This window comes from Oncorhynchus keta, chromosome 10, assembly GCF_023373465.1.
Source record: "Oncorhynchus keta strain PuntledgeMale-10-30-2019 chromosome 10, Oket_V2, whole genome shotgun sequence".
In the NCBI taxonomy this organism is placed as follows: domain Eukaryota; kingdom Metazoa; phylum Chordata; class Actinopteri; order Salmoniformes; family Salmonidae; genus Oncorhynchus; species Oncorhynchus keta.
This window is the reverse complement of record NC_068430.1, coordinates 41,055,776-41,199,954: the sequence shown is the minus strand read 5'-3', so window position 1 is coordinate 41,199,954 and position 144,179 is coordinate 41,055,776. Positions and strand designations below refer to the sequence as shown.

The following is a 144,179-nucleotide window of genomic DNA, read 5'->3' as shown; positions in this document are numbered from 1 at the left end:
CAACAGATCCAAAGATGATGCAATCTCTATTGCACTCCACAATGCCCTTTCCCACCTGGACAAAAGGAACACCTATGTGAGAATGATTTTCATTGACTACAAATCAGCATTCGACACCATAGTCCCCTCAAAGCTCATCACTAAACTAAAGACCCTGGAACTGAACACCTCCCTCTGCAACCAAATCCTGGAATTCCTGACGGGCCGCCCTCAGGTGGTAAGGGTAGGTAACAACACATCTGCCACGCTGTTCCTCATCACAGGGCCGTTCAGGGGTGCGTGCTCAGTCCCCTCCTGTACTCCCTGTTCACTCATGACTGCATGACCAGGCATGACTCCAACACCATCATTAAGTTTGCTGACGACACAACAGTGGTAGGCCTGATCACCTACAACGATGAGAGCCTCTCCGGAGGAGGTCAGTGAGGTGGCCGTGTGGTGCCAGGATAACAACCTCTCCCTCAACATGATCAAGACAAAGGAGATGATTGTGGACTACAGGAAAAGGAGGACCGAGCATGCTCCCATTCTCACCGACGGGACTGTAGTGGAGCAAGTTGAGAGCTTCAAGTTCCTTGGTGTCCACATCACCAACAAACTAACATGGTTCAAACACCCCAAGATAGTTGTGAAGAGGAGGTCACGACAAAGCCTATTCCCTCTCAGGAGACTGAAAATACTTGGCATGGGTCCTCAGATCCTCAAAAGGTTCTACAGTTGCACCATTGAGAGCATCCTGACTGGTTGCATCACTGCCTGGTAGGGCTCTGCTCTTCCTCTGAGCACAAAGCACTTCAGAGTGTAGTGCCATCCAGGACCTCTATACCAGGCGGTGTCAGAGGAAGGCCCTAAAAATTGTCAAAGACTCTAGCCACCATAGTCATAGACTGTTATTTCTGCTATACAACCATGTCTGTAAGCATTTTCAACAAAGGTGGTGGTGGTGGTCCTTGAAATGCAGAATTAGGATATACACTAAGTATACAAAACATGGATCGCAGTGTAATCCCGGGCAATCTCCACCAACTCCTTCCATGACATAGACTGACCAGGTGAAAACTATGATCCCTTATTAATGTCACTTGTTAAATCCACTATAACCCGTGTAGATGAAGTAGAGGAGACAGGTTAAAGAATAATTTTTAAGCCTTGAGAAAATTGAGACATGGATTGTGTATGTGTGCCATTCAGAGGGTGAATGGGCAAGACACAAAATGTACGTGCCTTTAAACGGGGTTTGGTAGTAGGGGCCAGGTGCACCATTTGTGTCAAAACCTGCAATGCTGCTGGGTCTTTCAAGCTCCACAGTTTCCTGTGTGTACCAAGAATGATTTGCCACCCAAAGGACATCCAGGCAACTTGACACAACTGTGGGAAGCATTGGAGTCAACATGGGCTAGCTTCCATGTGGAACGCTTTCGACACCTTGAGAGTGCATTACATGATGATTTGAGGCTGTTCTGAGGGCAAAAGGGTTCAACTCAATATTAGGAAGGTGTCACACCCTGATCTGTTTCACCTGTCTTTGTGCTTGTTTCCACCCCCCTCCAGGTGTCGCCCATCTTTCTTATTATCCCCAGTGTATTTATGCCTGTGTTCTCTGTTTGTCTGTTGCCAGTTTGTCTTGTCTTACCAGCGTATTATCCTATCTCCCTGCCTTCTCAAGTTCTGTTTCTTAGTCCCCCGGTTCTGACCATTCTGCCTGTCCTGACCCCGAGCATGCCTGCTGTTCTGTACCTTATTGACTCTGCCATGGATTACGGACCACTGCCTGCCTTTGACCTGTTTTGTGCCTGCCCTCTGTTTGGGTCAATACACATCTGTGATCTAACTGTCTGCATCTGGGTCTTATCCTGAGTTCTGATAGGTGTTCCTAATGTTTGGTATACTTAGTGTACATAACTTATAAACAGTTCAGCAAGATACTGAAAGACAAAATGCTCAAAACAAATAGACATCAAAATATTAGGTCCAAAGATGTCCTTATGTCATTGAAACAAACTCACCAACACTGAAACTCAAGTTTCTGTAGCTTTACTGATTTGCATTTTGTCTTTTGACAAATTTGCAACAAAGGACACAAAATAGTAGCCTAGGTACCCGTCTGTTTCTTCTTAGCCAAGAATTTTGAAAACAGTTCAGTAGGCCTGAAACACACTTAATTACACAGTAACATTTTGTGGTTGTGTGTAGAAAGAAAAATGTTCAGCATGATTCAGGCTAAGAAAAAAAAACTATGACATTTATTGACATCATATACTGAGAATATAAAAAGGGCAACTACAAATCCATCCTCCTACAGGAAACTGATTTGGGTGTCACACAAATCTGTAAGAACAAAAAAAGAATCCCATAAAGAAAGTAGAGAAACTTTCCTAATCCATTCTTGGTGGCCATGAATCATACATTGATAGCTTTCAGTGTCTACACTCCATAGAATAACCCTTTTTTGGGTTCCATGTAGAACCCTCTGTGGAAAGAGCTCCACGTGGAACCCAAAATAGTTCTACAAAGGGTTCTTCTATGGGGACAGATGAAGAACCCTTTTAGGTTCTAGATAGAAACTTTATTTAGAGTACCTTTCTCATTGTTATTAAACTAGCTTTGCCATAGTTCACATGATCTCACTGAGAAGAACAATGTGATCCAATCAAATACTGCAAATCAGACTACATGATTCTCTCCCACCCTCTGGCATGTGTGCTTGTGTGTAACATGCATTTCACTAGAAGAATCTCATACATGAACTCCATATGAAAACGAACCAAAGCAGTGGTTTCACCTGCAATGACAGCTTCTGCAAACTATATTGCTATTACATTACATGCTCTCCTGAAAGCATTTAGTGTTAGAGCAGTTGACTCATTCAAAAAACATAAAGATGCTGACAGAGACTTTCCTTTGAATTTCAGAGTACACTTCTTTACCCAGACATGAGATTTTGTATGCGAGCCAAAAACATGCTGCTCTTGTAAGGGAATAGTGCTAGACATAAATAAACAATGACTGTCTAAACATGATGAATCACCACAGGAGGTTGGGGGCACCTTAATTGTGGAAGACTGGCTTGTGGTAATGGCTGTATACAACCTCAGTCATCGGCTTCATCAATAAGTGCATTGACGACATCGTCGCCACAGTGACCGTACGTACATATCCCAACCAGAAGCCACGGATTACAAGTAACATCCACATCAGGCTAAAGGCTAGAGCTGCCACTAATCTGGACGCAAGTAAGAAATTCCGCTACACCCTCAGACGAACTATTAAACAGACAAAGTGTCAATACGGGATTAAGATTGAATCCTACTATACTGGCTCTGATGCTCGTCGCATGTGGCAGGGCTTGAAAACTATTATGGACTCCAAAAGGAAACCCAACCATGAGCTGCCCAGTGACGTGAGCCTACCAGACAAGCTAAATGCCTTTTATGCTCGCTTCAAGGCAAGCAACACTGAAACATGCATGAGAGCACCCGCTGTTCCAGATGACTGTGTGATCACGCTCTCCACAGCCAATGTGAGCAAGACCTTTAAACAGGTTAACATTCACCAAGCCGCGGGGCAAGATGGATTACTAGGACATGTACGCAAAGCATGCACGGACCAAATGGCAAGTGTCTTCACTGACGTTTTCAAACTCTCCCGGATTGAGTCTGTTTCAAGCTGTCCAGAAATTAAACCATCTAGTGTTCAGCGAAATAACAACACAAATGTCAAATACAGGTAGCCTAGTCAAATAATTAACATCCAATCACATAACCGTTACTCTCTTGCGGGAATTCCACTAACGGTCGATATGCAGCCAAACGTAGCTGATGCTTATGTTGGTATCTGTACTGATGGCGCAAAAGCCATGACAGGGAAGCATAGTGGATAGGTAATGCGTGCGCAATCATTTGCTCCCGGCGACACTTGGGTACACTGCAGCATCCATCTAGAAGCTCTTGCTGCCAACAGAATGCCTGACAGCTTGAAAGACGTTTTGGAGACTACAGTGAAAATGGTTAACTTTGTTAAAGCAAGGCCCCTGAACTCTCGTGTATTTTCTGCACTATGCAATGATATGGGCAGAGACTATGTAACGGTTTAACAAGGGGCAAAGTATTGACACGTTTTTTAAAATAGAGGAACGAGCTTAAAGTTTTTTTTACTGACCATCATTTTCACTTGTCTGACCGCTTGCATGATGATGAGTTTCTCACACGACTGGCTTATCCGGGTGATGTTTTTTCTTGCCTGAATGATCTGAATCATAGAATTACAGGGACTTTTCGCAACTATATTCAATGGGTGTGACAAAATTGAGGCTGTGTTTAAGAAGTTGCAGCTCTTTTCTGCCTGCATTAACAAGGACAACACACAGGTCTTTCCATCATTGTTTGATTTTTTTGTGTGCAAATTAACTCAAGCTTACGGACAATGTCAAATGTGATATAGCGAAGCACCTGAGTGAGTTAGGTGCGCAATTACGTGTAACTGGTGTGAAATGGCTAGCTAGTTAACGTTGTGCACGCTAATAGCTTTTCAATCAGTGACGTCACTCTTTCTGAGACCTTGAAGTAGTTGTTTCCCTTGCGCTCCCTTGTGGAGCGATGGGTAACTATGCTTTGTGGGTGTCAGTTGTTGATGTGTGCAGAGGATCCCTGGTTTGAGCCCAGGTAGGGGACGAGGAGAGGTGGGAGCAATACTTTTTCATAGATGCTGTTGACCCGGATCACTGGTTGCTGCGGAAAAGGGGGAGGTCAAAAGGGTGAGTGTAACTGGTGTGAAATAGCTAGCTAGTTAGCGGGTGCGTGCTAATAGTGTTTCAATCGGTGATGTCACTCACTCTGAGACCTAGCGGGGAGAGGAGAGGGATGGAGGGAAGACTTACATACGAAGGTACTTTCCCGAAGCGAATGACACAAACAACTGGATTCGTTATCCCTTTCATGCCCTGCCTCCAGTCCATTTATCGATATCTTAACAAGAGAGCCTCATCTAAATTGCAACAAGAGGTTCTGTGAAATTTTTATTTAAGTCAGATGCCACAGCCACATTTCTGGATTGGGCTGCACTCAGAGTATCCGCCCTTTGCAAATCGCGCTGTTAAGACACTGATGCCCTTTGCAACCATGTACCTATGTGAGAATGGATTCTCGGCCCTCACTAGCATAAAAAATAAATACAGGCACAGACTGTGTGGGAAATTATTTAAGACTGAGACTCTCTCTAATAGAACCCAACATTGCAGAGTTATGTGCATCCTTTGAAGCATACCCTTCTCATTAACCTGTGGTGAGTTATTCACATTTTTCGATTAACAAATAAGGTTTAAAAAGTAAGATGGTTAAATAAAAAGCAAAATTATTGATTACTATTACATTATTATTTATGTCCCGGTCTTATAAGAGCTCTTTGTTTACAACCCGGCTCACGGGAAATGACAAACCAACACTCATTCTTATGTTTAATAAATGTATCGTACAGTGTGTGTGTGTGTGAAAAACATTTGAGAATGCGCTGACACTGGTGCTAGAGGGGGTACATAGCTGGAGTTTGAATGTTTGAAGGGGTACGGGACTATAAAAAGTTTGGGAACCACTGCCCTAGAACCACTCCAATTTGCATACCGCCCCAACAGATCCACAGATGACACAATCTCAATCGCACTCCACACTGCCCTTTCCCACCTGGACAAAAGGAACACCTACAGTTTAAGTCGGACATTTACATACACCTGAACCAAATACATTTAAACTTTTTCACAATTCCTGACATTTAATCATAGTTACAATTCCCTGTCTTAGGTCAGTTAGGATCACCACTTTATTTTAAGAATGTGAAATGTCAGAATAATAGGAGAGAGAATGATTTATTTACATTTACATTTTACATTTAAGTCATTTAGCAGACGCTCTTATCCAGAGCGACTTACAAATTGGTGCATACACCTTATGGCATCCAGTGGAACAGCCACTTGCATCCAGTGAGGGATTACTTACCCTTACTTACCCTATCCTAGGTATTTCAGGTTTATTTCTATCATCACATTCCCAGTGGGTCAGAAGTTTACATACACTCAATTAGTATTTGGTAGCATTGCCATTAAATTGTTTAACTTGAGTCAAATGTTTCGGGTAGCCTTCCACAAGCTTCCCACAATAAGTTGGGTGAATTTTGGCCCATTCCCCCTAACTGAGTCAGGTTTGTAGGCCTCCTTACTCCCACACGCTTTTTCAGTTCTGCCCACAAATCGTCTATAGGATTGAAGTCAGGGCTTTGTGATGGCCACTCCAATACTTTGACTTTGTTGTCCTTAAGCCATTTTGCCACAACTTTGGAAGGATGCTTCGGGTCATTGTCCATTTAGAAGACCCATTTGCGACCAAGCTTAACCTTCTTGACTGATGTCTTGAGATGTTGCTTCCACATAAATATCCACATAAATTTCCTTCCTCATGAAGCCATCTATTTTGTGAAGTGCACCAGTCAATCCTGCAGCAAAGCACCCCCACAATATGATGCTGCCACCCCCATGCTTCACGGTTGGGATGGTGTTCTTCAGCTTTCAAGCGTCCCCTTTTTTCCTCCAAACATAACGATGGTCATTATGGCCAAACAGTTCTATTTTTGTTTCATCAGACCAGAGGACATTTCTCCAAAAGGTACGATCTTTGTCCAATTGTGCAGTTGCAAACCGTAGTCTGGCTTTTTTTATGCGGTTTTGAAGCAGTGGCCTTTCAGGGTATGTCCATATAGAACTTGTTTTACTGTGGATATAGATACTTTTGTACCTGTTTCCTCCAGCATCTTTACAAGGTCCTTGGCTGTTGTTCTAGGATTGATTTGCACTTTTCGCACCAAAGTACATGAATCTCTAGGAGACAGAACGCGTCTCTTTCCTGAGCGGTATGACGGCTGCGTGTTCCCATGGTGTTTATACTTGCGTACTATTGTTAGTACAGATGAACATGGTACCTTCAGGCAGTTGGAAATTGTTCCCAAGGATGAACCAGACTTGTGGAGGTCTACAATTATTTTTCTGAAGGCCAATTTCTTTTGATTTTCCCATGATGTCAAGGAAAGAGGCACTGAGTTTGAAGGTAGGCCTTGAAATACATCCACAGGTACACCTCCAATTGACTCAAATTATGTCAATTAGCCTATCAGAAGCTTCTAAAGCCATGACATAATTTTCTGGAATTTTCAAAGCTGTTTAAAGGCACATTCAACTTAGTGTATGTAAACTTCTGACCCACTAGAATTGTGATACAGTGAATTACACTTGAAATAATCTGTCTGTAAACAATTGTTGGGAAAAATGACTTGTGTCATGCACAAAGTAGATGTCCTGACCGACTTGCCATATCTATAGTTTGTTAACAAGAAATGTGTGGAGTGTTTGAAAAACGAGTTTTAATGACTCCAACTTAAGTGTATGTAAAATTCTGACTTCAACTGTATGTGAAAAAGTTGTTCATTGACTACAGCTCAGCATTCAACAGCATAGTGCCCACGAAGCTCATCACTAAGCTAAGAACCCTGGGACTGAACACTAGATCCTGGACTTCCTGACGGGCCTCCCTCAGGTGGTAAAGGTAGGCATCACTATGTTTGCTGATGACACAACATTGACAATGATGAGACAGCCTATAGGGAGGAGGTCAGAGACCTGACAGTGTGGTGCCAGGACAACAACCTCTCCCTCAACGTGAGCAAGACAAAGGAAATTATCATGGACTACAGGAAAAGGCGAGCAGAACAGGCCCCCATTAACATTGACAGTGCTGTAGTAGAGCGGGTCGAGAGTTTCAAGTTCCTTGGTGACCACATCACCAACAAACTATCATGGTCCAAACACACCAAGACAGTCGTGAAGAGGGCAGGACAACACCTTTTCCCCCTCAGGAGACTGAAAAGATTTGGTATGGGTCCTCAGATCCTCAAAAAGTTCTACAGCTGCACCATCGAGAGAACACCGTCTGGTATGGCAACTCCTCTGCATCTGACCGCAAGGCGTGACACAGGGTACTGCGTACGGCCCAGTACATCACTGTGGCCAAGCTTCCTGCTATCCAGGACCTATATACCAGGCAGTGTCAGACGAGAGCCCAAGAAATTGTAAAAGACTCCAGTCACCCAAGTCATAGACCGCAAGGCAAGCGGTACCGGAGCACCAAGTCTAGGACCAAAAGGTTCCTTAAAAGCTTCCACCCCCAAGCAATAAGACTGCTGAACAATTCATCAAATGGCCACGGGACTTTTTTACATTGATCCCCTCCCCCATTTGTTTTTTACACTGCTGCTTCTCGCTGTTTACTATCTATGCATAGTCACTTCACCCCTACCTACATGTACAAATTACGTCGACTAACCTGTACCCCCTGTATATAGCCTCTTTATTGTTATTTTATTGTGTTGCTTTTTTATACTTTTTTACTTTAGTATTTTCTTAACCAACAGTGCAGTTCAAGGAATTGTTAAGGGCTTGTAAGTAAGCATTTCACGCTAAGGTGTATTTGGCCCATGTGACAAATAAAGTTAGATTTGAAATATCTGTCAGAAATGGTTTGTTTTTCTCTAACACGTGCTGAAAATGGTGTTGCTTATTAGGATAAAAAAAACAAATGTGGCGGTATAGTATTTCTTAAATGGAATTTGGAACAGTCTGGAAGGATCTTTTGGCATATATTGTTACACACAGTGGTATGTCACAGTCAAGTTCACTCCATCTTCATAGCATCTTAAATTACGGTTTATTTAATTATTTCCTGCTCAAACATGAATTGAATACCTATTTTTTTCAAGACCTTTCTAGGATGCCTGAAATATAAAGACATCATATTTAGTTATGGGTATGATATTACAAGAGAGACACGAAATTAAATTGATAGTTTGTTAATTGAAACTTAGTAATTAAGCTTCAAGCACTCAAAAATAACCTACTTCCATGTCAAGGGGTGCATCCCAAATGTCATCCATGATGTCATACTCCAGAGGATGTTGAGCAGGCCAATCAGATGTCTACTGTTTCCTATCAGTGGTGTGCTAACAGGTCAGTATCTCCCCCTCCTTAGATCATGAGTCTAAGTCCAGAGTGCCAGACCTGTCATTCAATATTTAAAGAAGAATGATCAATTACATACTGTATCACATTTCTTTGCATTCAAATCTCAGGCTATATTTATGTTAGAGCAGTTAACTAATGATTAGAGATTCTCTGGTACTTTGGAATACTTTTTAGCCAGTAGTTCCGGATGAGCTCATGAGCCAAAATTGCTCCCCCAAAATTGCGTACTACGTCATATGTGCACCACTTCATTGCTCCCCCTCGCACTCTGCTGTGTGTACATGATATGCCTCTTGCTAACTCTCACTAAAATGGTGAGGGGCTGAAGCTCCTTAGTTAAACTCAGTTTGCTAGGAGGCTGGCCCACATGGGGGAAAATGTAGGGGAAATTACTTGATCGGCAAATATTGTTTGCCTGATCAATAGACCCCGCCTGGTTGCGAATGATGTAGCCATCCTTGTTGAGGTCCAGAAGTTCTGTCTTGAGTAGTTCAGCCTTGCGCAGAGAACCAATGTAATAGCACCATGTGGTTACTGCAGAAATCCCCAGCACCAAGCCTAGGATGCTTACTACAACTAAGGGCCGAGCGTCCCTTTTCAGTTTCTGCTTGATGGGTTTAGCATTTGTAAATGTGCCCCCTGCACAGTATATATGTATATATATATATATATATATATATATATATATATATATATATATATATATATATATAAGATGAGTAATGTAGGGTATGTAAACATTATATAAAGTGGCATTGTTCAAAGTGACTAGTGATACATTTATTACATCCAATTTTTTATGATTAAAGACCCACTCCAATTAGCTTACCGCCCCAATAGGTCCTGACTTGCCTAGTTAAATAAAGGTAAAATTTAAAATGTAAAAATGATGACGGAAGTGAGAGCTACGGGGCGATAGTCGTTTAGCTCAGTTACCTTCGTTTTTTTGGGAACAGAAACAATGGTGGCCCTCTTGAAGCATGTGGGAACATCAGACTGGGATAGGGATTGATTGAATATGGCCGTAAACAAACCAGCCAGCTGGTCTGTGCATGCTCTAAGGACGCGGCTCGGGATACCGTCTGTGCCGGCAGCCTTGTGAGGGTTAACACATTTAAATGTTTTACTCACGTTGGCTGCGGTGAAGGAGAGCACGCAGGTTTTGGTAGCGGGCCGTCTCAGTGGCACTGTATTGTCCTTAAAGTGAGCAAATAAGTTGTTTGGTTTATCTGGGAGCAAGACATCGGTGTCCGCGATGGAGCTAGTTTTCCTTTTGTAATCCGTGATTGACTGTAGATCCTGCCACATATGTCTCCTGTCTGAGCCGTTGAATTGCAACTCTACTTTGTCTCTATACTGACGCTTAGCTTCCTTGATTGCCTTGCGGAGGGAATAGCTACACTGTTTTGTATTCGGTAATGTTTCCGGTCGCCTTGCCAAGATTAAAAGCAGTGGTTCACACTTTCAGTTTTGCGTGAATGCTGCCATCAGTCCATGGTTTCTGGTTGGGGAAGGTTTTAATAGTCACGGTGGGTACAACATCACCGATGCACTTGCTAATTAACTCGCTCTCCGCGTATACTTCAATGTTGTTGTCTGAGGCTATCCAGAACATATCCCAGTTCACGTGATTGAAGCAATCTTGAAGTGTGGAATCAGATTGATTGGACCAGCGTTGAACAGACCTGAGCATGGGCGTTTCCTGTTTTAGTTTCTGTCTATAGGCTGGGAGCAACAAAATGGAGTCGTGGACAGATTTGCCGAAAGGAGGGCGAGGGAGGTCTTTGTATGCGTCGCAGAAGTTAGAGTAGCAATGATCCAGAATTTTGCCAGCCCGAGTCGTGCATTCGATATGCTGATAATATTTAGGGAGCCTTGTTTTCAGATTAGCCTTGTTAAAATCCCCAGCTACAATAAATGTAGCCTCAGGATATGTGGTTTCCAGTTTACATAGAGTCCAATGAAATTCTTTCAGGGCCGTCGAGGTGTCTGCAAGTGGGGAATATACACGGCTGTGATTATAATCGAAGAGAATTCTCTTGGTGGATAATGCGGTCAGCATTTGATTGTAAGGAATTCTAGGTCAGGTGAAGAAAAGGACTTGAGTTCCTGTATGCTGTTATGATCACACCACGACTCATACGATACACCCCCGCCCTTCTTCTTACCAGAGAGATGTTTGTTTCTGTCGGCGCGATGCGTGAAGAAACCAGGTGGCTGTACCGACTCTGATAACGTATCCCGAGTGAGCCATGTTTCCGTGAAACAGAGAATGTTACAACCTCTGATGTCTCTAAACCTCTGTCTACCTTGTTGTCAAGAGGCTGGACATTCGCGAGTTGTATACTCAGGAGCGGTGAGCGATGTGCCTGTCTACAGAGTCTGACCAGAAGGCCGCTCCATCTGCTCCATCTGCAGTGCCGTTGTTTTGGGTTGCCTACTGGGATCCCTTCCATTGTACTGGGTGGTGGTCCAAACAGAGGATCCGCTTCGGGAAAGTCGTATTTGTGGCCATAATGTTGGTAAGTTGACGTTGCTCTTATATCCAATAGTTCTGCCTGGCTGTATGTAATAAGACTTAAGATTTCCTGGGGTAACCGTGTAAGAAATAATATCTAAAAAAACGAAATGCTGCATAGTTTCCTAAGAAAGCGAAGCGAGGCGACCATCTCTGTCGGCGCCAGGTGTACAGTGACAGTCCGCCAGTGAAATGGGTTGTCAGGAATCTCTTAACTTTGTGAAAGTATCCTTAAAGTAAAACAGGAATTCCCTGATTGGCCCTCACAATGCATTGAGATACAAGGTTATTTCTCCTGTATGTAGAGACGTGTATGAGGCATGACCTTGGAGACTGCCGAGGGAATTTGTCTTGAAATGTTCTTCTTTCAGTAGACATTGCCCCCACTCTTTTCATCTGTTTAACTGCCTGAATGAAAAGAAAGAACCAGCTTTTAGATCAAAGTCTCAAGGCAAAGTTAGCTTAGCAATCCAATCAGTTCTTCAGATCTAAAATCACTGAGAGGGGGAAGGAAAGAGAGAGAGACAAAGAGAGTTTACTTACTGCTGAGTCCCTCTATAAATAATCCAAAATCCACTCACCCATTGTTTGAAATCACTAAGAAACCTTCCAGAATAGAAGATATAATTATTATATCTCTACAATCATTTTAGGAGATTGCCCTACTGTAACGGGGTGAGTGACTGGTTGACGGGAAGTCAGGCGCAGGAAAGCAGAGATGGGTGATAACAGGAGAACTTTAAAATACACCCTGGCCCAAAGGCACAGGCGAGGCAGCACAAAGCACAGCCACGGTAACATGAAACGGATTAAACAAAACAAACAAACCAAGGTTTGAAACAAACCTAGCGCAAGCCAGCCTGTAACGTAACACCCTAGACAAAGAACAATTCCACACACAGACAGAGGGGAAACAGAGGGTAATATACATTTAGTCTGATGAGGGAATGTGAACCAAGTGTGCGGGAAAACAAGACAAAACAAATGGAAAATGAAAGGTGGAGCGGCGATGGCTAGAAGACCGGTGAGGTCGACCATCGAATGCCGCCGAACGAGGAGAGGGACCGACTTCGGCGGAAGTCGTGACACCTACAGCAATACCAACGTGTTTGTTTTGTTCATACATACCTGCTTTTTATGCAAGAAAGGAAATGGCTACATAGACTATTTGTATTGATCCCCCTTTTTTTTACACTGCTGCTACGCGCTATTTATCGTCTATGTATAGTCACTTTACCCCTACCTACATGTACTGTACATATTACACAAATTGGCTCGGTACTGGTACTCCCTGTGTATAGCCTCGTTATTGTTCTTTTATTATGTTATTTTTCATTTAGTAAATACTTTCTTAACTCTTATTTTTCTTAACTGCATTGTTTGTTAAGGGCTTGTAAGTAAGCATTTCATGGTAAGGTTGTATTCGGCACATGTGACAAATACATTTGATTTGAGGTAGATTTTGCAATAGAGCTGCAATATGAATTCAGGCCTACTCTGGGTGTTTTGTTTCAAAATTCAACAAAGCCAAAGAGTGGCACACATACAAAACTCTGTGTCCTTAAGTCCTTAAAGAGATGGGTGGGGCTAATGCTTAAGAGAGTGTGAATGATGCCGAATGTGTGTAGACAAAGAAGAGCACTCCATTAGGTTTGCCAAAACTATTCAAGGACCATTTTCTCAAAAGTGGGGCTACAAGTTGATCAACTTTCAAAGCAGATTTATTTTTCAGTTGTTCCTCAACTGCAGTGTATGCTATACCGTTTTCTAGCTCTGAGTCTCTACTTTTATCCAATGTAAAAAAAACACAACTTCAAATTTTGCTGCATAAGACCAAATTGAGGCAGTCAGTCACATATAATGGCCATCATGGAACCTTTGCCCACATTAGTGCAACTTAAGGGAAAGGTGTAACCAAAGCAACAACTCCAATCAGCAATGGGGGTATGGTGGGAGGAATGATCAAACCAGGAGACTGGGAGCTTGGCAATGTGCCAACTCATCTGTAAACACACAGAAGCTTCAAACAGACACACACCTATACACACTCGCTTACACCAGAAACCGCAAGGGTCTACTGAGCTAGGCCAATACAAAGCAGGGTGGTTCTGGGTAATTACATGGCTGATGTTAGTTATCAGGGCAAATCAGGAGAGAAATTCAATTTAAGATGCACCAGGCCCAGGGATTTCTGTTCCCTGCCTCTCTCTGAAACCTCTTGCGTGCTGACTTTTATTCCTAACTGCTCTGGGCCTTCATAGCCTGCCTTGGCTGCTGTAGGGTCGATAATGAAGGATGCTTGTAGTTAATTAGCAATCTAATGGTCTAATTCTGTGTTCAACCAGCCTTGCTATAGATTTTTCCCTCAACGGCAACGCTAACCAATCTTGAAGGGTAAGTAGTGGATTTTACATCAACAGGCTGTGGCTCCCAGACACAACATAGCACAATTATTAGCATACAATTAGGCCTACATGTGATACCAAAGGTTAGAACAAAAAAATGCATGAAGTCATGTTTTTTAGTCAATGGCCTGTGAAGGTTCTGCATATTAGTTATTTCAGCTGATTTACTATCAGCTAGGCTTGTGCAAATGTCTGCGTGAAATAAAGAAAAAAGTCCTGACACGAAACCTGAATGTTTCACTAGATATACAGTGCCTTCAGAAAGTATTCATACCCTTTGACTTTTTCAGAATTCTGTTGTGTTACAGCCTGAATTTAAAATTGATTAAATTTAGATTTTTTTTGTCACTACATACAATATCCCATAATGTCAAAGTGGAATTATGTTTTTTAAATAGTTTACTTATTGATGAAAAGTGAAAAGCTGAAATGTCTTGAGTCAATAAACTATTCAACCTATTTGTTATGGCAAGCCTAAATAAGTTCAGGAGTAAAAATGTGCTTAACCAGGCATACAGTGGGCTCCAAAATTACTGGCATCCCTGACTGGCAATGCACAAACAATACTTTAAAAATATAAACAAAATAATTCTAGAAACTCAAACTACCAACGTGAGAAATACTGTACTTTAATGTTTCAATGGAACCCACCAAAATCATACAATTATTTAATACAAAATACATTTCACCAAAATCAAGGTTTAATAATTATCGGCACTCGTCATATAGTGCAACCACCTCTGGCAAGGTTTGACAAGGTTAAGGAACACATTTGGAGGGATTTTGGACCATTCCTCTATGCAGATCCTTTCAAGATCCTTCACTTTCTTGGGTTTGCGCTTATCAGCTGCCCTTTTCAACTCAGCTAACAGGTTTTCGATTGGATTGAGGTCCGGCGACTGAGATGGCTATGGCAGAACATTTTGTTGTCACAGAACCATTTCTGTGTGGAACTTGAGGAGTGTTTTGGGTCATTGTCTTGTTGGAAAGTCCACCTAAGGCCAAATCCCAGCCTTCTGGCAGAGGTAACCAGATTGTCAGCCAAAATTGCCTGATACGTGGGGGAATTCAATACGCCACCAAGGACTGCAATAATTTCACAGTGATTCTTGGGGATTTTGTTGCTTCTCTCACAATCCTCCTCCCTATCCTGGGGGGCAAAATGCATTTGCGTCCTCTCCCCGTGAGGTTTTCAACTGTTCCATATCTTTTGAATCTTTTTATAATTGCCCTGACAGTGCTCAGTGGTATATTCAATCATTTGTGGATCTTCTTGTAGCCATTACCAGTTTTATTAAGGTCTACAAGCATCTGTCTCTTTTGAGCTACCAGTTCTTTTGTTTTCATCATGGTGGATATTGCAAGCGTGTTACCTCATTTTTATACCCTAGTGAAACAGGAAGTGATGTAATGGCTCAATATAGTTCCTTAAGATTTATATAAACTTAAATAAGTGACATTTAATTCCTGGTTTAATTTTGGAAGATGTAATTTACAATAATCTTTAAGGGTGACATTAATTGTGAAACCTTGATTTGGAGGACATTTATTTGTTAATTAAATCAATAAATGATTTTGGTGGGTCCCATTGAAACATTAAAGTATATTTGATACCAAATATTAAGTTCTGCTTTTCTGATGTATCAAATATTTATGTCATGCAATAAAATGCAAATTAATTACTGTATGATTAAAAATCATACAATGTGATTTTCTAGATTTTTGTTTTAGATTCCGTCTCTCACAGTTGAAGTGTACCTATGATAACAATTACAGACCTCTATAAGCAGGAAAACCTGCAAAATTGGCAGTGTATCAAATACTTGTTCTCCCAACTGTGTATATATATATATATATATATATATATATATATATATATATATATATATATGTGTGTGTATTTTTTTTAATTGAATCTTTATTTAACTAGACAAGTCAGTCAATAAGAACAAATTCTTATTTACAATGACGGCCTACACCGGCCAAACCTGTACTACGTTGGGCCAATTGTGCGCTGCCCTATGGAACTCCCAATCACAGCCGGTTGTGATAGAGCCTGGATTCGAACAGAAGTGCCTGTAGTGACACCTCTAGCACTGAGATGCAGTGCCTTAGACCGTGTGTTTAACAAGATTTTTTAACAACTACCTCATCTCTGTACCCCACACATACAATTCTCTATAAGGTCCCCCAGTAGAGCAATGAATTTCAAACACAGACTCAACCAGGGAGGTTTTCCAATGACTCGCAAAGAGCCCCTATTGTTAGATGGGTATAAAAAAAGGCAGACACTGAATATCCCTTTGAGCATGATGAAGTTATCAATTCAACTTTGGATGGTGTATCAATACACCTAGTTACTACAAGATAGAGGCGTCTTTCCTAACTCAGTTGCCGGAGAAGAAGGAAACAGCTCAGTAATTTCACCATGAGGTCAATGGGGACTTTAAAACAGTTTAATGGCTGTGATAGGAGCAAACTGAGGCTGGATCACCAACATTGACAAGGAGTGAAAAGAAGTCTGTGCATAATACAAATATTCTAAAACATGCATCCTGTTTGCAACAAGGCACTAAAGTAATACTACAAAGAATGTGACAAAGCAATTGTCCTTTTGTTCTGAATAGAAAGTGATATGTTTCAGGAAAATCCAATACAACACATTACTGAGTACCACTCTCCATATTTTCAAGCATAGTAATGGCTGCATCATGTTATGGATATGCTTGTAATCGTTGAGGACTGGGGAGTTTTTCAGGATTAAAAATGAATGGAATGGAGCTAAGCACAGTCAAAATCCTAGAAGAAAGCCTGCTTCAATTTGCTTTCCACTAGACTCTGGGAGATGAATTTCACATTTCAGCAGGACAATAACCAAATAACACAAGGCCAAATCTACACTGTAGTTGCTTACCAAGAAGACAATGAATGTTCCTGAGTGGCCGAGTTACCGTTTTGACATAAAACTACTTGAAAATCCTGACAATGGTTGTTTAGCAATGATCAAAACCAATTTGACAGAGCTTGAAGAATTCTGAAAAGAATAATGGGCAAATGATGCACAATCCAGGTGTGGAAAGCTTATAGAGACCAGAAAGAGTAACAGCTGTAATCGCTGCCAACGTTCCTTCTACAAAGTATTGACTCAAGGGTGAGAATACTTACACTATCGTTCAAAAGTTTGGGGTCGCTGCGAAATATCCTTGTTTTTTAAAGATAAGCTCATTGTTTTGTCCATTAAAATAACATAAAATTGATCAGAAATAAAGTGTAGACATTGTTAATGTTGTAATAGACTATTGTAGCTGGAAACTGCAGATTCTTTATGGAATATCTACATAGGCGTACAGAGGCCCATTATCAGCAACCATAGGAACACATTTTTCTGTTGTGTTATCGACTGTACTTTAGTTTATCCCATGTGTAACTCCGTGTTGACGTTCTTTGTCACACTGCTTTGCTTTATCTTGCCCAGGTAGCAGTTGTAAAGGAAAACCTGTTCTCAACTGGCCTACCTGGTTAAATAAAGGTGAAATACATGTTTGTTTTTTTTAAACATCACTCCTATGTTCCAATGGCCCATTGTGTTAGCTTATCCAAGTGAATCATTTTAAATGGCTAATTGATCATTGGAAAACCTGTTTGCAATTATGTTAGCACAACTGAAAACTGGTGTGCTAATTAAAGAAGCAATACAACTGGCCTTCTTTAGACTAGTTGAGGATCTGGAGCATCAACATGTCACGTATACTCCCTCTTCGGCCTCTAGGTCATCAGGCTGCTGATTATCCCGCACACCTGTCACCATTTTCTCGCTCACCTGCACCTGATGACACTCACCTGGACTCCATCACCTCCTTTATTATTTTACCTATATCTGTCACTCCCCTTGGTTCTTTCCTCAGCTGTTATTGACTCTGTTTTCATGTCGGTGCATTGTTTGTGGTTCGTGTTTATTGTTTATTTTATTTACTAAAACACTCACTCCCTGAACATGATTCGCGACTCAGCGCACTCATTACAAAATAACACCTCACCTAAGGGAAGCATCAGGGAGTGTTTTTTTATTGAAAAATAATTGTGTCAGAGTAATGACGTTGGGTCTGGGAACTGCTACAGGCTCTCATGCCTCAACCAGATCGCCAGGCTCCCCGATCGCCAGGCTCCCCGATCTGTCAGGTTCCCGTGTGACAGGTTCTCGTGCATCAGCAGGGGTGACCGGTCCGCTCCTGATCCCTGGGTTGGTCCCCTTTGACGGCTTCCTGTGCCTGGAGCCGCGCGCCAGGGAGCGGGTACTGTCATGTATACTCCCTCTCCGGCCTCTAGTTCATCAGGCTGCTGATTATCCCGCACACCAGTAACCATCGTCTCCCACACCAGTGCCTGATGACACTCACATGGACTCCATCACCTCCTTGATTTTCATCCCTATATCTGTCACTCCCCTTGGTTCTTTCCTCAGGTGTTATTGACTGTGTTTTCATGTCAGTGCATTGTTTGTGTTTCATGTTTATTGTTTATTTTATTTATTAAAGCAATCACTCGCTGAACTTGCTTCCCGACTCTCAGCGCACTTGTTACACAGCATTTGTCGGTTCGATTAGAGGCTCAAAATGGCCTGAAACAAATACTTTCTTCTGAAACTCGTCAGTCTATTCTTGTTCTGAGAAATGAAGGCTATTCCATGCAAGAAATTGCCAAGAAACTGAAGATCTCGTACAACGCTGTGTTCTACTCCCTTCACAGAACAGTGCGAACTGGCGCTAACCAGAAGAGAGGACAAGTACATTAGAGTGTCTAGTTTGACAAGTACATTAGAGTGGCTAGTTTGAGAAACAGATGCCTCAAGTCCTCAACTGGCAGCTTCACTAAATAGTACCCACAAAACACCAGTCTCAACGTCAACAGTGAAGAGGGATGCTGGCCTTCTAGCAGAGTTGCAAAGATAAAGCCATATCTCAGACTGGCCAATAAATGATTAAGATTGGCAAAAGAACACAGACACTGGACAAAGGAACTCTGCCTAGAAGGCCAACATCCCAGAGTCGCCTCTTCACTGTTGATGTTGACACTGGTGTTTTGCGGGTACTATTTAATGAAGCTGCCCCGCAAGTGTATACTTGAAGGGCAGTATACTCATGTATACTCATGATTGTCCACTTAATTTGAGGACTGATGGGATAGAGTGTCTATTTTAAGTGTTTGGAATGCAGCCCTGATCGTGTCTGGTGTTGGTGGACAAAATCAACATGCGCACGTGAGCGGTCTGGTCAGCGTGTTAGGTAATTCATGCGTATGAAATGGTTGGATGGAAACCTGGTTACGATTATCCAAATAACTATCCTTCCTCTGTTACTAAAATCAGACAATACTGTAATTGCCCCCCACCACAAAGTATCTTGCCCCAGAGGGAACAAACAAAGTCTCTGAACTGACCCAGTGGTCTCCTTTGCCTGCGTGGCCATGATGTTTTCAGAGTTTCCAGATGTGAAACAGGGGGCTTAGTATGTGGCAGGGGGCTGCCCCTCTGGGGCCCAGGGGATGAAGGCAGGGACATGGGGGACAAGGATGAGGGAACAGGGAATACAATCTGTAACTCCTGGGAATCATGCAGTGATACAGGGAGGGAGACTGGTGGAGTGGGCTGTCTGGAGCCTTGTCTGCAGCATCTGGGGAATGTCATTGCCAGAGAGGGGAATTGTGGGAATCCCTGGGGTTTGGGGAGAAGAAACCCCTCTGTATAGGTCTAAACTGTCCCAGTGTCTCCCCCTGGGAGAAAGCTGTACCCGGTAAAAAAACTCCCTTCCCCTCTCCAGGATTCTGCAGGGCCCCACCCAGTGGCTGTCCAACTTGGAGCATCTGCCTTTCTTTCTCAGAGGGCTGTAGACCCAGACCAGCTCCCCAGTCACAAAGTCCCTTCCCCGGGTGTACACGTCATAGTTCCTCTTCTGCCTCACACCTGCAATCACCAGCTGCTCTCTGGTGAAGGTGTGGGCTGTCTCCAGGCGGTCCTGAATCTCTGGGAATACTCCGACCCCAGGGGAACACGAGGGCTATCCAGGGGCCTACCAAACGCCATCTCTGCAGGGGTGCGGATCTCTCTCCCCAGCATGAGAAGGGCAGGCGTGTAGGAGGTGGAGTCTTGGACAGCGGAGCTGCATGCCATGAGGACCATAGGCAGGTGCTTGTCCCAGTCATGCTGGTGTTTGGTAGAGATGATGGCCAGCTACTGTCCAAGCGTTTTGTTGAAGCGCTCCACAAGGCCATCACTTTGAGGATAGAGAGAAGTAGTACAGGTGCATACCCAGCCTCTCCAACGTGGTGGCAAACACACGGGACTCAAAGTTTCTGCCTTTGTCTCTGTGGGTGGACTCCGCAGCTCCAAATCTGCTGAACGTCCCCGCTGCCAGGGCATCGTCGGTGGTCTTTGCCTCCTGTAGCATGCCATCAGCCAGCCGCAGTCTCTCAAACATTGACCACAACTCTTTGGTCGCGAGTGAGAGCGCTACCACCTCTTCCCACAGTGGCCTCAGCTGCGCCTCTAAGCACTGTAGCACTGGCTGTAGGTCTGTGTCCCGCACCTGCTTTTGCCCTCATTCATCCACGTCGACAGTCTGCTCACAGCAGACAGGCCCGCTCACCCGACACCCCCTCCTCCTCACACAGCTCTCTCTCACAGCCCTCTCTCGTCTCGCAGTGGCGGCAGCCATCTGAAGTATAGGGCCGACGGGACATGGCGTCGATGTTGGAGTGGTGTGCCGCTGCCCTTTGCACCACTGTGAAGTTGCACGACTGAAGCTCCTGCAACCAGCATGCAACCTGCCCATCTGGCTCTCTGAAAGACATGAGCCAATGAAGAGCAGAGAGGTCAGTCCTTACAGTAAAGGGCAGGCCATCTAGGTAATACTTGAAGTGTTTGTTGGAAGCCACAACAGCAAGGAGCTCCCGCCAGGTGACACAGTAGCAGCGCTCATGTTTGTTGAATGTTTTGCTGAAGTACAACACCAGTCTCTCCCCCTCTGGCCCCACCTGGGCCAGCACCCTACTCATGCCCACATTGCTAGCGTCTGTGTCCAGGATAAAGGGCAAGGTGAGGTCAAGGGTGGGGGAGAACAGTGGCCTCGATCAGTGCATGTTTGAGGGTGTTGAAGGCCTCCTCGCACGCCACTTTCCAAGTGAAGGACTTGTCCTTCGGCAGCAGGCGGTTCAGTGGAGCAACGATGCTTGAGAAGCCCCGTACAAACCTCCTGTAATACGAGGCCAGTTCCAGGAAGCTCTTCAGCTGATGCTGGTTGTGGGGGTGGGCCAGTCTCGGGACAGCCCCCACCTTGTCCTCCATGGTGCTGATACCCTCCTTTCCCATTCGGTGGCCCAAGAAGGACACCTCTCTCCCCATGAAGTGGCAATTCTCGAGGTGGAGCTTCAGGCCTGCGGCAGACACCCTCTCCAGCACACGCCGTAGCGCTCCCAGGGCTAACTGGAAGGAGCTGCTATGGGCCAGGATGACGTCGAGGTATACCAGACACTGCTGTCGGGGGATGCCATCCAGCACCCTGTCCATCAAACGCTCAAAAGTAGCTTGTGCATTGCACATGCCAAAGCACGGGACCTTGAACTGACAGTGTTCTCTGTTAGTGGAGAACACAGTTTTGGCTCTGGCCTCTGGGGAGAGGGGCACCTGCCAGTAGCCAATGCGGAGGTCTAGTGGGGAGGACCACCTAACCAGGTCCAGCGACTCATCGATACGTGGTATGGGGTATGAGTCCTTCCTGGTTACCTCATTCAGCCGCCTGTAGTCAGAACCCCATCTCGCGCTGCCCAGGGGCTGTCTGAGGTCTCGATGAAGTCTGCCCGCTGCATATCTAACACAGCCTTGTCTGCCGCCTCCTGGCGTGCCAGCGGGATACGGCGGGGACGCATCACCTGTGTCGATCTCATGCTGCACCAGATGAGTCTGACCCACCTCTTCCTCACTCAGCGCAAAGTTGTCTCTGAATTCAAACAGCAACTGCAACAACCGTTCCTGCTGCTCAGGGTGAAGACCAACACAGTTCCTCCCCCATATCTCCCTCATTGCAGACAGTGTCCTCTCCTCTCCCATCTGGGGTAGCTGGGCTGGGGGAGGGCGTGGCCCGGGCTCACGGAGGGATGTGTCATGGTGGTAGCTGGGGGAATGTAACACACAGGCTTAGGTGACAAGAGGCTGGGGAAAAGTCAGGGGCAGCCATGAGTCTCTGCTGCTTTAACTGTTGGAGTAAAGGGGTTGTTGGGTTGTGTGAATGTGACATTAGGGGTGGCCATGTTGACAGCCAGCCCTCCCTGGAAGCTCAGTGTGACCCCTTTAGGTCTAACTGGCAGCCTGTGCTCCTAAGAAAGTCCAACCCCAGGATACAAGGGTCCTGCACAGCCGCCACCCACACAGGATGACGCACAGTCCTGCCCCCTACTGTCAGAGTCATTATTCCCTTCCCTTTCATGGGTGCCAGCTCACCTGTGACTGTGCGGAGCTGCACAGTTGTGGGCTCAAACTGAGTCCAACCTGGCACAATATCTGGCCTCACCAGGGTTACTGTAGACCCAGTGTCGAGCAGGGCATCCCCTCCACAGTGACAGGGACATGACAAAAGTCCCCAACACAGGTCCGGCCCACCACAACAACAGGCTCCATCCACTTGCCCCCGTCGGTGGGCTCCTCCTAAAGATGGTGGTAGTTGGGAAATAGAGCCAGGGTTCCGCACTGCTCCGTCTATGCGGACCCAGAGCCGTTTACCTGAGCTCTGGGGGACATGGGGCAATCCCGGCGCAGATGGCCTGGCTGGCCACACCCCCAGCAGACCCTGGGACCAGGGGGTGTGTTTCCTGCAGCCTGTAACGACTCAGCACAAATGAGTTCAGTCATTTCAGCCACCCATGCAGGCATTTCCGGCCCCCCAGCCTGCGCAGTGTGTCAGTCTCCCTGAAACCCCAGCTGAAGCCTCAGCCCACACCAGCTCCCTCTCCAAAGCCATCTCCAGGGGTATCTGCAATGACTCAGGATGAGCCAGCTGGGTCTGTATGCGCATCTCCGTAGGAGAGAGCGCCTGTATGAACTGGTCACGTGCTAGCTCACTCTGCACAGATGGGGGCATGTGAGCATATGCCCGCCGAGAGAGGCTCTCAATGTTATTAGCTAGCACCCGTAGTGGCTCTCCAGGCTGTCACTCGGTTCAGAGTGCAGCAGCCCGGGGTGTACACACTGTCCAAAGCACCACCTCAATGTTCCCACTAAAGCCCCATAATGACGTCTGTCCCAGGGGCTAATCAATATCAAACACGACAAAGCATAATCTGTGAGGCACAAAGCCAACTGCAGTGCCCGTTCTTCATTCTACCACCTTCCAAAATGAGCTAACAGTTCAAACTGAGCATGAAAAGCTTCCCAATCCGCCTTACCGGAGTACTTCAGAGTCTTAGAAGATATGGACACAATCTGGAACTGTGCGCCGCCATGTTTGCTTACATCCTGAGCCCCAGATTCCTCGTCCTCAGCGTCTACGTCACCCCTTCCATTCTTACTTCTGACACCAATGTAATGACCTGGCTAGATCATAAAGGAGCAATTGTTCCGACAGAGGCTTGAGGTTACGAATTCACGGTTTATCCACGCAGCCGACTGTTTGGCCGGAGCCCACGCCAACTAAATGAAAGATATCCATATAGAACAACAGTGACCTTCTCTTGTGAACACCAGACACAAGAAAGAGAACAATAGCTAAAACCCGTCTGTATTCTCTTGGTATGAACTCACTCATGCAATACTATCTGTTTACCACTTGGTGGTGGAACAGCACAGCGGAATCAGTTGATATCAGTTGATATATATCAGTTGGAATCAGTTGATATATGCTTCCTTTATTTACATTTGAATGACTTGAATTTCAGGTAATATTACTTTACATTGTTACTTTACATTATAAATGAGTTATGAATAATGCATAAAATTAATCAGCTGTCAAGATCAAAACACTGCAGAAGATCTCTGGTAAATCCAGTACAGTTTATTGAACATGTGGTTAAACTTTCAGCGTAGACACTCAGACACAAATTCTGGATGAATGATGTAGTATCCAGCCTGGTAAGGTTTCACCACGTTGAAACAGCTGTATCCACCACTGTAACATAAAAACAAACTATACATTTGATATACTATGTGTCGACCGTAGCTGCAAATGGCATGCAGTGGTGGAAAAAGCACCCAAATGTCATACTTGAGTGAAAGTAAAGGTACCTTAATAGAAAATTACTCAAGTCACCTAGTAAAATACTACTTGAGTAAAAGTCTAAAAGTATTAGGATTTAAATATACTTAAGTATCAAAAGTAAAAGTATAAACAATGACAAATTCCTTATATTAAGCAAGCCAGATGGCACCATTTTCTTGTTCTTTTTATTTATGGATAGCCAGGGACTCAAGTTAAGCATGTGTGTTTAGTGATTTCGCTAGATCAGAGGCAGTAGGGATGACCAGGGATGTTATTTTGATAAGAGCGTGAATTTAACAATTTTCCCGTCCTGCTGAGCTTTCAAAATGTAACAAATACTTTTGGGTGTCAGGGAAAATGTATGGAGTGAAAACTATATTATTTTCTTTAGGAATGTAGTAAAGTAAAAGTAAAAGTTGTCAAAAATATAAATAGTAAAGTAAAGTACAGATACCAAAAAAAAACGACTTAAGTAGTACTTTCAAGTATTTTTTACTTTACACCACTGATGGCATGGAACTACATTCACTATATACCCCGACTGTAAATTTGGCTACAGTATTGTGTGTTGCACTTCACACTTGAAACTGTGGATAGTTCAATATCTTTATATAGTCTGTAGTGGGCTATTCAAAACAATGTGTTACTGAGAACATGTACTGGGATGTAAGAGCATGTACTGTACCATGAATCCAGTGTAGTATTGGAGCGAGACCTCCGGTAGTGGGCCTGTGGTAGGAGGTGCCTAACGCCTGGGAGGCTGCCATTTTGAAGTCCATTCCGATGTTCAATGCCTGAGTTTCTCCTGTCAGAAACAAAAACAATTTGAATTTCCCAACAAACAAATGCATATAAATTGGATATACCCTTTCAAATGAATTAAGTGTTTACAGTATGGTATTCAAATGGGTAACAGCTAAACAGATATTTTGTATCCATCAAAAATTGATTGAGACAATGGTTTTAATATGGGGCACATACGTTGAAATTCAATATTTGTCCATCTTTTTTTACATGTGTAAAAATTTAAATGAGCTTGAACTTGCCTCAGGAGGTCAGGGTTCAAAGATCACTCTCACCTCAGTCCCTGTGATGAGTGTGGATGGTCACCCCGGTAACACTGGACATCAGTCAGGTAGCAAGCTGGCCTCTGTTGTAATGACTTGGAGGAATCCATGTTGCTGTAATCAACATCAAGTCGTATTAATCGCAATAATTATAATAATCTCCATTGGAATAAATCCCAGAAAAGAACAGAGAGATCACAATTTCAATCAGAGCAACATATTTCAGGTCTGTGGCAGTATACACTGCATCATTATAATAATGCATGCACTGGATGACTGATTTGGATCACAAAAACTAAAAGACATAAGGAGAGAAGACCTCATACTTTACCTTTGTATGTTTTTTAGGAGTGGTTGGAGTTGCATGTCTCTGATGGAGGGGTCAGTCATGTGTGGTTTGTGTAGCCAGCCTGCAAGTGGCAGCATGTGCTGTGTTGTTCTGGATGGGCTGAGGGGTGGCATGCGTGGCGGCTCTGTGTCCCCAGCACTGAGAGAGCGTGCACGTTTGCCATCTTGTGGAAGAAGAGCCACATAAGGTCATGCAAAACAAATGTACCACTATGTACACACGTGCAGGCACGCACGCACACACACACACACACAACAAGGGGGCGATGAGATGATAAGTCAATGATTGGTTGAACAGTTGGAATGGAGTGTCATACCTGAGTTATGCTGAAAAGACAAGTGCCGGACAGGAGGGAAAAGTGGACGGCCGTTGTTTACAGGAGCAGTAGCAACCTGGAACACTGACCGGGAGGCCCTGTGGCTAGTCTGCAGTTTCCTGGGCAACAGGAAGTCCTGTTATGGGTAGTTGGGGAAAGAGAGGAAATAAGACACCCGTCCCTCGACTCTGAGCACTGAAGATAGATGGATGGTTGGCTCAGGTGACGAATTCTGGATAATTATGGGGATAGGAGTGTAAGAAGAGGATTTGGTAACACTTTACTTGAAGCCTGCGGGTATAATGCATAATAATGTAGTTATAGTGCATTGTAAGACTTGTCAAAAGCATGTATGCCCTCCTTTTCTCTGTCATAATGATACTGGCTAAATAACAGCCATTTTTGGGTCAGTTGAAGATGTCCTACTACATAAACAGACCTAACATAACATATTATAATAAGACATTCTAAAGGCTCTTACATGCCTATAACAAGTAATAATGCATTACAGAAAATTGTTACATTTGCTTTTTGTGTATGCTCTGAGTGTCTCTACTGTCCCGGGCCAAAAACACATCTGGTACTATATCTAGTATACACACAATCATTAAGCATTATGTCATGGGTTGGAAAGGTAACGCTTCCTCGTGATTCTGTTTACATGCCACCTCACGATGGGAGAGAGGGAAGCATTGAATAATAGATGACATGCAGCTTTCACCCTGTAGAGATGTATGTAGAGAATGGCCCTCCAATTAGCGTAAGAGGATTTAGGCCTCAGGAAGAGGGGAAGTGTATAGGGGACAAAGGAGGCAAGATGAAAAAGTAGCAAACGCACAGGGGGATTTTTTTGTCATCTGAAACATCATCCAATCAATTGTTAAACTACTGATACAATTCAGACATCGAGCATGTGCCATTCTCAGAGTGTTGACCAGGCAGATGTGTGTAGAATGTAGACAGACAGCTGCTATTAAATATGGGTATCCGAGTATTTGAAGAGAACCTGTACAAGGACTTCATAACACAACATTCATAATATAAACCGAATGCATTCATAAGTAGAAGACATTACACAAAATATTGTGAAATATACCGGTATATGAACTTTCAATGCTTATGTCAACAACTGCAAGTTGATATTTCTGTTATGTCAGAGTAATATCACTTATACTGCAATTGGCATCCAATTCAACTACACTACATTACTCTTAACCTGTCTATGTGGTTTGTCCTGGCTGTTAACAGTATATTACTATATGTCCTGGTTCTTACCGGTCTGGGGTGGGGGTTATTTCTGCGGTGGGCTGAGGACGGTCTTGGTCGAGTTGGTTTCCCTTGTCCAGGTGAGCTGAACTCCTCTGTGTATGTGCTGATTTGGAGCTGGAGAGACATCTCCCCAGGAGCCCCAGGAGCCCCAGTCGCTATACAGTACCTCTCCTACAAAGAGCTATGTGAATCTCAACCTTTCCAACCCAAGCTGAATCCTCCCTCTCTCTGTCATCTGCTCACTCCTCCCTTGCATTATTTCTTTCCGTTACCTTTATCCCTCTACCTCCCTCTCTAGTTCGCCCTCTTTTCATTTATCTTCAAGAGATACGGTTGTAGTCTGTCTGTCATTGACAATCCTTTTAACTGCACTCAATTCTGAGATCATTTGCAACAGGACAATAGTTGGAAAGGAGCAATACAAATGTAGGATCTTAATTTGAGCCAGTTTGCTGCAGCATGAAAATAATCCTGCAGCAACAGGAAATGTGAATTATTATGTGGATTATAATTCATGGACATTTTTGTAGGGGTTGAAAATCATGTATGAAATCTCAGTGGAAATTTAAAAAAATTTAAACCGCAAATACACTACAAGTTATCCTACAACATGGTGGAAAAAGTACCCAATAGAAAATTACTTTGTGTTTAGTGAGTCCGTCAAATCAGAGGCAGAAGGCATGACCAGGGATGTTCTCTTGAGAAGTGCGTGAATTGGACAATGTGCCTGTCCTGCTAAGCATTCTAAAAGTAATGACTACTTTTGGGTGTCAGGGAAAATGTATGGAGTAAAAAGTACATGATTATTTTCAGGTTTGTAAGTGAAGTAAAAGTAAAAGCTGTCCAAAATCAAATAGTAAAGTAAAGACAGATACCCCCCAAAAAACTACTTAAGTATTACTTGAAAGTAGTTTTACTTAAGTACTTTACACCACTGATGACATTAAGATCCTGCCTCTGTAGGCTAATGTGTTGGGTTAGCTATTCAGTTTTTTAAAAATCTAACACGCGGTCATGTGTTGAATCCTTTGAATCCTTTCAACTTTCTACTGCAAGCACATTGTAGAGTTGGTGCCTCAACCTCCCTTACACTGTATGTGGCAGTTGTGAGATGAGCAACACCCAAGCCAGGAGGAACCAAAGCACTTCTCTCTCTCTCTGAAATCTGAGCAGCCTTCCTTCAACGGGTTCTAAGCTCTCACAGCTCACTGGCCTTGTCTGTCACCCAATGGTCTCTCACCCAATGGCCTGTCACTCAGTGGCCCCTGCTTAGATCTCAACCAAGGTTCACCTCTCTACAGTCACCGCTCTTCACATTCATCTATTATTCAGCCAGCGGCTGCAGGGTGTCTTTGTGTCCCACTTCACCCCCCTGACATGGTCTTTCCAGGTCATTTTCCCCAGAGTGACAGGATCGGGTTAGCCAATTACAATCCAGTCAAAGCAGACAGGTGCACAATGGTGCCAGAACCCGGAAGGCAGTCATGATTATCTGTTGGACCCTTACAACCTAGTTTCAGCTCAATGTACCCTAAAAGCATGAGGATCCACTCAGGTTATATCTCAAATGTAGTGACCCAAGATTTTTCAGAGATATACGGCAACTTCTGAAATTATTCATACCCCTTTACTTATTGCACATTTTGCTGTGTTACAGCCCGAATTCAAAATTGATAAATATACAGTACCAGTCAAACGTTTGGACACACCTATTCATTCAAGGATTTTTCTTAATTTTTACTATTTTATACATTGTAGAATAATAGTGAAGACATCAAAACTATGAAATAACAAAATACTTTATTTTATATTTGAGATTCTTCAAGGTTGCCATTGCCTTGATGACAGCTCTGCACATTCTTGGCATTCTCTCAACCAGCTTCACCTGGAATGCTTCTCCAACAGTCTTGAAGGAGTTCCCACATATGCTGAGCACTTGTTGGCTGTTTTTCCTTCACTCTGCAGTCTCCCATAGTACAAAGGTTTATCTTATTATATTCTGTGAGAGAAATAATATAATATTATAATAATATTCCAAACATAGTCTGGGACAGTTGTGGGATGCGATAGACACCAAATTAATACAACCACTAGCATTAAAAAAAACTTTTTTACGCAATATGGCTGACACAACAGATCAGAACATTTAGCTTAAAATGTTGATAAACTATTAGGCTACATGAGGTGTGCGACAATGACTTGCAAAAGTTGCCCAAAAAAAAGGCATTGTTTCTTGTGCTGGGTATCATTCAAGGGTATCATGGGCGGCAGGTAACCTAGTGGTTAGAGCGTTGGACTTGCAACCGATTGCAAGATCAAATCCCCGAGCTAACCAGGTGAAAATCTGTCATTCTGCCGCTGAACAAGGCAGTTAACCCACTGTTCCTAGGCTGTCATTGAAAATAAGAATTTGCTCTTAACTGACTTGCTTAGTTAAAAAAAGGTTAAAAAAATACAAATTCATAAGTGAGAATATATACGGTTGGAGTCACTAAAACTTGTTTTTCAACCACTCCACAAATTTCTTGTTAACAATTTATAGTTTTGGCAAGTCGGTTCGGACATCTACTTTGTGCATGACACAAGTAATTTTTCCAACAATTATTTACAGACAGATTATTTCACTTATAATTCACTGCATCACAATTCCAGTTGGTCAAAAATGTACATACACTAAGTTGACTGTGCCTTTAAACAGCTTGGACAATTCCAGAAAATTATGTCATGGCTTTAGAAGCTTCTGATAGGCTAATTGGCATAATTTGAGTCAATTGGATGTGTACCTGTGGATGTATTTCAAGGCCTACCTTCAAACTCAGTGCCTCTTTGCTTGACATCATGGGAAAATCCAAATAAATCAGCCAAGACCTCAGAAAAACAATTGTATACCTCTGCAAGTCTGGTTCATCCTTGGGAGTAATTTCCAAACGCCTGAAGGTACTACTACTATTAACGTACTTTTGATGCTGTGTTTCGGGTCGTTGTCTAGCTGGAAGATCCAGCCACGACCCATCTTCAATTTCTTACTGAGGGAAGGAGGTTTTTGGCCAAGATCTCGCAATACATGGCCCCATCCATCCTCCCCTCAATACGGTGCAGTTGTCCTGTCCCCTTTGCAGAAAAGAATCCCCAAAGAATGATGTTTTAAGGGCTTCTTAAAGAAAAACTAAGGTGATCAAATATTTGTCATGCAATAAAATGCAAATCAATTACTTAAAAATCATGCAATGTGATAGATTTTTGTTATAGATTCTGTCTCTCACAGTTGAAGTGTACCTATGATATAAAAAATTACAGACCTCTACATGCTTTGTAAGTAGGAAAACCTGCAAAATCGGCAGTGTAAAAAAAATACTGTATACATTGGGGCAAAAAAGTATTGTCAGCCACCAATTGTGCATGTTCTCCCACTTAAAATATGAGAGAGGCCTGTAATTTTCATCATAGGTACACTTCAACTATGACAGACAAAATTAGAAATCAGAAAATCACATTGTAGTATTTTTAATGAATTTATTTGCAAATTATGGCGATTTTACCTTTTTCTATTGATGTACCACCAACTGAATTTTGCTCTGCCCGGACTACCCATAACATACCCAATTATGTGCATTTTACCAGTAGGCCTATGGTCTCATGAGTCCTCTCATGTACCCCCTGTGGATAGGCCAAGTCACCCCAGGGTTCTGGGAACCACTGACCTTGGCTACACTTTGAGATGTAGACTAATTATTTATGTACAGGTAACTGGCAAAAGGAAACACCATAATTAGCTATTAATATTTGTAGTAATGTAGGCAATTTATGCAAAGGAGTCTCTCACCAGTCTCACCATTACCAAAATTACATTATCGCAAGCAATTATTATATTAGCAAACAATTATTGTGAATCATCCTATATTGTCCCTAACATCTTTTACTCCTTCTATCACGCCCTGGTCTTAGTTATCTTTATTTTCTTTATTATTTTGGTTAGGCCAGAGTGTGATATGGGTGATTTATTGTGTTTCGTCTTGTCTAGGGGTTTATTAGATAATGGGGTTTTGTTCAGTTTAGTTGTCTAGGAAAGTCTATGGTTGCCAAGAGTGGTTCTCAATCAGAGGCAGGTGTTTATCGTTGTCTCTGATTGGGAACCATATTTAGGCAGCCATATTCTTTGGGTATTTTGTGGGTGATTGTTTCCTGTCCTGTGTTTTATGCACCAGTTAGGACTGTTACGGTTTTTACGTTTATTGTTTTGTAGTTTGTTCATGTTTTGAGTTTTCTTATTAAAGAACCATGGACTTCAACCACGCTGTGTTTTGGTCCGCCTCTCCTTCCCAGGAAGAAAGCCATGACAACTTCGCAAAAGTTGTGGGATACACTCATACACACTCAACCCTTTCCCCCCCACACGACCATAGGCTCACATTCTCAACAGTTGCACAATCCCAGAGCCCAACTCAAGAAAGGTCTTGATTTACAAATGCATATACAGTTGCAGCTGTATGAGAAGGCCTGCAAGACTGTGCAAAAAAAAATGGGCAGAAATGGAGAGATTTTATTAACCATTGTCAAGTCCTAGATGGAGGTCAAATGTACACCTTTTCCCTGAGACACCCACAACACAGTCCCCTGTAATGACCATATTCCCAAGCATCTCCATGCAGTCAGACTGTTGATTTTGTGCCACCAGGGCCACAATAATATACCCCCTTTCTGAATGTCTGAGTGTGACCCCCTCCCCATGGGTTACTGCAGCTAGTGTTGGGGGAGCAACTTTGAGAATTTCCTCGTATAGTATGCTCTCCCTTTAGGGGGCTTTGGCTTTGCAGGACCAACCCTGCCAAGCAGGCTCAGAATGTTGAGGGGGCAGTGCTACTCTAGGTCTCTGACTGCATTGTGGCTGCATACAAAACGCATACAGCAGGCCCATAAAACAGGGACTTCTCCTTAGTATCTGGGTCATTCAGGTGGGTGTCTAGAGTATAGGGTTGTGGACCGTTCCATCAATATAGGATCATAAATAAATCAATTCAATATATAATTTATTTTTAAAAATGTAGTTCCCCATGATAGGACAATAAATACATGAAATGTATCATTTATTTTAAAACACTGTCCACCATGATAGGGCTATAAATAAATAAAATAAATAAGATGTATAATTCATTATAAAAAGTATATCCATCATCTGAACAACATTGAAAGCTCTCTCACACCCCCGCTCACAGCAATACACTGGTTCTGGGATATGCAACCATTTCCTTTCTCACTCAACGCCACACTTTCCCAAACATAAAATAAACACACACCACACATACTGTGCCTTCTGTTTACTGAGTTATCTTCACCATGTTGAATTAGTGCTTTTGTGTTCCAATTAGATATATTTGAAGATATATAGAAAAGCTATATTTTTTTATTGTATTATTACAATCCATAACCGGGCTAGAATTCTGTTTCATTATTTTCCTGGTCTATAAGAACTTTGTAATTTTTAAAATAGCCATGTAGTAGTCTTTGTGTGTCTGAGCAACTGGTTATCAATATATAGTTTATGTCACGACTTCCGCCGAAGTCGGTGCCTCTCCTTGTTCGGGCAACGCTCGGCGTCACCCGTCTACTAGCCGTCGCCGATCCACATTTCTTTTTCCTTTGGTTATGTCTTTGTTTTCACACACCTGTTTTCCATTTCACAATTATTTGTTCCTGATTATTACATTTTCAGTTAGGTCTATTTTGATGGCTGTTTTTTTGACAGGTGCTGTGTTCACCCATGCGTTATCTTTACCGTCTTGTTTTGGTCAAGTGTAATTGTTACCTTGTGCCTTGTTGAGTAAAGTACGTTGCTCACTCATTCTGCTCTCCTGCGCCTGACTTTATGCAACCAGAATGACAGAATCCGGCACCCACAGATATGGAGTCAGCAGGAGCAGACAACCCTGGAGGAGGAGCCATTCCCTGCACCATCTGTGGCCGCAGAGGGCACACTGCTGGTCGGTGCAGAGGGGGTTCCTCAGGGAGTCGAGGCAGCAGGGAGGGCACTATTGTGTCACCCCAGGTGAATCTGCACCAGACTCACCCAGAGCCCCCTGTTGCTCACATGTATGTTTTTCTTTCATTTCCTGAGTTTTCCCCGCATTCCCAGCATAAGGCGCTAGTAGATTCAGGCGCAGCTGGGAATTTTATTGACCATGCATTTGCTCATAGTTTAGGGATTCCCCTTGTTCCTATAGATATGCCCTTTCCTGTGCATGCCCTAGATAGTCGACCATTAGAGTCAGGGCTGATTAGGGAGGCCACCACTCCACTTGACATGGTTACGAAGGAGGGTCATAAGGAGAGAATCAGTCTCTTCCTTATTGATTCTCCTGCGTTTCCCGTGGTGCTGGGTTTACCCTGGTTGGCCTGTCATGACCCAATATTTCGTGGCAACAAAGGGCTCTCAAGGGGTGGTCACGAGAGTGCTCAGGGAGGTGTGTGGGGGTTTCCATCGGTGCGACTACGGTGGAAAGTCCAGACCAGGTCTCCACCGTGCGCATCCCCTCAGAATATGCTGATTTGGCTCTCAACTTTGTAAGAAGAGGGCGACTAAATTACCACCTCATCGACAGTGAAGTGGGGGGATGGTGCAATACATTTCCTGGTAGACGCAGCACTTCCCAGGAGTCATATGTATCCTCTGTCACAGGAGGAGACAGTGGCAATGGAAACACATGTCTCCAAATCCCTGGGGTAGGGATACATTCGGCCCTCCACTTCACCTGCCTCCTCGAGTTTCTATTTCGTGAAGAAGAAGGATGGGGGTCTGCACTCGTGTATTGACTATCGAGGGATCAATCAGATCACTGTGAGGTACAGCTACCCACGGCCTCTCATCGCCAGTGTGATCGAGTTAATGCACGAGGCACACTTCTTCATAAAATTGGATCTCAGGAGCACTTACAACCTAGTGCGTATCCGGGAGGGGGACGAGTGGAAGACAGGCATTGAGTACCACCTCAGGGCACTATGAGTACCTCGTCATGCCGTACGGGTTGATGAATGCTCCATCAGTCTTCCAGGCCTTTGTTGTATAAAGACGACATTCTGATATACTCCGCTACACGCAGCGAGCATGTGTCCCTGGCGCGCAGGGTGCGCAGGGTGCTTGGTCGACTGTTGGAGCATGACCTGTACATCAAGGCTGATAAATGTCTGTTCTTCCAACAGTCTGTCTCCTTCTTAGGATATCGCATTTCCAGTCGGGTGGAGATGGAGAGTGACCGCATTTCAGCCGTGCGTAATTGGCCGACTCCCACCACAGTAAAAGAAGTACAGCGGTTTCTGGGGTTTGCCAACTACTGCTGGAGGTTTATCTGGGTTTTAGTTTTCAAATCGGTTCCTCTGTCTTACTCTCTGTCATGTTTGCTTGTTTCATAATATTTGTCGATACATTTATCTCGTCTTCAAATTTGTTTTGTGTTATTATCCAGATTGAAGGTTATCACCCACCAGATTGTGTAGTGCTAAAATTTAGTCTAACGTGCCGATATTGAATACTACGTTTTTATCTTGAGGTGCTCTACATAACTACGTTCAGTCCACCATTACCAACACACAATTTTCGAGAAATAAGGTTTTTGTGCCTATGGAACATATCAGGGATTTGTTTTTCTTCATGAAATATGGGACCGACACTTTAGATGTTGCATTTATATTTTTTCTCAGTGTACTTTGCATTCCTCATTTACTCAAGTGTTTCCTTTATTTTGTCAGTTACCTGTACATTTTTGCAAAATAGATTTTAATATTATTCCAAAATTTCTGGCTCAGTTGACAGGCCCATTTATATATTTCAGTAGTACTATTATTGGCCTTTTAAAACACTGAGAATGACCTAGGTCCTAGAGTAGACAAACGTTGGCATATCAAAACAAAAAGTGTGTGTGTGTGTGTGTGTGTGTGTGTGTGTGTGTGTGTGTGTGTGTGTGTGTGTGTGTGTGTGTGTGTGTGTGTGTGTGTGTGTGTGTGTGTGTGTGTGTGTGTGTGTGTGTGTGTGTGTGTGTCTGTTCCTATGTTTGTGTTGCTTCACAGTCCCAGCTGTTCCATAAGTTTTTTTTTATCTGTTTAAAAAAAATCTAATTTCACTGCTTGCATCAGTTACTTGATGTGGAATAGAGTTCCATGGAGTCATTGCTCTATGTAGTACTGTGCGACTCCCATAGTCTGTTCTGGATTTGAGGACTGTGAAAATACCTCTTGTGGCTTGTCTTGTGGGGTATGCGTGGGTGTTCGAGCTGTGTGCCAGTAGTTTAGAAAGAGCTCGGTGCATTCAACATGTCAAAACCTCTCATAAATACAAGTGGTGAAGTCAATCTCTGTTCCACATTGAGTCAGGAGAGATTGACATGCTCTCTATTAGCTCTCTGTGTACATCCAAGGGCCAGCCGTGCTGCCCTGTTCTGAGCCAATTGCAATTTACCTCAGTCCTTTTTGTGGCACCTGACCACACGACTGAATAGCAGTCAAGGTGCGACAAAATTAGGGTCTGTAGGACCTGCCTTGTTGATAGTGCTGTTAAGAAGGCAGAGTGGAGCTTTATTATGGACATAATTCTCCTCCTCTTAGCTACTATTGTATCAATATGTTTTGACCATGACAGTTTATAATCCAGGGTTACTCCAAGCAGTTTAGCCATCTCAACTTTCTCAATTTCCACATTATTTATTACAAGATTTAGTTAAGGTTTAGGGTTTAGTGAATGTTTTGTCCCAAATACAATGCTTTTAGTTTTAGAAATATTTAGGGCTAAATTATTCCTTGCCACCCACTCTGAAACTAACTGCAACTCTTTAAGTGTTGCAGTCATTTCAGTCGCTGTAGTAGCTGTAGCTATACAGTAGCTGTATATTGTTGAGTCATCTGCATAGATAGACACTCTGGCTTTACTCAAAGTCAGTGGCATGTCATTAGTACAAATTGAAAAAAGCAAGAGGCCTAAACAGCTACCCTGGGGAATTCCTGATTCTTCCTGGATTATGTTTGAGAGGCTTCCATTAAAGAACACGCTCTGTGTTTTGTTAGACAAGTAACTCTTTGTCCACATTATAGCAGGGGGTGTAAAGCCAAAACACATATGTTTTTCCAGCAGCAGATTATGATCGATAATGTCAAAAGCTGCACTTAAGTTTAACAAGACAGCCCCAACAATCATTTTATCTTAAATTTCTCTCTGGCCAACCATCAATAATTTGTGTAAGTGCTGTGCTTGTTGAGTGTCCTTCCCTATAAGCGTGCTGAAAGTCTGTTGTCAATTTGTTTACTGTGAAATAGCATTGTATCTGGTCAAACACCATGTGTTTCCAGAAGTTTACTAAGGGTTGGTAACAGGCTGATTGGTCAGCTATTTGAGCCAGTAAAGGGGGCTTTACTATTCTTGGGTAGCGGAATGACTTTCGCTTCCCTCCAGGCCTCAGGAAACACACTTTCTAGTAGGCTTAAATTGAAGATGTGGAAATATTGTCTGCTATTATTATCAATCACTCCAATGTTAATGCGAAATTGTAATTATTTCACCTCCATGGCCAATTTATTGCCATACCTCCCTACTCTTCTACATTTGCACACACTGTACATAGATTTTTCCACTGCGTTATTGACTGTACATTTGTTTTTTGTGTAAATCTGTGTTTTTATCACACTGCTTTGCTTTATCTTGGCCAGGTCACAGTTGAAAATGAGAACTTGTTCTCAACTGGCCTACCTGGTTAAATAAAGGTGAAATAAAAAAATAAAAAAAATAAAATTGCTACCACTGTATCATCAAAAGTATTACCTAAGTGAGTTTCAGAGATAGTCAGAATTATGAATGTCATCTGTTACAAGCAAGTTATTGGCTTCATGGACCTTGTTTCTCAGGCTGCAAATGTTAATATGGGCTATTTTCAGCACTTTTCTGGGTTGCTTGATTGTTTTTCATGGGATGCGTATCAGAAGTAGACTTACTCATGTTATTTATATTGGAGCTGATAGTGCAGGGTGAGCTGCACAAAGTGGTCTTCCTTCTAGGGCACACCACCTCAATGCTAACAGTGTAACTCTGGTTCATAGGCTCATGATTACTGCATACAATAGTGTTTGTGTAACGGCGTTCTTCGTTTGTAGAAAGAGAGTCGGACCGAAATGCAGCGTGGTGGTTACTCATGTCTTTAATAAATGAAGAGCGATACATGAAATAACTATACAAATGCAAAACAACAAATGGAACGTGATAGGCTGTAATTAGGTTATCTGGTGAAACTACACAGAGACAGGAACAATCACCCACGAAATACAAAGTGAAACCCAGGCTAACTAAATACGATTCCCAATCAGAGACAACGAGAATCACCTGACTCTGATTGAGAACCGCCTCAGGCAGCCAAGTCTATACAACACCCCTACTCAGCCGCAATCCCAATAACTACAAAAACCCCAATACGAAATACAACAAAATAAACCCATGTCACACCCTGGCCTGACCAAATAATTAACGAAAACACAAAATACTAAGACCAAGGCGTGACAGTTTGCCAGAGTTACACTGTTAGCAGTCAGGAAGTGTGCCCTAGTAGGAATATCACTTTGTGCAGCTCACCCTGCACTATCAGCAGAAGTATTCAGTGCAATTAGGGGAACATAAATTAAGTTACTTACATTATGTTTGCCAATGCCCCTAGGATCATGTACATTTGATGCAGCATCATGACGACTCATTGTCACAATGGTAGGGATTAACTTCGTTGGTCTTTGATCATTGAACAGTCATTGTTTCAACTCAGCCTTGAAATACGTGGACAGAGTCCAGGAGCCAAGATGATTTGGATTGACCCTGTCATTCCTGCAGAGTATCTTCTGTTTCCAGGAGGTGTCAACGTCATCTTTTAAAGTGTGGCAAGGCGAGAGAGAAACATTTTATTTAATCAATTTTGACTGTAACACAACAAAGTGTGGAATAAGTCAAGGGGTATGAATACTGTCTGAATGCACTGTGCTGTACATAGAGAGATAGTTACACACCCGGGTTAATTTGACCTCTTGTGTGGATCATTTGTCCTTGCATGCACAATCGTTCTCACAAACTCCCGATCTCTTGCACTCTAGCACCCATCTCATGCTGGAACCTACAAGTCTGAAGTCATAACCTATGATATCTTGATCATCATCTCACCTAGGCGTTATTACCCTTAATTAGTTGCCAGCTGCCCAATTACAATGGCACAGGGCTCAGCTCAATAGTAGGTCCTTAGCCCAAGGTTTCACATTAAACAATCACCAAAACACACCTATCTGACTTTTCCAAAGAACAATGACACATTTCCCAAAAAACTAGCCAGAGGTAGGAATGACAGTCAATAATTAAGTCAGTATCTTTCCACCTCTCCCTCACTCTCCCTCTCTCTGTATATATTTGCATCTGACAAACAAAGCACAAACCACAATGATGGTTTCTAATATCTTCGCTGCATACTTTGCTATGTTTTGACAAACAGGGCAGACTGAACAGAGAGAGGCGGGTCGGTAAGTTTGGTACTCAGCCCAGTAGTTATACTGGTTTGGTTCCATGGAAGTCAAGCAAAAACAAAGAATCACTTGAAGTGTGCATGAACAGTGCACAAACTATTATAGACCCAAACTTACACAATCGCCAACGTGTCTCGTCAGAGGAGAGGAAAGAGAATTTTAATGGTGACATCATTTCTACTAGTGGACTGCGAAGACTCCAAACGTGTGTAGTGAGAGGAAAGGAAGGGACTTCTAACATTAATCTACAAGTACTGTAAGATCTGAAAACACAGCAAAGATCAACATAACTTTTTTTTTCTGATGTCCCGCGGAGGGTGTACAGCAGAATCCAGCAGCATGCGATACTGACAGAATGACAGGTGAGTGAGTGAAACTCTTTCACACAGACCTGACCTGACAAGCCCATACCTGCTTTTGCATCAATGGAAGCTGGGTGCATTTTTATCCAATTATGGATCAGTTAGGGAATTTCGACTGATTGTGAAATGTTCAATGTGCTTCCCGGCAAGAGCTGTGTCAGTCAAATCAATGTTTATTTGTCACGTGCGCCAAATACAACAGGTGTAGAACTTACAGTGAAATGTTTACTTACAGGCTCTAACCAATAGTGCAAAAAAAGGTATTAGGTGAACAATAGGTAGGTAAAGAAATAAAACAACAGTAAAAAGACAGGCTATATACAGTAGCGAGGCTATAAAAGGAGCGAGGCTACAAACAGACAATGGTTAGTCAGGCTGATTGAGGTAGTATGTACATGTAGATATGGTTAAAGTGCATATATGATGAACAGAGAGTAGCAGTAGCGTAAAAGAGGGGTTGGCTGGTGGCGGGTGACGGGAGACAATGCAGATAGCCCGGTTAGCCAATGTGTGGGAGCATTGGATGGTCGGCCCAATTAAGGGAGTATGTACATGAATGCATAGTTAAAGTGACTATGCATGTATGATAAACAGAGAGTAGCAGCAACGTAAAAAAGAGGGGTTGGAGGAGCAAATAATAATGCAAATAGTCCGGGTAGCCATTTGATTACCTGTTCAGGAGTCGTATGGCTTGGGGGAAAAGTTCAACCCTATGCAACCTGGCCCCAGGACGATTTGTACGTTTTGGAACATAAATGTGAGTCCCTTCAATTCGTATGATGTATTATGTTACCAGACGGAGGTACACAAATTTACACTCCAAAGTTTACATCTGTTTAAAACTTTGTCAGGATCGGTGTCCCATTCACGGGACGGTTGAGATAACGTAGGCTAATGGACATAGACATATCTCATATTCGCAGAAAACTTAAATTATTGTTAATCTAACTGCACTTTCCAATTTACAGTAGCAGTGAAATGACACCATGCTATTGTTTGAGGAGAGTGGACAGTTTTGAGCTTGAAAAGTTATTAATAATTAATTCGTTAGGCACATTAGGGCAGTCTTGACACAACATTTTGAACACAAATGCAATGGTTCAGTCTAAGATTTTGCACATTCGTTGCTGCTATCTAGTTGCAACTGGCCTGGAATAATACATTATGGCCTTTCTCTTGCATTTCAAACATGTCATTTTAGGCGAAAATTGAAAAAACGGGGTTAATCCTTAATGTGGCCAGGTTGGCCTATGGCAAGGGTCCCAACCTACAGTACATCCAGCCACAGGACAATTTTTTTCTGGAGCGTATGGTCGGTGCCGGAACATAATAAATCATATTTGCACTGAAATTGATCGCAAAAAGTCCAAACAGTCAAAAACATTGAAACATAATTTCAAACCTTGATTAAATTACATCTCTTTTTAGGAGTGGGAATACTGGGATCACTTTAAGCTGATTTCCTGGAGAAGTATTTATTTTTTGCTCACATTTTTTTTGTTAACCTTTATTTAACTAGGCAAGTCAGTTAAGAACAAATTCTTATTTACAATGACAGCTTAGGAACAATGGGTTAACTGCCTTGTTCAGGGGCAAAAATACATATTTTTACCTTGTCAGCTCGGAATTCGATCTAGCAAACTTTCGGTTACTGACCAAACACTCTAACCACTAGGCTACCTACCTCCCCGACTTGGGGGACCAAATAAAATCTCCCGCGGTCCGCCTGTTGAAAACCCCTGCCCTATGAGCTGGTACTACAATGAATTCGCCCTTGTGAAATTTAGGGACAGTTTCCCTGACACAGATTAAAGGGGAGTGTCACACCCTGATCTGTTTCACATGTCTTGTGCTCGTCTCCAACCCCCACCAGGTGTCTCCCATTTGTCCCCTGTGTATTTATACCAGTGTTTTCTGTTTGTCTGTTGCCAGTTCGTCTTGTCCCATCAAGTCCTACCAGAGTGTTCCCGTGTTTCCTCTGCTCTAGTCTTTGCTTTTTCTAGTCTTCCCAGTTCTGACCTTTCTGCCTGTCCTGGCCCTGAACCTGCCTGCCGACTCTGAGACTCGTAATATTCGCCTCCTGCATCTGAGTCTTAGCCTGAGCCGTGATAGTACGAACTGGTCATGACTGAGCCAGCAGACTCGGACCAGCTCTGCAACGCTGTCTCCTCCCATGGAGCCACCATTAGAAGACACGAGGAGTTACTTCACAACCTACTTCACAACCAAAAAGATTCCAGACATTAATGGAATGCCACAAAGTGCTGTCCATACATTGCTGCAGCAAGTCCGTGGATTGTCTACTAGGCACACAGCCACTACCGTAATTCCCCTGACTCTCAGAAACCCTGCCAGCAGGCTTCTTCCCAGCCTACCCCGGTGTCCCGAGAACCTCACTTACTTCCTCCGGAGTGCTACACTGGAGATTCTGGAACCTGCCAGGCTTTTCCCTCCTAGTGCTCCCTCATCTTTGATCTGCACCCTTCTTCGTTCACCTCGGACCAATCGAAGATAGCGTAACTCATAATGCTCATGTCCGGGAGGGCTCTTGCCTGGACTACAGCGGTGTGGGAGCAACAGTCCATCGTTTGCCTCAGTCTGGAGGAGTTTGTGGCGGAGGTACAAAAAGTGTTAGATTCTCTATTGTCTGGGAGAGAGGCTGCTCGTAAACTGCTCCAAATAAATCAAGACTCCCGTAATGTGGTAGACTACGTGGTGGGTTCAACTGAGATTGCATGGAACCCGGAAGCCCTGTTAGACACATTTTTTCACAGATTATCAGAGGTGATTAGACCCACTCCAATTTGCTTACCGCCCAAATTGGTCCACAGACGATGCAATCTCAACCACACTGCACACTGCCCTAACCCATCTAGACAAGAGGAATACCTACGTCGCGCCTGAGGGGCCTGTTGGAATCGTCGGGCAGATTATGTCGGTATTCCAGTCGTGAAGGATCGATGGGGTTCCGTGCCCCGTACTAGCAGTAGAAGGGGTCCGGATATTGTAGCCGAGGAATGGGCTTCAGGAGTAGCCCAGAAGCCCTCGCAGGGAGATGGGCATAGCATGGGCTAGCTCCAGGCTAATTGGTGCTTGCTCTGGGACGGAAACGTTAGCCAGGAGTAGTCAACCCGGGTTGCGGTTAGCTAGCTGCGATGATCCAGATGAAAAGGTTCAGGGTTTGCGATAGGAATCCTGGGATATGGAGAGAAAAATAGGTCCTGTATGCTCAGGTTTGAAACACGTTGTACGAACTGGCGAGAGCTTTCCGAGCTAAAGATTAGCTGATGACCGCTAGCAGTGGTTAGCTGACTGATTCATATATCTTTATGTACATATTCTTTATCCCCTTACACTGTGTATAAGACAGTAGTTTTGGAATTGTTAGTTAGATTACTTGTTGGTTATTACTGCATTGTCGGAACTAGAAGCACAAGCATTTCGCTACACTCGCATTAACATCTGCTAACCATGTGTATGTGACAAATAAATTTGATTTGATTTTGATTTGATTAAAGACGAGCTTGCCCATGCAGGGAGCTGCCCAAGGACCTCGACTCCCTCATAGCCTTGACCAACCGGATCTATGGGTGGCTACGGGAACGTAGGAGGGAGAGGGAGTCTGTTCCTCGATTTCCACCTCATCTCTGCGGAATCCCGGAAATCCCAGAAGTCCACACTTCCGAGTGAATCCAATGACTCCCGAGTTCTCTTGGAAATCACAGAGGGTGCATACTCGCCTCCTCTGGAGCCAATGCAACTTGAGGGCTAGATTGTCTCCTGCCGAAAGTTTACACAGACCGAACACCAAGAGCTGTCTGTATTGTGGGACAAAAGGTCATTATGTTTCTATCTGTCCTGTAAAAAGACCCGGCTCATCAGGAGGTATGAGTATGCTGGTGGGAATTACGGAGAATGTCCAGTCTCCCCTTACTCGTAACACTCTCCATGCCATCCTACTGTGGGGTGAACAGTCCAAATCTCTCCGGGTGAGATTCGAAATGGTCGGTAATCTGTTTGTTAACTTGGCTTTCAAAGTCCTTAGATAGGCAGGGTAGAATAGATATAGGAGTCATGACCTATCTCCCATTGCATTACTACTTCTACTTAAGAGAGAGAACAATAAACAGATTGAGACAGATTCAAATGTAAAAGACAGGTAATTGTAAATTCTGCCAAAGCGTTACAAAACAAAAACATTCAAAAAAGTTGAATTATTATTGCCAAGTTTGGGTAAACTATACCAGTTTGGGTCTAGAGTGTCACCGCCTTTGAAGAGGGGGATGACCGCGGCAGCTTTCCAATCTTTGGGAATCTCAGATGATACGAAAGAGATGTTGAACAGGCTAGTAATAGGGGTTGCAACAATTTCGGCATATAATTTTAGAAAGAGAGGGTCCAGATTGTCTAGCCCGGCTGATTTGTATGGGTCCAGATTTTGCAGCTCTTTCAGAACATCGGCTATCTGGATTTGGGTAAAGGAGAAATGGTGGGGGCTTTGGCGGGTTGCTGTGGAGGGTGCGGGGCAGTTGACCGATCACCGGGGCCAGAGGAAGGCCGTAAAAAGAAAAAAATTCCAGCCACCCTAGTCATAGACTGTTCTCTCTGCTACCACACGGCAAGCGGTACCGGAGCGCCAAGTCTAGGTCCAAAATGGCTTCTTAACAGCTTCAAATGGCTACCCAGAACATTTGCATTGCCCTCTTACCCCCTCTTTTATGCTGCTGCTACTCTCTGTTTATTATCTATGCATAGTCACTTTGACAACTCTACCTACCTATAACTCTATGCACATATTACCTCAATTACCTGACTAACCGGTGCCTCCACACATTTACTCTGTACCGGTACTCCTGGATATAGCCTCTCTACTGTTATTTTACTGCTGCTCATTAATTATTTGCAACTTTTTGACTTATCTATTTTTAACTTAACACTTATTTTTTCTTAAAACTGCATTGTTGTTTAAGGGCTTGTAAGTAAACATTTCACTGTCAGCTCTACGACACCTGTTGTATTCGACACGTGATAAATACAATTTGATTTGAAAAGATGTTATGAGTCATGTTACACTACGTTGAATTACAGGAAATTCTCTTCAAAACAAAGAATTTCTACATATTTCTACAATAATTAAAGTAGGCCCAAATACAAGCTCCGGTCAGCATTCTTGCCTCCAACCTTGACCATGCAACAGCATTCTTGCGCCCACCCTTGACTTCACACACATCTTTATCTTATTTGGTCTTTCACGCTATCTAGTGTAAGCCAGTGGAACAATTATTATTCCCTACAATGGGCTAAATATAGAGTAATTAGTGTGTTTGTGTACTGGAAGAACACTACTGTTATTTTCCATACTTCTTTTATTCCACTTCTTCCCAGTTTTGCCAGTGCAACGAGGCCTAATTATTTGAAGTCTGATATTGTAACGGATTTCCTCCTCTTGTCTGAGGTGGAATAAGGATTGGACCAAAGCGCAGCGTGGTTAGTGTTCATCTTATTTAATAATAATCGAAACTGAACAACAACAACAACAACAACAACAACAACAACAACAACAACAACAACAACAACAACAACAACAAAAACACTTCTGTCTGGTGCAGACACACAAAGACTGAAAATAACCACCCACAAAACACAAAGGAAAACAGGCTACCTAAATATGGGTCTCAATCAGGGACAACGATAGACAGCTGCCTCTGATTGAGAAATATATCAGGCCAAACACAGAAATAGAAAATCTAGAAAAACTAACATAGACTGCCCACCCCAACTCACGCCCTGACCATACTAAAACAAAGAATAAAATAACAGAAAAAAACATTTAATGACGGCATGCATTTTTTGTAGGCATTTCATATCAGCTGTGTCCTGGACATTGTTGATTGTAAAGTCAAAAAACATTTGAAAAGAACATATTGAAATGCCCCTTGCCTCAAGTATCTTGTTTAGTCCTTTTACCACTTCAAACCAATTTGTCAAGTTTTAAATGTTCATTCAACGTTCAAAGCATCCTGAATACACCGGACTTGTGATTGTATTTTCATTCCATTCTGGTCAACATCGTATACTGTATGTTCGCTTTGCTATTTTCTAATACTGAACATAGCATACCCCTTCTTAACATTTAACAAAAAGACCCCTGGTTATGATAGTGATAATAATGTGTCTGTGTCTCTCCCCAGCTCCGTGGCTTGAAACTTCCCACTGGCTTGACTCCACCCTTCCACCAGTGACCCTTCCCCTTAGCAACCACACGGTGAAGACATTGACTAGTAACCAGTCCTGTAGCGGTGAGGATGAGGTCTTTAAATACAGAGCCTACACCGTCACCTATCTACTTGTGTTCCCTATAGCATTGCTTTTCAACAGCGGAGCACTGTTCGTGTTCCTGCGACTGAAGTCCAAACGCTCTCCCTCTTCCATTCTCATGACCAACCTTGCCCTATCAGACGCATGCTTCTCCCTTACCCTGCCGTTTCGATTGGCCTACTACTTCAGGGGCGCTCACTGGGACCTCCCTGATTGGCTGTGCCGACTCTGTGTGTTCTGCTTCTACCTCAACCTCTACACCAGGTACGCATGTGCACACACACTGCAAAACAGCTGTTCACTAAAAAACACACATACACACACACAGTTATTATAATGTAAGGTGACCCTGCTTGCCCAGAAAGGCACCTAACTAATAAGCTATATTATTATTCCCTTTCCCTATAGCATTCTCTTCCTGACTGGACTGAGTGTGCTCCGTTGGCTGGCCGTGCTGAAGCCTCTTCATCATCGAGCCTTGGCCACGCCCCACCGAGCTTCATTGGCCTGTTTGGGCATCTGGTTGTTTGTGGGTGGAACTTCGGTACCCTTCCTATTTTCGGGGACCAGGGTGAGGGCGGGACTAACACGCTGCTTCGAGCCCCGTAACTCCGCCACCTGGAAGAGGATCTTCATTCTCAACTACGTGGGCGTGACATTCGGCTTCCTGATCCCATTCGTCACCATCCTTGGTTGCTACGGCAGCATCATCCGCCGACTGACAGCTACAGCCATAAGCCAGAAGCTACAGACAGGAAGTCTGAAGAGTAGCCATGGGAGACGTCATCGCCAGTCTCTGTGTCTAGTCGCCATGGTGATCTGCACATTTCTACTGTGCTTCCTGCCCTATCACGTGGCTCGCTCGATGCACCTGCACGCGGTGGTGGGCGGGTGGGGCTGCGTTGTTACTGCAACACAGCAGCGGGTGTTGGTGGTGACGCTATGTCTGGCGGCGGCCAACAGCGTGCTGAACCCTCTGTTGTATTACTGTGCCGGGGAGTCCTTCAGAACGACCATACGCAATGCCTCGTCACGACGACGGTCCCTCTCCTCCCTCACTCAGGGCAGCTTGCTGTACTCTCACAGGAAGAGGAGTATTCCAACAAAACCCACAATGCTAGACACACCGCTCGCTCAACCCCTATCCCTTCCTGAGTCCATGCCAGACACACTCAGCCCTGTGAACAACAGTCCATAAAGGATTCAAAACCTCTCCAGAATCAGAGACACTTTTCTGCATGTGTAAAATGGAGCCCTGAGGCCTGAACCAGAAACACACACACACACACGGAGGACTGAACCCTAACATCCTCTGGGAACATAAGACACTAAACGTTACTACTGTACAAGCTCCACTCTGTTGATCTACGTGCGTGCATGCAGGTGGGTGGAGTTGGATTCTTGGAGTGACAGAAACATTTTGGTAACAAGATATCCCAATTCCATTCACAAGGGGACGATAGAAATGTTTTTTTATTTGTGTATTTTAATTTGGTAAACAACAAGGAAGAGTCACTTTCCCTTGCTAATAGTAGCCAGCCATTACCTAGCTGGCAGCCTGGCTAGCTGGCTTTAGTCTGGCTAAAAACATAGCAAGCTAGCCTTTTTAGCTTTCTCATCTTCATGTGATATAAATCAGAAAAAGTCACATGGCTAGCTAGTTGGCTACTGTCATGACTGTCCTGTGAGGATCACAAAGGGTCAGATCAGCTTGGCAATGGTTGACAATAACCAGACCTTATCTCACCCACAGAAGAGGTGAGGAGGGAACTGGGCCGGTTTGACAGTTCACACCCTGTTGTAAATTACATGAGGGGGGCTCGTTCTCCCTCTCCAGTAAAATCCACGAGAGGAATGTCTTTGTTAACAGGCTTTTCCTGACGAAACTCTAACAGGGTCATAAGTGGACGCTTGAAAAATAATTCTAACATAAGAATGTGGGGAATGGTCAGTGGGGAGCTAATGAAAACTAATGTCATAATGGTTTTGATTTTGTGATGTCGTTAAAAATCATATGGACGAAATACTGTAACTTGGAAAGTATATCCCCTTTATCTGTTAAGTTTCCATCCAATACCTTGTGCATATAATATGAAAAGATGAAAGTATTTTTGTTAAGATAGGGACATGATTTTAACAGCCATAATAGAAAATAGTTTTACATAACTTTGTGCATAGTAAGTAGCCACGCCCCAAGTGAGGTCAGAGAGCATGTCAGACTGACAGAACTGTCCCCTTTGGCCAGAGGGCATAAAAGCACTGCTAACAGAGATTAACATTAGACCAGGAAAGACAGGGAGTTGCAGCCCACATCTAAAGTGGTTTAAACGCTGAATCTCAGAGACCAGGAAATGTGAGGCGGGAGCTACATGTTTGAAATGGTTGCAACATTGAACCTGAATTCCTTTAGACCAGAGAGAAGGCGAGCTGCAGGTCATTTCCATTGTGGTGCGAATCCTGAATAACAACATGAGGGGGAAAACAAACTCCCCTCTCAGACAATAACTGAGACAGCTGATTAGCTATCTTGAGTCAAATATCTAGAAAAGCAAAGTGAGACTATCCTACTACACTCATCACCAATGGGAACTGTCGACATGTCTGGCTAGCTATCTTCCAGAGTGAACAACAGTAGAAGAGGGGGAAAGGGAAGATCCCTTTCGGACAATCAGAGCCATACAGCTTGCCAATGAAAAGCCAACAATCTTCTCAAGGAGGGATGGTTCCGACCGATAAAAGGCTCTCACATGTAAATACATTCATGATTTCTTGTTCAAAATGGGCAGCGGTTCGTGTGCAAACTATATAATTACTGTGAGAATAGTTCTGAAATGTATTGACAATATGTTACATTTACATTTACATTTAAGTCATTTAGCAGACGCTCTTATCCAGAGCGACTTACAAATTGGTGCATTCACCTTATGACATCCAGTGGAACAGCCACTTTACAATAGTGCATCTAAATCTTTTAAGGGGGGTAGTGAGAAGGATTACTTTATCCTATCCTAGGTATTCCTTAAAGAGGTGGGGTTTCAGGTGTCTCCGGAAGGTGGTGATTGACTCCGCTGTCCTGGCGTCGTGGGGGAGTTTGTTCCACCATTGGGGGGCCAGAGCAGCGAACAGTTTTGACTGGGCTGAGCGGGAACTGTACTTCCTCAGTGGTAGGGAGGCGAGCAGGCCAGAGGTGGATGAACGCAGTGCCCTTGTTTGGGTGTAGGGCCTGATCAGAGCCTGGAGGTACTGAGGTGCCGTTCCCCTCACAGCTCCGTATGTGTGTCTTTTTCTCTCCCTCTCTCTCCCTCTCCATGTCATTGTGTAAAAAGCCACCATATTGTAAAAGTCTGCTAGGGACCTTTGTCTCATGTATTAAGTGTGTATGTTAGCCTGTTATTATTTAGTTAGCTAGTAAATAAATAATTAAACCAATTTGTGTAATACTGAATCATGAGTACGGCTGGGTTTTTTGCAGATGCATGAGTTTCCGAATTAGGATATGATAAGATGCCCTGATCTGTTTCGCCTGTCTTTGTGATTGTCTCCCCCCATCCAGGTGTCGGCCATCTTCCCCATTATCCCCTGTGTTCGTCTTGTTTATTCAAGCCTACCAGCGTTTTGTGTCTCAGCTCCTGCTTTTTCCAGTTTCTCTTTTTCTCGTCCTCCTGTCCTGACCCTGTATCCGCCCGTCTGACCACTCTGCCTGTCCCTGAGCCTGCCTGCCATCCTGTACCTTGGCCTCTGCTCTGGATTATCGAACCCCTGCCTGCCTTGACCTGTCGCTTGCCTGCCCGTTACAATAAACATTGTTACCTCACACAGTCTGCACTTGGGTCTTACCTTGGTACCTGATATATACCTTAGAGTTTAATTTTTGAGATGGTAACTGTTTAAACAACCTCTTCCGTGGTGTCTCAAATCCGAATGAGTTCATTGTTACATGATTCATTTCATTGGGTAACAATTAAACATAGTTAGTTGATTAAATAAATAAATCATCAGATTAATGAACACAAAGTCACGACACTACAGCAGGTTCTACCATTTCACAATGGCCTGTAATCAATTGTTATTACATTTATTATTATTATTAAACAAAATACATTTTTGGGTGTATTCTTGTTATCTTCTCATTTGTGGTGAAAGCAAAAGAATGGTCTTTTGTCCACCATTGCTTACAAGTTTGCTAAACACTGCAAGCTAGCTAACCTTTTAGCTTCCCATATCGCCATGTGAAATAACCAGATTTATAATGAAACATACCTGGCAAATATTCTTATACACTGAGTGTACAAAATACCTACTCTTTCCATGACATAGACTGACCAGGGGAATCCAGGTGAAACTGATCCCTTATTAATGTCACTTGTTAAATCCACTTCAATCAGTTTAGATGAAGGGGAGGAGACAAGGATTTGTAGGCCTTGAAACAATTGAGACATGGATTGTGTATGTGTGCCATTCAGGGGATGAATGTGCAAGACCAAATATTTAAGTGCCTTTGAACGGGGTATGGTAGCAGGTGCCAGGTGCACCGGTTTGTGTCAAGAAATGCAATGCAGGGGCCTCTAGAGTGGCACAGTTGTCTAAGGTACTGCATCGCAGTGCTAGAGGTGTCACTACAGACCCGGGTTCAATCCCAGGCAGGGGTCACAACCGGACGTGATCGGGAGTCCCATAGGGCGACACACAATTGGCCGAGTGTCGTCCTGGTTTGGGGAGGGTTTGGCCAGAGGGGGCCTTACCTGGATCATCACGCTCTAGCGACTCCTTGTGGCGTGATTTCGGTTGTTAGTTGATTGGTGCGTCTGGCTTCTGGGTTAAGCAGGCGGTTGTTTAGAAGCGCAGTTTGGCGGGTCATGTTTCATGGGACTAATGACTGGACCTTTGCCTCCCGAGCATGTTGCAGAGATGAGACAAGATTGAAAAAAGGGGTAAAAAAAAAAATTGTATTCACGCTCAACAGTTTCCTGTGTGTATCAAGAATAGATATTCTTAAATCTGCTTAAAACAATATAAGGATTTTCCCACCTGAGACGTGTTTCCATCAAACTGACTTTTTGTGGATAAAAGGCTGTGTGTGCATGATGGTAGTGCAGATAAAAATAAGTTTTGCTGTTAAATTCCCATGTACCGAATGAAAACTACACGTTAAATGGGTTTCCATTGCATTTTCAACTATAATGATGGTAACAAAAACTGTTGCGTTATATTGCGAATGTCTTGGAATGTCTTTGGTCTTGGAACATGCGCTTTAGCCAACAGCTCGCAGATACAGTGTGGGTAGACTACCTACATGCTGAGATTATTATGGATAAGAGCGATATTATTTTCATTTGTCAAACTTCAGCCAAGCATCAATCATCATGACACCAGAATAGGAGCATCAAGCTCATCACCTTGCACATTCACTACCCTCTGAAGTTCATCACAACTTATTTAATCTGTAGCCTAATAAACTGCATAGTTTCCAGAGTCATAGAGGGAGGACAACATAACATATCATCACGTGACTCCAAGTTTACTTTGATATGAAGATAATTAGATCAATATTTGCACATAAAGGTGTTTCCACCACAATTTCTCACATAATTAATTTTACCAAAACAAATAGAGAATAGATCCTTGCGACATGGGGCCGTGCATTATCATGCTGAAACATGAGGTGATGACGGCGGATGAATGGTACAACAATGGGCCTCAGGATCTCGTCACACACACACACACACACACACACACACACACACACACACACACACACACACACACACACACACACACACACACACACACACACACACACACACACACACACACACACACACACACACGATAACATACGCACTATACACACATGGATTTAGTACTGTAGATATGTGGTAGTTGTGGAGTAGGGGCCTGAGGGCACACAGTGTGTTGTGAAATCTGTGAATGTATTGTAATGTTTTTAAAATGGTATAAAGTGCCTTAATTTCGCTGGACCCCAGGAAGAGTAGCTACTGCTTTGACAGCAGCTAATGCGGATCCATAATAAATACAAATGCACAATGCCATACATGGTCTGCGGTTGTGAGGCCGGTTGGACTTACTGACAAATTCGCTAAAACGACGTTGGAGGTGGCTTTTGGTAGAGAAATGAACATTCAATTATATGGCAACAGCCTTGGTGGACATTCCTGCATTCAGCATGCCAATTACACGCTCCCTCAAAACTTGAGACATGTGTGGCATTGTGTTGTGTGACAAAACTGTGCATTTTAGAATGGACTTTTAGCACAAGGTGTACCTGTGTAATGATCATGCTGTTTAATCAGCTTCTTGATATGCCACACCCGTCAGGTGGATGGATTATATTGGCAAAGGAGAAATGCTCACTAACAGAGATGTAAACAAATTTGTGCACAAAATTTGAGATAAATATTTTTGGGTTGCATATTGAACATTTCTGTGATCTATTGGGGCGGCAGGGTAGCCTAGTGGTTAGAGCATTGGACTAGTAACCGAAAGGTTGCAAGTTCAAATCCTCGAGCTGACAAGGTATCTGTCGTTCTGCCCTTGAACAGGCAGTTAACCTACTGTTCCTAGGCCGTCATTGAAAATAAGAATTTGTTCTTAACTGACTTGCCTAGTAAAATAAAGGTAAAATAAAAATATTATTTCAACTCAAGAAACATGGAACCAACACTTTACATGGTGCGTTTATATTTTGGTTAGTATTTTTACAATGGTGGGGAGTGCCAATTTGGAGTCATTTTTACAATTTGTATTTCAAATGTAACCTTTATTTAACGAGGCAAGTCAGAAAAACCCGGACGACGCTGGGCCAATTGTGTGCCGCCCTATGGGACTCCCAATCACAGCCGGTTGTGAGATGCAGTGCCCAAAAGCCATGGTGGTGACGCACGGCTCCTGCAGCTTTTCGACGCCAGCCTCGAGGCGCAGGTCGATCCGGATGGAGGCTGTGGAACTCACCCAGCAGAAATTAGTCCAAGATGTCCCCCACCGACACCCAGCACCTCTCCTCCGGACCCCTCCCAATCCACGAGGTACTGCAGGGTCCCCACCCGACGCCTAGAGTCCAGGATGGAACGCACCGTGTACGCCGGGGCCTCCTCGATGTCCAGGAGGGGAGGAGGGACCTCCCGCACCTCAAAGTCCTGCACTGGACCAGCTACCACCGGCCTGAGGAGAGACACATGAAACGAGGGGTTAATATGATAGTAAGAGGGAGCTGTAACCTATAACACACCTCATTTATTCCCCTCGGGACTTTAAATGGCCCCACAAACCGCAGGCCCAGCAGGGCAGGCGGAGGGGCAGGTTTCGGGTCGAGAGCCAGACCCAGTCCCCGGTGCGAACACCGGGGCCTCACTGTGGTGGCAGTCAGCTCTCTCCTTCTGCCGCCCATCAGCCTGTTTCAGGGATTCCTCCACCGCAGTAGCCTCGGTCTGACTGATGCCACGGTACCAGGACCGGCTGATAGCCCAACACTCACTGAAAAGGCGACAGGTTCATGGAGGAGTGGCGGAGTGAATTTTGGGCCATCTCGGCCCATGGGACGAACCTCGCCCACTCTCCTGGCCGGTCCTGGCAAAACGACCGCAGAAACATAAAACCCTCAAGTCCTTGGGCAAGGTGGGCCACCAATACTTCCCCCTAAGATCCCGCACCGTCCTGTGTGGGCCCACCTGATCAATCTGTCGCGAACACCAAGCGGGACGTACCTCCGACCAGCTGGACACTGTGGTGGAGTAGGTTCTAACCGTGACTCCCGCTTAATGTCCGCGTCCACCTCCCATGCCACGAAACAAGAGGCCGGAAGTATGGGGTTGGGCTCGATGGACCACTCGTCGGTATCATAGAGACAGGACAGTGCGTCGGCCTTAGCGTTACGGGAACCTGGTCTATATGAGATGGTGAAAGGAAATCTTGTGAAAAACATCACCCACCTTACCTGGCGAGGATTCAGTTTCCTCGCCGCCCGGATGTACTCCAGATTACGGTGGTCAGTCCAGATGAGAAAAGAGTGTTTCCCGAAGCTTCAGTGGCGTGCCCAAGCGCTGTGATAGCACAGCTCCAACACCAGCCTCGGACGCGTCCACCTCCACTCTGAATGCCAAAGAGGGGTCCGGATGAGCCAATACGGGAGCATCGGTAAACAAAGCCTTCAGACAACCAAAAGCTCTGCCCGCCTCCACCGACCACCGCAAACGCACCGGCTCCCCCTTCAGCAATGAGGTAATGGGAGCAGACATCTGCCCAAAACCCCGGATAAACGTCTGGTAGTAATTGGCAAACCCTAAAAACCGCTGCACCTCCTTTACCGTGCCGCAGTGCTGTCACACTCCATCACCACCCCAGATGTGGAAATGCGATACCACAGGAAAGAGACGGCTTGTTTGGAGAACACACATTTCTCGGCCTTGACGTACAGGTCTTGCTCCAACAGTTGCCCAAGTACCCTGCACACCAGAGACACATGTGCGGCGTGTGTGGCGGAATAGATCAGAATTTCATCGATATAAACTACCACACCGTGCCCGTGCAGGTCCCGGAGAATATCCAGAGGATTGGAAGACGGCTGGAGCATTTGTCAACCCATATGGCATGACTAGGTACTCATAAGGTCTGCATCCGTGCAAATTATTTATTAAAAATAACTCGAGGAGGCGGATGACATGGAGGGCCGAATGTACCCATGTCACAGAGATTCGGTGACATATGTCTCCATAGTCACCGTCTCCTCCTGTGACAGGGGATACACATGACTCCTGGGAAGTGCGGCGTTTACCTAGAGGTTTATTGCACAATCCTCTCGTCGATGAGGTGGTAATTGGGTCACCCTCTTTTTACAGAAAGCGATACCCAATGCTGGATGATTCTCTTCTCGTCAATCCGTCATCAATAACACAATGAACATTTCAAATGATTTATTAAATTGGTAAAAATGTAAGGCCATGTGGCAAACAATAATGCAGGCACTAGGGATGAGGGTGTGAGCATGTGGGTCTGGGCAGATGAGATGTAATAGTTGTTTCTGTGTGTCTGTAAATTCAATTGTTGTTCGTATATGTGTGTAATGTTTGTATCTGGTTTGGGGGCAATTTAAAAAAAAAATAAGACAAAAAATGAATGACAACACCTTGTCTTGAATGCAACCATCTAATCCAGGCCTACAAAAAGGGGAGACACAAATTGTAAAATATGAGGTCCATCTCGTCTGAAGGAGGAAATTATTGTCCCCCAAAAAAACCTTCCAGTGGATCTTGTTTTAAATGTACTTAAGTAGGCTACTGTGGGAAAAATACTACATTTTCATACTTAATTAAAAGTAAATGCTATACATCAAATTCCAGTTAAAGGAAACCAGATGGCATGATTTTCTTTACAGAAAGAGAGGAGAATACTCGTCTTTCGAACACCAGCCACTGTGTAGTCAAGTGTGTCGCGCGTCAGCCAAGTATGGAGGGCGGGACTAGACGACCTTGATCCAATGAACGAGCACTGTGAGAGCGTGATGCGATGACGTAATGAAGCGAACAGAGAACGCGCAAAATTCGAAAGTGGACCGGAAGTAAAATCAACCGCAGGTCCGCAGACAGCAGGAGGAACCTAATGTTTTTTTTTTTTTTAATATATTGTCCGTTGGCTAAAGTTTAGATAGGCTACATTACGTGTTTATTATATGTACGTACTAGGTTCGAAAGTTCATTCGTATTCTATCTCTGTTGGTTTGCTTACAATGAATGTGTTGAATTATCCAGGGCAAGATAGCTAGCTGTTATTGCTGCTCATAGCTAACGTACCAGCTGGTTTTGTGATTCTAAAACTGATCCTGCTGTGTCAATCTCTGTTGGATTAGGAAAGAGTCAAGGCGTCGGTATGTTTAAATTCAAATATCAAGGGAGCGTGAAAGATCTGGCGTCTCTCGATCCAATGACCAGTCGCTGCTCCCGCCTCAACCACCTACTGCAGGTGAATATTACTGTCTGGTGTATCTACTTGATGTACTGCCTTTATATATGGGCTAGTAAGAGAGAATAATCAAAACAACAGTAGAAATACATACTCCTAATCATTTTGTTATAAACTTGCTAGCGACTAATATAGCTAATTAGCTCAACAGTTCAATGCAGATAAAGGTTCAGCAAGGTCTGAGATGGTCGTTGGCAAGCCTCGTTTAATTGATAAGAATGATTTAAAGTATGCCTCTGCTGCTTTAACACTCCAGGGAAAGATATCCAACCATGGCCTACAGGGTGGGGTGAATGTGACGAGGGAGGAGCTGTTGGACGCTCTGCTCCTTCTCTACCAGGAGTGCTCTTCCCCAGACCTAATGAAGATGGAATATGTGGCCAACTTTGTCAACAAGTGTAAGCATATGATTTGCATCTATCATTTACTACTGAAGTGTTTTAGTAGTAAAGGATATCATCTTATTATACTCCTATGTTTAATAGGGATGGGTATTTTACATGTTTTGACTGTTGGAGTACTTGCATGTAAAACAAATGTGTGCATTTGTCTATAGGCCTATGCCAACAGTGTTTTTTAATTTTTAATTTTACCTTTATTGAACTAGGCAAGTCAGTTAAGAACAAATTCTTATTTTCAATGACGGCCTAGGAACAGTGGGTTAACTGCCTGTTCAAGGGCAGAGTGACAGATTTGTACCTTGTCAGCTCGGCTACCCTGCCGCCCCAACAATGCCTAATTTTTCAGAACCATTACAGATAACATGACCCATTTATATATTCAGTCAAGAAAAAAGCAAGTGCCATTTTAATATTCATTTATTGAAACCGTAATATCAACTGGTTATATCATATTGTGGAACACAATCTTCAGAACCTCAGCAGTGGCGCTTGCTTGTCGAAGCCTATTGCTGTGTAATAGCATAGCCTTGCTTTGTTAATTTAGCAGACAATAGACTCTTATTTCCTTTAGCCCTTATCACAGTCAATTTTATAGAAGAAGAAAAATATTGTGTAATATAACAGGATAAAATAGAACCTCATATTTTTCCCAAGTGAAACAATTAGACAGAACAGTTAGACCGTGCAAAGGGATGCGCATCTCACGTTTGGAACAGTTATTCTCAAAGAGTGATAATTTGAAACAGGGCTTAATTTGGCAAGTTGAAATACTTTTTGTCAGGGTTACAAACCAAGATCTGTTTTTTCGATATACAGGCATTCAATTTAGTTTGTCCTACCTGTTCTTTGGAATTTTCTAAATTGGATTAACAATTCCACATTGAGCTCTGCATGGTGGTGAATTATGGCCATGACATCAGTTTGGTGAGTTGGCCTATGCTTAATGATTGTGATGAAAATGTAGTTTTAATCAAACAAATGTTTTTGCATATTTTCGGTTTCGAACTTGTCTATATTTAGGGTGGTTATAGGCTGAGCTAGCCAATTCTTAATGTCACTAGCAGTTCGCAAAGGAGCCTAAGCGGATAATAGATAGGAAGCAATTAGTCCAAAACTGCAGCTCGTGGTTGGAACACATATTTTCCTACTTCATTCAACAAGTCCATTTTGAATTTGTGAACTGTCATCATTTGGCAAGGAATGTAGCTTGTGTATCCCATTAGTTAGATAATGTTTTTATAGGCATTGATTTCTGGAGGCCTAATGGGAGCTTGTATGCTCACTCAGCACATGTGCGGTCAGAACGCAGTTGAGTGAATGAGACACTGAGAGGAAAGGGAATTTAGGGAGAAGAACTTGCGATGCTTGGCTTGGTTTCTTTTTTTGTTGTGCCCCCGCAAATGTACATGTACAAATGGAACACTAGAGTCAAAGCAAGTTTATGTTGTCTTCTAGGTGAAATTACACTTGCCTGTTTGGGCAACCACAAAGCGCATTGCACAAAATAGTTTGACAGTATTTGTTGAAAAAAATTATCTGGTTAAAGATTGAGCTTTGACGTCTGTTCGAATACTCAATTACTAATGTTTAACTGTGTATGTGTGTGTGACTCTCAGACTCTGAGGTGGTGTCAGAGTTACATGAGTTGCAGCCTGGGTTGCGGGACTTTGAGAAGCGCGGGGTGGTTGGACGAGGCCGCTTTGCTGAAGTACAGGTGGTCCGAGAGAGATCCACAGGAGATGTGTGTGCCTTGAAGGTCATGGAGAAGGCAGACCTGCGCTCCAAAGAAAATGTAAGCTACACAATTTTTCATTCTGCTCCAAAAATAGTTATTTGTTTTGGGGGCGGGTCCTCACTTCCATGAAAAGCATAGAATTTTCACTTAGTCATGCGTCAATGTCGAAGAGAGACTTTGAAAGTCAACTTAAATGGAAGTAAGTATTCACCTTTGACTGAGGAGTCAATCTGTGAAAACTGTACCATGTTTGGAAAATATCCGTTGTTTGTGGTTTCCTGAAATGTAGTTGACAGGCAGGTGCATTCCCTTCCTCTGTAACTCACGTTCTGTTCCTCCCTCAGGTGTTCTATGAGGAGGAGAGGAAGATACTGGCACTGAGCTGCAGCCCCTGGATCCCACAGCTCCTGTATGCCTTCCAGGACCAAGACAATGTCTACCTGGTAACAGTATTGAACTACATAGGTTATGGCCTATGAATTATTTGTTGTGTGATTGACACCACAATGCAATATCAATATTCAACACAATTTGTCAAAATCTATAGATATTACTAGCGAGAATGCCCCTAAGACAACGCTGAAAATGATGGCCATGGCCACTCGTCTGTCTCGCTCGAAAACATTCCGTCGACCTTGCTTTCACAGAAATGCCTCGTTAAAAACAAGACAATTTGGCTGGGAACTAATCAGATTCCAAATTGGTTAGGGGTCAGTACAGCGGTGGGCAATCTATGGCACTAGGGCTGAACGTGGCCTGTTTTGTACTTCAATATGGCCTGGGACCCTATATTTACATCCGTAGTTAAATGAATTGATCATGGCATTGCGCTCTGTCAATCCAAATGGAACCCGGGTTGCTTTTCAATTTTCTTACATAGTCTTATACCTCTCCACTGCTATCCATCAGATGTCCAATAGATGGCGTCATGTACCATATTTTGTATTGGGCTGATAAACAGTACTATAGATTTTCAAAACATGTTATCGATGCATAGTGTTTGCGGGGTATGGATGCTGCCATGTCTTCCTTTTCATAACAACAACAAGAATATAAACCGAATTCATGCATAAATAGCATCTATAGGCCTTAGTAGGCCTATAGTAAATAAGAATTTGTTCTTAACTGACTTGCGTAGCTAAATAAAAATAAATAATCAAATTGGTTTCGTTCCTTTGCAACCCTCTTTGTGGCCTGTAATTCAATTTCGAAATCCCAAAATGTGTGTCCCAAATGTGTCCCTTCGGCCAAAAAGTTGGCATTTTAGATGTTTTTTCCCACTTTACCTAATCAGTACAATTGTGTGTTTCCCTCACTGTACTCCGTTTCCTGCTGGAACACTCTGTCCAATTCTTCCTGTGAATTTAGTGGGATTAGAATATCCAAAACAAATGCCAAGTGAGCAATGCATTGCTGCTCGGAAAGCGAACTGAGTGGCTTAAATTAGAAATGAGTTATTTTCCATGTCTGCTTCAGCTCAGTCAGCCCCCACTCCCAGCTCTGATCTCTGCCCACACTTCCATACTTAGCCCAGAGAAAATACAAAGAATCCATCTCTACCCAAGTGTTAGACTGCTCCAAAGTGTCTCTCAGTACCCTGTTGCTAGGTAACCTCTTTAGAATGCTGCTGTTCATTCAGACTCCCCGACCATTCATGCGCTGCGGTATGCTCCTCGTTGCTGAACTTTTAACACCCCTACTGATAGCTGCTGCCTTTATTGCTTCCTGTTTACATTTAGAATGCATGGAACAACGGCAGCACTGGTAGAATTAATTAGAAACGGTTGCTTTGTTATTTTCTACTCCCTATGTATAGCCATGTTATTTTTACTTATTATTTATAGTTGTTATTCACAGTGTATTTATTCCTCACTATTTATATTTTTTATAAAAAATGTTATCTTATCTTTAACTCTGTGTTGTTGGAAATGGACCCGTTAGTAAGCATTTCACTTTTAGTCTACAGCTGTTGTCTACAAAGCATGTGACAAGTATTTCAATTTGATTTACACACACATTCTGGAGCTCTTGGTGGTTTAATATGGGACCAATGATCATAGAAACTGTGTTGTCTGCAATGTGGCGTGGTGATACTTGTCTTTTTTCGCAGGGTTTCAAATAAACACCAAATGAATTAAACTTTTTGGTCAGGCTGTTTGCAAGACAGTTTCCTGTTTGTCTGAAAACATGATTGTCACGTTACTATGCACATGTCCGTGTGTGTGTTTAATTTCCGTGTGTGTGTGTTGATAGGCGATGGATTACCTCCCGGGTGGGGACCTGATGGCCCTGATGAACAGATATGAGGAGCAATTTGATGAGGCCATGGCCCAGTTTTACCTGGCCGAACTAGTGGAGGCCATCCACGCTGTGCATCAGATGGGTTTTGTCCACAGGTGACTTCCAAATTCCACACTTATAATACACTCAAATGGGCTGCACACCTCTGTACCGCTAATGTGAATCCCCAGAATAACAACGTGACTACTAGTGTCAATGTTCATATAGGGTTAATACACCACAGGTATAAGAGAGAAATCCTTCTCGCTCTTTGTAAAATCTCTCACCTGCGTTTAGGTCAAATTGTTTTGTCTGGTCTCGCTCCTCCTTGTCCTTCTGTTCCCATTCGCTTTCTCCTGCATTCTCTCACATACTCCTCGCATTTTTCCTGTTGCAGAGATGTCAAACCAGAGAATGTGCTCATTGACCGCACTGGGCACATCAAGCTGGCAGACTTTGGTTCAGCTGCCAAGCTCACTGCTAATAAAAAGGTAAAAGCTCACACATCAGAATGAATATACTGAAGAGGATTTCTTATGTTTCCTATTGAATGTGTGAGAAGGTTGTGTTGCAAAAACAAACCAAAAAGCTAATGTAACTACCAAGTTGCTGGCTCCATTGAAACAACATGTGAAACCTGTGCATGGGATGGATTACTACTCAAACATTGGGTTATAACATAATGCAATAGCAGTTACAACTTCCACATAATAACATTAATTTAGAGGTTATTCATGAGGTGAGAGTAACTGAGATGGCTGTTTTGCAGGTGTTTACCCCCAGGGCACCTGTCGGGACGCAGGACTACCTGTCCCCTGAGGTGTTGGGGGCTATGAACGGGGGGTCCCAGTGTAGCTACGGCCTAGAGTGTGACTGGTGGTCACTAGGGATCATCGCCTACGAGATGATCTACATGAAGTCTCCGTTCACCGATGGCACCGCCACCAAGACTGCCCACAATATCATGAACTTCCAGGTAGGGTCCCATTATTATATCTAATATGTACTGTCTGATACATCATGCACTGGTCTGGAAGTCGGTAAAAAGGTATGGAATGATACTGGTATCCTGGAAAAGTAGGTCATTTTTATTTTGAATCTGTAAAATGGATGGCTATGAAAAAGTGATGGGGGGTTTACCTGACAAATGATGTATGAGGCTGTCCGCTATCTCTTCAGGCAGTCTAAAGGTGCCGAGCTGTAGTCGATGCAATCTCAACCACACTGCACACTGCCCTAACCCACCTGGACAAGAGGAATACCTATGTGAGAATGCTGTTCATCGACTACAGCTCGGCATTCAACACCATAGTACCCTCCAAGCTCGTCATCAAGCTCGAGACCCTGGGTCTCGACCCCGCCCTGTGCAACTGGGTACTGGACTTCCTGACAGGCCGCCCCCAGGTGGTGAGGGTAGGCAACAACATCTCCTCCCCGCTGATCCTCAACACAGGGGCCCCACAAGGGTGCGTTCTGAGCCCTCTCCTGTACTCCCTGTTCACCCACGACTGCGTGGCCACGCACGCTCCAACTCAATCATCAAGTTTGCGGACGACACAACAGTGATAGGCTTGATTACCAACAACGACGAGACGGCCTACAGGGAGGAGGTGAAGGCCCTCGAAGTGTGGTGTCAGGAAAATAACCTCACACTCAACGTCAACAAAACTAAGGAGATGATTGTGGACTTCAGGAAACAGCAGAGGGAACACCCCCTATCCACATCGATGGAACAGTAGTGGAGAGGGTAGCAAGTTTTAAGTTCCTCGGCATACACATCACAGACAAACTGAATTGGTCCACTCACACTGACAGCGTCGTGAAGAAGGCGCAGCAGCGCCTCTTCAACCTCAGGAGGCTGAAGAAATTCGGCTTGTCACCAAAAGCACTCACAAACTTCTACAGATGCACAATCGAGAGCATCCTGGCGGGCTGTATCACCGCCTGGTACGGCAACTGCTCCGCCCTCAACCGTAAGGCTCTCCAGAGGGTAGTGAGGTCTGCACAACGCATCACCGGGGCAAACTACCTCCCTCCAGGACACCTACACCACCCGATGTTACAGGAAGGCCATAAAGATCATCAAGGACATCAACCACCCGAGCCACTGCCTGTTCACCCCTCTATCATCCAGAAGGCGAGGTCAGTACAGGTGCATCAAAGCTGGGACCGAGAGACTGAAAAACAGTATCTCAAGGCCAAAAATTATCTCAAGGCCATCAGACTGTTAAACAGCCACCACTAACATTGAGTGGCTGCTGCCAACACACTGACATTGACACTGACCCAACTCCAGCCACTTTAATCATGGGAATTGATGGGAAATGATGTAAATATATCACTAGCCACTTTAAACAATGCTACCTTATATAATGTTACTTACCCTACATTATTCATCTCATATGCATACGTATATACTGTACTCTATATCATCGACTGCATCCTTATGTAATACATGTATCACTAGCCACTTTAACTATGCCACTTTGTTTACTTTGTCTACATACTCATCTCAAATGTATATATACTGTACTCGATACCATCTACTGTATGCTGCCCTCTACCATCACTCATTCATATATCCTTATGTACATATTCTTTATCCCCTTACACTGTGTATAAGACAGTAGTTTTGGAATTGTTAGTTAGATTACTTGTTGGTTATCACGGCATTGTCGGAACTAGAAGCACAAGCATTTCGCTACACTCGCATTAACATCTGCTAACCATGTGTACGTGACAAATAAAATTTGATTTGATTTAAAAAAAAAAAAAAGGGAAAATAGGCGTAGCAATTTTACACCAACTACAGTAGTCATATCAAAACATTTTGTGATTCTTGACAACCTTAGCTGCCACAGAGTTATCTGAATTCTATGTTTAAGACCGTTGTGACTGCATTCTGTCCCTATCGTTTTCCTCCCAGCGTTTTTTGAGGTTCCCCCAGGATCCAAAGGCCAGTAAGCACTTTGTAGACCTGGTTCAGAGTCTACTTTGTGGAGCGCAGGAGCGGCTAGGCTTTGAGGAGCTCCGTTGTCACCCCTTCTTTTCCACTGTGGACTGGAACAAGCTGAGACAAGGTGAGCCCTGGCCCCCTCCTGACTGACCAGGGTCATATTCATTAGCCACCAAATGGAAAACAAGTGAACTTGTCCAATAAGAAACACTTATTTTCATTTTCTGTTTGCGAAACGTTTTCAAACTTATCCGTTGAGTGCCCTGATGAGTACGACCCTGGTTATAAGCTGAACATGGTCCTCTCACCTCAGTCTTGTTTTATGAATGTGTGTCTTACATCTGTTTAGTGTTGCAAGGTAGAGAAGAACCGTTTGAAGAAAAACTAGGGTTTGATTCGGTTTAAAGGGATAGTTCACTCAAACTTAAAGCTGGCACGGTTTTCCACTTATCTTGGTTGTTGATTCACTAAGACAGTTTTTGGATATACAGTATATTTAGCTTACTTCAGTAAATGGTTTGTAGAGCTCTTTCTTATTGATCGATGGAATGCACACACTTGAAATACAGCACTCAAGCGCTTTCCATGCTTCACTATACTACTAAAGGAAACAAATATTGTACACAGTACACTACGTACAGTGTAATGTGTACACACACACACACACACACACACACACACAGCTCCTGATCTCTCTTCAACATCCCCCCTCTGGACTAAGCTGGCCTCCTGCCAGACCGTAGCGAATCTCATTATCTCACAACTACTGATGCCACTACTACTGTGTGTGTGTGTGTGTGATCCCCAGGAGAGCAGGGAAAAGGCTGGACATAAAGCCTGACACTAGGATGAGGGAATATATTAATGAGATAAAGGCTTGTGTGTTACAGCTCAGAATCACTCAGCATTGACACGTGGTGAGAATGTCATGAGAAGAATGCCAGAGCCTTTGATTGACCAGATATGTGAAATTGCCTCATTGATGCTCACAATATCATATTGTTGTCGGGGTAAATAGATGAAAGTCTGGAATTAGAATTACTGTGGACTATTCTATTTCTGGAAGAGGATTTACTGGAATATCTTTCCTTTCATGGAAGAGCTGTGATTTGTGGACCCTGATTGAAAGAAATTTGTTGCTGAATTCAGTAAGAAATGGGGTCCCGTGTCCAAGTACTTGATCATAGAGCTCCTTTGTTTCATTGACATTAAAACACAGCATCAGGATGTTATGGCGCAGCGGTCTAAGGCACTGCATCTCAGTGCTAGAGGCGTCACTACAGACACCCTGGTTCGAAACCCAGTCTGTATCACAACCGGCCCGTGATTGGGAGTCCCGTAGGGCTGCGCACAATTGGCCCAGCGTTCGGGTTTGGCCGGTGTAGGTCGTTACTGTCAATAAGAATTTGTTCATATGTGTGTGAATATGTGTGCCTAGTTAAATAAAGGTACAATAAATAAATAAATAAAAGTGCTCTGGGTGGCTATTCACCCACCAAGCTTAATGGGCTATTTGTCAAATATGTTGATCAAAGGAACATTCGTGAATCCAAATACTGCCTCTGCTTTAAAATGTTCTTAAAGACTACCATAAGATGGTGTGATTGGTGTGCGTCTTAAATGCGTGTGTGTGTGTTGTGCAAATGTATGAGGCTGGGCTTGTTAATGGTTGAGTGAGTGCAGATAGAGCGCTAGACTATAGGGCTGTGCTTTGGCGGCTATGGCTCCAGCTGATTAGACCGAGCTGCTGCAGTGAGAGAGAGGGAGACGCTACAACGTATGTATGGGAGGGGGGAGCAATTTATGAGTGTGTGTGTGAGAGTGCGCGAATTGCTGCGCTACAGCCACATCGCATGTTTCTTCTCCTCACTTCCCCCGTTTTTTGTATCTGTTGACTCTTTCCCGGCGTATCTCTCTCGCTCATTCACTCTCTCTCCCTCGTTCGTTCTTTTCTCCCTCCTCCCGCAGCCCTCCCTCCCTTCGTGCCGACACTCCGCGCCGAAGATGATACCTCCAATTTTGAGGAGCCTCCGGAGAAGCCTCGGCCCCGGCGAGCGGATGCCCAGCGAGACCCCCTGCGGCCGGGCTTCCAGGGCCAGGACCTGCCCTTTCTAGGCTGGTTCTTCAGCAGGGCGTTGACAGCGCTGGCCAAGTCTGAGTAAGTACTGTACCTTGACCTGCGTCTGTCAGCCGAACCCCTCTGCTTGATAGGCGCCATTCACAGGTGGTGGCAGGTCTGATCTGCCTTGAGTAACGCCACGGCAACGCTCTCCGGGTATCATCCAACCATGTCTTTCTATAGGCTGTTTTTTTCCTGCAGTGGCAGTGCTTGGCTGGTGGCTCTATTATGGGCTTGGTGGCTATGTGCTGTGTCAGACAGAATGAGGGGAACTCCTCTCTCTCCTTTCTCGTTGGAGACAAGCCCCTCTTTCATGCGTTCATCCAGTCATAAACACAGACCGGATTCTGACTTTTCACCATCTGAAAACAGAGCTCTCTGATTGAGAAAGGTTGGGATAAAGAATGAGACTAGAGGTTTGTCGTCTACCTCTGACTGTTGTGGAGATCAGACACACCAGAGCTGAATGGTAGGAGAACGTAGCTTGCTGATGTTATTGGACTATCAGAGCTGGTTGGTATTCCGGTGAGTGTGTCGATGGCGTGCGCTGCTGTGAGGTGGAGGAGACCCTCCCCTCTCTCCCCTCCTCAGTTGTGTGCATGTTCTGGTGCTCTGCCTTTGTTATTGCCGCGCAGTGTATGATGGCTTTGCCAAATTAACAGCGGTGTGGTTTGGTTGGTAATTGACTCAACTAGTCAGTGGCTTGCTGATTCCCTAATAATGTTGCCCCTGGTTGATTTCTAGCACTGACTGTTCCCTGTGGCAGGTTAATTGCAGAATCTGTGGGTGATGATGCAGAAAAGGAACAGAAATAAGAAAAGGAGCACAAAAAACATGAAACAAAGGGAAGATTAGATTAGTCAGAGAAAGGAGGGATGCAGATTGGTGGAGAGAATGTATTTCTATGGAAACGAGGATGTTTTTTTTGACCCCTCTGTATGTCTCTCTCTTTCTCGCGCTCTCGTTCTCTCTCTCCTCCCTATTTTACATTCATATATTTTATTTTCTCTCCCACGATGCTGCATCTCCCTAAGACGCGATGATCTGTTTTTGGTTTCATTTTTTGCACTGCTTTTAATGGTACCAAACAAGCAGCGCAAACGAGACACAGAAGCTGATTGTGTTAACATATGAGGGCTTGTTGTATATTAAACTGCTCATTAAGCCCAATTAGGGAAAAATGCAGAGCAATCCAGGCAAATGGTCATTTGTTTAGCATAGTGGAAGCAGATGGGAGCTCCTGTAGCTGACAAGTGCTAACATGTAACCACACAGAGCCTGCCCAGCCATCCATCCTGGCTATCTATGAAAATGCAGCCAGCGCTGGCTGTTGATCTATGATCTCTGCACAGTGTGAAGGAGGCAGTGATGCCCATCCTGTGTGTTTTGCTGTTCGCCAGCCACCGTCTCTCCCAGGGGCATTGTGATGATGAGGGAAGTATGTTGCTCAGTATGCATTCAAGGAAAACTGGTGCTGATTTTTGTGGATGCGTGTTATGTCATGTACCTGTGTTTTTGGCATTTCGATGTATCCGTCCATTTCGATCTGTACTCATGTAATGGTGGTCCTGAGAGCTCGAGGAAATGTGCTGTTGTGTTTACATTGCAGTTTTTCTCATGGTTTGTTTGTCGGACTACATGTCGTTATGTAAACAAGATTCTGTGATTGCTAGACATTGACTTGTTGCGGATAAAAGGCTGTGCGTGATGATGTAGTGGACATGAAAATAAGTTTTGCGGCAAAATTCCTATGTACCGACTACAAGTTAAATGGGTTTCCATCGGATTTTCAATTCAGATGGTTTTGTCACGCAGAAAGTGTTCAGACCCCTTGACTTCTCACAAAACAATTACGTTATAGCCTTATTTTAAAATGGATTTCATAGTTTTTCCCCTCATCAATCTACACACAATACCCCATAATGACAAAGCAAAAAACATATTTTTGCAAATTATTTAATTTTTTAAAAAGTTATACAAAATAAAATGAAATATGACTTTTACATAAGTATTCAGACTTTTTACTCAGTACTTTGTTGAAGCACCTTTGGCAGTGATTGCATCCTTGAGAGTTCTTGGGTATGATGCTACAAGCTTGACATCTATATTTGGGGAGTTTCTCCCATTCTTCTCTGCAGATCCTCTCAAGCTCTGTCAGGTTGGATGGGCAGGGTCGCTGCACAGCTATTTTCAGGTCTCTCCAGAGACGGGTTCAAGTCCAGGCTCTGGCTGGGCCACTTAAGGACATTCAAAGACTTGTCCCAAAGCCACTCCTGCGTTGTCCTGGCTGTGTGCTTAGGGTTGTTGTCCTGTTGGAAGGTGAACCTTCGCCCCAGTCTGTGGTCCTGAGCGTTCTGGAGCAGGTTTTCATCAAGGATCTCTCTGTACTTTGCTTTGTTCATCTTTCCCTCGCTCCGGACTAGTCTTCCCGTTCCTTCCCTTGAAGAACATCCCCACAGCACAATACTGTCACCATCATGCTTCACCGTAGGGATCGTGCCAGGTTTCCTCCAGACGTGACGCTTGGCATTCAAGCCAAAGAGTTCAATCTTGGTTTCATCAGAACAGAGAATCTTATTTCTTATGGTCTTGAGAGTCCTCCAAGCGGTCTGTCATGTGCTTTTTACTGAGTGGCTTTAGTCTGGCCGGTCTACAATAAAGGTCTGATTGGTGGAGTGCTGCAGAGATGGTTGTCCTTCTGGAAGGTTCTCCCATCTCGACAGGAACTCTGGAGCCATGTTAGAGTGACCATCGGGTCAACTCCCTGACCCAAGGCTCTTTTCTCCCCCATTGCTCAGTTTTGCCGGGCGGCCAGCTCTAGGAACAGTTCTGGTGGCTCCAAACTTCTTCCATTTAAGAATGATGGAGGCCACTGTGTTCTTTGGGACCTTTTTTTTGGTACCCATATCTGTGCCTGTACACACTTCTATCTCGGGACGATACGGACAATTCCTTCTACTTGGTCTTGGCACGTGTGCTCTAGCCAACAGCTTGCAGATACAGTGCAGGTAGCCTATAGCCTACATGATGATATTTTTATGAACAAAAAGGTTTGACAAACTGCAGCCAAGGATCTGTCATTAAGAATAAGACCCTCAATTTTTATTGGAAAGGAGAATCAAGTTCATCACCTTGCACTTTCACCACTCTGAAAAGTGTAGCCTCATAAACTGCATGGACCACACAACATACAGTGGTTTCAGAAAGTATTCACACAACTTTTTCCACATTTTGTTAATATATAAATAATATATGCCATTTAGCTGACGCTTTTATCCCAAGCGACTTACAGTCATGTGTGCATACATTCTACGTATGGGTGGTCCCGGGAATCGAACCCACTACCCTGGCGTTACAAGCGCCATGCTCTACCAACTGAGCCACACTTACAAAGTGGGATTAACATTTTTATTCTGTACAGGCTTCCTTTGTTTCACTTTAGGTTTAGGTTAGTGTTGTGGAGTAACTACAATGTTGTTGATCCATCCTCAGTTTTCTTGTATCACAGCCATTAACTGTCTTAAAGTCACCATTGGCCTCATGGTAAAATCTATGAGCGATGTCCTTCCTCTCCGGCAACTAAGTTAAGGACGCCTGTATTTGTAGTGACTGGGTGATGTGATACACCATCCAAAGTGTATTTAATAACTTCACCAATAGGTGCCCTTCTTTGAGGCATTGGAAAACCTCCTTTGTCTTTGTGGTGTAATCTCTGTTTGAAATACACTGCTCAACTGAGAGACCTTACAGCTATTTGTGTGTGGGGAGGGGTACAGAGATGAGGTATTCATTCAAAAATCATGTTAAACACTGTTATTGCACAGAGTCCATGCAAATTGTTAATTTAAAAAACTCCTGAATTTATTTAGGCTTGACATAACAAAGGGGTTGAATACTTTTTGACTGAAGACATTTTAGCTTTTCCTCATTATTTTTTTAATTACAATAAATAAATAAAAACAATTCCACTTTGACATTATGGGGTATTGTGTGTAGGCCAGTGACAAAGTCTCAAGTAATGTTTAATTCAGGCTGGAACACAGCAAATTGTGGAAAAGGTCACACAGTACCAGTCAAAGTTTTTAGAACACCTCTCGGTGTTGGATGGAAACCTGTTTACTCACATCTTTTATGTAGTAATCAGGGAAATACATTCTGTAACAGGAAATACAAATGGTTCAAACATAATTCTTGTTGATGAAAGCTATGAAAACACGTTTTCCATCAGAGCTGGCCAGAAAAGTGACATGTGAACAATGGATCAATATCCCTGTGCATTTCATGAGATTTATACATAGCACTTACTTTCTCTGATATAGCCTACTGTATCTGTAGTGGTGAAGGTATGACACTGGGAGCAAGATTAGCCTTCAATTTTAAAACATAGCTTGAAGAGGTAGGCCTAAACATCATGTGTTTAGTCATTTGCCAATCAAAAACATAGGCTTCATTGTTTTGGGGGTTATGATAATAACGGCACTTGTTTTTCTGACGGGAATTGTTCCATCCTACAAATTCAAGCGGTTGATATATTGTAACTTCCCTTTAATATCTTAATTAATATCTTGATTACTATGTTAATCATCCCTCATCGTATTACCACAAACTAAGCCTCTAAGCATGAGGATTGACTTCAAAGTCATTGTCTGCCAAATCCAATTGAACTTTTCCGTTTGACTCAACGTAGTCGAGATGGACAGTCATTGTACCAAATTATATTGAGAAGAGAAATGGGCCTAGTTGCTTTGAATTAAATGGCATTAAACATGTGTTATTTATTGAGTTTGAATTGCAGTCATGTAATAGCCTAGTCAATGGCCTATAGTCTGGATTGAAGAAACTATTGAATGCCAGTTAGAATCTGACATATTTGTCAAACTTTGCATTCAAACTTTGCATTCAATTCAAAATGAGATGTGAATGTTTTGTCAAAGAATGGTGCAATGAATGTGTTCTCCCGTATGCCTTGTCCCAGGTCAGTGGCTTCAGGCCTCAACTCTCCTGCCAAAACCAACTCCATGGAGAAAAAGCTTCATATTAAAAGCAAAGAACTTCAAGAAACTCAAGACAAATGTCACAAGGTACTGTACTGCTTATTTTTTTTATTTTTTTTTCCTGGAAATGGGCCACATGTAAATGATTGCGAATGGTGGTATATATCTAAAGTCTCCAGGCACTATTTAACCTGAATGTAAACTAATCTTGACACTCCCAACAGTATTCACCTTCTCCGATGAGTTGTTTTTACACACTGATTTTTAAATGATCTTATTGAAATATCTCATTGGAATCCGAGAGAATTAGGAGGTTGTCGTGGAGTTATAATGTCCATACGTCAGTGTAGCATATGCATGGCATACTCTCTAGATGGATATTGATTTGAGTGCTATAATAACCAATATAGTAAAAAATCTGCTTTTTAACCAAATTCATTACTGTTAATTAATTATGTATTGATTAACAGATGGGGCAGGAGATCTCTCGTGGCATTTACTGTGACATGGGGCAAACGTTGAACTCCTTTTGAGTGGCTATCTCGTCTCATTTGACAAAATGTGTACAACTCTGAGAAGTAAACATTTCTATATACAGTGGGGAGAACAAGTATTTGATACACTAACGATTTTGCAGCTTTTCCTACTTACAAAGCATGTAGAGGTCTGTCATTTTTATCATAGGTACACTTCAACTGTGAGAGACGGAATCTAAAACAAAAATCCAGAAAATCACATTGTATGATATTTAAGTAATTCATTTGCATTGTATTGCATGACATAAGTATTTGATAAAGCAGAACCTAATATTTGGTACAGAAACCTTTGATTGCAATTACAGAGATCATACATTTCCTGTAGTTCTTGACCAGGTTTGCACACACTGCAGCAGGGATTTTGGCCCACTCCTCCGTTCAGACCTTCTCCAGATCCTTCAGGTTTCGGGGCTGTCACTGGGCAATACGGACTTTCAGCTCCCTCCAAAGATTTTCTAATGGGTTCATGTCTGGAGACTGGCTAAGCCACTCCAGGACCTTGAGATGCTTCTTACGGAGCCACTCCTTAGTTGCCCTGGCTGTGGGTTTCGGGGTCGTTGTCATGCTGGAAGACCCAGCCACGACCCATCTTCCATGCTCTTACTGAGGGAAGGAGGTTGTTGGCCAAGATCTCGCAATACATGGCCCCATCCATCCTCCCCTCAATACGGTGCAGTCGTCCTGTCCCCTTTTCAGAAAAGCATCCTCAAAGAATGATGTTTCCACTTCCATGCTTCACGGTTGGGATGGTGTTCTTGGGTTTGTACTCATCCTTCTTCCTCTAAACACAGCGAGTGGAGTTTAGACCAAAAAGCTCTATTTTTGTCTCATCAGACCACATGACCTTCTCCCATTCCTCCTCTGGATCATCCAGATGGTCATTGGCAAACTTCAGACGGGCCTGGACATGAGCTGGCTTGAGCAGGGGGACCTTGCATGCGCTGCAGGATTTTAATCCATGACTGCGTAGTGTGTTACTAATGGTTTTCTTTGAGACTGTGGTCCCAGCTCTCTTCAGGTCATTGACCAGGTCCTGCTGTATAGTTCTGGGCTGATCCCTCACCTTCCTCATGATCATTGATGCCCCACGAGGTGAGATCTTGCATGGAGCCCCAGACCGAGGGTGATTCACCGTCATCTTGAACTTCTTCCATTTTATTATAATTGCGCCAACAGTTGTTGCCTTCTCACCAAGCTGCTTGCCTATTGTCCTGTCGCCCATCCCAGCCTTGTGTAGGTCTACAATTTTATCCCTGATGTCCTTACACAGCTCTCTGGTCTTGGCCATCGTGGAGAGGTTGGAGTCTGTTTGATTGAGTGTGTGGACAGGTGTCTTTTATACAGGTAACGAGTTCAAACAGGTGCAGTTAATACAGGTAATGAGTGGAGAACAGGAGGGCTTTCTCAAAGAAAAACTAACAGGTCTGTGAGAGCCGGACTTCTTACTGGTTGGTAGGTGATCAAATACTTATGTCATGCAATAAAATGCAAATTAATTACTTAAAAATCATACAATGTTATTTTCTGGATTTTTGTTTTAGATTCCGTCTCTCACAGTTGAAGTGTACCTATGATAAATATTACAGACCTCTACATGCTTTGTAAGTAGGAAAACCTGCAAAATCGGCAGTGTATCAAATACTTGTTCTACCCACTGTACAACTCTGAAAAATAAACCTTTGAGTCACGGTATAATAGCTAGCTTCGGTGTCCCTTGTGGCTTCCTTCCTAGATGGAGCAGGAGATCTCTAGGTTTCAGCGCAAGATGACTGACCTGGAGTCAGTTCTGCACCAAAAGGATGTGGAGCTCAAAGCCTCTGAGAACCAGAGGACCATCCTGGAGCAGGACCTGGCCACCTACATCACTGAGTGCAGTGTGAGTACCTAATGCTATGTGTCCATCCGAAACTATCCTTACGGTTACAGCTATTTTGCTAGAAAAGTAATGTGTTAACTCTGTGTTCAAATATCTAGTTGCATATCAACACAGTTGAGTGCATATTGGACAGTGGAGTGTCTCTTACATTCTTTTTCTTCATTACAACCTTGTTAATGCGTCCCATATAGTTTAGTATATGCATGACTGATGATAATGCGGTGTCGTCATGCATTTCTCCGTTTGATTAGAGTAGACCTACCGAATTATAGGGTGATATATTTGAATGCGTTGTGATTTATTTACTGTGTGTGCGTGTGTTTTTTTGTGCGTGTGTTTCCACAGAGCTTAAAGCGCAGCCTGGAGGCAGCCCGTGTGGAGGTGTCTCAGGAGGATGACAAGGCTCTGCAGCTGCTGCATGACATCAGAGAGCAAAGCAGCAAGCTACAGGAGATCAAGGAGCAGGTAGAATCACACTTCAACTTTGTCTTCACTTCATCAACCCCTTCCTTACCAGTGAACTTCATGCTTACTGAGTTTTCACCCAGAGGGCCGTATGCATCAAGCATGCGAGAGCAGGGCTCTACAGTGCAACCATTTTCTTGCAAATGCGCCGAAATACTTTGCTGTGCGGAATGGAATTGTATTTTAGAAGCTATGTCTAATATCGCAAATATTTTTCAGTGTGCGCTTACATCTTTCCTTGTAAAAACAAGTCAGCATAGAGCCCTGCAGAGTATGAGTTGGATCAGGTCATGATGTGAAAGGCCAAAACTGATCTTTGATACATACAGCACCAAACCTATTAACTAACCCTCTGCCTTTCTGAGTTGTATGCGTCACACAACTAAAATTGTGTCCCAAACTCAAGACATGTCCTCTAGAGGTTCTAGTAAGGGAAACGCCATTTTGTAGACTTTCCCAAAATTTAGAACACAGACAATTCACTCCTATGTCTATGATCAGGACTCTTGCATTTCAGGGAAGTTAGGAACCAATATACACAGGCAGTTAGGAAAGCAAAGGCTAGCTTTTTCAAACAGAAATTTGCTTCCTGTAGCACAAACTCCAAAACGTTCTGGGACACTGTAAAGTCCATGGAGAATAAGAGCACCTCCTCCCAGCTGCCCACTGCACTGAGGCTAGGAAACACTGTCACCACCGATAAATCCACGATAATTGAGAATTTCAATAAGCATTTTTCTACGGGTGGCCATGCTTTCCGCCTGGCTACCCCTACCCCGGTCAACAGCCCTGCACCCCCCATAGCAACTTGCCCAAATTCAGATGGCTGATGTTCTGAAAGATCTGCAAAATCTGGACCCCTGCAAATCAGCTGGGCTAGACAATCTGGACCCTCTCTTTCTAAAATTATCCGCCGCAATTGTTGCAACCCCTATTACTAGCCTGTTCTACCTCTCTTTCGTATCGTCTGAGATCCCCAAAGATTGGAAAGCTGCAGCGGTCATCCCCTCTTCAAAGGGTGAGACACTCTAGACCCAAACTGTTACAGACCTATGTATGCCCGACCCTGCCTTTCCAAGGTCTTCGAAAGCCAAGTTAACAAACAGATCACCGACCATTTCGAATCTCACCGTACCTTCTCCGCTATACAATCTGGTTCCCGAGCTGGTCATGGGTGCAGCCACGCTCAAGGTCCTAAACAATATCATAACCGCCATCGATAAAAGACTACTGTGCAGCTTTATTCATTGACCTGGCCAAGGCTTTCGACTCTGTCAATCACTACATTCTTATCGGCAGACTCAATAGCCTTGTCTTCTCAAATGACTGCCTCGCCTGGTTCACCACCTACTTCTCAGACAGAGTTCAGTGTGTCAACTTGGAGGGGCTGTTGTCCAGACCTCTGGGAGTCTCTATGGGGGTGCCACAGGATTCAATTCTCGGGCTGACTCTTTTCTCTGTATACATCATTGATGTCACTCTTGCTGCTGGTGATTCTCTGATCCACCTCTACGCAGATGCCACCATTCTGTATACTTCTGGCCCTTCTTTGGACACTGTGTTAACAAACCTCCAGACGAGCTTCAATGCAATACAACTCTCCTTCCGTGGCCTCCAACTGCTCTTAAATGCAAGTAAAACTAAATGCATGCTCTTCAACCGATCGCTGCCCGCCTGTCCTGCATCACTACTCTGGACGGTTGTGACTTAGAATATGTGGACAACTACAAACTCACACTAAGCATCTCCAATCGAAAATTAAATCTAGAATCGGCTTCCTATTTCGCAAACAAAGCGTCCTTCACTCATGCTGCCAAACATACCCTCGTAAAACTGACTATCCTACCGATCCTTGACTTCGGCGATGTCATTTACAAAATAGCCTCCCAACACTCTACTCAGCAAATTGGATGCAGTCTATCACAGTGCCATCAGTTTTGTCACCAAAGCCCCATATACTACACACGACCTGTATGCTCTCATTGGCTGGCCCTCGCTTCACATTCCTCACCAAACCCACTGGCTCCTGGTCATCTATAAGTCTTTGCTTGGTAAAGCCCTGCCTTATCTCAGCTCACTGGTCACCATAGCACCCCCGTAGCACGCGCTCCAGCAGGTATATTTCACTGGTCACCCCCAAAGCCAATTCTTCCTTTGGCCGCCTTTCCCTCCAGTTCTCTGCTGCCAATGACTGGAACAAATTGCAAAAATCACTGAAGCTGGAGACTCATATCTCCCTCACTAACTTTAAGCATCAGCTGTCAGAGCAGCTCACAGATCATTGCACCTGTACATAGCCCATCTGTAAATAGCCCATCCAACTATCTCATCCCCATATTATTTATTTTTTGTCTCCTTTGCACCCCAGTATCTGTACTTGCACATTCATCTTCTGCACATCTATCACTCCAGTGTTTAATTGCTATATTGTAATTAGTTTGCCACTACGGCCTATTTATTGCCGTAGTGACCTAACCTTACCTCATTTGCACACACTGTATATAGATTTTTTATATTTTGTTATTGACTGTAAGTTTGTTTATTCCATGTGTAACTCTGTTCTTGTTTGTGTTGCACTGCTTTACTTTCTTGGCCAGGTCGCAGTTGTAAATGAGAACTTGTTCTCAACTTGCCTACCTGGTTAAATAAAGGTGAAATTTAAAAAAAGAATGTAACATCCTGCAAGCATTGAATGGTCATTGAGCACCTTTTGTAGCCTGGGCCTAGCCAGTCCAGTGTTACTTTTCCACTCTCTCATATCTACATAGTAAGATCATACAGAATCCCTTTTCATATTTGCAATGCATAATGCTATGTACATATTTTTTTATTTAAACTTTCATTTAACTAGGAAAATCATTTAAGAGCAAATTCTTACTTTACAATGACGGCCTACACCGGCCAAACCCTCCCCTAACCCGGACGACGCTGGGCCAATTGTGTGCTGCCTTATGGGACTCCCGTTCACAGCCGGATGGGATATAGCCCGGGATCAAACCAGGGTCTGTAGTCACTCCTCTAGCACTGAAATGCAGTGCCTTAGACTGCTGCGCCACTCGGGAGCTAGATGTGCTCTTTAATACAGGATATGTGCTCTTTAATACAGTATATGTGCTCTTTAATACAGTATTATTGCACTCATCACTAACTGTACAGTATCTTTGTCTTTATTACCTTATTCTGTGACCCTTTACGTAAATACTGGTCGACAAATGAGGCTCATACCCACACACTTTGTCATAGAGGGTATGGCTTTATTATGCGGTCCTTTGTAGTAGACCTGGGAATTGCCATGGACCTCGCAATATTATCATGATACTTGGTGCTGATACAGTATGCATTGTGACTCTCACGATTTTATATGTTTTGGGATTCGATACTGTGATTTTATTGCGATTCGATGTTCTGAACATTTTGCTAACCATATGTCTGCTGCAGAGGGATGAGAGAACACGTTTTGATCAGTCATGGAAATGAAATCTCTGAAAACAAATTGACTCCCGAGTTTTGGTAAAGGTACAGCCAACTAGCAAAAATAATATTGTGACCGTGTCAAAATGATACGATATATCGTAAAAAAAAGAATAACATCCAGATATGCAACTGTATTTCTGTATTCCCCCCATCACTACTTCGTAGCTCAGTTGGTAGAGCATGGCGCTTGTAATGCCAGGGTAGTGGGTCCGATTCCCGGGACACCCATATGTAAAATGTTGCACGCATGACTGTAAGTCGCTATGGATAAATGTGTCTGCTGAATGGCATGTATTATATTTAGAACTCTGTGTCCCTTTAAACAAGGATACAAGGAGCTACACACACACACACACACAAAATCCTTTGTAGAAACTAGCCTAGCGTACCTCTGCAGTCTCTAACTCTCTGGTCTGGTGTGAATCTCTGGGTGATTGTCTGTGGTCTAGGAGCCAGTGATTGTTCTAGGAGCCAGTGATTGGTCTAGGAGCCAGTGATTGATGCCCTCTGAGGCAGGCAGCAGTGTGAGAGAGTGTTCCACACCCAGAGTAGGGATCAGCAGGCTTAGCAAGCCTCTCTTTGTCTGTGATTCATCCTCTCCACATGCTCATGTACTATAGAGCGGCAGGTAAGAGGCTTTTAACCCCACCGTCTCAATGAGAGGCTCATTCTACTGCCGTTAGTATAACAAGCCAGCTCTTGTCGGTTATTATCAACAATATTATTAGAAGCGGGTATGTGTAAAACATGAAGGGAAAAGCCTAACGAGGGTTTTTATTTTGACAGTGTGATGATTATAAGGATGATGTTTTCCGTCCTGAAGAGTGGATGTCATTATAGTAATTATAAAACCTTTTAAAATCTAACACGACAACTCCGCAGAAACGATGAGCCAGTCTCTCTCACACACACACACACACACACACACACACACACACACACACACACACACACACACACACACACACACACACATTCATGAGACTTTAATTCCCTGGGGCCCAGAATATGTTCATCTTCGCCTGCATACAGTATAATGCTCTTGAACTACTCCTGACATTTTATTTTCCCTGTGCTCCAGGAGTATAATGCCGAGTTAGAGGAGACATACACACACACACACACACACACCCTGAACCCTTGTCTTTCTCTGTGCGCCCGGCCGTAGGAGTACCATGCCCAGCTGGAGGAGATGCAGGTCACCATCCGGCAGCTGGAGGAGGACTTGTCTGCCGCCAGGCGCCGTAGTGACCTGTACGAGTCAGAGCTCCGAGACTCCCGGAACACCAGCGAGGAGCTCAAGAGGAAGGCTGTGGACTACCAGCAGAGGATCCAGAAGGTGTGTGAATACTGCTTAGGACCTCCATGGAGGTGAATGCAGGTGCAGTCGGAATGCTAACATGTCGGATTTCTGTCCCCAAGGCGAAGGAGCAGGGTAAAGCTGAGGTGGAGGAGCTCCTTTCCAAACTGGAGAAGGTATGCCGTCCTGTCCATGGGTGAACTGTATTGTGGATTACTCTTCAAAAATCTTTGGGTGTCGAATCGTCGTTTTGTATAGTCCCATAGAGAATGAAATGGATAATATCAATAATTGATGTATTGCCTTGCACTGATGCGTTTTGGCCTCAGCCTTCTGCAGAGATTAGGTCCCATTAATAATAGATACATTTCACACATTTGACATTACAGTCAGCTAATCTTTCATACTGTTTTTCAGACCAATGCGGAACAGCAAGTGAAAATCCTGGAACTCCAAGACAAACTCTCCAAGGTATATTTTCTAAAGTACATAGCGCACACACACACACACAGGGGTCCTGGATGTCACCGTAGAATAGCTTTGTGAGTCCAAATTAATGGTTAGTCATCAGCTGTCACCAGTGTGGTCCAATAGGCACATACAGTTGAAGTCGGAAGTTTACATACACTTAGGTTGGAGTCATTAAAACTCGTTTTTCAACCACTCCACAAATTTCTTGTTAACAAACTATAGTTTTGGCAAGTCAGTTAGGTCATCTACTTTGTAAACTTCTGTCCCACTGGGAATGTGATGAAAGCGATAAAAGCTGAAATAAATCATTCTCTCTACTATTATTCTGACATTTCACATTCTTAAAATAAAGTGGTGATCCGAACTGACTGATTTGTGAAAATGTAATTGGCTCAGGTGTATGTAAACTTCCGACTTCAACTGTAGCTTTGATTAGCTTCTGATGTAATCAGTCATTGACATTCACAGTTCACTGAAGTTGTGGGTACAAACGTTTCTTGGCTAAATGGCAGTGCCATTTATTTATATCGTGTCATGCCCTTGCTGCCTGTGTTCTTGGGAATAAAAAGGCATGAATCCTAATGGGCTTTGTTGTCTCCACACAATGTCTAATTGGACTCTTGACCCCCAGGCGGTGAAAGCCAGTACAGAAGCCACAGAGCTGCTGCAGAACATCCGGCAGGCTAAGGAACGTCTGGAGCAGGAGCTTGAGCGGCTGCGCGGCAAGGCCGACCCCAGCGACTCCCTCCGACGACGTCTCAGAGAGACCGAGGTACGGTTGCTCATGTGTAGTTGTGTTTATGTAAAAAGAAAATGTATTTTTTTTTTAATTGTAATGATTTATTGTGTTACATCCATGTACTGTGTTTCAGTCACAGGAGGTTGGTGGCACCTTAATTGGGGAGGACGGGCTCGTGTTTATGGCTGGAACGGGATTAGTGGAATGGTATCAAACACATGGTTTCTATGCGCTTGATGCCATTCCATTCACTGCGTTCCAGGCGTTACTATGAGTCGTCCTCCCCTCAGCAGCCTCCACTGATTTCAGTGTTGTCGACAGTCATGTGGGTATTATTAAGAACTTGTTGTGTGTCCTGCAGGAGGGCAGGAAGACCCTGGAGAACCAGGTGAAGCGTCTGGAGATGGTGGAGCGACGAGAGAACAAGCTGAAGGATGACATCCAGACTAAATCCCAGCAGATCCAGCAGATGGCTGATAAGATCTTGGTGAGAGCCAAGGGATAAGTCCCCTCTTAATACCCTGACCCCCACCCTCAACTCCTCTATCCCTCTCTATACTACCTTTATCCTAGAGCATAGATTAAAGCATGCACACACACACACATAGGGAATGTCCTGCTTGCTGCCCCATGGCATGCACACACCCATTTCTCTCACTTTGGATGTCCCGCCTGCTGTCACGAGCCACGAAGAAACCACGGCTCACACAGGCGACGTCTTTCTTGACGCGCACCGGCCCGGGCTGCATGCCAACATGAACGGCCACCGCTACCACCGTGTCATGGATAAACAGCTCTTCCAAGCAAGTGTCTCTGTCATGGACTGAGTGACAGTGTGGATAGTGCTTTCATCCATATTTTGTTGTTTCATTTTGTAGGTCTTTGTTGTTACCTTGCATGATATATGGTGTGTGTGTGTGTGTGTGTGTTTGTTTGTACAGGAGCTGGAGGAGAACTTGAGGGAGACCCAGTCAACAGCCCAGCGGATGGAGGCTCACCTGGTCCAGAAGGAGAGGCTCTATGAGGACAAAATTAAGGTAGAGAGGACTTTTTAAGTCAGCCTGCAAATCATGGTCTCAAGGATATCTTTATGTATTGAAAAGTGTGGCCAAGTGAGCCTACTAGTGACTTGGCTTTCTCTGTCCCCCTGAACTAGGTGTACTTTTCGATTGGGCACACCATAGCAAAACAGTTTGCAACAGAAATAAATACATCTGTGTTCTTATTGGACAAGGTCAGGTAGTACCTTCGCATTGCACTACTCAGTTTCAAAACATTTTGAACACTGCCCAGGTTCTGGAGGCCCAGATGAAGGTGGACCTGGCAGACAAGGAGAGCCTGGAGTCCAAACGGGCCCAGCACGAGGAAGAGGCCCGGGAGAAGTGTAAACTCCTCAGTGAACAGAAAGCGGTAAGGCCAATTTTCACAAGGAGTAATAGAACTAATACAATGTGTTTGACTTCTTTCTCTCTGCCAGGCTTATCAGTTCTGCTCAAGCAGGGAAACTGTGCTGAAAGCCGAAAAAATGAAACAAGGTGCAGCTGGAGAAGTTAACTAGCATACTTGCTTTGTACTTTTTAATTGACTGCGCTCTTTGATTGTAGCCTGTTCCTTACTATATTGCTGCGCAAAGCTGTGTAGATTCTCCATAGAGAACTTGCAGGGCAGTACAGTCCAACACTGTTTGCTTTTTGTGAGGGGGGGAAATCTCTGCGAATATCAATGTGGTGACTGCAGCTAATGGAGGAGATGGGAAAATTGTATGACTCACATAGGCTACATGTTATAGAACAGCAGTGAGCCAATTAGACTCCCAATTATGGGGCCGTGTGGGCGAGAACCTCCGAGACTTCTGCCACAGCTTTTGTTTGTTTGAGGACAGATTCTCTGACATGTTTATGGGCTAAGTTTTTGTTTGTTTGTTTTGTTTGGCGCTCCACTCAATTTGTCGAAGGGAATGCTGTCAAGACTGCGATTTTAATTCGGAGTATTCCATTACATGGGGTCACTCTGCAAAGTCCAAGCTTAAGTCTATAATCTAGTTAACGTGATAGACTTGAGTTATCTACCACTAATAGGCTTTATGATCAGAGCCAGACAACATTTGACATTGACAGAAAGGGTTTTTGGTCTGAATGTAACATTAGCCTATGTATTAGTTTAGCATTTCAGTACTGGGCAAGTCCACGGTAACAGAGCAACACTGAGACTCAGATTTTTTCACTTTAAAATATACGTCAAAACAAAAACCAATGATTGCCAAGTTAAACGAACCATCTATACACAATCACACCGTTACCTCATCACACCGTTACTGTCGAATTGCTCTGCAGTAGCTACATTTAGAGCCATATATTTAATGATATGGCTTTTATATTTACTCCCTGTCTCAATATATGGCTCTGGCTACAAATTTCAACCACCAAAAAAGTTTTTTTCCCCAGATGTCTATTTTCATGGAAATTATAAACAATCAACACATCTTTTTGTGTGCGATGTACAAATGCGGTCAAATATATTGTCACCCTCGCATTTTACATTAGAGTGCAATGGAGCAGAATGTTCTGTATTTTTCTTTTCAAAACTGGTTGGATGCCTATTTTTTACCTATATGCACCTGCAACTTATCACAGGTGTGAGAGATTACACAGTAAATGAGAATCATTGCCTGTGCAAACATATACCCGTGTAAACACCCACAGTTTTCAATGTCAACTTATTTTAGAAGAAAGACTGCAAGGGTGCTGATACATTTGACCACATCTGTAAGCTGTAATCATGCTTATTCGTAAATTGATAGAATCACATTGCATCCATGTCTCAATTACACCATGGCACAATTTTCACATTATGTTCCCTTAAATTGAAATGGAGGTGGGGAAAAAGGCCTTAATTTGATTTCATGGATCTAAGTGCGTTGTTTGTGTTGCAATTCCCTTTTTCCAGACCATCAACGCCATGGACTCCAAGATGAAGAATCTGGAGCAGCGGATCACCGAGCTCTCTGAGGCCAACAAGTTAGCCGCTAACAGTAGCATCTACACTCAGAAAAACATGTGAGTACCAACGGTAGCATCTATACCCAGAACAAAAACATGTGAGTACTAACCGTAGCATCTATACCCAGAACAAAAACATGTGAGTACTAACCATAGCATCTATACCCAGAACAAAAACATGTGAGTACTAACCGTAGCATCTATACCCAGAACAAAAACATGTGAGTACTAACCGTAGCATCTATACCCAGAACAAAAACATGTGAGTACTAACCGTAGCATCTATACCCAGAACAAAAACATGTGAGTACTAACCGTAGCATCTATACCCAGAACAAAAACATGTGAGTACTAACCGTAGCATCTTTACCCAGAACAAAAACATGCGAGTACTAATCGTAGCATCTATACCCAGAACAAAAACATGCGAGTACTAACTGTAGCATTTATACCCAGAACAAAAACATGTGAGTACTAACCGTAGCATCTATACCCAGAACAAAAACATGTGAGTACGAACCGTAGAATCTATACCCAGAACAAAAACATGCGAGTACTAACCGTAGCATCTATACCCAGAACAAGAACTTTAGCATCTATACCCAGAACAAAAACATGCGAGTACTAACCGTAGCATCTATACCCAGAACAAAAACATGCGAGTACTAACTGTAGCATTTATACCCAGAACAAAAACATGTGAGTACTAACCGTAGCATCTATACCCAGAACAAAAACATGTGAGTACGAATCGTAGCATCTATACCCAGAACAAAAACATGTGAGTACTAACCGTAGCATCTATACCCAGAACAAAAACATGTGAGTACGAATCGTAGCATCTATACCCAGAACAAAAACATGCGAGTACTAACCGTAGCATCTATACCCAGAACAAAAACATGTGAGTACTAACCGTAGCATCTATCTAGTACTAACCAGCATCTATACAGAACAAAAACATGTGAGTACGAATCGTAGCATCTATACCCAGAACAAAAACATGTGAGTACTAACCGTAGCATCTATACCCAGAACAAAAACATGTGAGTAAAAATCTATACCCAGAACAAAAACATGTGAGTACTAACCGTAGCATCTATACCCAGAACAAAAACATGTGAGTACGAATCGTAGCATCTATACCCAGAACAAAAACATGTGAGTACTAACCGTAGCATCTATACCCAGAACAAAAACATGCGAGTACTAACAGTAGCATCTATACCCAGAACAAAAACATGTGAGTACTAACCGTAGCATCTATACCCAGAACAAAAACATGTGAGTACTAACCGTAGCATCTATACCCAGAACAAAAACATGTCAGTGTGGCGGTCTTTAGAATAGCTTTATTTTCCCATGAGGGAACTTCTTATTTGGAGTGGTTCAAAAGACAATAAACATAGCAGGCCACGCAGTACATCTACTAGGCACAAATCGTAGTCTCACCAGACAGACATACCCGCCTGAGGACAAAGTTACACAAATAATAAACAGCTAGGACAGGGCTGATAAGAAACCCAATATCTCATTATACAAATAAACATATTTAACATACCAATGATCCCAAACTCTGAGTGATGTTTCACATTTTTACTCAGTGAAGATGTACCATCTGAATACATAGATTCAATACAGTGCAGTGTCCATTAATACCCTTAGCTCTCACCCCCTCCCTTCCACAAAGATGTACTTCAGTACTTTTCCATCACCCAGGATTTGTCTGTGCTCCTCCGTGCATATCACAGGCTTATCATTCAGGAGAGGCCTTGAGTTATCGGGAGAACACATTCCTGCAGTCAACTACATAATTACACTTCTCATACACAGAGATTTAACCTAACTCTCATTTCTATCTCTAAGGATATATCAAAATGGTATATTCATACTAAGAGAATATAATGATCTAAAACAGATTGTAAGTTACTATCAGGACAATACATCATTTTAAACCTTCATGTGCAATAGTGTAGGACTTCCCTTGGTTAGCAATCTCAGGCTAGCAAAACCAAAGAGTTTGTGATCTTGTAGCAGTCTGATGTAGCATTGCATTATGTTCACAGCAACATTTATGGAGATGAGCAGCGGCTATGGACAATCCATGCCCCTCAATCCACTACTGTCTCCTCCCCCGCCGACTTGTTGCCCCAGCTAGCCCCTCTCGACAGAGTAGCCAGCTAGGCTCTCTCTGCTAGTGGCAATTGCATCCTGTATGGATACCTGGAGATCAGACAAAATGCTAAACGGTCCTTTGGTTGGCACCTTTTTATGTTGTTCATTAGTTGGTACTACCACTTCTATGCACTGCACATGCATTTTTACATATATTTTATGCATAAAGTCGAAGTCAACAAAGCAGACAGGAGACGGAACTGACACCAGCCATCGCCATTACAGCACCAGAAAACCAAATTAAAAAAGACTCCACACCTAACTAAACTCCATCTCCCTCAGTTCTCTTTAAATCATATCATTCCCACCCTATCCCTTCAGAGAACCTAAGTTGCATACGTAACCAGACAAGTTTACTGGTGTTACCCAAAGAATGCATTTTTTGGTTGAAACCTCAATGGTCTCCCTCTCTCTGTCTGACTGTGGTTGTGGCAGGAAAGCCCAGGAGGAGATGATCTCGGAGCTGAGGCAGCAGAAGTTTTACCTAGAGTCCCAGGCGGGGAAGCTGGAGGCCCAGAACGCCAAGCTGGAGGAGCACCTTGAGAAGATGAGTCAGCAGGAGCAAAGCAAGAGGAGCCGTCTGCTGGAGCTGGAGACCAGACTCCGAGAGGTCAGAGTTGAATAAAATGTATTGATCCCCAGAGGGGAATTTGGATAAATAGGGGAGAAGCCAGGAAAGAGAAGGGCCCCCTGTATTGTACACAGTAAGACTGGGCTGGCTTCCCAGACATTGATTAAGCTGAGACAATGAAGCATATTTGTGCTTTTGAAATTGCTTTTGTTGACCAGGGCAAAGCTTTATCAGTGTCTGGGAAACCAGCCCAAAAAGTGTTGACTTTGGCTGGCATTTACACAAAGCTACTTGCATGCAACTTCAGTTTCAAGTAATACAGTGCCTTCAGAAAATATTCAAACCCCTTTCCACATTTTGTTACGTTACAGCCTCATTCTAAAATTGATTAAATATATATATTTTTTTCATTAATCTGCACACAATACCCCATTTTTTAATTTATATTATTTTGCCCCCTTTTCTCCCCAATTTTGTGTATTCAATTGGTCGTTACAGTCCTGTTCCATCGCTGCAACTCCCTACGGACTTGGGAGAGGTGAAGGTCGAGAGACATGCGTCCTCCGAAACACAACCCAGTCAAGCCGCACTGCTTCTTGACACATTGCCCGCTTAACCCGGAAGCCAGCCGCACCAATGTGTCGGAGGAAGCACTGTACACCTGGCGATCGTGTCAGCGTACATTGCGCCCGGCCTGCCACAGGAGTCGCTAGTGCGCAATGGGACAGGAACATCCCAGCCGCCCCATGGGTCTCCCAGTCGCTGCCGGCTGCGACAGAGCCTGGACTCAAACCAGGTTCTCTAGTGTCACAGCTAGCACTGCAATGCAGTGCTTTAGACCACTGTGCAGAAAACAGGTTTTTAGACATTTTTGCTAATTTATTCAAAATTAAACACTGAAATAAGACATTTACATAAGTATTCAGACCCTTTACTCGGTACTTTGTTAAGCACCTTTGGCAGTAATTACAGCCTTGAGTCTTCTTGGGTATAACGCTACAAGCTTGGTACATCTGCAGATCCTCTCAAGCTCTGTCAGGTTAGCTGGGGAGCGTTGCTGTACAGCTATTTTCAGGTCTCTCCAGAGATGTTTGATCGGGTTCAAGCCCGGGCTCTGGCTGAGCCACTCAAGGACATTCAAAGATTTGTCCTGTTGGAAGGTGAACCTTCGCCCCAGTCTGAGGTCCAGAGTGCTATGGAGCAGGTTTTCATCTCTCTATACTTTGCTCCGTTCATCTTTCCCTCAATCCTGACTAGTCTCCCAGTCCCTGCTGCTGAAAAACATCCCCACAGCATGATGCTGCCACCACCATGCTTGGGATGGTGCCAGGTTTCCTCTAGACGTGACACTTGATATTCAGGCCAAATATCTTGGTTTCATCAGACAAGAGAATCTTGTTTCTCATGGTCTGAGAGTCCTTTAGGTGCCTTTTTGTAAACTCCAAGCGATACGGCATTTGTGTATTTTACTGAGGAGTGGCTTCCGTCTGGCCACTCTACCATAAAGGCCTGATTGGTGGAGTGCTACAGAGATGGTTGTCCTTCTGGAAGGTTCTCCCATCTCCACAGAAGCACTCATGAGCCCTGTCAGAGTGACCATCACTTCTCCCCTGATTGCTCAGTTTGGTCGGGCGGCCAGTTCTAGGAAGAGTCTTGGTGGTTCCAAACTTCTTCCATTTAAGAATGATGGAGGCCACTGTGTTCTTGGGGACCTTCAATGCTGCAGAAAGTTTTTGGTATCCTTCCTGTTATCTGTGCCTCGACTCAATCCTGTCTCGGAGCTCTATGGACAATTCGTTCAACCTCATAGCTTGGTTTTTGCTCTGACATGCACTGTCAACTGTGGGACCTGTTTATATAGACAGGTGTGTGTCTTTCCAAATCATGTCCAATCAATAGAATTTAACACAGGTGGACTCCAATCAAGTTGTAGAAACATTTCAGTGATGATCAATGGAAATAGTATGCACCTGAGCTCAATTTTGAGTCTCCTAGCAAACGGGCTGAATACCTATTTACAGTGCCTTGCGAAAGTATTCGGCCCCCTTGAACTTTGCGACCTTTTGCCACATTTCAGGCTTCAAACATAAAGATATAAAACTGTATTTTTTTGTGAAGAATCAACAACAAGTGGGACACAATCATGAAGTGGAACAACATTTATTGGATATTTCAAACTTTTTTAACAAATCAAAAATTAAAAAATTGGGCGTGCAAAATGATTCAGCCCCCTTAAGTTAATACTTTGTAGTGCCACCTTTTGCTGCGATTACAGCTGTAAGTCGCTTGGGGTATATCTTTAAGAAATGGCTTTCTTCTTGCCACTCTTCCATAAAGGCCAGATTTGTGCAATATACGACTGATTGTTGTCCTATGGACAGAGTCTCCCACCTCAGCTGTAGATCTCTGCAGTTCATCCAGAGTGATCATGGGCCTCTTGGCTGCATCTCTGATCAGTCTTCTCCTTGTATGAGCTGAAAGTTTAGAGGGACGGCCAGGTCTTGGTAGATTTGCAGTGGTCTGATACTCCTTCCATTTCAATATTATCGCTTGCACAGTGCTCCTTGGGATGTTTAAAGCTTGGGAAATCTTTTTGTATCCAAATCCGGCTTTAAACTTCTTCACAACAGTATCTCAGACCTGCCTGGTGTGATCCTTGTTCTTCATGATGCTCTCTGCGCTTTTAACGGACCTCTGAGACTATCACAGTGCAGGTGCATTTATACGGAGACTTGATTACACACAGGTGGATTGTATTTATCATCATTAGTCATTTAGGTCAACATTGGATCATTCAGAGATCCTCACTAAACTTCTGGAGGGAGTTTGCTGCACTGAAAGTAAAGGGGCTGAATAATTTTGCACGCCCAATTTTTCAGTTTTTGATTTGTTAAAAAAGTTTGAAATATCCAATAAATGTCGTTCCACTTCATGATCGTGTCCCACTTGTTGTTGATTCTTCACAAAAAAAACACAGTTTTATATCTTTTTGTTTGAAGCCTGAAATGTTGCAAAAGGTCGCAAAGTTCAAGGGGGCCGAATACTTTCGCAAGGCACTGTAAATAAGGTATTTCTGTTTTTTATTTTTAATAAATCAGCAAAAATGTCTAAACCTGTTTTTGATTTGTCATTATGGGGTATTGTGTGTAGATTGCTGAGGATTTGTTATATATTTTTTAACCATTTTAAACTAAGTCTAACTTAACAAAATGTGGAAAAATTCTGAATTTTTCCGAAGGTACGGTATTTCACCTCGAGCACTGTTCTAAAGAAACAATTCATGAAACAAGGTGCAGTTAATTTACCCACACCCTTGTATTATCCGATCAAATCCAAAGCAATGCCATGACCCTTTAACCTCTGACCCGTCAACCTTTGGTGTTCTAGATGGGCCTGGAGCACGAAGAGCAGAAGCTGGAGATCAAGCGCCAGGTGACGGAGTTGACGTTGTCGCTGCAGGAGCGGGAGTCCCAGATTAGCGGGCTGCAGGCAGCACGCCACGCCCTGGAGAACCAGCTGCAGCAGGCCAAGACAGAGCTGGAGGACACCACCGCCGAGGCCGAGGAGGAGATCACTGCCCTCAGGGTGAGAGGAAAGGACGTTGGCAGGTCAACGGGACAAGTCAACCTGCACAGCTGTACACACACACACAACCTGTCATGTAAATCACACCAGAGGTCAAGACTTTTGTTAATTTTTTTTCAGGCCCACAGAGATGAAATCCAACGCAAGTTTGACGCCCTGAGAGACAGTTGCTCAGTAAGTAACATTTATTGGAATTCCAATTGCAGTAAATGTCAATATAGATTAGAATGTGCATTCAAGCAATGATTGAACTCCGTTCAGTCGTAGCTTTTGTTCCTCACCCCCACCACCACCAGGTGATCACAGATCTGGAGGAGCAGCTGACCCAGCTGAGCCAGGAGAACGCCGAGCTGAACAGACAGAACTTCTACCTGTCCAAGCAGCTGGACGAGGCCACGGACGAGACGGACGACCGCCTGCAGCTGGGACAGGACGTGGACCGCCTCCGCCGCGAGGTGGCCGACCGAGAGATGCACCTCAACAACCAGAAACAGGTGACGGTCGTCTGCTCATCATTTGTTTCCTGTACCTTCCAGAATGTTTAAATGTTTGATTACGTTCCATAACTGCTTGGTCACTTAGAAATGTCCTTGTTTTTGAAAGAAAGGCACGTTTTCTTTGTCCATTAAAATAATATCAAATTGATCAGAAATACAGTGTAGGCATTGTTAATGTTTGTAAATGATTATTGTCGCTGGAAACGACTGATTTATAATGGAATGTCTACATAGGCGTACAGAGGCCCATTATCAGCAACCATCACTCCTGTGTCCCAATGGCACGTTGTGTTAGCTAATCCAAGTTTCTGTGAAGGGGTGACTCCGGGATGCTGGCCTTCTAGGCAGGTTTGCGAAGAAAAAGCCATATCTCAGGCTGGCCAATAAAAAAAAAAAGATTAAGATGGGCAAAAGAACACAGACACTGGACAGAGGAACTCTGCCTAGAAGGCCAGCATCGCGGAGTCACCTCTTCACTATTGACGTTGAATCTGGTGTTTTGCAGTTAACTATTTTATGAAGCTGCCAGTTAAGGACTTGTGAGGCATCTGTTTCTCAAACTAGGCACTCTAATGTACTTGTCCTCTTGCTCAGTTGTGCACCTGAGCCTCCCACTCTTCTATTCTGGTTAGAGCCATTTTGCTCCTTTCTGTGAAGGGAGTAGTACACAGCGTTGTACGAGATCTTCAGTTTCTTGGCAATTTCTCACATGAAATAGCCTTAATTTCTCCAAACAAGAATAGACTGACGAGTTTCAGAAGAAAGTTCTTTGTTTCTGGCCATCAATTAGCTTTTAAAATGATAAACTTGGATTAGTTAACACAATATGCCGTTGGCACACAGGAGTGATGGTTGCTGATAATGGGCCTCTGTGCGCCTATGTTGATATTCCATTATAAATCTGCCGTTTCCAGCTTCAATAGTCAATTACAACATTAACAATGTCTACACTGTATTTCTGATCAATTTGATGTTATTTTAATGGACAAAAAAATGAGCTTTTCTTCAAAAACAAGAACATTTCTAAGTGACCCCAAACTTTTGAACGGTTGGCATAGGAAGTGACTAGTGTATCACCTCGTTATTGCAAACGAGAATGAGTTCTCAACTTCTCAATGACTTACCTGGTTACATAAAGGCAAAATCAAACAAGTGACTGGTGTGCCTGTAGAACATTGAGACTCTGAAGACGACGTGCAGCATGCTGGAGGAGCAGGTTGTGGAGCTGGAGAGTCTGAATGATGAGCTGCTGGAGAAGGAGAGACAGTGGGAGGCCTGGAGGGGAGCCCTGGAGGACGAGAAGAACCAGGCCGAGAGGAGGACTCGAGACATGCAGCGCCTGATGGACAACGAGAAACAGAATAGGTAGACACACACACACACGCATGGCAGATTATCATACACACGTCATGCATGCATGCGCACACGCCTCATATATGCACACGTGTCTTACACGCTTCATACATACACACATACATACATGAATGACACACACACACACACACACACACACACACACACACACACACACACAATACAGTACATACAAAGGTGCTCATGTCACATTTACATATGCAAATGCCTTCACACACACACACACTACAAACCTACTGCTACCCACACACAGCTGTGCGCACACAGGGAGTGTTAATTTTCCATGTGTGTGTAGGTTGCGTGCGGACCAGCGCAGTACCGAGTCCCGCCAGGCGGTGGAGCTAGCGGTCAGGGAGCACACGGCGGAGATCGTGGCTCTGCAGCAAGCCCTGAAAGAACAGAGACTGAAGGCTGAGAGTCTCTCTGATACGGTGAGTCTTGTCTATAGCATGACACTAGCGACGGCAGGTCCATTGGTTTGATTATCGCTGGGGTCGCATATGTAGAAAATCATCATGTACACACTGTACCGAATCCCTTTGGATAAAAGTGTCTGCCAAATGGCATATATTATATTTTTCTACACAATCTTTGAACTTGTGGTTGTGTGTGTTGTCAGCTGAATGACCTGGAGAAGAAGCACGCCATGCTGGAGATGAATGCCCGCACCCTGCAGCAAAAACTGGAGACAGAGAGGGAGCTGAAGCAGAGGCTGATGGACGAGGTAGAGAGCACTCCGCAAACATTCACACAAACATCAATAAATACGCAATATTGTATTTCATTTACCCAAAGTAAGTAAGCCTTGTCCGAGCCAGGACAGCCCATAGGGCAGCTTAATGTAAAGGTTCACCCCTGGTCAGGACGCTTGTCCAATTTACACAAAAAGTTACAGAAAATAGCTTTTTGATTGACTTGGAATGATGTGTGTTGGTGTGGTGACCTCCCCACCACAGCAAGGCAAGCTACAGCAGCAGATGGACCTACAGAAGAGCCACATCTTTCGTCTGACACAAGGCCTGCAGGAGGCTCTGGACCAGACTGACCTGCTGAAGACTGAGAGGACCGACCTGGAGTACCAGCTGGAGAACATCCAGGTAACATTACACTCAGTCCCACTCAGACCGTTTTTAACACTGCTGAGCCCAGCTGTTCTCAGCTGGCCTGGGTCGTATTCATTCGGCACCAAACAGACTGAAAAGGGGAGGTACTATGTGGTCTTGTCCAATAAGAAACGCTTTTTTACGTTTTTTTGAAACGTCCGCCGTAGTTGCTGGAATGGCTCAGCTCTTACAGCTAATTCCATGTGAGACGTTAGCTGGTAGCCTGATGCATTTATATTGACATTGATTCTTTCTCACGCCACAGGCTGTTTATTCTCATGAGAAAGTCAAGATGGAGGGCACCATTTCTCAGCAGACCAAGCTGATTGACTTCCTCCAGGCCAAAATGGATCAGCCCACCAAGAAAAAGAAGGTGAGAGAACGCCGCGATGACGGCGAATGGCGCAGTCGGCATAGGGAGCAGATGGTTGTTGTCCCTGGACGGGGACACACAGGCTCAAACACACACACAGTACATCTTAATGTTACTGCATGTGAAATGAATGCCACACAAGTCCGTGGCTCCTTCTGAAACTCCGGGTCCCTCTAACTCGAGCTCCCTCTCTCTCCTGCCAGGGTATCTTCGGGCGGCGGCGGGATGAGCTGGCGCCCAATGGAAACGGGGCTGGGGGTTCCGGGGCCCAGGCCCAGCCAGCACTGCCCATGCAGTACAGTGACATGAAGGTGGCCCTGGAGAAGGAAAGGACACGCTGCTCAGACCTGGAGGACGCCCTGCAGAAGATGAGGATAGAGCTGAGATCACTAAGAGAAGAAGGTGGGTGGTGTCGCCAACAATCTTATTACAGGACATACGCCCATATTCATAAAGCCTCTGAAAGCAGGAGTGCTTATCTAGGATCAGGCCCTCCCTGTTCATGCAATAAGGGACGGGCCAATATACCACAGCTAAGGGCTGTTCTTATGCACGTGTAACCGATGTGAAATGGCTAGCTAGTTAGCAGGGTGCGCACTAATAGCGTATAAATCGGTGACGTCACTCGCTCTGAGACCTTGAAGTAGTTGTTCCCCTTGCTCTGCATGGATCGCGGCTTTTGTGGCGCGATGGGTAACGATGCTTCGAGGGTGGCTGTTGGCTGTTGTTGTGCAGAGGGTCCCTGGTTCGAGCCCAGGTATGGGCGAGGAGAGGGACGGAAGCTATACTGTTACACACGACGCAGCGGGGAATGCCTGGATATAGTCCTTAGCTGTGGTATATTGGCCGTACACCACAAACACCGGAGGTTCCTTATTCCTATTATAAGCTGGTTACCAATGTAATTAGAGCAGTAAAAATAAATGTTTTGTCATACCCGTGGTATACAGTCTGATATACCACGGCTGCCAGCCAGTCAGCGTTCAGGGCTCGAACCACCCAGTTTATAATATTAATTATTATCGAACAGGCCAAACTGATCCTAGGTCAGCACTCCTGTGAGTTGTTTGTGAATCCATGCCCCGATGATTGTCATAGTGTTGGGTTCAAATCCTTGTATCCCTTCCTTGAACTCCTCACTGATCTGACATATTAGGGAGAGCAGTCCAGTGGAATGCTTACTTTATTTACCCTGTCTTCTTCAAGGAAGTGAGGACACCTTTTTGGAAGTATTTCAACAGGGTGATTGTATATTAATGATGGAGACGATGTACAGGAAGCAATGTTTCTGGTGTGTCGAAGTGTGCCAGGTGTTGCCAAAAGCTTAACGGTTCCTCCCTCCCTTCCAGCGGCCCATTTTAAAGCCTCAGAGCACGCCCCGGCCACGCCAGCCTCCGCCCGCCAGCAGATCCTCATGTCGGCCATCGTCAAGTCCCCCGAGCGCCAGCCCAACCCCAGCAGCCTCCTGGCACCCTCTAGCTCTGCGCGATGCAAGGAGAGCTCCACGCCTGAAGGTAAGTCCCACAGCCCCTGCTCTCGGTGTGTGTGTGTCTCCTCTCTCTCGCTCTCTCTATCTCTATATATAGAGAACTCTTAATTTTCTTTCTCTCTCATTCTGCTCACAGAGAAGCGACGGGTAACTTTTGAAAGTAAGTGTATTCCCAGTTTGAAACTGTTGTGAAGAGGTAACCATCTTCCATCTCATTGTGCTTGTTGTATTCATCAAGTAAGATGTTAGTTGTCACATGCGCCAAATACAACAAGGCTTCCTTATGAGCTCTTTCCCAGCAATGCAGTTAAAAAGCAAGAACATTTACAAATAGATAACAATAAAATAGTAACACAATAGAATAACATTAACGAGGCTGTATATAGCCTATACACAAGGCGTACCGGTACCGAGTGTACTGGTGTACGAGGTAGTTGTGGTGATTGATTGATTGAGGTAATACTGTATGTACAGTTGAAGTCAGAATTTTACATACACTTAGATTGGAGTCATTAAAAATCGTTATTCAACCACTCTACACATTTCTTGTTAACAAACTATAGTTTTGGCAAGTCGGTTAGGACATCTACTTTGTGCATGACACAAGTAATTTTTCCAACAATTGTTTACAGACAGATTATTTCACTTTAAATTCACTGTATCACAATTCCAGTTGGTCAGAATGGATTTACCTGACTGTGCTTTTAAACAGCTTGGAAATTCCAGAAAATTATGTCATGGCTTTAGAAGATTCTGATAGGCTAATTGACATAATTTGAGTCAATTGGAGGTGTACCCGTGGATGTATTTCTAGGCCTACCTTCAAACTCAGTGCCTCTTTTCCTGCCATCATGGGAAAATCAAAGGAATTCAGCCAAGACCTCCACAAGTCTGGTTCATCCTTGGGACCAATTTCCAAATGCCTGAAGGTACCACGTTCATCTGTACAAACAATAGTACGCAGGTATAAACACCATGGGACCATGCAGCCGTCATACCGCTCAGGAAGGAGACGCTTTCTGTCTCCTAGAGATGAACGTACTTTGGTGTGAAAAGTGCAAATCAATCCCAGAACAACAGCAAATGACCTTGTGAAGATGCTGGAGGAAACCAGTACAAAATTATCTATATCCACAGTAAATCGAGTCCTATATTGACATAACTTGAAAGGCCGCTCAGCAAGGAAGGAGCTACTCCTCCAAAACCGCCATAAAAAAGCCAGACTACGGTTTGCAACTGCACATGGGGACGAAGGTCATACTTTTTGGACTAGTCCTCTGGTCTGATGAAACAAAAATAAAAATGTTTGGCCATAATGACCATCGTTGTGTTTGGAGGAAAAAGGAGGAAGCTTGCAAGCCGAAGAACACCATCCCAACCGTGAAGCCCGGGTTTGGCAGCATCATGTTGTGGGGGTGCTTTGTTGTAGGGGGGACTGGTGCACTTCACAAAATAGATGTCATCATGAGGAAAGAAAATTATGTGGATATATTGAAGCAACATCTCAAGACATCAGTCAGGAAGTTAAAGCCTGGTCGCAAATGGGTCTTCCAAATGGACAATGACCCCAAGCATGCTTCCAGAGTTGTGGCAAAATGGCTTAAGGACAACAAAGTCAAGGTATTGGAGTGGCCATCACAAAGCCCTGACCTCAATCCAATAGAACATTTGTGGGCAGAACTGAAAAGGCGTGTGTGAGCAAGGAGGCCTACAAACCTGACACAGTTACACCAGCTCTGTCAGGAGGAATGGGCCAAAATTCACCCAATTTATTGTGGTAAGCATATGGAAGGCTATCTGACACATTTGTGTTAAACATGTTAAATCATTTAGGCAAGACACTCAATTAGTATTTGGTAGCATGACCCACTGGGAATGTGATGAAGGAAATAAAAGCTGAAATTAATTATTCTTTTACAATTTTTACTTGGATTAAATGGCAGGCATTGTGAGAAACTGAGTAAATGTATTTGGCTACGGTGTATGTAAACTTCTGACTTCAACTGTACATTTTGGTTTGGTGATTGATTGAAGTACTATGTATGTGGAGAAAGGGGGTAAAAAGCATCTGGGTAGCTGTCTAATTAACTGTTCAACGGTCTTATGGCTTTGGGGTAGAAGCGGTTCAGGAGCCTTTTACTCCCAGACTTGGTACTCCGGTACCGCTTGCTGTGAGGTCGCAGAGAGAACAGACTTCAACTTGGGTGGCAGGAGTCTTTGACAATTTTTAGGGCCTTCCTCTGACACCGCCTGGTATAGAGATCATGGATGGCAGGGAGCTCAGCCCAAGTAATGTACTGGGACGTGTGCACTACCTTCTGTAGCGCCTTGCGGTCGGATGCTGAGCAGCAGCCAGTCAAAATGCTCTATGTCGTGCAGCTGTATAACTTTTTGAGGATCTAAGGGCCCATCTTTTCAGCCTCCTGAGGTGGAAGAGGCTTTGTCGTGCCCTCTTCACGACTGTGTTGGTGTGTTTGGACCCTGAGTCATTAATGATGTGGACACCAAGGAACTTGAAGGTGTCTCCACTCCAGCCCCGTTGTTGTGAATGGGGGTGTGTTCGGCCCTCCGTTTCCGGTAGTCCACCATCTGCTTCTTTTGTCTTGCTAATGTTGAGGGAAAGGTTTTTGTCCTGGCACCACATTGCCAGGTCGCTAACCTCCTCCCTGTAGGCTGTCTCAAAATCGTCGGTGATCAGGCCTGCCATCGTTGTGTCGTTGTTAGGTACCAGTGTGCGGCAACACAGTCGTGGGTGAACGTGAAGTACAGGAGAGGGCTAAGCACGCACCCCTGGGGGCCCCCGTGTTGAGGGTCAGTGTGGCGGATGTGTTGTTGCCTACCCTCACCACCTGGGGGCAGCCCGTCAAAGTCCAGTATCCAATTGCAGAGGGAGGTGTTTAATCCCAGGGTCCTTAGTTTAGTGATGAGCTTGTAGGGCACTATGGTGTTGAATGCTGAGCTGTAGTCAATGAACAGCATTCTCACGTACAGTACGTGTTCCTTTTGTCCAGGTGGGAAAGTGCATTAGAGATTGTCATCTGTGGATCTATTGGGGCGGTATGAGAATTGGAATGGGTCCAGGGAGTCTGGGATGATGGTGTTGATGTGAGCCATGACCAGCCTTTTTTGATAGCATTTCATGGTGTCGGATGTGAGTGCTACGGGGGTGATCGTCATTTAGACAGGATACCTTGGCGTTCTTGGGCACAGGGACTATGGTGGTCTGCTTGAAACGTGGGTATTACACACTGGGTCAGGGAGAGGTTGAAAATGTCAGTGAAGACACTTGCCAACTGGTCAGAGCTTGCTCTAAGTACGTGTCTTGGCAATCCGTCTGGCCCTGCGGACTTGTGAACGTTGATCTGTTTAAAGGTCTTACTCGCATTGGCTACGGAGAGCGGGATCATCCCCCTCCCTTCAACTGGTTCATGGGGCACATTTACAACGCTAGTCTGCATCTGAGATGCACGTGATGCTGGGCCGGTTATTGACTGAAGGAACAAGTATTAGTATTTAGTAGGCAACAATATGGAGGCAAAAATAGAGAGTGCTTCAGAAGGTTCTCAGGAAAGGCTCCATGTAACCTCCATTAAGTTCTATTGAACTGCCAAACGCCTTCAAAAAGCAAAGACGGGGTTGTGGTTCAGGACTTCTGGTTTACAGTTGTCAAGACCCAACCCCTGCTGGATTAGGGCCCCAGCAGCACTTTAGACTGGAAAATAAAGTGTGTCCTTTGACCAGCCTTTCTTTCTGCAAAGCGAAGTAGATCTGAAACCATCTCTTTTACAAATACTATAGTTAAAGTACATAAACCCATTGTCATTGCATGAATCGACTCATAACCATGGTTATGCCGCTAGAACAGAAAATATGCACGTGCAGAAAATGAATTGCTGTGCCTCATATCAGTACTCTCTTTGTCTTGCTGTCAAAACATTTTTGCTTTCTCTTGTCAGGGGCTTTTAAGTGACAAAAACAATATGCAAACTATGTGCATGACCGCTGCAAAACTCACTCATTCTAGTTTTCACTCATTGTCACTCTGTTGTTGTAGAGTACGGGCGTCGCGTGAAGGAGAGGATGCACCACAACATCCCCCATCGCTTCACCGTGGGACTCAACATGAGGGCCACCAAGTGTTCTGTCTGCCTGGACACCGTGCACTTTGGACGCCAGGCCGCCACCTGCCTAGGTTAGTAGTCCTAATGGGCTTTACTGCCTTTCTTTCTCATTACTGCTACCATAGCACTGCTGTTGCGCTCATGAGCAATGTCCCAGACCACTGCATTATGTTCATTAACTGTGTTTCAACTATTTCTTTCAACCAAACTTCCCTTTCTTGTGGCCATTACGTTGAATACATAAAAAATAAAAAATAAATAATAATAATAATATTATTCCCGACACTCGTGTACAGGTATGAAGATGCAATGCAACAGAGTACTTGCTTTCAGCCAACATAACTGAAGAAAATCACTCCTCCACAATACATGTATTTCCTTCTCTCTCTTCCTGGTCTTCTGTAGAGTGCAACACCCTCTGCCACCCCAAGTGCTCGCCCTGCCTCCCTGCCACGTGCGGCCTGCCGGCGGAGTACGCCACCCACTTCTCAGAGGCGTTGTGTCGGGAGAAGGCCAGCTCCCCTGCCCTGCAGCTCAAAGAGGCCGCTGGCCACGTTCGCCTGGAGGGATGGATGAAACAACCCAGGTCTGTGTTCTCACAGTAGCATCTTTATTATGGACATTCTTCTGTTTCTACCTACCGTACCTTGCTTTGTGTAGAGCACTTTGAGAATTTGTTGGAAAGTGGTTTGAAAATCAAAAGTCTTCCTCCTCCTTTTCATCTTTCTTGGGCATGAGCTCTGGGTAGGGCCCTTGACAGGGAAAATATAACACCTCTGAATTGTGTGTGTGTGTGTGTGTGTGTGTGTGTGTGTGTCTGCAGGAACTCCAAGCGTGGCCAGCAGGGCTGGGAGAGGAAGTACGTGGTGCTGGATGGGACCAAGGTGTCCATCTACGACGCTGAACCCAGAGAAGGTACTGCTCCTTGACTTAACTCGCCTTTCTCTTTCAGCAGACTGTTTTGGCAGCGTCTTCATGACCCTTGCCCTCCTGGATCATATTCATTAGGCAACAGTCTAAAACAGAGCGGGTTCTACCTGGACTTGTAGCTGGCCTGGTAGCGTTGCAAAACATTTTGCTACCGTGTGCCCTAGTAAATGTACTTCTGGTGTGTTTCCAGACTCTCTGAAGCCAGAGGAGGAGTTTGAGCTGTGTCTTCCTGATGGAGAGGTGACCATCCATGGAGCAGTGGGAGCCTCGGAGCTCATCAACACGGCCAAGTCGGGTACAATGCACTTATAGATACTGTACACATGTAGATTAGAGTCCACCGGTGTTTGTCTTGGGCAGAAATAAGTGCTGGTACTCGTTTTGTGCCGGTACTGTTTATATTTAGGTGCAGGAGCCTCACAATACTTGTGAGCTAATATTCTATAAGAGGAACAGGAGCTCAAGCAGTAGAACATTTGAGGTGACGGTACTCGGCTCCGGTGAGCTCCTGCCCAAGTCGAGCACTGGGATCCACCTGCCTAATGCACTTGGAGATCAGAGAACTCCATTTGGAACACACTAAGTTAATGAACACCTGACCTCTCCCTACATCCTAACTTGTGCAAAACTACCTAAACTGATCCTATCTGATTACTCTTTGCAGGAGTAGTTGCACAGTCGTCAAGTAGCTAAACTGCTGAGCCTGCCTCTGTTGTTTTTGTATTTGAATGTGATCTTCACTCTCGTATCTTGTTTCTGTCTGTGTTTCTGTCTGTGTTTCTGTCTGTGCTTCTGTCTGTGTTTCTGTCTGTGTGCAGACACCCCGTACATCCTGAAGCTGGAGTCTCACCCACACACCACCTGTTGGCCAGGCCAGTCCCTGTACTTCATGGCTCCCAGCTTCCCAGACAAGCAGCGCTGGGTGGCTGTCCTGGAGTCAGTCGTAGCCGGCAGCAGGGGCTCCAAGGACAAGGTGGAGGCTGACGCGGTGAGTGGACGTGCTTGTGTGCATATCTCGAAAGCCGTCTTCAACCTCTAGTCAGGTTGATATTTGAAGGGTTGTTACTTTCGAGGTCTGCGCCGGAGTTCTCCTACTAGTTTACAGATGGAACCCACACTCAAACATGAGAGAGCAAGACTTTCTTGGTGTTTGCCGAGAGAATAGGGTGTACTCCCACTCAATAGTATCTCTTTCTCTCCCCTCCCCACCCCTTTCCCTCTCTCCTTTGTCTGCATGTTGTCCCTCTACCGTCTGTGTCTGTGGATGTTGTCAATGATTTTATGCGTGAATACATATTTTACACACGCTGTATGTGTAAAATACACTGGGGTGTTGTTGACCACACTGTAGACAGCTGTTCCTAAAAGACAGAAGAACCTCTCCCCACTGGTCCAGGTAAAGAGCTGCACGAGCCTCTGCCTTTTGCTTGGGCCCAAGCGTATGCTTTGATTGACAGAGCATGCAGTAAACACACTTACTGTATACATACCCATGCACACACGCCACACACTCAACGTGTCAGTCACACATATAGTGCAAGCACCCGCTCTCTCGACCCTGAAGAGCAGCCACATACCCACACAATGCAGCACCCATGCAGCGCATGTATGTGAGACGACACGGCTGTGCAGCTTTGTCCGCCGGCGCCGTGCGTGCACGTCCAGAGTCTCAATCGCCACACCCGCCCATGCAGCCCTGCGATACAATTGATCGATGGATTGGTCGATCGATTGGTTTGTCTGGTGTACCATTTTCATTTTGATATCTTCCTGTTTTTCTTTTCTTGCGTGAAATGTTGTATGGAAATCGGAACGTGCTACATAAGTAAAATCGTTGTATTTATTGCAAACCCACCCCCCCCAATTGCCCATATCCATCCCCGTGCCGTCACCTGCTTCACCCCTGCAAACCACTTGCCTCTGTCACGTCCACTGTGTCCTGCAGGCTATATGACCCTCACAACGTCCTGCGTTGACATTAGTAGATACTGGGGGCTTTGTCTTGGTAGAATGCTAGGTTAGGTTTACGCGTCACTATTCCCTGACCTGGCCTGTGTTCCTCTCCGACGACAGAAACTGTTGGGTAACTCTCTGCTGAAGCTGGAAGGAGACGACCGACTGGACATTAACTGTACCCTGCCCCTCACCGACCAGGTACATGTGCGAGTTTTATGCAGGATTGTGCTTCACTATGCATACAGAACCAGGAAACGTACCCAGGGAACTGGGTAAGCGATTGGGAATTGATTTAAATGTTACCTGAAGTTTCACATTGGCTTTCTCTCCCCCCCGCCATAGATAGTTTTGGTTGGCTCTGAGGAGGGTCTGTATGCCCTGAACGTCATTAAGAACAGCCTGACTCACATCCCTGGCCTGGCCTCCGTCTTCCAGATCCAGATTATCAAGGAGCACGACAAGCTACTCATAATTACTGGTCAGTATTGTACTATTATAGGCTTTAGCTTCGTGAGCTACTGGAAACATGGTCTTGAAAAAATGGACCCCATTTCCTATACCAGGTATATGCGAGTATCAAACCCGGCTTGCCTGCGGGCCTACAGACTTGTGTTAGCTCCCCGAGCTAAAACCTGATAGAAGGCATGGACTCTGGGAGTTCAAATCTGTCTTCAGGTCTTAGAATTTGTCCTTAGCTAGATCGCCTGCTGAAATAAAGCTTAAATAAACAGGAAAGTTACTCAGCATGTGAGTGTAGTTCACTAAACCATCTCCGCTACAGTACTTGCAGTTTAGCGGTACTGCGATTCTGAATTGTGTTAGTATAGTGCAATAACTGTTCAAACCGATCACAAATGTGTTATATTGGATGGAGGATGCAGTTGGTACTGTATGTGTTTGTTGCTGATATCTGTACCATGTCCCGTCCAGGAGAGGAGCGGGCCCTGTGTCTGGTGGAGATCAAGAAGGTGAAGCAGTCTCTGTCTCAGTCCCATCTCCCAGCCCAGCCAGATCTCAGCCCATACATCTTTGAGACCGTCAAGGGATGCCACCTCTTCTCCTCTGGCAAGGTGAGCCACCGATTTGCGATTCTTAACTTTTCTTCGTGGCTTTTTCACCTTATCGAAATAGGACGAAACAATGTTTTCTGGTGTAAAACTTGTTTCAATCATAGCAAATTATTCAAGCACCTTTTCATGTTGTCTGTGCCTTCCTCGAAAACTGTGGACACAACTGATTACACCGTATTTCTGGAGTGATAGTTCTCCCGACTGTGTTGTTATTGGCCCTTGTGCAGATTGAGAATGGCATGTGTATCTGTGCCGCCATGCCCAACAAGATCACCATCCTGCGCTACAACGACAGCCTCAATAAGTTCTGCATCAGGAAAGAGATTGAGACATCAGAGCCCTGCAGCTGTATCCATTTCACAGGCTACAGCATCATCATCGGCACCAACAAGTTCTACGAGATGGAGATGAAGCAGTACGTGCTGGAAGGTAGGTCAGCAACTCATCACACAGGATACAACATGTTCAAGGTACACTGTTATCTCGGGATAACTAGGGTGTTGTTCATTAGGCACCAAACACACTGAAACAGGGAGAGATTACCTGGTTATTTTGTGTAATATTGGTTGATTTGATTGGTGTGGGGACCTCTCTTGCAGAGTTCCTGGATAAGAACGATGTGACGTTGGCCTCGGCCATCTTTGCGGCCTCCTCCCACAGTTTCCCCATCTCCATCATCCAGGTCACCCAGGCACCGCAGAAAGACGAGTACCTGCTCTGCTTCCACGGTCAGACATGTTTCATACACACTTCTATAGGCCACGCGTGTGCGTGCGTCTTTGTCTTTCCGTTAGGAAAATGTGGTGCCGGATATTTGAGAAATTCACCGGACCCATATGCATTGGCTGCTCAGAATGACCGAAATCACATTTAGATTGTATTTCATCTTAACAGAACAGAACATGCAACTCAAGGATGCAATGGCGTGTGTCCTTCCTACCTAATACTGATGCTCACTTTGAAGATGTTAGAATAACTGTCCACGTGTACTTTTCCTCAGACAACAAGACGAGTAGCAAACAGCAGTTGGCCTAGGCTATATAAAACAAATATTAAAAACCAATTAGGCTGATCCAACCGATCAGAATGTTTAGCTTGAAATGTTGATTGACTATTATTTTTTTCACGTTATAAGCGTAGCAATGCACACAAGGCAGTAGACTGCGACTGACAAAAGCTCACTGCACGTGTGAGTGGTTTAATGTGATAGAAATGAAAATATCCGTTAGCAATTTAGAGTGGAGATCTAAAGATGCAAACACTAGTATTGGTTGCAAAAATGATTAGGATTGTGCCTTTGGCTACTGGACAATGAAAGTAAGTTGTAAGTTGATTTGAAAAGCAATACAACATGTTACTGGCTTCAATGGAATATGGCAGTCTCAATAAAATAATTGCCTCCCAGTTTTATGGTCGGATTTTGGCTAGGCTACTTTGAAGCGAGGTAAAACATGCCTCATAATATGACGTAAAAAGTTCAATTTTCAACCAATTAAGTATGTTTTCAAATGCACACTGCCTCCAACTCATTGCAAAGTGATGTGTGATGTGCGGAAGCCTGCTTACTGTTTCCAATGGCGAAAGGAAGCGCCCTTCAGTTACCAGTAGAGAAATAAGAGTAGCTGTTTTTAATCATGGACATCAAAGCTGTTTTTAACACGCGATTGCCTTTTATAATCGTTGCGCAATGATTGGGCTTACATTATAAAAGCACGTTTCACTCCCGAAACAAATTAACTAGCTGTTTGAGGAGCTGTAGCAACAGCTCATCCGCTGACAGATTATCCACTCAAGCTAGGCTCTGTATCTGTAGGCTGTGTGCGTGTGATAATATAAATAATGACTATGCGGCTCATTTAATTCCACAAAATTATGCAAATGAACTTATAGGCCGATACACATGTCCGGTCAAATGTATTTCCATCGACTGGTTTTTCCATCAACGAATAGACTAAAAAGCATTTATTTCTTTTTTGTATCGGCTTTCAATTTTTTTTACCGGGTCAAAAGCTGTTTTTTTTTTACAGTTTAAAGGAAACCCTGGTGCTTTATGATCATGTAGTGACTGAGTAGTGTAGCCATGCTCTGATGACTGCTAAGAAATGTCCGTTATATTCATTTCCACATAGTTTGCAATGCATACCAGCAGTATCACTTATTTCTATTGTGATGATTCCTTATCCAGAGTTCGGGGTGTTTGTGGACGCATACGGCCGCAGGAGTCGAAGTGAGGACATCAAATGGAGCCGTCTGCCTCTCTCGTTTGGTAAGTCAAAATCATTTCCCATCGGAAACCATCATCTCGGGAGTGATCCTAACCAGAGCATTGAAGGATTGCCATCTAGAAAAGTGTTATAATAAGACATTATAGGGGCTTGTAACACAGTGCTCCTCTCTATATCAGCCTACAGAGAACCCTACCTGTTTGTGACCTACTTCAACTCGTTGGATGTGATCGAGGTCCAGGGCCACTCTGCTCTAGGGTAAGATCACCTCACTGATCCTTTACTTAACTGCAACCCTGAGCTAGTTAGCATAACATTGTAAGACATAAATGGGGGGGGGTATTGTGTCTTGGTCAGGGCCCACTCGTACGCTCACCTGGACATCCCCAACCCGCGCTACCTGGGCCCAGCCATCTCCTCCGGAGCCATTTACCTGGCATCGTCCTACCAGAACAAGCTCCGGGTCATCTGCTGTAAGGGCAACCTGGGACAGGAGGGGGAGCTGCAGAGGAATGGCTCTGGACGCAGGTACGTTAATATGGCTCTTTCTTCTGGGATTTGGAGCAACAATGGGGATCCATCATTCTGTCACTGCACCTTCTGTTGGCTGAGATGGTTAGTGGAGGCAGGATTGGGGCAGTCATGGTTACAGTGTGACTTCAGAATGACTTCCCCTCTCTCTAAGTTCGCCCATTGTTTAAATTCCACCAGGAATCACTGAAGTGCACGGTGATGGTGTGGAGCTTCTCACAGGTGGCACGCTTGCTGCATGGGTTGGCATACAAATGACATACAGTAGGTTGGCATACAGGTGACATAGGTTGGCATACAAATGACATACAGTAGGTTGGCATACAGGTGACATAGGTTGGCGTACAGGTGGCATAGGTTGGCGTACAGGTGGCATAGGTTGGCGTACAGGTGGCATAGGTTGGCGTACAGGTGGCATAGGTACAGATGGCGTTGGCGTACAGATGGCAGGTGGCACAGATGGGTTGGCGTACAGATGGCATAGGTTGGCGTACAGGTGGCATAGGTTGGCGTACAGATGGCATAGGTTGGCGTACAGGTGGCATAGGTTGGCGTACAGTTGATATAGCCTGGCAAACAGGTGGCATAGGTTGGCGTACAGGTGGCATAGGTTGGCGTACAGATGGCATAGGTTGGCGTACAGATGGCATAGGTTGGCGTACAGATGGCGGCGTACAGATGGCATAGGTTGGCGTACAGTTGATATAGTCTGGCAAACAGGTGGCATAGGGTTGGCATAGGTTACAGATGTCATAGGTTGGCGTACAGATGTCATAGGTTGGCGTACAGATGGCATAGTTTGGCGTACAGATGGCATAGGTTGGCAAACAGGTCAAATCAAATCAAATTCATTTATATAGCCCTTCGTACATCAGCTGATATCTCAAAGTGCTGTACAGAAACCCAGCCTAAAACCCCAAACGGCAAGCAATGCAGGTGTAGAAGCACGGTGGCTAGGAAAAAGAAAGGCCAAAACCTAGGAAGAAACCTAGAGAGGAACCAGGCTATGTGGGGTGGCCAGTCCTCTTCTGGCTGTGCCGGGTGGAGATTATAACAGAACATGGCCAAGATGTTCAAATGTTCATAAATGACCAGCATGGTCGAATAATAGTAAGGCAGAACAGTTGAAACTGGAACAGCAGCATGGCCAGGTGGACTGGGGACAGCAAGGAGTCATCATGTCAGGTAGTCCTGGGGCATGGTCCTAGGGCTCAGGTCCTCCAAGAGAGAGAAAGAAAGAAGGAGAGAATTAGAGAATGCACACTTAGATTCACACAGGACACCGAATAGGACAGGAGAAGTACTCCAGATATAACAAACTGACCCTAGCCCCCCGACACAAACTACTGCATCATAAATACTGGAGGCTGAGACAGGAGGGGACAGGAGACACTGTGGCCCCATCCGAGGACACCCCCGGACAGGGCCAAACAGGAAGGATATAGGTTGGCGTACAGATGGCATAGGTTGGCGTACAGATGGCATAGGTTGGCATACAGTTGATATAGTCTGGCAAACAGGTGGCATAGGTTGGCGTACAGATGGCATAGGTTGGCGTACAGATGGCATAGGTTGGCGTACAGATGGCATAGGTTGGCGTACAGATGGCATAGGTTGGCGTACAGATGGCATAGGTTGGCGTACAGATGGCATAGGTTGGCGTACAGATGGCATAGGTTGGCGTACAGATGGCATAGGTTGGCGTACAGTTGATATAGTCTGGCAAACAGATGGCATAGGTTGGCGTACAGATGGCATAGGTTGGCGTACAGGTGGCATAGGTTGGCGTACAGGTGGCATAGGTTGGCGTACAGATGGCATAGGTTGGCGTACAGATGGCATAGGTTAGCGTATATAACTGGTGAACTATCTGGTGATGGTGTTCCATCTGCTACACCATCTCAGACCTGGATTAATACTAGCCTCTGTTCTTTGCAGGAGGAAGATTTCATGTTTTATTTGTAACAAAGCCTAAGTAAGGCAATTTTTATTCAAAATGGCCCCTGTGTGATGTTATAATAAAATATTTAAAATAAAGTATGGACACTTCTTATATTTTCTGAGACTTCCTATATCAACCAATCAAGCACCTGCATTAATGTACATAATATTGCAGAGATTGTGTGTTTAGAGTTAGCTGATTTGACCACCGTACCATATAGTGCTTTATGATGTTTAAAGGAACAGTAGAGATGGTTCATTGCTATTTTTCCTCATCAAAAATAAAGTACAAAGACCGAATTCAAAAAAGCCATCCCAAATGTAATTTGTCAACCCTCATTCAGCCTTTATCCATACATGGAAAAGTGTTGTACTCGCTCTGTGCAATTTAGGGCTGAAAATGAGTGTTGATTATAACGCTAAATGAAGTGTAGGTGTGCCACCTCTGCAGGTCACGGATGGAAAAAGACCAGCTACAATTTTCATATCATTGATTCCATAATCCTCTGTGGACTATAGAATTGGAGATGTGACTTCTGGAGCTAACATGGTGATGATATGACTCAATCTCTTTAGCTCGCTATTCATTGGTGGAACCAAATGTGCAGTCAGCCATGTCTCATTTTTCTCCGTTGCACTTGCTCATTCTAGTCTCCTACTGTGACAGAGTGTGGCTAACAAATTACCTGTCTGCATTATCTCCAAGGATTTCAATGAGAATTGCTTTCTCCACATCCAAAGCCGTCGCTCGCTGCAGTCATTATTTCATTTTACAGAGCTATTGAGAGTATTACACTAGCCATAGTTTTGATTGACATAAGCTTAATATGCATTTACACTGACGTTAAGAACACCTGCTTTTTCCATGACATAGACTGACTAGGTGAATCCAGGTGAAAGCTACGATCCCTTATTGATGTCACTTGTTAAATCCACTTCAATCAGTATAGATGAAGGGGAGGAGATAAGTTAAAGCTTTTTAAGCCTTGAGACAATTGAGACATGGATTGGGTGTGTGTTTGTGCCATTCAGAGGGTGAATGGGCAAGACAAAAGATTTAAGTGCCTTTGAACCGGGGTATGGTAACAGGTGCCAGGTGCACTGGTTTGTGTCAAGAACTGCAATGCTGCTGGGTTTTTTCCACGCTCAACAGTTTCCCGTGTGTATTGAGAATGGTCCACCACCCAACGGACATCCAGCCAACTTGACACAACTGTGGGATGCATTGGAGTCAACATGGGCCAGCATCCCTGTGGATCGACACCTTGTAGTCCATTCGCCGATGAATTAAGGCTGTTCTGAGAGCAAGTGGGGGGGTAGTGTCCCTCCCACGGTTCTTGTTCATACAGATAGTGCCCCTTCCATGGTTCTTGTTCATACAGATAGTTCCCCTCCCACAACCCCAGCAGTACACTATGCAATGCTTTCTTGACACCATCTCTGATGGTCTAACAAAATGTTGACCCTGTGATCTTTGTCATGTGGTCCCCGGCCCTCTCCATCTCCACAATGGGTCTCTCCACCCCCTTTCTATCCGCAGCCCCAACAAGCGTGGGCCGCCTTCCTACAATGAGCACATCACCAAGCGCCTGGCAGCCAGCCCCGCGTTGCACAGTGACCCAGGCACGCCGCGCCGCTACCGCGAGGCCCGCACCGAGTTCCGCCGCGATAAGTCGCCCGGCCGCCCGCCGCACTCAGTGGAGAGGGAGAAGTCTCCCAGTGGCAGGATGATGATGGACCCCCGTCTGGCCAGGTCTCCAGGAAGGGCCATGGGGGGGGACCTACGCCTCGACCGCTCCCCAGGGAAGCTGATGGACCGGGACGTGAGGAGGGAGAGGTCACCCGGCCGGGGGTTCGAGGAGCAGCAGCCTGGAGTTCGCCAGAGACTCCACACCAGCTCCGGTCGCACGCCCCTCACCACGGTTAACAAGGTGAGACAGTAGACTATGTACAGAATACTTCCCAGAGTCCTATGTACTTCCCTTGCCCACATTACAGGACATAACTTGAGTGGTATTGGGTGCATTACTTTTGATCAAAGGCCTATGGTCCCATGCTCTGTCTTTTTTTTAATAGTTCCCATGGATATGCTGACTCATGTGGTTTTCAATACGACGTTCCTATTCCAGTGATATTGTTACGGAACCAATAACTAGCCTATGGATATTGTTACACTCGTTAAGGGTCTTAGGCCTAGTTAACCAGTCTGTAACCTGAATGAATGTGTGCATTTATGTGAGAAATCGGTGTATGCGCCTAGGTGTTGAATGTACAGCTCTGTCTCTCTCAACCTCTTGGTCGGCCAGTCCAAGCGGATTATTATTTGTTTTCAATGGTGACGAAAAAGGAAAGTGCAAACAGGCACGCCCAAACAAGATTCAAAACCAAACGAAAGGCCTCATTGCCACCAAACCAACCAGCAGCCTCCCGGCTCTCCAAGCTGGCACTCTGACTGATCACCTCAATTGGCAGCACCTGATGTGCTTATCAACCAGTCTCAGCGCCTGGACGAGATTGCTGCAGCCCCCTGGGGGAATAGTGTGGAAGTGTATACTGGATAGTGGGTTTGCCTATCTCCTAACACTAACATTTACACTAACCTTATCATCTGACCCTATTTGTCTCTGATCTCTCTGTACAGGTGTGGGATCAGTCATCTGTTTGAGTGACAGCAGCGCAACATCAGTTAGAAGAGTGACATCCCCAGCACAGCACATCACTCAGTTCTTACCAGGGTTTGGGAAGAGGAGCGGGGTCAGAATACTGCATCACCTAGAGAGCCCAATAGGAAAAGCAGCTAAAGTGTTGATGACCTACTGTCGAAGCTGAATGTCATGTGTATGGGTTTTTACTAGAATAAATCATAAAAAATAATAATAATGTTGATATACATTAACAAACAAAAAAGAAGTATCCATCATTTAAAGTCAGCAAGGACCAAAACATAACATTTGTCACAAACGCTGACAAAAACGCTTGGAATATCTGCAAAATTACATCCTGGAAATAGCACTTACAGATGAGGCTTCAGAGTTTAGAGAAACAACGAAATGTTCTCCTGGATTTGCTCTCACCCTGTGCATATCAGCTAGATCAGTGGTGGGCATCTCCTAGGGATGCAGTGTGTGCAGGCTTTTGTTACAGCCCAGCACTAACACACCTCATTCAAATAATCAACTAATCCTAGTCTTTGATTTACATCAAGTGTAATTAGGTGTGTGTGTTAGAGATGATATGGAATAAAGTCTACACACACACAGCGGCCCTCTAGTATTGATCCATCCCTGAGCTAGATGACTACAGCTGACACACTAAAACTGCGCTACCCACAATCCCCAGCACCAGCTGGCTCTCGGGCCTTTATAAATCAGCACGATGCTATTTGACACTGTAAATAGGCAGACTTCGGTTTAGTCCGAAATTGCACCCTACTCCATATATAGTGCACTGCTTTTGTCAAAAGTAGTACACTTTAAAGATTAGGGTGCCATTTCAGACTGAGCCTGACTTTTTATAGATACTGAAAGGGAACCTCAAGGCTGGAAAAGCCACGTCTATTTTTGTTAAAGAGAAAAGTGATTGTTGTGTGTCCTCTTGAATGTCAAATGAATATTATTCTTTTAAAAACGTCCTTTATCGAGTGAGCATTTTGCCCTGGTCCCATCTTGTGTAATGCACTTCCACACGCAAAAGCAAATTTACATGCGGCTTGAGAAATCATTAAGCTTACAACCCACTACTTGAATATTTCCTTTTTTTACCCCAATCTCCCCTTACCTTGTGTATACATACCCTCGAAAGTGTTGTTTATGATCGATCGGTGCATAAAATAATGTTCTTTGATTAACTGATTCTTACGGCATGGATGTACTTAAATGAGAATGGAAAATACATATCCTATGATCTTCAACTTCATTTCAGTGAACTACATGCGATTCGACACTGGAGCATGAGCGATTAAAGAAAGAAATCTACATGTTTTAGTTAGCCTTCAATTTCCATTTTCTTTCAAATCCTCCTGAGCTATTATGAGCGACATTTTCCTACTGCTAAACACCTCTCATGCAGCAAGAACAAATATGGTATTTTCAGTCACATAAGCCTACTCTTTATACTTTAATATATCTACTTGCTTTTGATTTACTTATTCTTGATATTAAAAAAAAAAGAAAGAAATCTGCCATTTTTTAAATTTATTTATATTCAACCAAATTCAGTGGAGCACTGAAAGGTCACGTAGCAAATGCTTTTGGAACAGATTTTGGCCTACATGTGCAATAAGAAAGCTTTTTGCTCACATCCTCTACACACAGAAGAAGACATTTTTAATTTTACTCAGCATCAGGGTGGGAGTGAACAGGGTTGTAAATTGATTTTAATTGCAGGCTTACTTATCAATTTACCATCTGCTACGTAAGTCCAGCCTTCTACTGTTTCAGATTTCAGAAACTTTGCTGGAGCAAAATACCAGTGATGCACAGATATGAGCTAAACTTTAGATATGTGCATTCTGAGGATTCCATTTAGACGAGGAACATGTCGCCCTGTGCTCGATATGAAATATTGATGTCTTACAAATGCTAACAAAATATGTACTAGCTTTCCCTGTAGAGTTTTGTCACACAATATTAAACATAACCACTGTCTTTAATTGCTGGCGTATATCCTGTGTGGCCTATGTGGAATCGCGCGAGAGAGAAAGAGCAATTGTGTAAGAAAGAGGGAGAAAGAGATTGTGTGTTTATGTCCAGTGTGTCAGGGTAACAATGCACATTTGGTATTCACTAGCTGCCCCAGCCTTACTGTGACAATGCCTTCCCATTCTGGAGCCACTGGCATGCAGAGCAGCAGCGGCTATTTGTGTCTTAAACTGGGAATAACTCTGAGGAGAAAGACAGCTGCCTGTGCCCAGGAACAATTGTTCATCTGAGGGGTGTGGGTGAGTGAATGGCAGTCAAACTTTAAATGTAATCTTCATACATGTTGCTTTAAAGTTTAGATGTAGACAGCTGTAATTGTCTAAATTAGGGGAAGCTTATACAGTCCTGTTTCACTATATGTACATGTGAGTAACCTGTACAGGTGTGAAATGGAAATGTGTTTTTTGCATATTCCACTCCCTCTGAGACGCCCTCAGAGAATGAGGTCACAGCCAGGTGATCAGCCATTATCAACGGTGACCCCGGAGAAGTTAGGTTTAAATGCCTTGTCGGCTCAGGCATTCGACCCACCAACCTTTTGCTTATTGGCCTCTAACCGCCAGGCTACCTATCTGATTTTACGATCTCAAATAAACAAGTTACTAGAGACTCCTTCCATGCTGTGAAGGGACAGAGATTATGGCATAAGTCACATATGCTATTTAGACATTGACTCGTTGTTAAACACCTTGCTGAAAGAGAAGATTGACAATGACGAGGTGAAGAAGGCTTTCAGCACATCACCTTTTATATAGACAAGTCCCCCACCCAGACATTGTTGGGAGATTCTGACCCTAACACCCTATTCACTGATTGGCACTTTAGCACTTTCCCTTGCCAGCATGACCGGACCTGACAGGAGTGGTACTGGGTGACTTGTGAACTCTAATTGACACATTGTAAGGCACTGTTCTCCGTCTCAACAGGGTCACACTTAAGTATTGGATCCCAGCTAATGTTGCGCTGCAGAGTTCGGAACGTGAAACTGGGTGCAAATGATTTTGAACATTCTTCCTTTCCTAGTCTCTCGTTAAAGAGTTTGTTCATAGAAAATACAAATTGACATGGTTTTCCAGCTACCATGGCTGCTGTTTTTAAACATGTGAAATAGACTCGCTTATGATACAAAGTTGCATGCGCTAAAACAGTTAGAAAGATTTATGTGAAGAGAGAGTTAACTAGCTATGACCGCTTGAGTGAAGCGTGGGCTCTGTAAATCAGTGATATGTATAGAAGCATGTGAGAGATGTGACTGGGCTTGCTCCACTGTTAACCCAGCGTGCCAGTCACACTCCCCTGACAGCGGCAGGGCTATAAATAATGGCTTAATAAGCTAATATTTGTCCACACTGGCTTTCATCTTTAAAATGTATTGTTATATTGGCCTTAGACAAACAAATTAACATGTAATGACGGCATAAACACACATCTAACAATTTGAAGAGCATAGAGGTAGTGGTAGTAGCCTAGTAGAGGTAGATAGGCTACTAGCTGTCAAAAATATTTTCCGCCGAGCTGTACGGCGCTGGCCTGATTACAGAACCAGCACAGTACAATTTGGGTCAGCATGATGGTGTGAAAAGGGTGTAACCTACTAGGTAATCGGGGCTATGCTTCCGCTAAAACCACAACGACTCAACAGCTGGTTCTTAGTTCCTCTAGTTTTGTCTAGAGTGCAAAGAACCTTGTCGTGACTCTGGACAACACCCTGTTGGTCTCTGCGAATGTCAAAGCAGTGACTCACTCCTGCAGGTTTGTGCTCTACAACAGGGTTCCCCAACGGGCGGCCCGCGGGTGCTTTTATTTGGCCACCCAAGTTTTCTGAGCAAAAGCATTTATTTAAATGTTTTATTGTTTTCATTGTTGGACTTATAAGACTATAAACACCAGGAAATTAGCTCCAAGGGATTTTAATGTAAGAAGTCCAGTTCCCAAGTATTCCCATGCATAATAGATACATGACCGTATACAAATGTAAGCAAGGTTTGAATTAATGATGTTTTAGTCAAACATTATATATGTTTGGGCTTCTTGCAGTCAATTTGCAGTCGACAAATGATTTGTAATTATATACTTGGTGATTCAAGCCCTGAATGCTGATTGTCTGACAGGTGTGGTATATCAGACCGCATACCACGGGTATGACAAAACATTTATATTGAATATGGTAGTTACGTTGGTAACCAGTTTATAATAGCAATAAGGCACCTCAGGGGTTTGTGGTATATGGCCAATATACAACAGCGAAGGACAGTATCCAGGCACTCCACGTTGCATCGTGCATTAGAACAGCCCTTAGCCATGGTATATTGGCCATATACCCCACCCCCTCGGCCTTATTGCTTAATTATGTTCCGGCCTCCCCGACCTTCTGCTCAAGAAAGAAAATCGTAGAGTACGACCCTACCTCACACAGGAAGCGGCACAGGTCCTAATCCAGGGCACTTGTCATCTCCCATCTGGACTACTGCAACAGTCTCCTGGCTGGGCTCCCTTTTTGTGCCATCAAACCCCTGAAACTTATCCAGAACGCTGCAGCCGGCCTGGTGTTCAACCTCTCCCATGTCACCCCGCTCCTCTGCACACTCCACTGGCTTCCAGTCGAAGCTCGCATCCACTACAAGATCATGGTACTTGCCTATGGAGCAGCAAGAGTAACTGCCCCTCCCTACCTTCAGGCTATGGCCAAATCCTACACCTCAACCCGAGTTTTCAGTTCTGCCACCTCTGGTGTCTTGGCACTCCCACCCCTAAGGGAGGGCAGCTCCCACTCTGCCCAGTCAAAGCTCTTCTCTGTCCTGGCACCACAATGGTGGAACCAGCTTCCCCCTGAAACTAGGACAGCAGAGTCCCTGCTCATCTTCCGAAATCATCTGAAACCCTACCTATTCAAAGAGTATGTTAAATAATCCCACAGCACTCCCCCCCAACTAACATATTTTCTCCCCTTACTAGTCCTGAATTTGCTGTTAGCTACTTTATTGAAGAAAAATGTACTTACTATGACTGAGATATGTGGTTGTACCACCTAGCTATTTTAAGATGAATGCACTAACTATAAGTCACTCTGGATAAGAGTGTCTGTTAAATGACTAAAATATCTGCACACACACACACACAATATGGGCTGTGGATTGAACAGGCATCGCCTCTGCTTTGAGGTTGTGAGGCATCACTCACTCATTCATTCAGCAGCACTTTTAAAGCAGGGTAGGGGAGAGAGGGGAATATTCCATGTTCTCTCGGGGTAGGATTAGAGTTTTGGGTTCCTTTAAACCCCCCCTACCTACAGACTGTCAGTTTAAGATAGAGATATCTGTTTGGATGCGTCTCAATCCACTGCATCCGCCAATATCGCTCTTCCACATCTGCAGTGAAGGTTGGCAGAGCTAGAGCAGTGTTTGTCAGACCATGAGACATCCTGAAAATTGGTCTTCTCATGAAAATGTATTTTTACCTAAAGGGCAAATTCCATATTTTATCAAATTATTTTATTTTTATACCTAAAGGGGTCCTAAAATTCAAAATCAAATAGCTAAAAGATCCATAGTATGACCTTCCAACAAGTCCATATGTCAGCTTAACCTTTAGCATGCAAGGTCCTGTTATTCTAAACCACTGTTATTCCACTCTGAGAACTGACAATGAACTTTGGGGCGGAGGGCAATCGGGATTATTCTCTCGTGTGTGTGTGTGTGCGTGCCCCCCTGTGTGTGTGTTGTCATTTACCTGTCACTTCCTAAAGAAGGCATGGTTTATTTATATCGTCCAGTAGAATGGAGTGCATGTAGGCTACATAAAGGCCAGACAAAGCACTCTCCATTGTTCAGTTGCATTTTGGGAGTCCCATTGTTCTGTTCATCACCCATCTCCTCCAGCTCCAGCTATGGTAAGTGCCTGTCCTGTTCTATGCCACTGTAGGATTTCACACTGTCAGCTACGTATGTCAAGGGGGTGGTTGTAGGGGAAAGGGAATTATTAATGTAAAACCCCGCTAAGTCCTTAGAGGAAGCAGCTTACAGGTAGATAGATGTGTAGTTAGATCGGTTGACGACGGTAGCTTGAATGATGATGACAATTGTTCGAATCAAAAAAGGAATCTGTTAGTCATATTTTCTTTCATAGTGTTCTAGAAAATTAACATTTTCTATCTGTTCAGTATTTCCAGTATGTACAGTATTTTAAGTTGGGCATGATCACTCCTTAAATCATAGTATCTAGTTTAGTTAGTTCAAGGCATGGTCCTGTCAAAGACCGTTCTATCCCAAACATAACAGTTCTATTGTGTCGATACACTGCCGCTAGTATAAATCTGGGTAGATCTGCTCCTGGAAGTCCACAGTGTGCAGGCTTTTGCTCCAGCCCACTATGTTTTATGGATATACCTCTCCTTTCCACCTCTCCAAAGGCACCCAAGAAGGCAAAGAAGAAGTCAGCGGACTCTAACTCCAATGTGTTTTCGATTTTTGAGCAGTCTCAGATCCAGGAGTTCAAGGAGGTAATAATCTGTCTCTTCCCTTATTACCACGACGACAGCCCATCGATCACACTGCACCCTTTTCTGTCTGGTTTGTTTGTCATCGTCCTAGTGCCCAACCCATTCTGCCTCTACTGTTCAGATTGAATCACACTATCGGGTCAACCCGAACTACTATGCTAGCTCGGACATTTTCTTTTCACATTGTCCTTTCAAGCACAGTTCCAGGAACTATGGTGAATGTTTAACCAGGCCGCCTAATACATCTCGGTTTGGCCCTATAGTGTGAATCCGGCATCTCTGTAAGCCTGTATGTTTACCTGTCCCTCTGTCCATCACCTTCCATGAGTTGTCCATTTTCCACCTGTCTCTCTGCCTTTATCGTGAATTCCAGGCGTGTGGTATGAGCGGTGTCGCTCTTTAAATCATCGCCAGGCATTCAGGCCCTGTCATCGGTGATTAGGGAGGGCTGGGGATAGGATGGGAAATATGCCCTGGCCTGAATGCCACTCTTAAACCCCAGGGTGTAACATAGTATGAATACAGTAACTAAGAATAAAGGCTTAGAGAAAAGGAATGTCCAGAGATCCATTTTCCAGAGAGCGTCGATGGGATCGTTTTGACAAAGATTTCTGGCATGGAGATAACGTGTGGTCCACTTGACCAAACACCGGCACATTGAATGATTTGATATACAGAGTGGCTCCAACTGTAGGCCATGGGATTTACTGTCACTCTCCTCCCAACATATACACCCACACACATAGACAAACTCTAGTCCCTGGAGTCCTTTTCATGTCTCCCTTTAAGTGTTAACCTCCATATTGACAGGCCTTCACCATCATGGACCAGAACAGAGATGGATTCATTGACAAAAATGACCTGAGGGACACCTTTGCTGCACTGGGTGGGTTGAAGATGTATTCTACTATGTATCTATTTGTTCAGTTAGGTCAGTAAGAATGTATTCCCGTTTACAATAACAACCTGGCCATAACGAAAGCAATGGTACTGACCCATGTCTCTGTAACAGGGCGGCTCAACGTGAAGCAGGAGGAGATAGATGAGATGCTGAAAGAGGCGTCCGGCCCCGTCAACTTCACCATCTTCCTCACCATGTTCGGGGAGAAGCTGAAAGGTGAGGTGTGCAAACAAGGGATGCATTCAGTTGGTTAAACGTCGTGCTACATTTTGCAACAGTGCTGAATGTCACTTCCTCCCAAACGTTTAACAGATGAGTTGCCTGAATCCTAATTTGAATGACATTTTCCCTCTGAATTTTTGTACTGTTGTACTCTTATATTGTCCACGTCTGCCTCCCATCGACTTAGTTCTAATTAGACGTTTTCTCTGTGTAGGCGCTGATCCAGAGGAGACTATCCTCAATGCTTTTAAAGTATTTGACCCCGAAGGAAAAGGGGTCCTGAGGAAGGACTTGTGAGTAGTCGCGTGTGCGTTTGTGTAAATGGGCCTATAGGGTCAAAGCTTTGTGGAGATGGTTAATGTCATCCTTGTTCTTGCTCGTCTTCAGTGTGACAGAGATGCTGACGACACAAGCGGACAGATTTTCTCCTGAAGAGGTTGGCGCACAACCAATTTGCACTAAACGCAATATAATCTATATACTGTCCACACACACACATTTGCACACATTGACCCATTGCACATACAACTATTGAAATACAGCAGACAAACCATTTTAAATAAACAACTCGTCACCACTCATAATCAGTAACATAACATAGCTAATGCATAAACATGTTGCGTGTTGCTTCGAAAATGGTGTGAAGCACGTGATGTGTACGCCAGTGATTGAGTCACTAAATCTTCTCGCTGGTTTTCTCAGATGGAGCAGATGTTTGCAGCCTTCCCACCAGACGTGGCAGGAAATCTAGACTACAAAAACCTTGTGCACGTCATCACACACGGAGAAGAGAAGGACCAGGAGTAACGAACTCCCTGCTCCTTTAGTGTGTCTGTCAGTGCTAGAAATACAAGCTCTAGACAAGAGATAATCGAGCGCTTCTATTTCTCTGGTCAAAACACCTATCGGCAGTCATCTATCATCTCCAGGCTCCATCCACGGTCCTGTGTGCTTGCCCCGCCCACTTAACATAATCAGATCAGGTGAAGCTCCACAGTGGAAGGGGGAGAAAGAGGGAACAGAGGGAAACTCACTGGCCTCTGCCTCCTACAAACGGCTCAAGACACTTTTCAACTGGCCTCCTTTTGTGATGCATTACGTTTGCCGCTCATCAGCAAGTGGTTAAGTCAGTGTTTTCCAAACTGTCCTCGGGATCCTAAGGGGTGCACGTTTTGGTTTTTGCCTGTAACATTACACAGCTAATTCAAATGACCAGAGCATGATGACGAGTTGATTATTTGAATCAGTTGTGTGGTGCTAGGGCAAAAAAAGAAACATACACCACTTGGGGTCCCGAGGACCGAGTTTGGGAAACGCTGCGTTAAGCCAACTGTCAAGCCAATTGTGTGTAAATGGTTGAATTCAGGCTACAGCTATTATACAATCTGATCACTGTCCAATAAATCACTTTAACTCATGTCTTTTGTCCATTTGTTATTTCTTCCACCTTACGATAATACATTTTGATTTTGAAGCAGCTCCTTTGAGAGCATAACAGCTATTAGATTCTCTTTTTTTTTTTACTTGATTGACTAATGACACATTAGAACGAATGTCATATGTTATAAGTGACATAATGTTTCAACTCAACAAATCTAGTATATGTATCAATGGGAGTATGCTTCCTTAAATGATTAAATTAACCTCTTAACAATTTGTCCAAGTTTATCACATAACTGCTGCTGCCACCCTGTGTTGTAAATAGGTCAAACAAAGAATATAGTTTACATCAGGGGTTAATGACAATCAGTGTGGGTTGTAAATAGTGCATAAGCAGACTTTTCCTAATACTAACAGCCCACTAGGCGAGCTTGAGGTTCAATCGATCTCTTCAGTAAGGAAGAGCTTTTCAACTGGTTTATAAACTGATTCAGGGTTTCAGCTTGGTTTTGGCAAAAGTCCTGCCCAGCAGCTGAGGGTGTGATGGATCCCCTAATACTAAGAGCATGTAGCCTTCTGTATTTAGAGAGGAGCAAGTGAGGTAGTAGAGATGGCTGTCTTCTGACATCAGACTGGGCTTCAAGGTACAGAGGGGCCTGACACTGCCCAAACATGGGGTTTGGTTTGGAAAGACAAAGCCCCTGTGTTTATTTTAGTTATTGTGATGACGTGACGGGGTAACGTTACACCGCATGATGTATCAAACAGGCAGACAATAAGCTGCCAGCAAGTGATCCCCCTAACGCCTGTTGTTGCTCCAATGAGCTGATGCCTGGCCATGCTGGGAGACTTTGACACAGGTGCAAAGCCCTGAGTCACCCAGTGTTTGTTATTTCATTGTCCAAAATTAAGCATTGTTCCTAGGGTGGGGGGGGACAAGGGCCTAGATGAGCTGTGGTATTTCCAACGATAATGGGAACAAACCTGTTCAAAAGTGTGTGTGTGTGTGTGTGTTTGTGTAGGGCTGTTGTGGTGACCATATTACTGCAACACTGGTAGTCATGAGTCATGACCGCAGTAAAATTCCACATAACGATTGAGTCACTGTAATCTCCTTTTATGCACTCTGGACATGCTTGGGTCGTGCCCAACTTGCTAATGACCATCAGGCAAACTCCGTTTTGTCTTATGGTCAGTTAGGATCACCACTTTATTTTATGAATGTGAAATGTCAGAATAATAGATAATGATTCATTTCAGATTTTATTTATTTCATCACATTTCCAGTGGGTCAGAAGTTTACATACACTGAATTAGTATTTGGTAGCATTGCCTTTAAATAGTTTAACATAGGTCAAACGTTTTAAGTAGCCTTCCACAAGCTTCCCAAAATAAGTTGGGTAAATTGTGGCCCATTCCTCCTGACAGAGCTGGTGAAACTGAGTCAGGTTTGTATGCCTTTGTACACCCAAATCACACCCTGACCAAACCAAAATAGAGACATAAAAAGCTCTAAGGTCAGGGCGTGACAACTCCAATACCTTGACTTTGTTGTCCTTAAGCCATTTTGACAACTTTGGAAGTATGCCTGGGGTCATTGTCCATTTGGAAGACCCATTTGTGACCAAGCATTAACTGATGTCTTGAGATGTTGCTAAAATATATCCACATAATTTTTCCTCTCTCATGATGCCATCTATTTTGTGAAGTGCACCAGTCCCTCCTGCAGCAAAGCACGACCCCAACATGATGCTGCTACCCCCCGTGCTTGACGGTTGGGATGGTGTTCTTCAGCTTGCAAGCCTCCCCTTTCCCTCCAAACATAACGATGGTCATTATGGCCAAATAGTTATATTTTTGTTTCATCAAACCAGAGGACATTTCTCCAAAAAGTACGATCTTTGTCCCCATGTGCAGTTGCAAACCGTAGTCTGGCTTTTTTATGGCGGTTTTGGAGGAGTGGCTTCTTCCTTGCTGAGCGGCCTATCAGGTTATGTCGATATAGGACTCGTTTTATTGTGGATATAGATACTTTTGTACCTGTTTCCTCCAGCATCTTCACAAGGTCCTTTGCTGTTGTTCTGGGACTGATTTGCACTTTTTGCACCAAAGTACGTTCATCTCTAGGAGACAACACGTCTCCTTCCTGAGCGGTATGACGGCTGCATGGTCCCATGGTGTTTATACTTGCATACTATTGTTTGTACAGATGAAAGTGGTACCTTCAGGCTTTGCTCCCAAGGACGAACCAGACTTGTGGAGGTCTTGGATGATTTCTTTAGATTTTTTTTTGAAGGTAGGCCTTGAAATACATCCACAGGTACACCTCCAATTGACTCAAATGATGTCAATTAGCCTATCAGAAGCTTCCAAAGCCATGACGTCATTTTTTGGAATTTTCCAAGCTGTATAAAGACACAGTCAACTTAGTGTATGTAAACGTCTGACCCACTGGAATTGTGATAAGTGAAATTGTTGGACAAATTACTTGTGTCATGCACAAAGTAGATGTCCTAGCCGACTTGCCAAAACTATAGTTTGTTAACAAGACATTGTGGAGTGGTTGAAAAACGAGTTATAATGACTACAACATAAGTGTATGTAAACTTCTGACTTCAACAGTAGGTGGGGGCGAAGTGACTACGCATAGGTATCAAACAAACAGCGAGTAGCCGCAGTGTGTGGGGGGGGTGTCCGGTGGCGATTTTTATGAATTGTTCAGCAGTCTAATGGCTTGGGGGTAGAAGCTGTTGAGGAGCCTTTTGGTCCTAGACTTGACGCTCCAGTTCCGCTTTCCGTGGGGTAGCAGAGAAAACAGTCTGTAACTTGGTGACTGGTCTCAATTTTATGGGCTTTCCTCTGACACTGCTTATTATATAGGTCCTGGATGACAGGAAGCTTGCCCCTAGTGATGTACTGGGCTGTTCACACTACCCTCTTTAGCGCCTTACGGTCAGATGCCGAGCAGTTGCCAGACCAGGCGGTGATGCAACCGGTCAGGATGCTCTTGACGGTGCAGCTGTAGAACTTTTTGTGGATCTGAGTACCCATGCCAAATCTTTTCAGTCTCCTGAGGGGGAAAAGATTTTGTCTTGGTATGTTTGGACCATGATAGTTCGTTGGTGATGTGGACACCAAGGAACTTGAAACTCTCAAACCGCTCCACTACAGCCCCGTTGATATTAATGGGGGCCTGTTTGGCTCGCCTCTTCCTATCGCTCCTTAGTCTTGCTCACATTGAGGGAGAGGTCGCTGTCCTGGCACCACACACAAACGGTCTCAGTGAACTACCTTAATTTATCCACCATCTTTGTTCATAGCCAACACAACAAATACATGGTTAGTGTGATTGTGTGAGCGCGTAACGGATGTAGGTTTATGTGATTGTGTGAGTGTTGAATGGAAATAGAATTGGTTGGTGATGATGACTGCAGTACCTGGTTGACATGGTCCTCCATGATGCGGCTGTGCTGCCTCTGATGAAGTCTCCTCAGGGTGCGTTTCCTAACCCCATCTCCTTCTTCCTCTGCCACAGCTTAGCATGATCTCCTTCATCTGAGGAAAAGGAATAGCTTGAAAAAAAGTAATTATCCTAGCCTGGTCCTAGATCTGTTTGTGGTACCTTCCATACTCCTATATAGCCATAGGTTATTTTCATACCAAGCAGATCTGGGACCAGGCTATCATTGTCCATCCCACTGACTGATCTGAGAGAGCTTTAGCAACATGCAACAGTCCTTTATCAAGTAATTTAGCAACAGTCATTCTGATTGGTCTTACCTTGGTGTCAAGACAGCCTCGGTGTTACGTCTATTTCCGGAGGGCAACCGGGTAACTGTCATTGTCCACGAGGAGTCGCTGGTTTTGCTCATAAAGGTTTTCCTTCTTTCTCTGAATATTTTCGGGCATAATTCTGGCCTGTCTGTGACATTATTGTCTAAATAATGAAATGGCTGTCCATGTCAAAGGCTTGATCAAGCCACATAACATGCCAAAATCAATGACAGACCTAAATGAATAACAGGCCTGTCAGGCTACAACAAACAATTTTTCAGATGAGATTGCAGTAGTCACCAGTGTAGGCCACCTAGCCTTCGATTTTTTTGGTTTGTGAATTATTATTTTTAACTTCTCATTGTTAATTGGTAATGTAAACTCACCCCATTCCGTACAAATTTTGCGCAACCGCAACATTCAAACGAGGCTACAAAGAAAGCTAATGGGACTGTGTTGACGTCAAAATTGGGGGTGTGAACTCGGTTTCTATTCAAGCGTTGATCGACATGGTAATGGCTCTATAGTATTGGAGAAAAGTTGAAAAAACTGACCCTCCGTTACATCTTGACGTGTCATGTCGTAACATACAGCATGCATAAAGCAACTATCTCTGTCTTATAATCTCTCTCCACCAGGTGTAGCACTTCTTATCATCGTTTAAAAACAAGAAATGGACAGTGACGGGGGTAAGGAGGGGATACCTAGTCATTTTTTTCGTCAGCATTGCATGCGATCATCATTCTCAAATCCGCTGTTTACTTCTAAGATCACTTTAGCACCGCCCTGAAAACCCAATTCAAATTCGACACAAACCTTCAAATAGGTATGTCATAACACATTACATAAACTCTTTATAGTGTTTTATTTACATTTTAGAGGCGATAAGGTGATAAATTGGACAGATTGAGTGGGAAAAAAGCAATTTTCCCACACAACATCTCCTTCTCACTATCACGCATTAGTTTCTTGCTTGAATTATGCAGAAACGGGCAGCATTTAGGTCATGTAATTGATTCTGTTGGAAAGGGGAGAAATTGTGCTTTACAATGGTATTGACTTCACAGTTGATCTGGCAGTATTACGTTTTTGGGGCGTTAAAATAAGGGCAATTGTACGGACCAAGGCGATGTACAAAAGCATGCTCGAGCGGCAGAGTCGATATCCGCGCTTATAAACCCAGGGCGTTACAATACTTAAGCATTTTTTATTTAATTTAATTTCTTAAATAATTCCACGAGTATCACTTTGGACGTATTGCCAATTGTTTAAGCGTTCATCAGCGTTCTACAGATTGGCGGGAATGGCGCAACACAAATCGGATTGATTTATTATTTAGGCCAGGGTTGCATACCATTTATCTCCAATAAACAGAAATACACATTGGTTGGAAATTGGAATTGTGTGCGTGTCACTTATCTTCTCACCAAATATTGAGCTTCCCTAAACCCAAAATAACTGGCGGAGCTCGGGGCTGCCATTTCGCTGAAAAACGAATCCCATATTGTAGAACATCCCTTGTAAAAAAATACATTTTAAAAATCGCACACTGCCGCTAGATGGCAGACTACAGCTAAAAGTTTAAATGCACCAGCCTACTGGTAAAACTTGGAGGCTCCAGGTGGGGGCGAGCTGCGTGTCCCCATGAGTGCATTTGTCTCCTCCTCGATTGTAGCAGGCAGCAGCTAAATTGAAAACTTATTTGCTGCATTCAGATCACTGGAATTTCTGTATAGCAGCCACGGCGTAGACAGATCTGTGCTACCAACAATCGAATCAAAGGAAACCCGCTTCGGTTTGCAGAGTAGAACCGACTCCTGCTGCTACCACCATGGATGATTTAGGTAAATTGTGATTGTTGTTATTTCCTAGCTAGAGCTATCGAATTGTTTCCCATCTTTTCTTACTGCCAGATTACCTGGATATCGCTCGTTCCTCGGCGCACAACAAATCTGTTAATAGCTATAGTACAGGACAACAAATGTCGCTAACGTTATAGCCAGTTATTACCCAGCTGTAGCTATCCTATTACACAGCGTGGGAATCGGCAGGTTGCAGGCCCGCTGTGGTTCCGAAATTTTGATTTTTGCCTTGGCGTCATGGAGGGAGCAATAGGCTAGACATCCAATTCGTGATTATTGTGAACTCCTGATAGCTGTGAAGCAATGCTCGCACATGTGTTTTCAAAACCCAATTTGAACATAATGTTAGCAATGTACATGCACATTAGGATTCAGCCTCATGTTTTTAAGTGACTCGTCACATATTAGTTGATTTGCATATCAACTTTTTAATTACATGACAGATTGCCAATCTGAATTTTGCGAGTCGGTATGCAGTTTTGCCCGGTGCTGACGGGCAATGCAACTAAATGATGACAGCGACTATGCATGCACTCATCTTGCAACACTCGCACTTTTCATGACATTCGGTATCTGGTGACCGAGGTGCACACCTCTGCTACTTTCCAAGTTGGGGCGTTTGTTGAGCCATAAATGTGTAGCCTCAGGTTTGAAGAAATCTGTTAATTCTAGTTCTCTGCTGCAGTTTGTTTTCTTTTTGCGTCTACTTATTTAAAGAGTTCATGCGTATCTCTCAATGTAGATGTTTTATATTGAATATTTCTGTTCCCTTTATTTATGTATTTTTTAAATTATATTTTTTACCTGTAACTGTGTGAGCATCTGGGTTTCCCTTCTTTCCTATTTAATCTAAAGCCAATTATGGGGTCCATGTGCAGATGATGAGTAGGGAGTTCATTCTGGTATTTGAGTGCCTGTCATGCAGAAACACAACGCCCCCCCAGCCCAGTTTGGACTCGTGGGGTTCATTGTGCATGCTGTCCACAGTGTGACATCATCTGTTTTCTTACAAAATGTATGAATCTGCTTTTACAATGAACGTCCTAGCTCCACACGAACTGACCACGGCTTATGGGCAGATCAGTGTCAGCTCGCAACCTTAATGGATTTATCAGTGAACACTGGTGAAAACCTGAATTAACTCGCCTCCCAAAATAGCTAGCCTACAATACATGCTATTGGTTTGCTGCTAACAGCATGGAATGGTGGTGCTGTTGCTTCTGTCATCATTAGGGAACCTCCACAAGTGATTAGAGAGTGCACTCCCAGTTCATAATTGTATCAGAGTCTCAAAATAGACCACAGCAGTGTGTTTACAGGTTTTGCACACCCAACGCTCACACTCATTCAGCAATGCAATATTGCATGGGGGGAATCGTATATGTGGGTGTGTCGGGGTCTAGGTTTGTCTGTTGGACATGGAAACCATGAGGTTAAATTTAGTCAGTCATCTGAAAAACACATTATTGGATGCAAAAAAAAATGCATTTAATTGGATGCTAAAAATGGTTCAGAATAACAGCTTAACTTCAAGACAGGTAATAAACTGTTCTGTAAAAGACATGTGGCTCATGCTATTATGGTATTGATATAGGATGCCATGTAATGTGAGGCCCCTTTTAAAGGTCTAATTTGATTTTGGATGTTAAAAAAAATTGCCACGCCGACACTTGCAGGACCGAGCGAAGCGGCATCGCATGAAATGCAGGAGAACAGCGTCGTACCTACTGAGTCTTTTGCCTGATTCACATACTATATTGGACAACCTGAACCGTACTGTACTGGCTCAGATATATTCTTTCCACAGTGTCCTTTCCAGCGACTCGATGCATAACCAGGTCATCCCAGTACTGCTCCACTCGGTTTTGCTCAGTTTGACTTGGCTCTGTAGTGTGAAAAGGGCCGTAGTTTGTTTTCCACTCGAGTTGAAAGGGGCACTAACAACTTACCTATGTGACTGCGCCCACCTCAGTGGCTTAGTTGAAATCATACACCTCTTCTAAATGACCAACGGGAAATCACCCTCCCTTCCAAATGTTATCCTTAGTGCCCAAAGAAAATCATGCCATGAATGTTTGTCACACTAAACCCTGTCAATATTTATGGACACACAGGTTGTGTCCCAAAAGGCACCCTATCCCCTACATAGTGCACTACGTTTGACCCAAGCTCTATGGACCCTTGTTGAAAAATAATGCACTTGTATAGGGAATATGTTGCCATTTGGGATGCAGACACCGTCTCCACTTATGTAGTTGAAGGGCTTCTCCTTAAAGCTCTCCCTCAAAAATGAAGAGTTTCACAATCTAGTGTGGCTTTATGGCCATGCAGTGAGGGGTTGTAAATGTTGTCATAGGGATTCCGAATAGCTTTTAGGGGGGTTTGAGGGCCACAACACATCAGCAACAACATATTCCCGAGAATGGAAGCTAAGCTGTATCTTATACTGCCCATTTCATAATAGAAACACTTGGTAATTCATGTCTTTTTTTACCCTTGCTTTCCTAGTTCATCTCATGGCTGAATGAGAGTTTAGGACCAAACTTTACCAAGTAATTACTCAGTTATTTAATTGAAAAAAGGACTGGTTAAGTGAAATGTTTACCGGGAAGGTTTTCCTTGGTAGGCAGAGGTATATCATGAAAAGAGGGGCCAGCAAGTTTGTCCTCGTCTCTCTCTGAAGTGCTGAGGCGGCAGCCCCCAGGTAGCCTCTCCCTCTCTCACACACACTTTATGGACTCCGTTGTCTATTTCTGGCACCCTCACCCTCACTCAAACCACACAACCCCGACCCAGGCCGGGCTCCTATGCATAAACAAACCACACACACACAAACGCAGGAGGAGGATGAGAGGTGTGGTCTCACACGGACATTCAAGCACACCCTACTTCCTACTCCTCTTAAATGTGTTTTCTGACTTGTCAGTGAGTGGATGTGAGAGGCAAAAACACACAAGACCACTCAACTAGTGTTATGTCCCATGTGTTCCACATTTTTACACTTACACCGCACAAGAATATAAACGAAACATGTAAAGTGTTGGTCCCATGTTTCCTGAGCTGAAATAAAATATCCCAGAAATGTTCCATTTGCAAAAAAAAGCATTTTTCTCTCAAATTCTATGCACAAATTTGTTTACATATCTGTTAATGAACATTTTTAATTTGCCAAGATAATCTAACAGGTGTGGCATATGAAGAAGTTGATTAACTTCATTGGGATAGGGGGCAGCGTTTTCACTTTTGAATTAATAGCGTGCCCAGCGTAAACTGCCTCCTACTCAGTCCCAGATGCTAATATATGCATATTGTTAGTAGTATTGGATAGAAAATACTCTGACGTTTCTACAACTGTTTGAATGATGTCTGTGAGTATAACAGAACTCATATGGCAGGCAAAAACCTGAGAAAAAAAACAAAACAGGAAGTGGGAAATCTGAGGTTTGTAGTTTTTCAACTCCGTCCGTATTGACGATACAGTGGAATATTGATTACGTTGCACTTCCTAAGGCTTCCACTATATGTCAACCATCTTTAGAACATTGTTTGATGCTTCTACTATGAAGGGGAGCTGAATGAGAGGGGAATGAGTCAGAGGTCTGCCAGCAGTCACGAGCTCAGTCACGCGCATTCACATGAGAGGTAGCTCCATTTCCATTGCTTTTCTACAGACAATGGAATTCTCCGGTTGGAACATTATTGAACATTTATGATAAAAACATCCTAAAGATTGATTCTATACATCGTTTGATATGTTTCTACGAACAGTAATATAACTATTTTTGGAATTTTCGTCCAACCTTTCCACTGGAAGTTGCGCGTTTCGATTTGTTTACCAAACACCCTAACAAAAGGAGGTATATGGACATAAATTATGAACTTTATCGAACAAATCAAACATTTATTGTGGAAGTGGGATTCTTGGGAGTGCATTCTGGTGAAAATCATCAAAAGTAAGTGAATATTAACAATGCTATTTCTGACTACTGTTGACTGCGCAACATGGCGGATATTTATTTTGGCTGGTTTGGGCTCTGAGCGCCGTTCTCAGATTATGTTTTTTCCGTAAAGTTTTTTTGAAATCTGACACAGTGGTTGCGTTAAGGAGAAGTTTATCATAGGTTCCATGCATAACATTTGTATTTTCATCAACATTTATAATGAGTATTTCTGTAAATTGATGTGGCTCTCTGCAAAATCACTGCATGTTTTGGAACTACTGAACATAACACGCCAATGTAAAATGAGATTTTTGGATATAAATATGCACTTTATCGAACAAAACATACATGTATTGTGTAACATTAAGTCCTATGAGTGTCATCTGATGAAGATCATTTATCTCTATTTGTGCTTTTTGTGACTCCTCTCTTTGGCTGGAAAAATGGCTGGGTGTTTCTGTGACTTGGTGGTGACCTAACATAATCGTTTGTGGAGCTTTCGCTGTAAAGCATTTTTGAAATCAGACACTGTGGCTGGATTAATTAGAATTGTATCTTTAAAATGGTGCCTAATACTTGTATGTTTGAGAAATTAGATTTTTGAGATTTCTGTTGATTTGTATTTGGCGCCCTGCAATTTCATTGGCTGTTGTCGAGGGGTTCTGCTAGTGGAACGCAGGTTAAACAGCATGATACAGGAGACAATAAAAGGCCACTCTAAAATGTGCAGTTTTGTCACACAATACAATTCAACAGATGTCTTAAGTTTTGAGGGAGTGTGCAATTGGCATGCTGACTGCAACATCGTTTTAGAGAATTTGGTAGTACGTCCAACCGGCCGCACAACTGCAGACCACGTAACCACGCCCGCCCAGGACCTCCATATCCGGCTTCTCCACCTGCGGGATCGTCTGAGACTAGCCACCCGGACAGCTGATGAAATTGTGGATTTGCACAACCGAAGAATTTCTCCACAAACTGTCAAAAACCGTCTCAGGGAAGCTCATCTGCATACATATCATCCTCACCAGGGTCTTGACCTGACTGCAGTTCGGCGTCGGATCTGAGTTCCAAGTGGGCAAATGCTCACTTTCGATGGCCACTGGCACGCTCGAGAAGTGTGCTCTTCACGGACGAATCCCGGTTTCAACTTTATCTTGCAGGAGGCATACAGAGTGTATGGCGTCGTGAGGGCGAGCGGTTTGCTGATGTCAAGGTTGTGAACAGAGTGCCCCGTGGTAGTGGTGGTGGGGTTATGGTATGGGCAGGCAGGCAGGCAGGCATAAGCTACGGTCAACTAACACAATTGCATTTTATCGATGGCAATTTGAAGGCACAGAGATACCGTGACGAGATCCGGAAGGCTCATTGTCGTGCCATTCATCCGCCGCCATCACCTCATGTTCCAGCATGATATTGCGCAACCCCATGTCGCAAAGGTCATGCTGCCTTAACCAGCTGCAGCATTGGAGCTAGCACATGGACAACCAGAGCTTTGACAGCAATGTGAGTTACACCTACAGGTGCAATCTCAAAAATGTATGTCCCCTGTTACCACAGTATAAAAATATGTAAACAACCGATGCTCACACAATTGTCCTTACTCCCTCACTCACTGTGAGTGAGTGCAAACAATAACCCCCCTCTCTCTGTTCAGCCTTGACAATCAATGCCTTTTAGCAGAAATCAAACTTCGAATTGTGCCTCTAAGAAATCAAACACACGTGCTCTATTTAATGCCCGAGAAGCCGGTGTTCGGAGGATATATAGGCACGGGTGTTGTTCGGCTCAAGGCAAAGTCGAGCACTATGCCGTTCTGCACAATGCGTTTCTAGGACTAGGGTTATAGTGTAGCTCTACATCAGCACATCCACCACTAACACACCCTCAACTTCCGCAGTTGAGGGCGTGGCCATTTCACATCTGAATGTGCCCCCTGCTAAATGTATATGTACGTGTGTTTCCTCAAAAGCTCAAACAGGCCAGTTTGAAGTGCCGTTGGTGCACTGGGCTGAGTGAGAGAACTCGTTGTTACCCCTGAATGAGAACTGACATACACAGACTCCTCCTGTCATCTGGTTCTAATGTTCACCATTACACTGCACACGGGACCACTACAATAGCGTGTGTGTGTGTGTGTGTGTGTGTGTGTGTGTGCGTCAAGTAAATTGATATAATGTTGGCCGAAGTTTATGGGAATAGAATATGCTTGACATGGACAGTGTGTTTTACTGTATTTTAAAGGGCTTCTGTCTGTGTTGTGTCAGTGAGAGGGCTCAGTGGAATATCTTAGTTGTCACTGTCTGTTTGTCAGTCTTGCCGGAGGGAGATGGCCCAAGGGCCAATGTGTCATTTCCTCTCGTAATGCAAAAGCACAGCAGCCCCATGTCTCTGAGTCTGACTTGATCTGTGTCTCTGACCTATGTGTAGCCTTTGTCTGGGAGGCTGCATGTGACTGAGTGCTTTCTTGCGTGTGTGTGTGTGTCTGTGGTGAGGCATAAGTGACCAGGGCTAGGGAAGCACAGTGACTTGTGCTTCAGGTACTTCTAAGACTGTTTCCCCGGGTACTATTATTCCTTGACTAAAAAGCACTTTGGAAGGAGAATCTTCATTTAAAAGGGCTGTTCAGTCCAGGACTAGGATTATTCTAAATCCGGGAAACAGACCCCGAACATTCCAAATTTGATGTAGTCTTAACTTTTACGATTCACAAGTTCTATCCGTCACTTGTGGGAGAATGTGGTTCTGTCTAAATGTGGCCATGCCCACATCGAAATCTTTCCTTTTCTAGTGGTAAGTGAGAAGTAGCCTGGGACTGGTAAGTCTTCAGACCCCTTGACTTTTCCCACATGTTGTTACGTTACAGCCGTATTCTAAAATGGGTAAAATGAAAGCGATACTCAGCGTTCTACACACACTACCCCATAATGACAAAGCACTTTTTTGGGGGGGGGTGAAGGCGCAGTTAAGCGTTAGAGGCAGAAAATAATAGGTCTACATTTCTAACATGTTTTCACTTTGTCATTATGGGTGGGTGAGAATAATCTATTTAATACATTTTTGAAAAGGGCTGTAACAGAACAAAATGTGGAAAAAGTCAAGAGGTCTGAATACTTTCCGAAGGCCCTGTAGACGTTCAACAAAGTCCTCCACTTGAAACAGTCACCCAAAGTTTTCTGAAGTAAGATCCTCTTTTTCTTCCTTTGTGGTGGTGACAATGCCTGTGAACTACGCCCAACATTTTAGGTCAGCTACAAAACAATCACATCTATGTACACTGAAACAACTACTGCTTAGTACAGACCACGAAACAATGGCGGTACAAACTTCAACCAAACACCTCTGAAATGAACAATCGCCATAATACTGCAGCGCCACTGGGCGTATGTTGAAAAGACAACCTGTCGAAGAAAATTCACACTTTGAAAGTGAAACACTTCAACGGCCTGACTTCACTGAGAAGGAGGTAACAGCTGTTTCAGAGCTAGTGAAAGGCCCGACTTCATCCGTCAAACAGCACACTGTCCTTCTGTATTTGGGCACAATGCAGTCCTTTTTATTAGGTGTGTGTGTGTGTGACAGTGCGTTTCGTTCTTATGTGGAGTTCTTAGGAGAATGAACAACATGCGCGGACGGTGGAGAGTTTCTGTAGGTTCCAATCATCTGCTGGATCCAGTTATAAGGCGAGCTGGACCAATCCAAACTCAATTTCCAGTTGTCTCCTCTGACAACACTGATTACAGATTAGGACTATAACCCACTGCTGCGGGAGATGGGGGCTTCTACGTCTGCGGAAACAGATTTCCAGGCCGACTACTGCTTAATAGAATCCTCCCCTACTCAGTCCGAACCCTTTCACCCTCTCACTCTCCCTCTCTGGCACTTAAACAGCGCTGATTGTTTTCCAGCCGATGATGTGGCCTGGCGGGATGTTTGCCTGAACTTTATGGCGTTTCAGGGGCCGTCCCCCTCCTCCATCTCTTATTGTGTCCAAGACGGAGGTTGACAAAGGCAGGCCTGTCTCGGACCCTATGATCAACACTGGCCTCCAGAACAGAGACAGTACCGCTCAGAGCCCAGGCAGAGACAAACATCAAGTTGATCAGTGGTCTAGTCAGCAGCCCCCAACCCCATGGACTAGTATGTCTAGACCTAGTAAAGTGGTCAGTCAAGCCTCTTGCTCATTGTAAACAGTGTGGATTCTTATGCATCTCTGCAAATTTCGTGAAATAAGACATGGGTTGTAGTCATTCACGCAAATTCTATTGCCAGAAATGCACGCAATAGTTTGAAAACATTGCATTTGGTCTTGGTAATTTGTTTATGGATTAGAGATGAGAAGCTGAAACTGGAGTGAAGTGTGAGATTGAGAGTAGGGTAGAGAGAACATAAGTGGGTCTCCCCCTGTGCAGAAATGTTTGATCTCTAGAGTTGGTACAATATCCCGGAGGATCTTTGACCTCGGTTGTGTTTACTAGGCACGAAACGGAAGGAAACCAACTGAAACAGAGAGGGACTAGCCGAACTAGTGTCCAATGAGAAACACGTTTTCGTTTTTTTCATTGTAAAACGTTTTGCAACTATGTTCCCTTGTGAATACGACACAGGACTTTTCTGGTGGATCATTAATTGAGATGTTTTTATTGCTTATGTTCTGGTTTGCAATGTGGATGTGCACAGGGCCCTGGCCAGAAGTGTTTCTGGTGCTGCATTGGTGCTTGAGCATTGCGCAAGTGTTTGGATGTTACTGCACTTTGGTTAGAGTAGAGGATGTCTGGGCCACATAGCCCGAGGATATGTGTTAAAGCCCTTTGAAATGATTGCTGTGGACAAGGGCTCACTTGAAAAAGAGATGCCCATCAATCTCAAATGTGACCTAAATTTAAAGAATGCGAGTGTGTGTGTTTGGAGAGTCCCATCTGAAGTGAAGTACTCTTGAGTCATTTTCTCTTAGTCTGTCTGTGTGCTTGTGTGTCAAGTCACTATTTTGAAAACCGTATGGGTAGTCATGCATGTCATACTCCATCCAGAAATATTCTAATGCTCCTAATAAGTCTCGAATTAGCCTGACTGAACAATGTTTGTATCTTATGGTGCAATTCTGGGGGCGAAATCCGGTATCTGTGACAAACAGATACCGTATTCCCAGGCATGTGAAATCCATAGATTAGGACCTAATGAATTTATTTCAATTGACTGATTTCCTCATATGAACTGTAACTCAGTAAAATCTTTGAAATTGTTGCATGTTGCGTTTATATTTTTGTTCAGTGCATTTAGTAGGGCGAGGACAGTACCTTTTTCGCAATACTCATTAGTATCATGGCAAGGGAACAAAACAAGAAGTGAATATCTTTAGGAAAACAGCCCTAATGTTGGAAACAATGTCATCCAGTCGCATTTGTTTGTTTCCCATTTATTTTCCCAGCTAAAGCCCACCTTATTTTACAGCATGTTTTAAAGGACCAAATAGTTCGGTCTGATTTGTGTTGTAATTTTCGCCACGGAAAGAATATCACGAAACTGGTATCGTCCCGGCCGTACTTTTTTAGAACCTACTGTTTACTAAAAAGTACATACTGTACTTATCATCCGTACTGAGAAGGCGTCATCTTAGATGCGTGATCACACTTGTTCCCGGCCGTTCGTTCATTTTTCTAAAGAGTGTCCCCTATTCTGATGATCAGCTCTTGTCAAACATTGCTAGCTGTGAGAATATTATTCTCTTCCTCAATAGTGTGCAGTGAATTCTATTAGATTAAAAGCCGAAATGAATATGAATTCCTGGCATTTAACCCTTTAACTCGTTGGAACTGGCCTGTATGCATAGGGCTAAATTGAAATGTTTCTTACAGAATAAATATGGAAAGCATATGCATAACCAGTAGTCAAAATAAAGAACCCTTGAATGAGTAGGTGTGTCCAAACTTTTGACTGGTACTGTAGCTTGAAGATTTAAAAAAAGAGTAATGTGCAAATATTGTGCAATCCAGGTGTGCAAAGCTCTTAGACTTGCCCAGAAAGACTCCCAGGTGTAATCCCTGCCAAAGGGTGTTCTAACATGTATTGCCTCGGGGGTGTGAATACTTATTTAAATTAGATATTTTTGTATTTTATTTTCAATAAATTGGCAATAAAGCTATAATTTATCACTTGTTTAGGCAGAAAAGAATAAGTCTACATTTCTAACATATTTTCACTTTGTCATTATGGGTGGGTGAGAATAATCTATTTAATCCATTTTGAATTCAGGCTGTAACACAACAAACTGTGGAATAAGTCAAGGGGTATGAATACCTTTTGAAGGCTCTGTAGCTAAAGTTATAAAATACTATCTTACAGTGTTATGCTTTCACAAGGCAATTTAGACAAACCAATCCGAATGTTGGTGCTCATTGAAAAGGAGTCATGTGCCATGGCAAATTTTCTTCACAATAGCAGACATACTGTAGGCTCAGTCTGTTCAGAACAACCCAGGGTATGACGACATGTCATCTTGTAACTGCACATCAAACATAGAGATCATAAGCGTTGACACTGTATATGAAGTGAGTTCCATGATTTGGAAATGTGAAGTTCACATTTGAATTTATGGGTGTTTGGCTTGCTTGTATGACATCAAAGCAGTATTTATTATAATCCTCAATGCCTCATCTTTCAAAATACATCAAGTCATTTTCATTTACAGAATTTCCCTCTCAGACAACAAACATTTGCAAAAGTTGCCCAGTTTCCGGCAGGGATGGGTCACTTCTTGTCACGCGCATTGCTCAAGTTAAGAATGGCGGTTAGTGAAAACCCATACAGCACTGTGAAGCGCAGAGCCAGGGCTCTGACATCATCTATAGCATACAGCCACTACGTTCCAATTTAGACCCTTATAGAGCCCCACAGTAGAGGTGTCATAATACCCATAAAACCTAGCAGTCAAACAGGGAAATGATTCTAATTGGTTTACCACTGTTCCTTTTTCCCATGGGGGATTTTAGAAACACTTCAAATAAGGGATGTGTTTAGTGAAGGCTTATCACAGTGTGACGTTTTGGTAACCATGTAAATCTCTCTCGGACAAGGTGATTTATCAATATATTCAGCTCAATTTGGTCTCTTGATTCAAAAAATGCTCATTTGCATCAGAGTAGACTACAAATCCCTGCAAGCTCCTGCACGTAATCTCTAGCTGACACCTTTGATAACAGTTATTGTGTGTATTTAAAGCTTGCACAAGACAGAATTGTCAATTGAAATACATTTTGCAAATGTATTCATTACTAAATTTAGCTAACATTAGATAAGATAGATTCTTAACTTTGCCTTGATTCGGCAGTATCGTCCAGATCATCACGTAATATTTAGTTCTTTATGTTAACCACGCTATCAAAACGTCACGCCAGGGTAAGCTTACACACAACACAGCCCGTATTTTAAATGTTTCTAAAATCCCCTATGGGAAAAAAGAATGTTAGAAAAACGATTGGAACCATTTATTTGTTTGACTGCTTGGTTTTGTAGGGATTATGACTCATACTGTGGTACTCTATTGATGCCCAAATCTGCCATTTTCAACCCGTATAGGGGTATAAGTGTAAAGGGCTACAGATTACAACAGTTTAGAAATTTCACATATTATAAGACATTCTATTTTCGTATACCCAAAAAGCCTGCTATTTAGAATGCACGTATGGGTATTCTTTCACGGCAAGTGATTATCGGGAGTGGTTAAGTTTCTCTAGTCCCATCCCACAGCTGTATAGCAAGAAAGTGGCAGGGTGCCTGCTTTATTTTTGTTTGAAACCCAGGTTGCCACATAAATCCTTTAAAAAAAAAAGTATTTTCTGAAATCCGTTATGTAATTGGCTCATCCAGGTTTGCAGTTTGGGTTGTCTGCCCTGTCCATAGCATGTGTATGGTGAGGTTGCCTGTGTGAGTGTTTGCACTTGTTTTAGTGGTACTAGGCACCTGTGAATATTGTAGCAGAAGCAGCTGGAACCAATGATGCACACACCATTTCAGCCTTCTGCTGCCTGCCACTGATCTGGAGGTATGGGTGTGGGGGTGTGTAGGGGATCTCTCCTTAAATAGCTTGCCAGCTCGGCTCATGTCATATTCAAAGCCACTCTGCTGACTGTAAACCGTTTTAGTCAACTTATACTAATGCTGCAGGCTCAACACTGTAAATGCATTTAGTATTAAATCAGGAAAGCTTTATCTACTGGTAGCCTACAGATGTAGGATCTTAATTTGAGCCAGTTTGCTACAGCAGGAAAATAATCCTGAAGCAACATGAAATGTGAATTATTATGTGGATTATAGTCAATGCCCATTTTTTGTACGGGTTGATGTACTGTTTTAAGTGGAAATATACTACAAGTTTGTATTTCCTGTTTTTTTTTCGGCAACAAAAGCGTGATCAAATTAAGATCCTACATCTTTATATCCGAATTGACTTTCTAAATCTCTGCTCAAGTGTTCAACTCATTGGAGAACCAACAGCCTTCTAAACATATGAGCAGGGTCATTTCTGGCTTTATTTCATCTCTCCCATGACTTCTGCAATCCTCACACCTTCCCCCTTTTCCTTCCTTGCTTTCTTGCCAGTCAAACTCCTCTATTCTCTCTCTAACTACCCCGCCCCCCACGCTTTCTCGTATTTAAAAAGCAAGCAGGCGATAGCATGTCAGTAATTCCCAGCACACCTCGTTGCCCATCAGATAAGAACGGAAGGAAGAGAGAGTGGGGATATACAGTTTATGCACAGATGGATAAAGGCAGGCATGTTCAACAACCTAAACCATAGCAGATTCTCCCTCCATCTTACACTCCCTCTGTCCATTCTCTTGTTGTTTGAAATACTGTATTAGGGCTTTTTACAATACATGCCCCTATACCAAGTAGCCTATTTTTAAGATGGGAACACACAACACAATGACATTTAAAGTACTCATGTTGACCTCTCATTCTGCATAACAGTGCCCCCCCCCCTCCCCCACCTTTCTCTCGCTCATAACTCAATGACATTTAAAAGCTCACTGTTGACTTCGCATTCTGCATAACAGTCCATTTCTCTCTCTCTTTCACGCTCTTTTAACAATTCAATGTCGCCCTCTTCAGTCTGCAACAGACACTGGTTGATCTAGAATGAAGCAGAATGGTGAACAAGACCACTGAAACCCATATTAGCTTGTGTTTATATCCTAAGCAGCAACACATAATATCATCCAGCATGAACATTTATAGTGAATAAAACATTTGTGGCTTACATAAGAGAATAATTAGGTGATAATGCACGAGAAACCGGTGTTTGGAGGATATATTGGCACGGGTGTTGTTAGGCTCAAGACAAAGTCGATGGCCTGCAAACCGTGCTAATATATCCCTCAAACACCGGCTTCGAAGGCATTATAACTTTTATACAACGGATTGCCAACATATTCAAATAATGATTGACATGTTTTCATTAAAAACATTATTTTGCTGAATTTATTCATACTATTTCATCCTTCCACAAGATATAGTCCCGACACAGATCTAGTGTTGCTACCTCAGCCGGCTGGTCATTCCTTCTATTGGTTCGGTTGCTAGAGACGGGACCCAGTCGTTCAGTCTTTTTGTTCTGTGCCTATGAACACGACCCAGTCGTTCGTTCTAAATGTTTTATTACCATACTGGCTGGCAACGTTCTTATGCCATGTTTGCTAGTTAGACATCTACGGCTAACTTACAGTCACGTCAAACAGTGCAGCCAGAATAACAACAGTAGCTGCATTTGCATTTGTTTAAGCTGTTTTCTAGTGACATTTATTTGGATACATCCATAACAATGAGCAAATGAGGCACGATTTTGCCTGGCATAGAAAATGTGCTCTCTCGTCAGGACACTGTTGTTCAGAGGAGCTAGCCAACAACACAGCTAACACAATCGCTTCAAACTGAAGCTGGAAAGACTGAAAACTAGCTGCACTTCGTTTTCACCTTTTCAGCTGGCATAAAAAATTATGCCAGCTGAATCATGATTTGGACTAGCCTAGAAACGCTGCCTGCCTGCCTGTCTGTCTCATCCGGACGCGTTCATCACTACTACTATTTAAATGTTGAAACAATGTTGGAGAGACAGACAGCAAGGTTTATACAAATCTCTGCTGTTGAATACTAAATGTTATTCTAAAAGAAATGTGAGATAATGTCATAGATTTAGCCTGTGGTAACTTGTGGAATAGACACCAGCTGGAATGAGGTTTTAACCAATCACCATTCAGGATTAGACTCGTTGTGTAAAGCCTCTTAAGGATCGAACCCTTTAAAAATATATATATATTCCCTGAAAATGACATACCTGAATCTAACTGCCTGTAGTTCAGGCCCTGAAGCAAGGATATGCATATTCCTGATACCATTTGAAAGGAAACACTTTGAGGTTTATGGAAATGTGAAATTAATATAGGAGAATATAACACATTAGATCTGGTAAAAGATAATACAAAGAATAAAACATGCGTTTTTTTGTATTTTCTTTGTAGCGTCATCTTTGGCTATAATGTATTATTCCAGCCCAGGCACAATTTAGATTTTGGCCACTTGATGGCAGCATCAATGTGCAAAGTTTTAGACTAAGCCAATGAACCATTCCATTTATGTTCAGAATTTTGTATCAAGACTGCCCAAATGTGCCTAATTTGTTTATTAATAATTTTTCAAGTTCATGCACTGTCCTCAAACAATAGCATGGTATTATTTCACTGTAATAGCAACTGTAAATTGGACAGTGCAGTTAGATTAACAAGAATTGAAGCTTTCTGCCAATATCAGATATGTCTATGTCCTGGGAAATATTCTTGTTACTTACAACCTCATGCTAATCCCATTAGCCTCTGTTAGCTCAACCGTCCCGCGGGGGACCCACCGATCCTGTAGAGAATTTATGACATGATCCGATGGAGAATTTTGTCTGTTGTGTTAGTATGGAAAAGCGAGTTTGTTAGCTAATTGTTGCCTAAAAGCAAGGCATTTTTGAAGACACGATCATTTACGATAAGCAGTGTCTTGGCAAAGGCCTGCTTTTTAGCTGGGTGGGTAGAAAATGAGACATAGTGGGTAGCACTGGGATAGCCTACCCAAAGAAAGTGCTGAAAACATCTTTGCTCACTATTTAAGAAGAAGATGTAGATCAAGCTGTAGGATGAAAAATACCAGAGTTTTTGCGCAGGTACAGCTGACTAGCGCTTGCAAACGCTACCTAGCAACAACAACAAACAAAAACGTTTTTTAATTTAAAAAAATTACAAATCGGTTCTTTGAGTCAAAGTATAGATATAATATAGTCCAAAATAATATTGCGATATGTAACTTTATTAATAACACTCAAAGTTTATCTTCATTCCCTCTTCTCCTCCGGTTCTCTCACTCTTCTCTTAAATCCCTTTTCTCTTTTTCCTCTGTCTGGATCCCTTCATCTTCCTGCCGTCTTCTCCTAAAAAAACACACACCGTTAATTTGAACAGGGAAGGAGCCCCCACGGTCTCACCAACCCACTTCTACGCTCTAGGGAGGGGCTTCCCCTCTCTCTGTGTCTCTAACTCTTTCTCTCTTCCCTGTCTGGCCTTGTAATGAATCCTATGTGACTCTATATGCTCAAGGCGGCATCGTAATAAATAAATGTAAATACCGCTCACCGTTAATATGAACAGGGAGGGAGTCTCCACGATAATAATAATATAATAATAATCACACCAACCCACTTCTAGCCTTTTCTCTCTCTCTCTCAGATTTCTTTCCATTCTCTTTTCTCTTTTCTTAGTGTTGTGGCACCCTTCAACTCACCTATCTTGGCTTACAGGCTTCATTTCATTCAGGTGTAGTAGCCCTATTTGGTATCAGTATTTGGTTACGATACATTGCAAGGAAAAATCTAGAACATTCTTTATGGTTGCTGATCCTGCAGTTTGGTCATGCTCTTCACCCAAGCACATAAAGCTCTGGTGGTGTGTATATTTAGGGGCTTTAGGCTTCTTATTTTAGCCAGGGGGTCGCTCAACCTCTTACCCGAGGGCTCAAGTCGCCCTAGTTACCGTCTGTTGGGCGACTGGTTTATGAACTTCAATACGGCTCATATCTTTTTACCCTATTACATTTAAGAAATGTATTCTGTCCGTGATGTTCTCTTCCAAAGGAGTCAGTATTTCTTCAAGGGAAGAGGATTTGTTTAGTATGCAGAGGTTGAAATGCTATCTCCCAGCTGCAGGCGACTCGAGGAGACACTCCCTCATTCGGGGTACTTTTGACTTTGCTGCAGTTTCATTCCCGGCCACTGAGGGACTTAGTTCCAGACAGGAGTGCAAGGTCCTTGGCCAAGTTCCAATATGCCAACTAAGTCAATGATGCTATGTGTTTGCCAATGAGAGGCTTTGAAGCCACCAGTCGTCAATATTGGCACTCCCCAGAAGGAGCAGTCCTCCATAGGAATTAATGTAATTTTACAGTATTTCAATTAAATGTAAGTATTATGTTATTGTAGTGGCGACAGTAACATTAGTACTTTCAAAAAATTATACTTTAAGGAAATTTATTTTTTATATTTTTATATATGGATGTTTAGCTCACATAATGTCATTTAAAAGTAAGCATTAAGGTGTCTGTAATAGCATAAAAGTGGAAAAAAAGATGTAAACATTAATAAATGCATTTCTATAGCTTCCAAAATATGTTTTACACTGGTGGGAGAATGCCAAAATGGAGGTGTGGTGGCTTCAAAACAGCGCCCCTATCAGTCATCTAGTGTATAAATAAATCATTGCTTAGAATTAGTTCCCAATACCGTGTCTTCAGAACGTATTTACACCCCTTGACAGTAACCACATTTTGTTGTGTTAGTCTGAATTTAAAGTAGATTAAATTGGGATTTTGTGTCACTGGCCTACACGCAATATCCCATAATATCAAAGTGGACATTGGAGTTCAAGAGTAAAAGTTTGCTGAACAAGTCATATTATAAATTACACGGACTCATTCTGTGGGCCAAAATTCTGTTTAACATGATTTTTGAATGATTACCTCATCTCTGTACCCCACACGTACAATTATCTGTAAGGTCCCTCAGTCGAGCAGTGAATTTCAAACTCAGATGCAACCACAAAGACCAGGGAGGTTTTCCAATGCCTCACAAAGAAGGTAAGTGGGTAAAAAAAAAAAAAAAAGCAGACATTGAATATCCCTTTGAGCATCATCAAGTTATTAATTACACTTGGATGGTGTATCAATACACCCAGTCACTACACAGATATAGGCATCCTTCCTAACGCTTAGTGATTTCACCATGAGGCCAATGGTGACATTAAAACAGTTAGAGTTTAGTGGTTGTGATTGGAGAAAACTGAGGATGGACCAAGGACATTGTAGTTACTCCACAATACTAATCTAAATGACCGAGGTGAAAAGAAGGAGGCCTGTAAAGAATAAGTAAAACTGCCAAAAATGTGGCAAAGAAGTTAAGTACTGAATACAAAGTGTTATGTTTGGGGCAAATACAACACATCACTGAGAACCACACTTCATATTTTCAAGCATGGTGGTGGCTGTATCATGTTATGGGTATGCATGTGCTTGTCATTGGCAAGGACTAGGGAGTTTTTTTTAGGTTAAAAAGAAACTAAATAGAGCTAAGCACAACAAAATCCTAGAGGAAAACCTGGTTGTCTAATTTCCAACAGATACTGGGAGACAAATTCACCTCTCAACAGGACAACAACACAAGGCCAAATATACAGTGCATTCGGAAAGTATTCAGACCCCTTGACTTTTTTCCACATTTTGTTACGTTACAGCCTTATTCTAAAATAGATTAAAATATTTTTTTCCTCATCAATCTACACACAATACCCCATAATGACAAAGCAAAAATGTTTTTTAAATTTTTAATTACAGCCTCGAGTCTTCTTGGGTATGACACTACAGGCTTGGCACACCTGTATTTGGGGAGTTTCTCCCATTCCTCTCTGCAGATCCCCTCAAGCTCTGTCAGGTTGGATGGGGAGTGTTGCTGAACAGCTATTTTCAGGCCTCTCCAAAGATGTTTGATCGGGTTCAAGTCCGGGCTCTGGCTGGGCCACTCAAGGACATTCAAAGACTTGTTCCGTAGCCACTCCTTCATTCTCTTGGCTGTGTGCTTAGGGTCATTGTCCTGTTAGAAGGTAAACTTTATCCCCAGTCTAGAGGCCTGAGTGCTCTGGTGCAGGTTTTCATCAAGGATCTCTGTGCTTTGTTCCGTTCATCTCTGCCTCGATCCTGTCTAGTCTCCCAGTCCCTGCCGCTGAAAAACATCCCCGTTGCATGATGCTGCCACCACCATGCTTCACCGTAGGGATGGTGCCAGGTTTCCTCCAGATGTGACACTTGGCATTCAGGCCAAAGAGTTCAATCTTCGTTTCATCAGACCATGGAATCTTGTTTTTCATGGTCTGAGAGTCTTTAAGCAGGCAGTCTTGTGTGTTTTACTGAGGAGTGGCTTCCGTCTGGCCACTCTACTATAAAGGCCTGATTGGTGGAGTGCTGCAGAGATGGTTGTCTATCTGGAAGTTTCTCCCATTTCCACAGAGGAGCTCTGTCAGTGATCATCGGGTTCTTGGTTATCTCCCTGACCAAGGCCCTTCTCCCCCAATTGTTCATTTTATTCGGTCGACCAGCTCTAGGAAGAATCTTGGTGGTTTCTTCTGTTTAAGAATGACCTTCAATGATGAAGACATTATTTGGTACCCTTCCCCTGATCTGTACCTCGACACAATCCTGTCTCGGAGCTCTCCAGACAATTCCTTCGACCCCAAGGCTTATTTTGTTTTTCAAGTTGTAGAAACATCTCAAGGATGATCAATGGAAACAGGATGCACCTGAGCTCAATTTTGAGTGTCTTAGCAAGGGTCTGGGGATCTGAATACTTTCCGAATGCACTGTACACTGGAGTTCTTACCGAGATGACAATGGCTTGAGAATGGACGTCTAGCAATGATCATCAACCAACAGATATTTAAGAATTTTAATGTTTACGGTTTGTACAATTCAAGTGTGCAAAGCTCATAGAGACTTACACAGAAAGACTCAACTGTAATTGCTGCCAAAGGTGATTCTAACATGTATTGACTCGGGGATGTGAATACGTATGTAAATGAGATATTTCTGGATTTCATTTGAAATACATTTGCGAAAATGTCTAAAAACATGTTTGCACTTTGTCATTGTGGGTTATTGTGTGTAGTTGGGTGAGATTGTATATATTGTTTTCTCCTCCATTTTGAATTCATGCTGTAACATAACTAAATGTGGAATAAGTCAAGGGATATGACGACTTTCTGAAGGCAGTGTATATTGTTTCATTCTGAGTGATATTTGAGTTTGGATATTGTAACAGAGCCGTGTGAATGGCTGGCTATAAGCTGCTGTGTTTTGGCATGTTCCAACTCAATCCTTTGGCAAGGAGGACTGACACAGGCCTTTTTGTAGGCCTCCACACAAATGCTAATGTCTACAGCAATAAATTTAAAAAACTAACTCCGTATTGCACAACCTGTTGCAATCAGTTTCCTTCATGATCCGAGTCCTCAGAACTACCAGAAACAATAACTGGAGGCTGTCCTAAAGACTGTCCCTCATCCACTTCTTTGCTGGCAGGTGTACTAGCACACAACCTTCCACACAAAAACCTTCAGAAACCCATTTTACTTGAAATCAAACGGTAATGGATCTTTGAGCGTTTTCATTGCCCAATAAGAAGCCTGACTCTAGATGCTGAGGTTTGCTACTTCCCTCTGGGCAGTTGGTTTGTTGTTAGACTATCTATCTCCCCTGAGAGGCAGTATCTGGCTGTAGTTAAATAAACACCCGGCTCTGCTGTATCCAGAATCAAATCCTCTGGAATGTCTACACTGTCTCAGAGTTGGTGAGCAAACCCTTCTGCTTCGGAAACCCTGTCATCATCTGGCATGCTAATGACGTTAACTCCAGCCAAGTGGATCTGTTCAGTAGCGATCACCACTGTCTGTCTTTGGCATCCATGATTCCCTGGGCCATGGGATACGCTCGGTCTGTCTCAGCCTCTCCGTACTGATGAGGGAGTGTGTTGTGTTATGTTTTTAAATGAATTGGTCACTGAAGTCAAGTGCACCTGGACTGAACCTTGAGACCGACAGAACAAGAGACGCAACATATATTCCATCACTTTCACAACTTTTTCACAACGTTGCCTTTCCCAGGCTTTGGTATAATAAGTTGTCGAGTTCGCTCTACTTGCCTAGTTAGCCGACCGTTCTCGACAGCAGTCGTGTGAGTGAAAACAAACTCTTACCTCAGCCTTCATGGAGCCAAGAACACTGAAACTTCAAACTTGCATAGCTAGGGGTAAACCTAATCCTCCTGCTGCTACCAACGTGACGCCTCCCCTCTTTCCTCCCTCCTTTCCTTTCCTTCCCTCCTGTCTCAGTCTCTCATTACCAGTCTCTGGTGCTAGTTAAGGGTAGCAGTTCCTGCCTGTCAGCCAGTGTGTTTGGGTTGCTTTCTTCTTCCCAGTCTTCCTCTGCATTCCTGTCTTCGTCCTTCCGGGGTGTGTATGTGCTAGTCTTTATCGCCTCAGGTATGTCGTTTCCACATATGTGAGTCTCAAGGTTTTCTTTTTATTTCTCACCTTTTGTCGGCATCAGTTTTCAGCGCATAATGCTCCAATCATCTTATCAGTTGCTTGGTTCAGTGTGGCAGTTTATTGTTGACTTCTTCAAGTTTAGGTGTATATCGTTCACAGTTCATTTATGGATGTGCTTTTGTTTGTTTTTCTGTTTCAATGTTCTGACTGAAGCAGAGTCTATTTAAGACAGTAGGGTAAGTATTATTAGTGAAGAAGGGGGATTGCATTGCACACAGTTTTCACACACTTGTGAAATCGGAGGCATCGATTTAAGATCTTAAGAGAAGTGTCGGGACATGGTTGTGTAACACAGTAGAGGTGGTTTACAGAGTGGGTGTGGATGATGTCGTCTTCCTCAAGTTCTCTTCAATGCCCACAAACTGTCTGGGAGGCTAATTGGCTTGCCGTTTTGTTACCTCGGATATAATGGCTGCATTTAGAGGGGAGCTGGGGATGTGTGGTGTTGAATCCCAAATTGGGTTTGGTCCATGTTTCCAAGGCATTGAACGGACATGATCTAGAATCTAGATGAACCAATCAAAGGTTGGAAAGCAACA

The 144,179-nt window shown here is 43.7% G+C and overlaps 5 protein-coding genes and 1 non-coding gene across 11 annotated transcripts in view; 4 read left to right on the top strand and 2 right to left on the bottom strand.

The window, feature by feature from the left end:
- Positions 1-23,878: 23,878 nt before the first annotated feature.
- LOC118389518 (uncharacterized) lies at positions 23,879-27,362 on the bottom strand. Its single transcript, XM_035779419.2, has 6 exons — positions 27,227-27,362; positions 25,952-26,087; positions 25,618-25,798; positions 25,299-25,400; positions 24,905-25,024; positions 23,879-24,129 (listed from the first exon to the last, which is right to left on the bottom strand). Exons 1-6 carry the CDS (start codon positions 27,344-27,346, stop codon positions 24,039-24,041), a joined length of 750 nt encoding a protein of 249 aa, XP_035635312.1. The 5' UTR covers positions 27,347-27,362; the 3' UTR covers positions 23,879-24,038.
- An 11,303-nt stretch (positions 27,363-38,665) lies between these two features.
- Positions 38,666-48,401, top strand: LOC118388752 (cysteinyl leukotriene receptor 2-like). 2 transcript variants are annotated; one of them, XM_035778174.2, is made up of 3 exons: positions 38,666-39,108; positions 45,300-45,690; positions 45,835-48,401. In XM_035778174.2, exons 1-3 carry the CDS (start codon positions 39,102-39,104, stop codon positions 46,622-46,624), a joined length of 1,188 nt encoding a protein of 395 aa, XP_035634067.1. In that variant the 5' UTR covers positions 38,666-39,101; the 3' UTR covers positions 46,625-48,401. The 2 variants fall into 2 exon arrangements, with proteins under 2 accessions (XP_035634067.1, XP_035634066.1); XM_035778173.2 differs by lacking the exon at positions 38,666-39,108 and having other exon boundaries at positions 44,804-45,690.
- Positions 48,402-54,967: 6,566 nt separating this feature from the next.
- On the top strand, positions 54,968-110,335 carry cita (citron rho-interacting serine/threonine kinase a). Of its 5 annotated transcripts, none has more exons than XM_052527041.1 (49): positions 54,968-55,013; positions 55,286-55,398; positions 55,655-55,796; positions 57,416-57,591; positions 57,879-57,977; positions 59,788-59,930; positions 60,212-60,305; positions 60,584-60,790; positions 62,741-62,894; positions 64,739-64,928; positions 69,865-69,970; positions 72,152-72,295; positions 72,641-72,760; positions 77,403-77,573; positions 77,657-77,710; positions 77,952-78,005; positions 78,637-78,777; positions 79,106-79,231; positions 79,686-79,781; positions 80,038-80,154; positions 81,691-81,800; positions 84,354-84,528; positions 87,877-88,074; positions 88,195-88,248; positions 88,371-88,568; positions 89,743-89,936; positions 90,241-90,376; positions 90,565-90,669; positions 90,902-91,042; positions 91,314-91,421; positions 91,625-91,823; positions 92,771-92,935; positions 93,047-93,070; positions 96,965-97,102; positions 97,437-97,617; positions 97,855-97,946; positions 98,152-98,256; positions 98,780-98,949; positions 99,313-99,357; positions 100,035-100,115; positions 100,260-100,395; positions 100,848-100,987; positions 101,215-101,416; positions 101,587-101,715; positions 103,173-103,253; positions 103,392-103,470; positions 103,570-103,740; positions 107,225-107,615; positions 108,326-110,335. In XM_052527041.1, exons 2-49 carry the CDS (start codon positions 55,306-55,308, stop codon positions 108,347-108,349), a joined length of 6,399 nt encoding a protein of 2,132 aa, XP_052383001.1. In that variant the 5' UTR covers positions 54,968-55,013; positions 55,286-55,305; the 3' UTR covers positions 108,350-110,335. The 5 variants fall into 5 exon arrangements, with proteins under 5 accessions (XP_052383001.1, XP_052383000.1, XP_052383003.1 ...); XM_052527040.1 differs by having other exon boundaries at positions 54,973-55,110; XM_052527043.1 differs by lacking the exon at positions 93,047-93,070 and having other exon boundaries at positions 54,987-55,398.
- trnat-ugu (transfer RNA threonine (anticodon UGU)) lies at positions 68,202-68,279 on the bottom strand. Its single transcript has one exon. It is a non-coding gene; the product is annotated as a tRNA-Thr (tRNA).
- A 3,803-nt stretch (positions 110,336-114,138) lies between the features above and the next one.
- On the top strand, positions 114,139-117,422 carry LOC118388749 (myosin regulatory light chain 2, ventricular/cardiac muscle isoform). Its single transcript, XM_035778168.2, has 7 exons — positions 114,139-114,273; positions 114,793-114,882; positions 115,693-115,768; positions 115,895-115,999; positions 116,220-116,298; positions 116,393-116,441; positions 116,708-117,422. The coding sequence occupies exons 1-7, from the start codon at positions 114,271-114,273 to the stop codon at positions 116,810-116,812; spliced, it is 507 nt and encodes a 168-aa protein (XP_035634061.1). The 5' UTR covers positions 114,139-114,270; the 3' UTR covers positions 116,813-117,422.
- Positions 117,423-122,812: 5,390 nt separating this feature from the next.
- LOC118388747 (mucin-5AC-like) overlaps positions 122,813-144,179 on the top strand; it is a 47,779-nt gene continuing 26,412 nt past the window's right edge. Inside the window, exon 1 of the mRNA XM_052526055.1 lies at positions 122,813-123,003. Coding sequence (XP_052382015.1) covers positions 122,991-123,003 — 13 coding nt within the window. The 5' untranslated portion in view covers positions 122,813-122,990. The remainder of the gene's footprint in view (positions 123,004-144,179) is intronic.

What these genes read in the sequence shown, in the direction of transcription:
- cita (XM_052527041.1), top strand. Translation starts at nt 55,306, where the DNA reads ATGTTTAAATTCAAATATCAAGGGAGCGTGAAAGATCTGGCGTCTCTC. An exon ending in GGCCAACTTTGTCAACAAGT is followed by an intron (nt 55,797 to 57,415) that starts GTAAGCATATGA and finishes TGTGACTCTCAG; the next exon opens with ACTCTGAGGTGGTGTCAGAG. An exon ending in AGGAATGGCTCTGGACGCAG is followed by an intron (nt 103,741 to 107,224) that starts GTACGTTAATAT and finishes TTCTATCCGCAG; the next exon opens with CCCCAACAAGCGTGGGCCGC.
- LOC118388749 (XM_035778168.2), top strand. An exon ending in GTTCGGGGAGAAGCTGAAAG is followed by an intron (nt 116,000 to 116,219) that starts GTGAGGTGTGCA and finishes TTCTCTGTGTAG; the next exon opens with GCGCTGATCCAGAGGAGACT. An exon ending in GGGGTCCTGAGGAAGGACTT is followed by an intron (nt 116,299 to 116,392) that starts GTGAGTAGTCGC and finishes GCTCGTCTTCAG; the next exon opens with TGTGACAGAGATGCTGACGA.
- LOC118388752 (XM_035778173.2), top strand. Translation starts at nt 45,263, where the DNA reads ATGATAGTGATAATAATGTGTCTGTGTCTCTCCCCAGCTCCGTGGCTT. An exon ending in TACCTCAACCTCTACACCAG is followed by an intron (nt 45,691 to 45,834) that starts GTACGCATGTGC and finishes CTTTCCCTATAG; the next exon opens with CATTCTCTTCCTGACTGGAC.
- LOC118389518 (XM_035779419.2), bottom strand. Translation starts at nt 27,346, where the DNA reads ATGTCTCTCCAGCTCCAAATCAGCACATACACAGAGGAGTTCAGCTCA. An exon ending in CACTCATCACAGGGACTGAG is followed by an intron (nt 25,025 to 25,298) that starts GTGAGAGTGATC and finishes TGTTTCTGACAG; the next exon opens with GAGAAACTCAGGCATTGAAC. An exon ending in AATACTACACTGGATTCATG is followed by an intron (nt 24,130 to 24,904) that starts GTACAGTACATG and finishes TTTATGTTACAG; the next exon opens with TGGTGGATACAGCTGTTTCA.